The sequence below is a fragment of the Rhopalosiphum padi genome, chromosome 1 (genome assembly GCF_020882245.1).
Source record: "Rhopalosiphum padi isolate XX-2018 chromosome 1, ASM2088224v1, whole genome shotgun sequence".
Taxonomy (NCBI): Eukaryota; Metazoa; Arthropoda; class Insecta; order Hemiptera; family Aphididae; genus Rhopalosiphum; species Rhopalosiphum padi.
This window is the reverse complement of record NC_083597.1, coordinates 58,227,513-58,349,408: the sequence shown is the minus strand read 5'-3', so window position 1 is coordinate 58,349,408 and position 121,896 is coordinate 58,227,513. Positions and strand designations below refer to the sequence as shown.

Here is a 121,896-nt window from a genome sequence, read left to right as displayed (position 1 = left end):
GAGTATAGTTATCTATTCAAATAAATTAAAAACAAGTTAAAATACTGATAATATTGTTTATAGAAATCAAAAATAATTTAAAAATAAATAAATAAAATAAATGTATTTTGGAAGATGTTCAGCACTCCGAAAAAAAAACTATCAATGTGTGCTCCTAGATATGTTGAGTTTAGATAATACATGAACAGGATCTATCATTTTGTTTAAAAATAATATTTATTCTATGTGACTGTGTAATATTCAAAAAATACAAATAGTAAATTAAAATAATGTAATGCTAAAGATGAAATAATAATGTTACAAATGTAGAATCTGATGGTATTCTATTTAATGGGTTTAAAGTAAAATGGTTAATATTTGATAATAGAAAAATATACCTAAACAAATTTACAACACGTTTACTTCAGTTTTTTATAGCACTTATGTTATATGTGATTAATATTGTTTCAGTTCAAAGGTGTTAGAATTATAATTGTTACAACTTGTAATTTTAGTAAAAGTTAAATAGGTTAAATAAATACTACAATGGAAATTTGTTAGTTTCCGATTATTAATACTTTTAAATATATTTGGAAAATATAACAATTTAACTCGTTATATTCATAAATTAATTAATTATTTTATAACTATAATTATTTTACATGCTTTGAAAAATAATGATTAAAATCATTAATAAATATAGATGATGATTACTGAACGTATTAAACAAGATTTTTATGCTAAGCTGATCTTAGATTACACCGAGCACTTATTGCCCGTAGTTCCGATGGATAAATTCAAAGATCCATTACTCAATTTTTATAACTTTATAAAGTTTGCCGTCGAAATCAATTCAAATAGTTACACTCCAATCGGACAAAATATAGTGAATAGAATTGTGTGTAGTTTACCAACAAAATACCAAACGTCACCACTAATAGAAGAGTTAATAAATGTAAGTAAATACATTTATAATGATACTTTCGAGATAACTAATTTAATATTATTATTGTGAGAAATATATAGATGCAAACACGTTAATAATCGTAGGTAATATCTTTAAGCAAATGAGCAATACGAGTTTCTAATATTCTTTATCAAATAGATTTGCTCATAAAGTGTCATAGATTTGTTTTTATCAGTTTTTCATGTGAAATTTATTAAATAAAAATATTTATGATAAGTAATAATATATACTTATTAAAGCATTATTTATAGATTAAAATCAACTTATGACTGAATAATTTGAAAAAAATCTTTGTAATAAAATTATTAATTTAAATTATTTTTTATTTTATATTCATTACACAGAATAATTATTTAAGTTGTACTATTGCAATTATTATGTAATGTAATAAGGTTTTTTTTCAAATCATGTATTGTCAGTGACACTAATACGTCTTGTGTAAGTACCTACTTAAGTTAATTTTACGTAGACATATCGGGTACAGTTTATTATTTCTATATTATATTCATAATCTAAGTATAGTAAAACATTTTAATTTAGTATATTATTCTATTGCGATTCGTGTAATATAAATGTATTATTTATTTATTATGATTAAATGGCTTTAAAGGAACACAAAAAAACATTAAAACAATCAACAATTCAAATAGCGTTCAATGATCTATACAAAGATCATAAAAAGCTGTTGGTAGATACACCGGCCAAAATAGAATTACGAGAAACTGCACATCTATGTAATGAATCAATTAATCATTCAAGGTTAAATCTTGAAAAAAAGATCCTGCAATTCAATCCAATAATCGTCCAAATGATGAAATTATGGAACGAAGACTTTAAGTGAGTTTGTACAAAATAGATACTCACCTAATTCATGTTAATAAATAAATTTTCTAATATGAATTGTATGCATAGAATTATTATTAAAAATCTTAAAATAAATAAATTAAATCATATTTCATATAATAGCTGCAATAACGATATTAATGAAATATTTAATGTTTAATTAAATATACAAGTAAAAGTATTTTCCACAATGGTCTGCTTACGTATGGTACGAAAATTGAGGAATTTATAGTTCATCAATAGTCATAAATAATTAATAACCATACCTATAGCATTTAATGAGGATATAAAAAAAATATTGTGAATGTATAATATGGTAACAATTAAAATGTATAATTATAATAATAATAAAAATATAAAAATATAATAATATAAATATTATTATTACAGTAAATTCCCGTTTAAATGGAGCATTAATCTCGGTCGAAATTCAAATTTAATATTCTTAAAATCCACAGGTAGTTTAATATCCCTCAATCGTGTTTCCATTGCAAAGATGGATCCACACGAAGATTATTGTTATTATTTTTGTATATTTTAATAATAACATAGGTATTTCATGAATATTTATATAAATATATATGACCATATACATATATTAGTTATTTACAACGTTCTTAAATGATTAAAAAATACATAATTGTCTCACAGGCCACAGCAACATGTATTTTTTAGTGTTATTGCTGTTATGGCATTTATTTGAAAAAACTTACTTTACATGACTTTAAATATTCATACAATTGTTATACAAATTTTAATTGTATTTTATTATTTAATCAGTTTGAAATAAAAAAAATTAATAACTTTCTTTTATTGCAAATCAAATCATATTATATTAATAGTATTTTTTAATTGACATAATTAATAGAAAAATTATTAGATACAAAATAATTAAATTCACTGGATTAACATACTATCAAAATTTAACATATTATTATATAGTATATATATATTAATAAATAGTCCTTTTACGATTCAACTGTGTTCAATTTAAAACCTTCTCGTTACAGATATATAACTTTCTTAAATGCTGATGATTTAAGTCAAGAACATATACATTATAATATAACAGAATTTATAAGTTATATATTGGTGAAGTTAAAAGTTGTCAACGATGCTATGAGAAATGAATGGTTTCATCGTGTGAAACAATTATTTCAAAAAGTTAGGTTTTTAATTTAATTATTTTATTTGTTAAATTTAATTTGTAATTTTTTTTTTTTAGAAAAAATATATTACAAAATTACCAACTGCGAAAAGCCAGCAAAATCAGTCAACTTTTTTTAATTTCATTGCTTACGTCATGCAAATACATTACAAATATTTTATACAAAAGACTATTACGGAATATACAGAATTTATGACTGACCATACGGTAATATATAAAAATAAAATAATTTAGTGATATTGTTATGCTTACATTTTAATAAATCATTGCCGTCGTGCAAAAAGTGTCCAAGTGTAAAAAATGACCAAGTGAAATAATATGGCCAAATAGTTACCATAGTCCTTTTCCAACTGTAGAAAACACGACCAAGTGAAAATTCTAATTATATACCAAATTATGGGCTGTTGTATTTTGACTAAGTGTTTAAATTATTTTTTTCTACGCGGGAAAATTATCCAAATATATTTGATCAGTTTTTTCATAACGTTCAGTATTACCAAGTGAGCTTGGATAATATTGATACACTACGATATTGACAAAAAAACGTCGTCGCCGTCGTGCAAAAAGTATCAAAATGCATAAAATGACAAAAAAGTTAAATAATAATATGGCCAAATATAACATTGTTATACACAAAAGTACAAAAATATTATTATGTTTATTATTTATTTTAAAGTATTGTGTAACATCTATTCCTATACACAAAAGTTTCTGTAATGATAGTATTATTATGTATTATTATTTATATAAAGTAGTTTGTTTCATATTACATTGTTGTACATAAAAATAGTGTACTTTTTGTACGACGGCGATAAAATGTAAATTACTATTATTTATTTTACAACTATTGAATAATAATATTTTGTATGTCTATGAAATTTTAAAATCAATACAAATGCATTTATATATTAATGAAAAAATAAGTAAACGGGATTATTTATTATTATCATTTATTAATTCAAAATGTTATTCTATCAATTAATAATCTATAGTAAGATTACATTTATCAATATTCAAAGGTTAACTCTTAAACTAAATTTAATTTAATTAAGATATTTAAAATGTGATATATTCCTTTATATTTTAAATATATTAAATACATATAACAAACAGTTTAATGAATGAAAAAATAATTATTCCTATTTCAATAAATTCAAAACAATGGAAACAAAAGTAAATTATTGCATGGTACTAAACAAAGATTATTCGAAAGCACCAAAAATTCATATTTTATTTTATGCAAATTTTTAACAACTAAATTTATTAATTTATACAACAATTTTATTATATTACATGTTATATACTTAAAATAGTGAAATTAGATTTATTTTTTATTAATAATAAATTGTAATTTTTACAAAATACCTTTAATTTTAAAATATTACCGTTTTTATTACCATTTAAAATTTAATAATAATTGAAAATAATTACCATTTAATATAAATAATTTGTACAGTGAGTTCTGCTTAATGTGATCACATTGGTTCAGATCATTTTGATTCTATTAACCGGTTGATTCCATAAATTATTCCAAAATAATCTCTTTATTTATGAGTTTATATTTATAATATGTATGTTTAAAATTAGATTAAAACAAAATAAATTTAAAATAAAGTAAAGAAACTATCTATTTTTGATTGTACTTGAGAATCTAATAATTTAATTTTCATTAGCCTGAAATTAAAATCCATACTCAGTTAATATAATATATTATACATAATTTTTAATTATTGAAACCTAAATAAATAAATAATAATATATATTGTACCCATAACTTTTGGAACAACTGAAAAGTATTATTTTCGACATATTTTTGAATAGCTCCCTTTAACTTTTTCAAAACAATTCTTGTTTCTTTTTAGTGAAGGTTTGAAATACCATTAAAACGACAAGAACGTTCTTAAAAAATATTCAATTATCCGGTACTTGGTGATTCTAAAAAAAGGTTAATTTAACATTAGTAACATAAGAAGTGGTTTGGGATTTTCAATTTTGATTCCAATAAACGGTTGATTCTATAAACCAGTAATCACATTAAGCGGAACTCACTCTATCTCAATAAATAGTCAGTATTAGCACTTGAAATATTCAGCATTAAGATTTAAGCATTCGTATTTTTTGAATAATTCTACGTAATTTTTATTTCATAACTATTGGGCTGAAAAGAAACATCCAGTTTTTAAGACAAGTTTAGTGTATAGAAACAATTCTTTAAAATATCTGCCGTCCTATGGGCGTTTACATGATTTTATTACATCAATATATGAAAATATAAAAGAAATATCATCAAATTTATTACGTATTGAACATTTATTGTATGAAGAATATCATACAACTCCACTTTTGGAAGTAAGTATAATTAATATTATTTTACATCAAAATAATTAAAAAAGTTAATTCTAGCTCATTAGCGTCTAATCAGTCAACGCTAAATTCTCGAATAACTTTATTAATAAAACCAATAATTTATTATAGTTTTTATAACTCAGGTCGATTTAGATTATGAAATTATTTGTGAGAATATTAAAAATCTAAAATCATACTTGGATAATTGTTGGGAACAGAGAAAAGTTTATAAAGAAAAAGTCGTAAGATACCTTTATTTAATTAACGGAAAAGCCGAAAAAGAAGTGGAAATATTTTTATCCAAAAACCATACTTTTGAAGAATATAAACATGCAATAATTAAATATCATGAAATTTCTACGAAAATATTGATCGAAATACTCCCAATAGCAAGTATAGGGATATTTGAAATTGATTTCACTGAAATAATCAATAGTTTATACAATCAAGGAAACACATATAAGAATAATATTATAGCTCATATGAAGTCTGCTTATATGTTTATTGGAAAAAAGTAAAATTTAAATTTAGTTGAATACATACTATAGTCATACTAATACAATTATTTGTTACATTAATTATTTTAGATTAAACGAACAGTATTCATATTTTATTGAAGTAATATTAACACCGCCGAAAAATACCGATGAGCTTATAAAACTTATCGCTTTTGTTGCTGATACCAGAGACAATATCTTACCTAAATTATCAAAACAAACTATCGAAGTGTTATCATGCGATATATTTCTGATGGACTACATAGAATTTACGAAGGAGGAGATGAAAGAAAAAACTAGTACATTCCGCTGGGCCAAATACATTAACAATATAATTTCTATGAATTCTAAAATGGTTTTAAATAAAACGAAAGAATTTAAAGAAGTTCTACAGGCGCGTATTAAAAAATTCAATGATGATCTGAACATCTATAAATTAGAAATAGATGATTTTCGACTATTAGGGGACATAAATGATATACAAATATACGCAGAAAAATCTCAAAACTTGGATGATAAATTAACTGAAGCTTTGGAAACAATTGATGATTTTAACAAACAAGAAAAATACTTTCAGATGAACGAAAGTGTATATCCACTTCGAAAATCGGTAAATATACCTACATTGCGCAGAAATAATTGTTATACGAATGACGTATTACCGTAGCGAGTGTGTGTTTAAGATTTCAGATTCTTTAGCGCCATACAAACTGCTTTATGATAACTGTTCAGAGTTTATAGTAAATTATGAAAACTGGATGAACGCAACTATTGGTACATACGATCCAGAGCAGATCGATCAAAATGTGACCAACTACTATCGTAACTTAACAAAACTTGAACGAACGTTTATGAAAATCCCTGCACCATTAGCTATTGCGACTACGGTGATTACAAAAAATCGTTTCGTATAATTATAATGATTATTTTTTTTTAAGATAACACTTTTAACATTAGGTTTAAATACAGTAGTAAAAAATATTCCAATGATATAAAAATCAAAACCTCCTTATTTGATCAGTTAATGTTTTTAACAAAGTTTGATTTTATTATAAATAGTTTAGATATTTTAAAGTCGAAAATGCTTTATTTGAATAAGTAAAAATTGTATTTTAAGTTGTATTTAATTTTAACGTTAGTCGCTGAATGAAGTATCTACAACAAATTTATTTTTAACACTTATGAATATCAAAGTTTATTATATAAATATTTACTAAGTTACTTTGTTTATTGAAAGTATAAATAATGAGAAATAAATCGTAGCATGTAATAAACATAAAAATATACAAATATACAATTGTACTCAGTCCCATAGATATTAACTTTTTCCGAAGTATCTTGCTTAAATTTTAAATATAATCAACGTATCATCGTTGAATCAACACAAATATTATTTATTTTATATTAGACTATAAAATTAAACCATACAGTTTTTAAAAATACAAACATCATTAAACTAATTTTGATATAATAAACATACAAGTAAGCCAAAAAAGTACACAATGCACATATGTATATTAAATTGTTAAACATAATAATATTATGTATACAGGTGCGATCGTTGATCGAAACATTTAAAAAAAGAATTCCAGAAATATTAACATTGGGCAATTTAGGTCTTAAACGCCGTCATTGGCAGGAAATTTCAAATATAATCGGTTTTGTAATGTTTCCGGATCAAAATCTAACACTATCAAAAGTTTTAAATCTCAATCTTGGTAAATTTGTACCTCAATTTGAAATAATCAGCGATGGAGCTTCTAAAGAAAATAATTTGGAAAAGAGGCTAAATACTATGGTGGATGAATGGAAAGATTTAAACTTTACCGTATTAGACTACAAGTATAATATACACAATTTAAAAGTTTACTTATAGAACGGAGATAACTTAATTTTAAATTCTAGGGATTCAGGAACATATATTTTATCAGGCATTGATGATGTACAATTATTGCTCGATGATCACATATTAAAAACAACTGCAATGAAATCTTCTCCATTTGTTAAACCTTTTGAAAAAAAAATATTGTATTTTATTTTAATTTACATTATTGAACAATAAAATATGATAAATTTTTATTTTAGAGAATGGGAAGCTAAAATTGTTTCTCTAAATGAAATAATAGAATTATTGGTCAAAGTTCAAATTACATGGATGTACTTGGAATCAATTTTTTCATCTCCAGATATACAGAGACAGATGCCAGATGAATCACAAAAATTTAATGCAGTTGATAAGGTAAAAGTACTATGAATTTTTTAAGATTAATTATAAGGGGAATTTTTAAATATAAAATTTATATAGGTATACTCGTATGTCATTTATGTAGTATGTATACTCTTATATTCACGTCAACATTTTTCTTCAGAGGCGTTATTAATATAAGACGCAGAGTTGTGCAAGAAATCGTATTATAAATTTAAATTTTTCATTGTGAATTAAGATATTTTATTTATGAAACATTTTTTTTTAGCATTTAAATAATTACTATCTTTAATTGTGTTCTAAATTTCGTTTAAGTTTAATCATTTAAAATTAAAAAAAAACACTAATCAATTTTAAAATTTTAAATGATCTTTTGAATTTGTATTAAAAGAAAAATATTATCAATCATAAAAACTTCGTAATATTTAATTCTAAACATACTTACTTTACGAGCGGCTTTGAAACAGGGTTGGCAAAAACCAGGGCTTTTTTTCAACCAGGTTGGGGTTTTTTAGGTATTTTCAAAAAAGCCCCAAAAAACTTGGTGGATTTTATTGTAAAAGTAAAAAACCTATTCGAAAAAATCAGAATTTTTTTTAAATAACATAGTTAATTGTAAATTTTTTTTTAATTATTCATGAAGTTTTTACAGGAAAAGTAAATTTAAATTTAATTAATGCTAACACCTTATTAAAAATAAAAAATTGTTAATATGTCTAATGACCATTGATGTGTAATTTTATACTTTTAATTGTACTTAATAATTAAAATAATAATTACTACATTTTTTTTTTCAAATCAGTTTAATACTTTAATTGGAGAAATAAATTTTACCTAAATGGTAAATTTTTCTAAAAATAACATAAGTTAAAAAAAAAGTGAATTTCTATTTTATCCAGAAAAGCAGCCCGGGTTTTTTCGAACTGTTATTTTTCGGGCCAACCCTGCTTTGAAATGATGATTCTTTTTTCATCATAATAATATGTTAAAATTTAAATATTTAAAATTTGAAACCTTCACATTTTTTTAGATTTGGAGAGATTTGATGAAAGATATTAATAAAACAGTGAATATTTTACAAACAGTTAATATAGGAAACATCTTACAACATTTAAAAAAAAGTTATGTGCTTCTAGATTTGGTACAAAAAGGTTTAAATAATTATTTAGAAACAAAACGACTTTATTTTCCAAGATTGTTCTTTTTATCAAATGATGAACTTCTTGAAATCATATCAGAAACAAAAGATCCTAAGAGAGTGCAGCCACATCTAAAAAAATGTTTCGAAGGAATTGCTACACTTATTTTTACTGAAAAACTAGATGTTATATCTATGGTATCTAGTGAAGCAGAAATCGTAAATTTATCATTAACAATTAATACAACCAAAGCTAGAGGTCAAGTTGAGAAATGGCTATTAGACTTAGAACTATCAATGAAGACTACCGTACGTGAAGTAATCGGAAAAGCTTTGTCAGCTTATCAAAATACCGTTAGACATGAATGGGTAATGCAATGGCCCGGACAAGCAGTCTTAGCTGTTTCGTGTACATATTGGACTGTTGAGATGACTCAAGCAATTAAACAATATCCTGAAGGTCTTTCAGTATATCTGAATAAGTGTAATAGACAGATTGATAAAATTGTTAAATTGGTTCGTGGTGTATTATCAGTTCAAACACGATTAACGTTAGGTTAGTTTTATTGAACTAAAATATATTACTTATTTAACTAAAACAAATTATACACACTATAACAGGAGCATTGATCGTAATCGACGTTCATGCTAGAGATGTTGTTGATGACTTGGCAAACAAAAATATTCGTAAAACGAATGATTTTGGATGGATTAGTCAATTGCGATATTATTGGATTGTAAATATAGTATTATAAATAATGTATGCTAACAAAAACAAATTGATTTAAAAAATGATTTATTTTCAGGAAGAGAATTTATTTACCTCTATGATAAATGCATCATTAAATTATGGTTATGAATACTTAGGAAATTCAGCAAGATTAGTTATTACTCCACTTACTGACCGTTGTTATCGAACATTGTTTTGCGCTCTTCAATTAAATTTGGGCGGAGCACCGGAAGGACCCGCTGGAACCGGAAAAACAGAAACTACCAAAGACTTGGCAAAAGCGATAGCTAAACAATGTGTTGTTTTCAATTGTTCAGATAGTATGGACTATATTGGTCTTGGGAAATTTTTCAAAGTTAAATTTTAATGCTAAATTCTTGATACCGATCTAATTGGCGCTTATCATTTATAGGGTTTACTGTCATGTGGTGCATGGGCATGTTTTGACGAATTTAATCGCATAGATTTAGAAGTCTTGTCAGTAGTTGCACAACAAATATTGACTATTCAACGAGGTGTACAGGCTGGATTGATTAAAATATTTTTTGAAGGGTCAAATTTAACATTGGATAATACTTGTGCTATATTTATAACCATGAACCCAGGTTACGCTGGACGTTCGGAACTACCAGATAATTTGAAAGTAATTGAGAAATATAAAACATAAAAAAGTATTATGATTTATTATGTACATTAATTACGTATATTTCACCAGCCCCCCCCCCCCCAAGTTGGAAAATCGTTGATTATTTTTCGCCATTAATTAGTGTGAAATTTGTGTGAATATGTGCGATACAGGATAAATTCAAAAAAGCTTTGTGGGAGGAGGCTGGAGAAATATTCCCTGGTTCCCTAAGTATAAAAACCAACTTCTTTAGATTTTTTTTTTACCAAAAATTAGTGCGCGATTAATGTGAATTTGTGTGACCAAAATGAATATTTGTGCACAACCCCTTAACCTCAGTAAATACGTTCTGAAAATGTTCGCACAAATTCACACAAATTCCACAGTAATTAATGGGGAAAAATAAACAACGATTTTCCAACTTTTGGGGCCGGTGAAATGTACGTTGATTTATTTTATTATTATTATCTAATCTTAATCTTAAAATACAATTTCTTCTTAATATACGTAATGTTATTTTTAAAATATGTGTTATTGATTTATCAGAAATGGTTATCATATATTTAAATATAATTTGATTTTTTTTTCAGGCTTTATTTCGTTCAGTAGCAATGATGGTACCCGATTATGCTTTGATATCTGAAATAGTTTTGTATTCTCAAGGATTTAGTTTAGCTCGTGCATTGTCAGTAAAAATAGTGGCAACGTATAAATTATGTTCCGAACAGCTTTCATCTCAAAACCATTATGATTACGGTAAAAATAGATACAATGCTTATAAAACTGAAATTATAATTACATAAAATATATAATAATAAAATATGTCCTACATAGGAATGAGAGCGGTTAAAACGGTGTTGACAGCAGCCGGAAATCTAAAACTAAAATACCCGGAAGAAGATGAAAATATACTCATGTTGCGTTCTATAAATGACGTTAATTTACCAAAGTTTCTTAAACATGATATTCCATTGTTTAAAGTAAAATAATTTTTTTTATAGATTGAATAAAATTACCAATCTAAATAATGATAACATTATCATAAATCGCTAATACTTATAGGGATTAACATCAGATTTGTTCCCTGGAATTGAATTGCCAACGCCAGATTATAAAATTCTAAACGCCGCTATAAAAGAACACTGTAAAATAATGAATCTACAAAGTACCCCGTTCTTTATGGAAAAAATTCAACAAATATATGAAATGATGATCGTTAGACATGGATTTATGATTGTGGGTTTGCCGTTTAGTGGTAAAACATCAGCCTATAAAGTACTCAGCGGTGCATTGAAAATCATTGAAACTAAAGTAAACATAATCATTTTAATACTCTTAAACTTAAGTTATTTTTTTTGATCTGACATATTTATGTACTAAAAACACTTTCTCGTTTGTGCCAGTCAGTACATTTCTAATGACACACCGAACAAACTACTAATATATCAAAAAAAATTTCATATTACTAATGTGGCCCTTAAAAAAATATTAATTGGTGACTCCTGCACTTTATCTATTCTATTATAATTCAGACTATATATTACATATTATAACTTAATATTTTCATCTTGTTGTAGAAAAAGAAGTAAAGACATTAAATAAATAAAAATAATTTTAAAGGTGATTCGTTAATTAAATATGGATGATAATTTACTGTGATTTATATAGATAATAATATTTTATGGAGATTGAATAGAATACAAAAATGTTTTTAAATCAGCTGGGTAAAATGACATAATAATATCACTTAATAAAAAAATACAATTTCAAACATTCACTAACATCTCATGTTTTTTTGTTAAATTCATATCTAATTTTATCGTATAGACCACTTTCATAAAATAAGAATTTGTTTTATAAAATGATAACAATATATTGCAATTATTTATTTAATTAAAAGAAATTAATGAATGAACACAAAGTGGAAATTATGGTAATAAACCCCAAATCTATAACATTGGGTCAACTTTATGGTCAGTTTGATCTAACATCACACGAATGGTCAGACGGGATTTTAGCTGTTGGGTTCAGAAAATTTGCATCTTCAACTACTCTCGATAGAAAATGGTTGATTTTTGATGGTCCAGTAGATGCCATCTGGATTGAAAGTATGAATACAGTATTGGACGATAACAAAAAACTATGTTTGATATCTGGAGAAATTATACAACTTGCTAATACAACTAATTTGATTTTCGAACCTATGGACCTAGATGTTGCATCACCAGCTACGGTAATCGAATGATGCTGACTTAAATTTATTGTAATTTTTAATTTTTTTTTTTTATCTTACCTACAATATTTACATATATTTATCATTTAAGGTTTCAAGATGTGGCATGATTTATATGGAACCAGTTTCCTTGGGCTGGGAATGTTTAGTAACTTCGTGGATAAACCAATTGTCTCCTTACTTAACCTCGAAACACAAAGAGGCATTACATAAACATATCTTACGATTCACTCGATCAATACTGTTCATGTTAAGACGTTGTAATATTAATGTAAATAACGTATCATATAATATTATAATAGATAAATAAAAAAATGTTTGTTATTTCAATTTACTTTACTGTAGGAAGTGTTTCCTACTAGTGATTTGAACTTGGTTAGATCTCTAACAAATATTTGTGATACATATTTGAAACCATACTATGAAGAAGAACATTTAAAAACAATCTCAGAGGTTGATATGAGATCTCAAATAGAAGTATATTATAATTTAATATTATATTTTATTTCCAAACCAATATAATTAATATTATTGTATCTAACTTTATTTTTCTACAGTGTATTTGTTTCTTTTCTTGTATATGGTCAATGGGAGCTGCATTAGATACAAAAAGCCGAATAAAATTTAATCTCTTATTTCGAGCATTGTTAGAAAAGAAATTTCCTAAAAAAGTCGCTTATGCATTAAATATACCACTTGAATTATGTCCGTCACCAGATAAACCATATACGAATTTAATTCCCAAAAATGGTTTAGTTTTTGACTATAGATATGTTCTGAACAAAAAAGGCAAAGGAGTATGGAAACTATGGACAGATTATATAGAAGATGAACCACCGATACCGCAAGACATTCCTTTCAATGAAATTATAGTTCCTACAGTAGATACAATAAGAAATCATGCACTAATGTCAATGTTAATAGAAAATAATAAACCGATATTGATGGTAGGTAAAACTGGAACAGGAAAATCAGCTTACACTATGGTATGATGCAGCTCTGGTATCCCGGCAATAATTATATTTAAAATAATATTTACACTTCTTCTATTTTAGAATTACATCTTTAAAAAAATCGACAAAGAATTCAACAGCTCCTCGTGTATTAATTTTTCCGCGCAGACTTCATCAAATATTACTCAGGACATAATTATGAGCAAACTTTTAAAGAGAAGACGTGGTGTGTTTGGACCTCCAATCGGTACTAAGTGTATAATATTTATTGACGATTTGAGTATGCCACTAAAAGAATACTATGGCGCTCAGCCGCCTATTGAGCTATTACGACAATGCATGGATAAATTTCCATGGTACGACCGTAAAGAATTAGAGGCCATACACCTTCAAGATGTTCTAATATTATGTGCAATGGGTCCTCCATCATCAGGAAATACCGTGACTCCTAGGTTTAGTCGTCATTTTAACATAATCGTAACAAACGAATTTGACGATATTACTATGGTTTCAATATTTAGCAAAATTTTAGTTTGGCATTTAGAAAACAAGTTTAGTAATTTTTAATATAAGAATACATTTTAATCGTTTTCATAACCAATTTGGAATTTTTGTATAGAGGTTTTGCCAAAAAATTTTATTCATCTGTTGATCAGTTGATTAATTCAACATTGGAGGTACATAAAAAAAGTATCGGATATTTAATGCCAACTCCAGCTAAGTCGCATTACTTATTCAATTTAAGAGATTTTTCTAAAGTCATACAAGTAAATATAAACTTTAACATCATTAAAAAATATATAATTTATAATAACAATAAAAGATTGTATAAATTTAACTTGTACAACATTTAGTAAATAAATTAATATAAGTAAAATATATATTTTAATTTATATCTACATAAATGAGTGCAATCGATGTAAGGGTGTTCATATTTTAACAAAAGTAAATTTTTTTTTTTAATTAATCAAATTTTTTTCCATTAGGGAATTATGTTCTCTGTTCCTGATACTATTACCGATGTAATTTCCATGAAACGCCTTTGGGTACATGAAATACTTAGAGTATACTACGATCGTTTAGTAGATGAATCTGATCGTGAATGGTTTTTTGACAATTTACGTCTTGTCTGTAAAGAATTCCTAGACGAAGACTTAAATCAAATGTTTATTCATCTTATCATGACGGAGAAAAAAATAGTAAAATATTAATAAAATAACTTTACAAATTTAATTTTTTTTTTTTTTATCAATAATTAGGTGACTCAAAATGAATTGCGTCAGTTGATTTATTGTGACTTCTCTGATCCACATTCCCAAGATAGAAACTATAAGGAAATCCGTGATTTAGACAGTCTTCGATTGACTGTTGAAGAATTCCTCAATGAATTCAATCAAATTAGCAAAAAACCTATGCATTTAGTGCTCTTTAGATTTGCTCTTGAACATCTATCTCGGATTTGTCGCATAATGAATCAACCACGGGGTCATGCTTTACTTATTGGTTTAGGAGGATCGGGACGCCAGTCGTTAACAAGACTAGCTGCACATATTTCACAATATGAACTATTTCAGGTATTCAAAATACAAATGAAGAGCTTCTTCTTAATTAAAATATTATATTATTATACTTAGATAAAAATGACTCGCTTATATGGAGTAAATGAATGGCATGAGGATTTGAAAAACATATTTAAGCAAGCTACTATTGCGTTCAATCAAAATGTTATATTCCTGTTTACGGACTCAGAAGTAAACAGATTATAATAAAATATAATACATATAGACTATAGATATACATAAAAAAATGATATGGTATAGATAAAAGATGAAGGAATGGTTGAAGACATAAATAATTTACTAAATTCTGGAGAAATACCAAACCTATTTGTAATGGACGAAAAAATAGAGATCTGTGATAAAATGCGTGAGCTAGATAAACAACGTGACAAAACATTACAAGTAATTAAACATTTAAATTAAATAATGAATTTATAATAAAAAGTTAGCATTTAATTAGACTGATGGAAGTATAACTGGTTTATTTAATTTATTTATTCAAACTGTGAGAGACCAACTGCACGTATCGTTAGCATTTAGTCCAATTGGAAATGGCCTCCGAACAAGAATTAGACAATTTCCATCACTTGTACAATGTTGTACTATCGACTGGTTTCAGGTAAATAACAAATATAAGCATAAATGGTTATACTAGTTAACTTTATTATTTTTATTTGAAATGTTTTATTTATACGTGTATGATTAAAAATGATTGTAGTGTTAAAAATTATTTATTTCATTATATAGACTTGGCCATCGGATGCTTTAATAGCTGTTGCAAAAACATTTTTAAGTGACGTTGAATTAACAGATCATGAACGTAATGTTAGTATTAAAATGTGTCAACAATTCCATTTGACAACTATAGATTTATCTATAGAATTTAATGCTAAATTGCAACGTAAAACTTACGTAACGCCTACTTCTTACTTAGAAATGATTAACACATTTAAAGATGTTTTAAGTAAAAAACGACTGTAAGTTAATAGTTTAAAAACAATATTATAGTAATTTATAAAGTATTATTTAACAGAGAAATAATAACTGCAAAACGTCGGTACGAAGTTGGATTAGAAAGGTTGCAGAACGCAGCTGACGATATAGGAATTTTGCAAAGAGAATTAAAGTATTTAGAACCTGAAATTATAGCTGCTTCAAATAAGGTTAAAATAATCATGCAGAAAATAGAAATAGAAAATATAGAAATATCAAAAGTGAAACAAAACATTGAAATAGATGAAAAAAATGCACAAATAACTGCAGCTGAAGCACAAGAAATAAAGGATGAATGTGAAGCTCATATGGAAGCTGCAAAACCTGTATTGAATGCTGCTCTTGCTGCATTAAACACATTAACTCCTGGAGATATTACATTTGTAAAATCCATGAAAAATCCTCCTAATGCGGTTAAATTAGTCATGGAAAGTATTTGTACTATAAAGGAAATAAAACCTGACAAAATTCCTGACCCATCTACTGGAAAAATGGTGGAAGACTATTGGGGGCCATCAAAAAAATTACTTAACGACATGAAATTTTTAGAGCATCTCATTAATTTTGATAAGGATAATATACCAAGTGCAGTAATGAAAGTAATCAATGAAAAGTATGTTGCAAATCCAGATTTTGATCCAAAAAAAATTAAAAAAGCTTCAAACGCTGCAGAAGGTTTATGCAAATGGATTAAAGCAATGTCTAGTTATGACAAAGTGGCAAAAGAAATAAGACCAAAAAGAATTGCTCTAGCTGAATCAGAAGCCATGTATAACAATGCAATGAGTGAACTTAAAGAAAAACGTTCACAGCTTGCCGAGGTCGAAATGAAACTAAAAGTTGTGCAAGATACCCTCGAAGAAAATGAAAGAAAAATGACAAAGTTACAAAATAATGCTGACGAAGTTCAAACAAAAATGATACGAGCTGAAAATTTAATAGGTGGATTAGGAGGGGAAAAACAACGATGGGGACAAATGGCTATAAATCTCGGAGAAAGATATTTAAACCTTACGGGTATATTAACATAATTTCATAATGTTTGATTAGTATAAAAATAAATAAATATGTTTTGTTACAGGTGATTTGTTAATAAGTTCCGGTATTATTGCATACTTAGGTCCATTCACAATGGACTACAGAAGCCAGCAGATCAAGGATTGGGTAAAAGAAATCAGCGAAAATGAAATCATATGTTCTAAAGATTTTCAATTAAGTGCAATACTTGGACAGCCAGTCGTAATCAGAGCTTGGAATGTGGCTGGATTGCCTACGGATTTATTTTCTATAGATAATGGCATTATTGTCATGTATGATAACAATATAGTTAGATACAAAAAACTGATACTTAACTTTCGAGTGTTATAAATTCTAATTATTTTCCTTCAGGAATGCTAGACGGTCAGCTTTAATGATTGATCCCCAGGGACAGGCCAATAAATGGATCAAGAAAATGGAAATGGAAAATTCTTTGAACACAATACGCTTCAGTTCACCCAACTACATTACAATTTTGGAGCGTGCCATCACCAGTGGTCAACCAGTATAAAATACATTTCTTCTTTGCTTTTCATTATTTTTTCTCGGCTATTTGAGATCGACCACCCTTACACTACACCTCTATTTTTATTTACTGTAAATTGATATCTTTTTCGGTCTTCCTTTTCCTCCCTTTTTTATAACATGTATTTTCATAGCCCTCTCACTGTTTCAAAGTTACCTCTACTTTTTATCTCAACAGCATCCTCCTATCTCACAAAATATTCTCTTCAGTTAATCTAATCCATACACGCATAATTTTATTTCTTACGTCACCCTCTAAACTCCCATTATTTTGTACAACCAAATCTAAGTACATAAACCTATTAATGTCATACACTAGATTATCACCCAGTAATATACAATTATTTGACCTATTTCTTGATTGCTTCCTCGCAAATAATACACAATTGTCTATGATGTATTTATATAACACTCTCAATATTTATTTTTCTTAATGACCACAATACTACTCAATCTTTGCACTGTAACATATGACTAAACATATAAAATCAACATTTGGGGTTCATCACTTTCTTCTTTTTCAGTTTCCTAACTACACTACGTCCAGTTACATAATGCTTTTCTCTCTACCTATAGAACCATTCTATTAGAATGAATTTATAATAATTGTTATATGTCCATTGTCCATATCAAAATCTAGTACTATTCCCCTATCACATTACTCTTTCTAAAACCATAACCTCCGTGTACCCTCTCATGCAGTCTTATCGTTTTCTTAATGTCCATTCATATCCCCACCTACTACAATATCCTCCTTCGCTAATATTCCTTATACTATCTCAATATTTCATTTTTATTATGCTAAACTCTTCTTCAGAACACTCTACACATCCTATTTGTAGAGCATAATAAATCAGTTACTTCTACTAAAGTATGAAAAATATATAACATTAAAAAAATATTTTTAAATCTAATACATTTCAGGTTTTATTAGAAAACATTTATGAAGAATTAGATCCTATATTAGACCCTGTGTTATTAACACAAATATTTTTAACTGGTGGAACTTACTGCTTAACACTAGGTGATTCCGTCATTGAATATAATCACAATTTCAGGTACAAATATTGACTTTCATGATGCTGTGTTAATATATATATATAATTGTTTGTTTAATTATTGTATGTCTTTTAAGGTTTTATATAACAACTAAACTTAAAAATCCACATTACTTACCAGAAGTAGCTGTAAAAGTGGTATTATTAAATTTTATGATAACACCTATTGGTCTAGAAGATCAATTGCTAGGTGAAGTAGTGGCTAAAGATAGACCTGATTTAGAAACTGTGAAGAATGAACTGATCATCCAAGGTGCTAAAAATGCCAAGTAAATAAAAATATTCATAATTTTTGAATCGATCAATAAATAAATTGTTCACAGAAATGTTTAATATTACAACGTATACAAGTAGTATAAAACTATAAAATGTTTCTCATTAAATATTATAGTTTCAACAAATTTATAAAATTATTAGAAATAACTATGATATTATAAAAATAATTAATATATTAAAGTTATACGTCCTTTCATTATTTTTAATTTTATCAAAAATTAAAGAATATTAAAATTAGCCTAAGTGCAATGTATGAATTACATCTAATTTAAAGATTTTACACATGAAACTTTTTTAATTATATTATCGATGTTTCAAAATCCAAAAATAAATCATATTATTCATTAGAAAACCAGTGATAATATTCCATTACTCAGTTTTAAGGAACTAATCCACATTAATTAATAAATCTTAAAAAATAAAACATTTTTTAGATCATTAAAAGATATTGAAGATAAGATATTACAAGTCTTGAGTTCTACTGAAGGAAATATTTTGGAAGACGAAGGTGCTGTAAATATATTAAGTTCTTCAAAAGTTTTGGCTACCGAAATAAAAGAAAAACAAGCAGAATCTGAAATCACTGAACGAATAATAGATAAGACAAGGCAACAGTACCGTATTGTTGCCACACATTCAACAAAATTATTTTTTACTATAGATACATTGGCAAATATTGATCCCATGTATCAATATTCTCTAGCATGGTTTATACAATTATTCAGTGTAGCTATCAAAAATAGCCCTAAGCGTTTAAACATTGAAGATCGAACAAATGAATTGATTAAATATTTTACATATTCCTTATACGTTAACATATGCAGAAGTTTATTTGAAAAAGTAATTTTTACCGATTATTCAATAGGTGTTTTAATTTTAACCAACGATATAAAATCAAATAAAAGGTCATTTTTAAACAATGTTTTTATTTAATGAGGAATTTTAATCTAAAATAAATAAAATACTGTAAACATTTTAGTACAAATATAATATTTTATTATTATTATATAACCAGTATAGGTAAGTACAACAATTTTTAAATTGAATGAATTAAATGTTGTTAAAATTAAATTTTACAAATAATATATATTTAGATATAAATTATGATAAAAAGAAAGAAAGAATAATTAATTAGTTTCTCTACTAAATATATAATTTTTAATAATCGTTTATCTATATTTTTAGGACAAATTATTACTATCGTTGATTATGGCAATTAATTTATCTGAAGAATTTGACACAGATGAATGGATATTCTTCCTTACTGGTGGAATTAGTTTAGATAATCCGTTTAAAAATCAGATTAGTTGGCTACAAAATAAAAGCTGGGACGAATTATGTAGACTTGAAAATCTTCCTAAATTCAAGGTTCTATTTTATACATTTTTATTTTTAACATTTAATTATACCAGCATATATTTTTTGAATATGTCGCACTAAAAAAAAAACAAACTTTTTATTTAAGAATATAAAAGTGGATTTCGAAACCAACACAAGCAAATGGAAAGAAATTTATGATTCATTGGAACCACATTTAGAAATATTTCCTGATCCATGGGATAAACATCTAAACTATTTTCAAAAATGTCTCATATTACGCTTACTTCGATATGATAAAATTATACCGGCTATTCAACATTTTGTTGCTAGTAAGATAATTATTATGTATTATGAATTATAAATAATAATTGGTATTCTAATTATTTGATATAATCTACATATTTTATAACAGACGAATCAGTATTGGATCATAAATTCATAGTTCCCCTACCATTCGATTTACCAACAATTTTTAATGACTCCAGTTGTTTGACTCCGTTAGTTTTTGTTTTGACACCTGGAGCAGATCCAACAGCAATGTTGCTAAAATTTTCAGAGAAACTGGTATTTTTCTATGCATAACATTATAGTATATATTGAATAACTTTAAACATTTGTATATAGTTTTTTTTGTTTTTACTTAGGGATTTTCTACCCGTTTATCGGCTTTATCATTAGGTCAAGGACAAGGACCAATAGCCTCAAGACTTATAACTGAAGCTACAAGAATGGGTAACTGGGTATTGTTGCAAAATTGTCATTTAGCTAAAAGTTGGATGTCACAACTTGAAATGGTACACGGTTTAACTTCATATTATATTTCATTTATACTTTATAATTCAAGGTTCAATAAAATAAAAAAGATTTTTCGTATTTTCAGAAAACCATTTTAGTTTAAAATTATACTTTTAATATGTATTTATTAATCGGCATGAGTAATGTGTATACATATCATTTAGTATATAATATCTACATTTTACATAATAAATTCTACATATTATGGGATTTAATATAAATGTGTATAACATGTAATATGCATATACCTAATGGAGAATATATTATATTCAAATTAATACAAAAATATCCAATACAAATTTAAACAAATTATATGGGCTTAGATATTCTGTGGTGTATTAGTGAATCGAATACCACTCACATGTCTTGCAGGCTAACATCATTTTTAGAAAATGAAATCCAACATTTAGTTTGTAAGATGGAGTAGTTAGATTAGAATTAAGTATTAACATAGAGGACCTGTCATCCGTAACTTAAAAAACACTAAAATCAGTTAAAATCAAAAACTTAAAAATACATCGATTAATAGTTCAATAAAATGAACATCAGAAACCTATTTTCTTAACTTTGCATTAATTATAAGTTATAATTTGTAAGTTTTCAAACAAAATATAAGTTTATTAAAATAAAAGATAAAATATATTTGATTGTAAAAATGTGTAGCATATTTTATTTTTTAGATATGCGAAAGCTTCAATGGTGACCAAACTCATCCCGAGTTTAGACTTTGGTTGACATCATATCCCGTAGAGTACTTTCCTGTTTCGGTTTTACAAAATAGTATAAAAATTACAAATGAACCACCAAAAGGACTTCGAGCTAACCTTTACAGGTATTTATATATTTTATTAAAACGATTTAAGAAACTGCATACCTCATTAATGACTACCTATCATTTGGATTAGATCATTTACAAGTGATCCTATTGTAAACGAAGAATTCTTTGAAGGCTGTAAACAAGGTAGTAATTTTAAGAAAATGCTTTTCGGGCTATGCTTCTTTCATACTCTTATACAAGAACGACGTCATTTTGGTCCAATCGGATGGAATCGACCATATGAATTTAACGAAACTGACCTCAGAATTAGCGTCGTTCAGTTACAAAACTTCCTTAATGAATATTCAAGAATTCAATTTGAAGCTTTGCGTTATCTAACCGGTGAATGCAACTACGGTGGTCGTGTAACCGACGACTGGGACCGTAGATGTCTAAATACGTTTCTAAATAAATTCTATACGCAAGAAATTGTCAAATACAAAAATTATAGATTTGATAAATCTGGTAAATTTAAGATAAATAATAGATATGGTTCACACGTCTCAATAAACTCATTATTATATGTAATTAGGAACTTACTATTGCCCAAATTTTAAAAAATACGACCAGTTCGTTGATTACATTCAAGATCTACCTTCGATTACTCGGCCTAGCATATTTGGTATGAACGAGAATGCAGATCTCATTAAAGAACAACAAGAAAGTGACATTCTACTTACTTCTGTTCTCAGTACTCAGGTATGTACATTATACATAAATTTATTGTTCCGGTGATCCCTTACGTTCTGAATGGAGTATAATTAATTCGGTTCTGTTAGTTCATTTTCTGTTGATAGTGGATGTTGGTCCTTGTATGAACACGCTTGTACTCACTGGTTTTGCGCTTCGTATTTGTATTAATAGACGCTATATCATCTCTCACGTCGGTAACGAGGTAAGAGTTTGAGAAAACCCAACGTCGCGTGGGGAGATTCCGGGGAAGGCCCAGTACCGCACGGAAACACCCGGCGGCGACGGCACTGTAGAATGTCCGACGTCGATCGTTGGCGTCGGCAGCGGCTGTCATGTCTCGTGGTTTATCCCCTTTTGATTCTACTGCTGCTTCCTCGATTGGATATAATTGACAACCACTTGGTTTATATTAGTTATCCAATGTGCCTATGCCCTATATATTGTTTTAGTTTATCACGGCATTTGATATTTTTACGTGAATTTAAGAAACATTATGATATAATAATTATTTGTTGTTATTACCGAATGCGCATCATAATGTCACCAATAATAGATCGATTGGGCAAGTTTACACGTGTTGTACGCCTGATTGCAACCAGTAACATATAACTCCGGCTCACAGAGTCGGCGGGAAGTTAGACGCTCCATTGTAATGACCCCATACGTCAAACGTACTGTATTGTAGCGTATTTGTGACGATCGGTATGTTAGAATGCCGACCGACTGTACTTAGAACTTATGTACTATGGACAAAATATTGGCGAAAGCTACAAAAATAACATGCAATAGATAATTATGTTAATATGTATAATGATATTCTTCATAATAACAAAATTTCATGTAAAATTGTAATAATATTTTTTTTTCTAAAAAAACATTTACCTAATTCTTTAGTAATTTTAATGTAATCATTTTTTTTTTTAGGTTTTTAAATTATTAAATCTATAACTTTATATTATTATTCCTAATCAAAATATTGTTATGAAGATAATAACGTATAAATATCGCATACTATATTTTAATCATTAAGTATATTTAGTAGTATTACACAATAATATTAGTATAGCATATTATATATTTGTTAAAATGCATACAAAATCTAGAATATGGCAAGTTCAAAGGAAGGAAAAGGAGTATCGTCAGAAGAACTTATCATTATATTTGCTGTAGACGTTCTAAATAAACTTCCGATTCCTTTCGATATAGTCCTTGCCTTAGAAAAATACCCTACTAGCTACAATCAGTCTATGAACACAGTTTTGGTTCAAGAAATGGGACGGTTCAATAATCTTTTGAATGTAATAAGTTCAAGTCTAATTAATGTTCAAAAAGCTATCAAAGGTATGTAACGATGTTAATTAAATCAACATTTAAGATAGATTAGAACTTTTAGTACTTAAAAAATTGAAATATCATACCGTAAAAACATATACTAATTACCTATCTGTTGATAGTTATTTATGATATTCATCAAACCATAATATTTATATACTTACATCTTCTTTATTAAACAAAATAAAATAATAATTTACTCGTATTTTATCAATATTTCTGTGAGCACGCGCATTAAAAATTGGTAGATAGGTACCTATTTTGAAACAAAACAAAATATTCAACTTTGACTTCATAAATAATAATAATATATTATGTATAATTTATTTTTATCAGGTCTAATACCAATATCTAATGAACTGGAAGAACTGTGTCAGAGTATCATAAACGGAAAACTTCCCACAACTTGGGCAAGAAATTCCTATCCATCTTTAAAACCATTGGGAAGTTATGTGAAAGATTTCTTACAAAGAATGGCATTTTTGCAAGTTAGATTATTAGCTTTTAAATAGTATAAATATAAATTTTATTCCTTAGCAATAAATCAATTAAAAATCAACTTTGTAAAATCGCAAATTTAAAACATAGAATGAAAAGTCCCGATCAATCTAAAGTATTAGGTCTAATAATTGAATCTAAATTTAAACAATTAAAAATATTACGATTTAATTAATTATCAATTTATTTATCTCTGCATGACTTACATTCCATCAAATCTAAATATAAGATAGGTTGATAGGTACATATCTAAAAAATCAGACTTGATTTTATACGCCTACATAATATCTAAGTACTTAAAATTTGAATTATTAATAACACATTATTATTGTTGTTCAGATTGGTAATAATAGTATTATTCATTTAAATATTTAGAAATGGTACGATAATGATGCTCCAAAATTGTTCTGGTTGTCCGGATTTTATTTCACGCAAGCTTTTTTGACCGGGACGCAACAAAATTTTGCCAGAAAGTATAAAATACCGATCGATTTACTGACATTTGATTACAAAGTATGTCGTTTTATTAACTAAATAAATTAAATAATATTTTATAGTAATTAAGTGTATAGTACCTTTATCTATTACTTTTCTAAATAAGGTAAGTAAATGTTGAAGAACTTTTATAAATATAAACCTGTAGGTACACAACACATCAGCACATATGTATAACCACAATATATTAACATAAAACTATTCCATGTATATTTTTATTTATTTTTTTTATTTATATTATTCTAACAAAATTGTTATACAAGATATATTATATTAACTAAATATTTTAAACTGAATAATAACAGCTTTCGACGATATTTAATATTAAACAAATTACTATGTTCACTAAAAAAAGATTTGAAAAATACGTAGATAATCTGTCCACCTACGATTAAAAATAAAATGAATTCACACAAATATCTGTCACAGTAAAAAAAAAGTAGAAACACCGTTGTAAGAAAACCACAATCATCAAATAGTAAATACTTCTGCAGTTACATAACTATTTTCTATATAAACTAATATTTCATAGTTGCATTGAACGTTTGAATTTATGTTTAAATATAACGTTGATGTACATACTAGGGGAAATTACTAAATTAGGACAATTTGAAGTTATGTACAATAGTTGGGGAAAAATTCCCGATATTATCGTTATATTAAGACAATAATAGTATAATATAACACTACAACATTTTTAAAATAATGACTGCTCAAGAGACTATACAGTACTTACATACCTACCTTACCTACCTATAATACTTGGTGTACAACAACTTTTAAAAATAGAGTCATTTGAAATCAGTTTAATAAAATAGGAAATAATGACAAAGAATTTACAATACTAATGACTAGATGGAGAATATAACCAAAATAGTATACAATTTAAGAGATATTCGGTCGATATTTAGGTCGAGAATGTTTCTAGTCCGCAACTATGGTAGTTGTATAATATATTGTATATTAAAAATGTTTAATACCTACAGCTATTGGTTCATATAATTGTTTTTATTTTATTTAGTTCAAATTCGACAATTTTATTATTGTAAAAAAAACAATTCTCAACTTTCAAAGGTGAAAATTACATACACACATCGCCCTCAGTCCCTCACCCTTTAATAAGTCAAATAAGTGATCTATATTCACCTTGTTGTATTTTATATAAATAATATAGATAACGAATAATGATATTATTGAACTGTAGATATTGAAAAAATCCATGGCGACAGACGTTGAGCCCGTTGACGGTGTTTACGTGTACGGTCTATACTTGGATGGTGCCCGGTGGAGCGACCGGAAGGCTGTGTTGAAGGAATCGAAACCGAAACAGCTGTTCTGCGCCATGCCATTGATCCACTTGCTGCCGTCAACGAAGTCCATCGCAAGACCAATCGCAGTATATATGTGTCCGATGTACAAGACGGCTGAGCGGAGAGGCACGCTGTCTACCACCGGACATTCTACCAATTTCGTGATCGCCATGTCTGTGCCCATCGACGGATCACCCGAACACTGGACCATGAGGGGCGTCGCTCTTCTTTGTCAATTGTCCCAATGACCACCCAAATTTACTCCACACTACCACGAATGACGTCCCATGAAAACACAATAATAATTATTATACTACAATATAAATATATCTAATATGTTGATAAAAGAGTATATATAGTAATATTGTAACGCGTGGCTAATTTCCGATTCTCCAAGTCGTGACTTTGAAATGATTGTTTAGTCAATTTATTATCGACACTAGTTCTATAATGTAATTTAAGTTTTATATTTTATATAACAGATTTATGTAAAAGCGTGAAGGTCATCCTATGGACTCCAACAGCTCTGTTACATTTGAATGTGGTGTGCTGAAAGCTTTCTTAAATGCAACGTTCCCGTTCGTCTTCTCCTAGACCTGAGGTCAATTAATCTGAGATATGAATTGTTTCTAATAAAAAATTCATCTAGTTGGTAATTACGGATTCAAAAATAGGAATATTACAATAATTGTCTTAATGATTTAAAAAGACTAACAAAAACACAGCGTGAAAACCGGAATATTAAACCAGAAAAACCAACTTTCAACAATATTGAGTTGTTTTTTTTTTTTAATTTAAAAATATGTAGTTGTAGAAACTTTATATTATACAAAATATACTTAGATAATAAATTAAGTGTAGTAGAAATGTAGAATACACTTGTACGAAGACAATTAATAATAATTGATAAATAAACTAAAAGTAAGAAAATTCCTTCCCCCCACAATGCCACTGATTTCATTATTTCCAATGATCGGTCCAGTGTCATTAGAACATTAGGTACACATACAAATCTCATTACTACCTACTATTGTGGTTGTCTCCTTCTCTCGACAAATTATTAGCACATAATTATAATTTCATACCTCTAATACACATCAATAGATCATAACGATCCATAATTCCTATTTTAAACTATTTTTATTCTATGTCCACTGATATTTTTTTAAACGTAATATTAACATAGTCATTCAAAAATTAATAAAAAGTGACATTCCAACTTCGAACTTCTCCCCTCATATCACAGGTATATAACATATTTATATAACAAGCAGATAAAAATAAATATACTTGACAAAAATATCACATATTTATGAATTATTTATACGTATTTGAATTGTTTGATGTAAAATAGTTTTCAAGGTTTATAATAATATGTTTAATATATGGAATAAAATTGAGGTTTGTGGGACTGCTCTAATATGAATTGTTGTTATATTTATTTTAAAAGACATTATTTTATCGAATCGTCTCAGATCCAAGTGGGTAAATAAATAATCGGTTTAAATGTTCAATGTATATACATTATACAATATACACATATACTATTAAGATATTATTTTAGGGTGTATCGTGTATACATATTTTCTAGTTTCCAAACACGCAATTTTAAATTCATTTTGAATCATTTGATTGAATTATCACCCTATAAATAAAAATAACGACATCTATTTCGACCATTTCTCCATATTATAGATATTAATAGACACATTGCGGACTGTGCACATTGCAGATTATTATATTATACTTTTTATTACATTAAACGATTATATATTAAATTAAACTTTAAAATATATAAATTAATATAAACATTTTGTGAAGTATAGCATTTGGATTCTGGATATTACAGCAATTTTTGCATGAAACATATTTAAATGATTTTTAACAAGAGAAATAAATAGTATAATGAAGGACAAAATTATGTGATAAAATACAAATCAGAATGACGATAAACGAAATTAATTTGCTTAGAAATAATTTTTTTTTAGTTTCCATAGAGTTATTTTTATGTCGTTTTGAAGTATTAATTTTTAATAAAAACATTATATATTAATTATAATGTAAAATTATTATATTTTCAATATTTATAAATATTTTATATAATATAATTTAATTATAATATAATTTTATTTATTATAATTTATAATAATAATCTGTCAATATTTTTTAAGATAAGACGCTTAACGCTGAATATGTAATTACATATTAGAAAATTACAATTTACAAAATGTTTATTCCATTACCATCACATTCATATTATATTATATATTATACCACTAAGTACGTATATTATCTTCAATATGAGTATAACGAGTGCTTACTGCTCAACTGTTATCCACATATTTAGTTTATTCCGCGTATTGTAAATTGTAATACCCATTACATGAAATATGTATACAAACATAAAAATGTAAATTACAAAACGTACTGATGTATTATATGTATTACATAAAAAAAAAAGTTTTAAAACAAAAGAATTACAATTTCATAGAAATAAATAGTTCATCCTTCATCCACATACATAACTATAATATAAATGTCTACTTCCTGGCTGTATAATGGCTTGTTATAAACTTATAAAACACACATTTGTAAAATAGATCGAGAATATAAAAATAATTTAATAGAATTATAAAGTCAAGTGGTTAGATCCTCCCCACTAAAAAAATATCTGGCTACAAAATGCCATGTGTTCTAGTGCTCAGAATCAAGTTTTTCAATAAAAACAAGTTGATAAGTGGATACTAGGTACTCTGCTGAACATTAGGTGTCGAGTACTCGAGTGGGTTACTATTATGGGTGTGTTAAATTTGAATTCAATGATATATCATTCTATACAAAAATGACTCTAAGCGGAGACGATCTGTTAGCCTATAATATCACCAAGTATATTTCATCATTTATTTTTTGATATAGTATACAGATAGCCACATTCGTTTTACTTTTAGTATTACAGTATTTGTATTTTCAATAGTTTCATATATTATTTTCTGGAAATATTGCATTTATTATATTTATACAAGTTATACCATATCATATGAATTAATATAACTCAACATTTAATAACAAATCTTTGTAAATACTGTAAATAGTACAAATAGGTTCTTAGTATAAATAGATAATAATACCTTGAAAGAAATCAAAAATGTAATTACAAATAGTAAAATTTATAATATAATATACGTAAAAGTTTTAACTTCGCACGAATAATGTTTTTAAATTATAACAAAATAATATTAACATTATTATGTTTCTATAAATTTATCCAATTTTGTACATAAAGTGTTTATAAAAAATAGTTACTTTCATAAATGTCTCAAATTTTATGGTTTCCGTGTGAAATTATGTGCTGCTTATGAAGAATCTTGTATTACATTTTCCAACCTTAGATATAAAAATAAAAGTTTTAAGAATTTTTAACTACAAAATAATTTCCTAATATTTACCTTTTTATGAATTTTGTCAAAATTCTAACTTTAAACGATTATCAAAAATATTATGACAATAGATTTTCAGTAATTTTTAATTTATTGAGAAATTTTGTAAGTTTGTACCCAACGAATAATTTATAATCGACATTTCCAGAAAATTTTTTTTTTACTTAGTTACTTATTTAAGTATAATATCACATTATTTTACTATTAAATTTAATAATCATATTATTGTGTTCTTTAATTATTTAAATTTTTTATCTGTATATTATCATAGATTCATAACTAAAATAAAACAAAATGGAAAATGTTGTAACTCCAAAAAAACTGTTTTTTTATGAAGAAATTGTCCTAACTCCTCTTATAAATGTTAAATTTAAGGTAACTATAAAATTATCAAAGAGATAAACATAAGTCTCGAATGATTTTTTTTAAATTAATGAGACGTTTTTCGTTTCTCCTGAAAACTAGTCAATGTGCGAATTAGGCTGACGTTTATCTAAACGATGTAACTTCATTATAATGTATTATACATGAATTATATTATATACTTACTTATAGTTACATCGGTTACTTCGTCGTAATGTATTAGGGTGATAATTTTTAATATTTGAAACTTGACCACATAACAGTCATATAACATTGTTTTTCTTATGTGTGTAAAAAGGTAATTTTCCCAAACACATTACGCTTCTTTTATCTAAGTTTCGTGGTGGGCCACATAGACTGTACACGGGTGCATAACGCACTCTGGTTGTTCACTTCAACTGGCACGATAGACATAATATAATACATTATATTATATTATTATGTCTATGGTAGTGACGACTCAGCGGCTCGCAGCTTCACCCACTACTACCCAATCACGACCACCGGCAGACATCGACATGAATAAACAAGCCACGAACACCAATGTCCTCGCGGACGCCGACCGGTCAAGTCGCGATCTTTTGTGCGCCCTGCTAAATTTTGATCAAAATGTAATTGGCGCCACTTCGGGTTCAGTAGTAGGGTAGCAGTATAACCGCTGTAACTAGAGAGCCTCATTTACACTTACTACCTTGGTATACGATTAATGTTATCAGTAACCCGTTGTCGTTTGTTTACGTTTCGGCACTGTCAGTCGGCTTGAGACTTTGAGAGTTGAGGATAAATCTCTTTTAGATTTTTTTTTTATTAGTACACTAAAATAGTTAATAATAATTTCTAAATATTAACCAAGTACTCTGTAGATACTTTCGTTTTACGTAAAACAAATCGCCCAACACTTGGAACCTGTTTACCAAAGATTACGACTAAAGACATTAAAAAGGAAAATCGTTGGCAAGTAGATTTTCCATAACGTTTCGTTCAATATATCTCGCTTTCGACTTCCGTTAAAATCGATTGAACTTGGTAAAATATTACATGGTCACTATATGATATCGTAGTTGTTAATTGTTTTGTGTACATGACATTACAATGCTATGTTAAACATTAAATTTATCGTTGCTTTTATTTTTATTATAACTTTTTTTCCCTCAGAATCTTGAAATGGTTGGTAAAAATTTGTCGTAAATGGAGCCAAGCAAAGTCACAAGTAAAACCAGTAGCTTGAAATCGTTGGTGCTGAAAGCGTGGGGTGAACGTTGGACTGAAATTCAGTGGGGCATATCTATAAAATCGGTAAATACTGTTTTTCTGTAAATAGTTCTGCTACAATAGTACCACTAATGGCCTAATGTATCATAAAAATTATGTTTTTTTTACTGACGTTAGTATTAGTTTAACAGCCAGTTTATGTAAACTATTGTTTATTTAATTTTCAGGCAAAACTAATGTGAATGACTTGTTTCAATTGAGATTAATTTAAGTACTTTAATTTTGATCAGTGGTTTAAATAAATTGGGATTAACATTGAACATTAATTGAACCATCTTTTCACTACCAGATTTATATTTTCAATCATTACTAAATACTATTTATCATGGTATATGAATAAAATTATTAGAAACAACAAAATATGCAATAAAAAAGACCCAATTTTTTCTTTATTAATAAATTTCTTTATAATAATTATTTATTTGTTTGTTTAGTTTAGTTATTTTATCAATAAAACTTTAACTTTGTATGTTGAAAAAGATTTTTTAACATGAATTTAAGTTGTTGTATTACGCTAAAATGAACCATCAAACTTTGGTAACTCTTAACAAATTCTACCCTTGTCTTATAGCTTTCATTATTATTTTTTTCTCGAGAAATTTTTGAACACGTCATGTGTAAGCTGTCAACCTTTATATTGTATTCTTAAAATTTGAAACAATAATTAGTGCTGATCTTTAACTATGTAATAATGCCTAAAGGCAAAAGTTTACCATAGGTATAATAATATTATGTCTTTTTACAAAATTTTAATTTTGTTCCTCCTATATCTGTTGAGAAAACCTATTTTTACAAATTTAAAACTGTTTTAAAATCAATATAATATAAATATAGGTAGTATTTAAGAGTTGTTTTGTAAATAACTAATGATAATGTGTGCCAGGTATGATTCATTTTTTAGTTCGTAACATATAGTAAAATTAATTTCATTGTATATGTGACAGCTATCAGTTGACAAAATATATATCATTATTACTTGTATACCTTTAGTATAAAAATAAATAATTTGTACTATTTTAGTTTTTAAACTACTTAATACGCTTAGATAACTATTTAAATTTTTCAAACTGAAAAAAATATTTAATTTTTTTCATAAATTTCCATAGTAAATATTTTTCAATGGTATCTTATTAGTGTAAATTTGTAAAAATTATTAAGAAATTTTAACAAGTAAAAAAATATAAATTTGGAACTCTACAAATCTATTCATATCGACAAACATATTATTACATTTTTAGTTATTCATTTATTTTTATTTGTTATTATATTAAATATAGTGAAGTGACAGTGTATAAACCGTTTTGTTAATCAGGTGTAATAACATCCACTCAAAATGACTGCCAAATGTGAACAATTTGAAACCAACAAATGGACAATTATATCTTCCAAAAGCCATATTCTAGGATCAGGATGTTCTTCGCGCAGTCAAGTACCATCACTATCATGTTGTGACTTTTGTCGTTTTTCTATTGAATTGCAACTTCACCATTTGCCTGAAATGGTATTTCCCAATAATATTTTAGAAATTAAATATGATGGTCAATCTGGAATACGATTTTGCGCCTTGGATTCACTTAGGGATGTTGACCCCTGTAGAGCACCTGTGAAAATTGCTTGTTCAAAAGAATGGAAAGAATCTAGAATGGATAGTGGTCTTGTAGATAAAGATGTTAATATGTTTGATTGGACATATTCAACATACTATGAAGGGACGTTATTTGGATATTCAGTTGCTGAAGCCACTGATGAACGTATAAACATGGAAAAACTCAAAGTTCAAGAAGAGATACTTTTCTACTCAGATTTGACTTTATTTGAAGATGAATTACATGATAACGGTGTTGCTGTATGTTCTGTGAAAATACGCTGTATGCCTAGTGGTTTTTTTGCGTTGCTGCGATATTTTTTACGTGTAGATGGTGTCATGATGCGTATACATGATACACGTCTGTATAAAGAAACAGAATGGGATTATGTATTGAGAGAAGTTTGCCGTAGAGAATTATACACAACAGAAATACCAGTTGGAAAATCTGGATCATTAACTGATCCTGGAAGCTTTGCTAATACTTTACCCATTGTCTATGAACGTTTTGAAAGAATTAAATTTGATAAAAATCTGTAACTTTTTGTAGTTTTTTATCTGTTTAATTAAATACATACAAGTTTTGTCTATCGTTTAGTAATTTAGATTAATAGAATATAATTAAATAGATTTAAGCTATTGATTATAAGTTATAACAAAAAATTTATGCATATCTTAAATATTAGTACATTGTTTTGTTTATCTAACATAATGCAATATTTTATACTAGCTATGTTTATAATATTAATATACTTATTTAAATTCCAAATAATGTATTAAGGTAAATAAAATATTGTTTAATGTTTTTTGTCAAATTTAAAATAATTTTTACATAGTTAACATGTTTGTAAAAAGTTATATCGCTAGAAAACATTTTATTTTCTAAAAAATGATGTTCAAAATATAATTTTCAGCTGTTTAATTATGTATTGAATACTTAAAACTGTGTAACATTTATAAAATAAAGGAATTTTTAAACTTATAAATATTCTAACTTAAATTACCCCATTTACTACTATGGCAATATAACTAACAGTTTAGTAATATTGTTCAAATAATAAACAGAAAAGCTATTTGATTTAATATTTAAGTAGAAAAACAAGTAATGTTATAATTATTGAACTAATAATCAGAAGTGTCAACTGGTTAAATTTGTATTCAAACTTTTAATTTTAAACATTTTTATTTTCAGTGGTCAATTTCTAGTACTTAAACTATAACTGATACAGATATATGTATACAAATATATTTTATTTATGTTTATCACTAAATAAGTATGGTGTATATTTAAATAAAACTTTCCAGTTAAATGTTATATTTTGTTAATAGTACCAAGTACCTAAGAGATGTATAAAATGACCAAGTACTAAATTTTGATAAAAAAAAAAAAAATGAATATTTATACCGACTATACTTTATTTAAATTATATGATCTTCTTGTACCTATGGGTTTTTAATTTTACTTTTATAGAAAAAATATTAAATTAAATTATCAATAGTATTCTAATTATTTAATCAAACAATTATGTGTTATTTAGGTTCTGCCCAGAGGAGTTAGTGGAGATGTCTATAATTTGGCCGACATAATATTATCACAAGCGCTAGTTGGTTCTTATCCCAATGAACTTGTACTTTCTTATTTAAGACATTCGCTAAACTGCCAAGTAGGTAAATGATAAATAATGTAAACAACAATTTTAATATATATAATTTTTTTTAGCTTGTGTCTTATGCAGCTATCCTTCAGCGGATAAGTAAATATGATAAGTTTCAAAAAAGGTCATGTGTTATTATTTTACTTGATTTTCTTGAATCTACACTTGTAAGTACCTTTAAATAATATCTTGATATGAAATTTTAGGTTTTAATTTTAATTTTTTTTTTAGCATGGAATAACATGTCGAGGGAAACCAGAGGAGAGTGTGCTAGCTGTAGCATTATTGTCGTTAGTTGATTGGCTGTTAACATGTGTTCGTAGTGGACATGTACCTAAAGACGGGACCACCAATCGTCTTGAAGATCGTATTGCAAACAAATCTATTCAAATTTTAGAATATCTTTTAAATAATGATTTTGTATTTGCTATGCTTTATTTGGCAAAGCATGATGATGCTGGTAAGTTATATAACAATTATTAATATTTAATAGCTAGTAATTAATATACAATATATTATATATACATCACGCTTCAAAATAAATAAATCATAATTTTTTATTAATATAGAACTGTATTTGGTCATTGTAAATAAGTGTCAAGAAATTAGTCAAGATGTGCAAAATTCAATGGACACAAATATTCCACATGTGCACAATGTTTTAATGTATTTTATTTTATTATATACATAAAAAAAAAATGATTAAATCTATTAATTATTTTATTTCTTTCTCAGACAATTATGCAATATTGAATTTAAAAATTCGACAAAACTTACAGCAATGGAATCAGTAACAACTTATAATGAACCAATTACTTATGTATTACAACCATTGTTAGCCATTAGAGTGATGTTGAACCCTACAACAGAGACTCAAGTATTAGTGGACAAATTAAAAATGATTCGTCAAATTAAAGTTAGTACTGCTAATAATAATAAGAATAATCCATTTTTAATAACTATTATTTTTGTTCATTTTAAAGGGTTACAGTAATCCACGGTTATACTGTGAACTTATCCGTGCTTGTCTTATGTGTTTGCGAGATTCTTTAAGTAAAGAAGACCACGGACCACAGTGGGGTGCATTTACATTTATAAAGCTGCCACACATCATAAAACATCTCTGTGAGGACTCCAAAAGTTTCAAAGCGTCTGAAGAAGTAATTCAAGGTTTTGAGATGCTATTGGAGATGTTTCCATTGCTAGATTTCATCGATTCACATACAGCCTGCAGCTGTATAGAACTTCTACTCAATGAATTAGTGAAACTAGATTTTGTAACTGAAAATCAATGCAGTTCAATAATTGCTAGGAGGTACCAATTTTTTATATTTATAATTTTAACAGTTTATAACTTGATCATGTTTATTACTTAGAGCCAGTGTAGTTTCAACACTTAGCAGTCCGAATCCTCCCTCGAATGTTTTGACCATTATTATGAGAACTGAACCCACTTTACAAAGAATGCTTAGGACCTTAGATTCTGACTACTCAAAAATTCAGGTAAGAATTCATTTATTACTATTAATTTATCCCTTTATAGTACCAATAATGTATGTATATTTTTAGGAGGCTTTAGTTAGTGTGCTCAGTCAAGTACTCGCTGGAAACAGTTTAGAGTTAATCCTAGCAGCAGCATCAGTTGAGGGAAAATTGCGCATGTTTGTCTCTAAAGTAATAAAATTTAATGAATTCAGCAAGCAAATTAATCTACAAGATGGTGCTAAATCTGTACGCACTAATGCAGTATTGTTTGACATGACATTCTTGATGCTTTGTTTTATAACTCAAAAATATGGATATCAAGTAAATCATATAGCCTTATATAATTGTAAAAAATAAAAATAAACCTTTTTTTTCTTTTAAAGTCAATTTTCCTTGATGGTGGTAACGATACATTTTTTGAAAAATGGTGCCGGCAGTGTATGGTTGAACTCGGAAATCCCAAATCACATGAAACTATGATGGGTGAATGTGATCCAAGTAAAGTAGAAGCTCTATTAACTGCAATTGATAATGGAGAAGATTTAATAAATTGGTTTGTATTTAAATATTTTAAAATTATTTTACTTTTAATTTAATAATTGAAAAATATTCTTTAGTGATACAAGTTGGGACCAAATCTGCATATCTATAATTGGAGCCACACATGATGTTTTAGTTGCTTGGGAAAATTCCACATTGAGCAGTAATGATGTTAAACGTATTTTAGATTCAATGCGTTCATCAATGTTTTGTTTACCTATTTGTGCAGCAGCATGGCTCTGTTCTTACATGCAGGTATACATTTTACATTATAATATAAATACATTTTGACATTTTGTTATAGTAGAACTAAAGGTATTGCTAACTAGGTATTGCATCAAGACGCTTTGCTTAAACCGTTAAATATGGTACAACAGTTATTAAATGTTCTTCCAGAAACTGAAGAAAGTCAAGACAACTACTCTAAATGGTAAAAATTATTAATATTAAAATATTCAATGTTACATAGAAATCTGTAATTTTTAGTCGTCAAGTATTGATGTGTCAAATTATACGCAAAATGCAGCAAGATTTGAATCCCCCGACAATGCCGTCCAAACCTTCGCACAGGTAACATACATTTTTCTATCCATTTTAATAACATTTAATTTTTAAGTTATTTTTTTGTAGTATTATATCAAAAGACTCAATCCTTGAACAACTTATTCCCATTTGGGAGAGTATTCTGGAAGAAGGTTGGTTAAATGTGAAAGCTGCTCAAAAATTAAAAACAACATTATTTACAGCTGGATCAGATTGGTTTGTAAACAATTTAATCAAGGTTAGTATTATTATTTATTGAAGAATTATTTTATTTACATAATTGTATACAATTTACTAATACATTTTCTGCAGGAAATGATGAAGTTACAGTATCGTGATGAATTAGAAAAAGCTGTTGACTTATTATTTGCCATATTTCATTTTGATATTGAATTCTGTACACTTGCATTATTAGAACTGATGCCTCAGTACCTGTTTAACCCAGATATGTAAGTTGTGTATTAGAGAATTATATTAAGTCATTTAAATTTAAATTTTTCCAGAAATGTAGAGTTAATTGAGCCTCAACAGACTGCCCTGGCTAAATTGTGTTCATATTGCATTTACGCATCAGTTGAATTGCAGCAAAACAGTATAGTAAAAAATGAAGTTCATAAAACAACTAACAACATGGACATTGTAAGAACAATGCATGTTTTATAAACCTGAATTTTCTTTAATTTTTTTTTTTTCAAGGATATTGACAATTCATGGCCACCAAATAAAATTATGCGCTTGGATAATGGAGATTGTGATTCTAGTGGTACCGGTATAAATGGAATACTATTAAAAGCGCTTGTGGCTCTGTTTCGTCGCATTGCTGTTGTTGCTTCAAGACATGAACAATTGTGCAGAGAAACCCATTTTGTGTTAAGATTACTTGAACAACTTGTTATGTGTGGACGAGGATCATCACAAATTATTCTCAGACATTTGCCACCAACTCTGGTTAGAAATTATTAATATTTTAATGTCTTTTTCATTAATTGTAATTTGCACATTCTATTTCTAGTTGCCAAATTTGATACGTTGCGTTCCGGATTTATTTACTGTAGATTTGATTTTGAACCTATATGATTTGAATTGGCCATCTGGCCGTAAAGCTGCCACTAGTGATTTGTGTCTATTGCAGAAGACTCGTTGTGCAAAAAATACAGAGTAATGCTTAATTTATAATTCAATACAATATTTATTATTATAGTTAATTAATTTCAGATGCTTGTAAACGGTCAATAAATTTAATCTAAGCAGCATTTAGAAAATTCATATGGAATAAACTATTATTGATCAACTTAAGCAAAAAAGAATGATAAACATACATTACAAACATTCAATATTTTTATATTTTACACAGATTACAGCAAATGCATGGAATGTGTATTATTTATATTTATTTATTACCGATAAGCTACTAAGTCAAATAAAAATATATTTTTATTGTAACTGCATTAAGTACCTAATTAATTTTTGTACTTTTATAATATTTCTTATTATGTGTTCAAGTAAATGATTATGGTTATAGGTTAAACTAATAGTTTGATTATGTATAATAATATATTATATTATTTAGTTCAACATATTTTTTTAAATTCAATTAATTTGTCATTCAAAAATATTATTCAAATAGATTTTGCATTTGATTTAATATAAAACACCACTTTAATCATTTTAAAGGTATAAACATGATAACTAAAATAATATTATATCATATAAGAACAAATTAATTGCAGTTTACATAGCAAAATTGTATTCTATAAAGTACTCAGATTGGTCCACTGGAAAATTATGAGCTTTACTTACAATATTAAGTTTTTTTTTCTTTAAATTAAAATTGGATTTTTTGGCTGTGGTTCAATTTATTCTCAAGTTGAGATTACCCTCTCAACCCCACTACAATACCTACTATATATTTTTTTTTTGGTCAAATGTGCATTGATCGATATCTTTCTACTTACAGAAAAATCATAATTTAATCGATTTGTAAGTTTGGTATAGTTTAATATTACTCGTGCAGCTAACAAGTTATTCACATTGAAAAAGTGATAAGAGTAATTAAAGACAACGCGAGTGTTGAGGATTTATCCTTATCAGATTTTAATAATACTTCCAACAGTTCTAAATAAATAATCACAATTATAAAAATTGTGTACATGGGCCCTGGATTTTTGGCCTGGGCTATAAAAAAAGATTATTTTTTATAATAAAATATACCAAAAACCCTAATAACTATTAAAACATAACAAAAACTACCTAATTTTTTATTTTTTTAAATATTTAAGACAATATTTTATAAAATAAAATTATTATAATTCTTTTATTTAATTATATAACACTTATTTGTATTTAAAAATGCATGTGTAGTAGAATACTAAACATCTAGTATGCCCCAAGTTGTAAAAATTAGCGTTCAATAAAAAAAAAAAGAAGTCTTTATTAGTTGCCAAATTATTACAAAATAGATGTATATTATAGATATAATGTTGCAATAACATCAGGAAAAATTATTTATTTCCATCGTGTTTATCGATGAGGATTTTTTTCATGATATTTATAGACAACATTTAACACTAATAATAGATTATTTTAATTTTTAAAAATAAATAAATAATTAAATCAATTTTTTTATCAATGAGCTTTTTATTAAACACAACTTGTAACTCAACAATTAGACTTATAATATAATTTGATTAAAGGTAAATATAATAAAATAAACTTCAATGTGTAAAGCTAGTTATATAAACAGTTATTCCTTATGTCTTATTTATTTTGTATAACACAAATATATTAATTGTATTAACAGCATAAGATAAAATTTAATCAAAAATATCCCAATAGATTAAAAGATAATTGTATTCACCAAAAACTCAATCAGAGTTTTATGTATTATTATTTGAAAATTGAATAGTTTACCAAACAAGAAATATAAAAATACATTTAAGTTGGAAATAATAATATAATAAGGAATAAAATATTGTATCTGTATGCAGTTGGTACACTTAATGAAATTTACAGTTAATATAACATTATTGGCTTATGATGATTTATAAACTCCTATGAAAGAATTGCAATTTGGACATGAATGCTTACAATTCTTAAAGTTGTCCATGCAAAATGGTAGACATGAACAAACAAAACACCTAGAAAAAAAAAGTATATTACTTAACATATCTTAGTTATTATTATTATTGATCATTAACTATTAAAATTAATATATAAAATTAATTCATAACACATATGAGTATAAATACAATATTCATTATAATGATCAAATTTAAATTATAATAGAGACAAATATCAAATTTCATAGTAAAATTGTATTTAATTGTTCCACAAGAAAGCATGCCAGTTTTGCACAACTAAATAGCTATTGTATCTGCTTTGTTCCTAGTGTCACCGAAAACCTGATGGGAATATGATGATAGATCTGACTAATTTTTGTTGACAAGATGGTATATTCTCCCGTGAAACAAGAGTATAGTATTATCCAGTGTTTGGAACTTTCACTAAAAAAATGAATTCATTCACATTCAGTCCTTAAAAAAGAAACACGTTCACGTTTGTGTTTTTTTCAAACGAACGCGTTCATTTTCACGTTTTTACAAAAAATGAACACGTGAATGTGCGTTCATGAATGTTGTTCTTTCCAAACACTAGTATTATCTAATTATTATGTAACTTATCTGCTTTTAATTTGTATTAAAAAATTTCATAAACCATGGACTAACATATTTAGACATACCAATATCTTAGTCCATGTCATAAATTAAGTTATCATAATCAGTGGCTAATTGTCTAGGCATGCTTAAGAATAAAAAGTAGTAACTGTTTATGACTATCTGACAGAGAATACAATGGCTGTGTGTGCAAGCATACAATGCTTGTTATCACTATGAAATGCCGACTATTCAGAGAGTTCAGCTCCGCTAGCAACCGCAATACTATTGATTATAGAATAAATTCTATAATATTCAATTATTAAACACGCAAGGCACGTTCATTCGATTATGCTTTATCAGTGATTTGTACTATTCATGATTGACTGTATTATGTATGACAATTTTAAAGTAAAACCTTTATTAGTATTTAATCTTGGGATAAATATGTAATACTAAAATACATTATAATAAATAAGTATGTCCATACTTCAGATTCGTCACCATTAGCCACTGATCACAATTTATATCATAACATCATAATATGGTTATTCATATTTTTTTTACATACCCGACAATAAACATCAACATGCAGCAGAAATAAGCACTAGAAGATGGCTCTTCATCAATTCTTGTCATCACCAATGCTCTACATGTAGGACATGTCAACTGCACTGATCTTGGACCAAGTGGTGGTACTAAAATAATTATATAACATCTATAGAATAGTATAACTTAATTAATTCATTAATTTATTCTAAGATTATAATTGACACAATGCAATATTCAGAAAATACTGAATAATAAGTTAATAAGTAATAACTGTTAATGTTGGTAATAGCAACATGGTGTTACAGTAATATTATATTATAAATTTATAATTATAGAATAGCATAACTCAATTAATTATGTTAATTCATTAATTTATTCTAAGATTAAAATTGACACAATACAGAAATGGAGAATTAAGAAAATGTTATTAATCTTCAAGGTGTTACAGTAATATAATAGTTATAAATTTATTTTATATTTTGAGTTGGTATTTAAATTTAAGAAGCAAGTTAATTAGGTAGGTAATGCATTTTTAAAATTGTTAAACTTTATTATAGTAGTTAGTTTAGAGAAGTCATAGTTAAATTGTTGCGTAGTTCGTTCATTAGTTTACTATGTCTAGTATTTACCCCACATATGGGCTATGAATGAGCCACTAAATATTAATTTTCCTTGGCTGGTCTAAAATCTCAATCTGTCTCTCTATTAATAATACAGTAAAGGTATATAAAGTTTAAGAATTTAAATACATTTTAGATCACTTACAATTCGCTTGAACAACAACCACTTGAGTGGCCCGAGGAGGCCCCATTGTGGATGCATTGTATGATTGGTTAGTCGGAATATAGTTCGGATTATTGATCTCATACTTTGGAGCATTCATCGAATCCACGTAGGATGGTGGAGCTGATGGCAAATTTTCTTTGTTCATTTGCGGATACATCACGACTGAAATAAAAAACAAAAAAAATTAAATTAATATTTAATTCAAAATTATTGTTAAGGAAATTGGTTGTTATGGCAATATTGGCAATTAACGAGTCATTAAATAAAACATGGACATCAATATTATGTTTGATAGTTTTACAATCGTGGTCGTCAAGTAGTTGCCTAATATTAGATAGGTATTATGTAATAACGAAAAAATAATAACTAACAATATTAAACAAATCTCGCTTACACAAAAATAATTAAAACTACTCCAAAAAAATAACAGCTTTGGGGCAAACCCGGGATTGATTGACGAATATCAGTATATCGCCTGATTTCTGCTTCGCGTCCAAGTCGCTGGAAATTATAAATTATAATTTTATAAACACTATAAAAAAAAAAATATACACAGGTAGTCCACTACGCAGTACGCACTATATTATGGTGAACCAGAACACGTCGTACACCCTTGTCGTCTAGACTGTACTCGACTATACAATACTACCACAGAACAGTACTAGGTACACGTCTGTACGTTTGTTAGTTCAGTTAGTTGATACTATGGTGAGGTGAACGCTGGTCGTGAGTCTTGTGACATTATTTTGTTACTCATAGTATATTTTTTTTTTTTTTTTTATAGATAATTATATATTTTCTGCGGTGACACACTGACTCGTGTTTTATTTCGAATTACTGTTACGCAAGGTCGGCGCGAGTATGTGTCACCATAGATTAAATATACTATAGTATATTTAATCTATATTCTATGGTGTCACGCACAATGCACTTATCCGTCGTGGCGGTGGCGACGTCAATACTCTCAATACACCACTCGTCACTGCACTTACACTTACCTGCAGTCGCAATGATATAAATAACGAAATACGAATGGTATTAAGCGCAGTGTTAACTGAGGTCTGAGATTTTCCTACTCGAGTAGTCGCCCCAATGATAATAAGACGTGCGTAATTATTAAAATATTTAAATAAGTGTATTAGTCAAGATCCAAGGTTTTGAATATTGAGAACGGGTCTTGCTAGTTGCTCTTACTCTTCGCTCTGTGATTTGCACAGGCGCAACTAGAGCTCTATTTCTGGGTAGGCTAAATTGATATTAATGCGACCCGTGGGGGCTTTGCCCCTACACCACTAGTATAGATTATTAACATTAACATAAAAACTGGGTGGGGTGAGCCTACCAAAACCCCCCTCTAGTTGCGCCTAATGATGATTTGTTTGGTTATAGTTTCAGACTTACGAGTTTCTAGACAAGAGATGCGTCTTTTGCGAACGGATTGTTCGTTTTCATCTGAATTACAAGAAGTCTCGGTAGATACAGTCGGTACACTAGGTCTAGTTTTCTTGTTTGTTGTCTTTTACCCAATTGTTTACAATCAATATAGTGATATTCTAACGTCTTTTAAACGAACCGTTTTTTTTTGTGAACTGATCTAGATGGTCTGAATTTTATAAGATTGTTGAGCCTTGAGCAGTTCGGTGCGTCATTAAAAATTATGGTACTGGTTTGTTGTAGCCCCGCCGTCCATATAACAATAAATACATCGTATAAATATAAAATAATGAGTTTATTTATTGATATTAATCTAATAATTCGATGATAGATATATTGATATAATATAAAAAAAATTAAATTAAAAAATGGAATAATACTTTTAAAACAATGATAAATGTATAAAAATGTTTATAATATTAAAAATTATGGTTTCTGTGATTCTGATTCTGTGAAAATTCTGCTATATCTTTTAAGACGGTGTCAAACTGATCACTATTGTTTAGTTTTGATCGCCACATAAATTTAAATTTTTTAATATTATATCAATATACCTATCATCGAATTATTAGATTAATATCAATAAATAAACTCATTATTTTATATTTATACGATGTATTTATTGTTATACAGACGGCGGGACTATATAACAAACCAGTACCAAAATTATTGACTGATTAATGCAGTCATAAACGAAAAAGAGTTGAAAACTGCGAATACTTGGAAATAAACATAGATGTTGTGGAAATAAATAATCAACAAGTTATAACAATCGCTTATCGCTTATTATTCTAGACCGTGCTTATCGCGGCTTTACTATACTATAGAGCATAGAGTATAGATACTATATTACAACTATATGTAGTATTTACTTATTACTTATTATTTTATTAGGTAATAGCACGATTAAAGATATAGTATATCTTTAATCATGGGTAATAGTCATGAACATTGGATAATGTTCATGGGTATAGTATATTATTATCATTATTATATTTTTTATTGTTATATAATTTTTTAAGTTTTAGTTTTTACTTATTTTGAGCGACAACAATAGCGTACATCCTTTTATTAGTTTTCCCAAGCAAAATATTTTTCGAAGTATTTAATTACACAAAGAATTTTGTCGAGTAGTTTTTGAGTTATACCTATCTAAGTATTTAAAGATATGGTGAGTGGTACGGGGATACCCCACAAAATGTTGCGTCTACTATTCCACTCACCAAAGCTGAAAATACTTATCTCATAAACTGCTCGTCCAAATTATGATTTTTATGTATCAATTTAAATACTGAAAAAAATATTCTACTTAGAAAATTAAAAATTAAAAATGTCATAAAAAAAAAGTAAAAAACTTAAAACATAAAAATTATAAATTAAGTATATAGTCTATAAACCTTGAAATACACTTATCTAATACAAAGTACTATTGATAATCAATGATAATAGTTATCTATGAACATGAACGATGAGGAATGACAGCAACTAAAGATAACTGATTTAGTGATTTATATTTTTTAATTTTTTTAAAAATTCTGTTTTTAATTTAAATTTTTAATACATTTTGAATCTTATCTTTAGAAATTGCGTCTTGAATTTTGATTTTTATATAATTGTATTTTAAAATACGCTTGTACGTATATCACTGACTTAATAAGATTTAATTAAATTTAAATTTTAAGTTTTTGTTTTTATCATTAAGTTAATAATGGATCCTGAACAAAATTTTAATCAATTCTGCCTTAAACAAATTTTGATGAATGACACACAACGTAAAGTGATCGCTGTTGAAGGCAATTTCAATGGACTACAGGAACCAGCCGTTGTTGTTCTAGAAAAGTATGCGTTTGATGAAGCTTCTGTTTTAAATGCGTGTAATGCTCATACTAAATTTAAAAAAAATTTAGAAAATGATATTTATAAATCATTTAGTTGTGTGCCGCCGTATGATGGTAAATATTAAAATGCAATTGTATATTATATTTATTATTCTCCAATGACAATTTAAATATTTGTTTTAATTTATAGAAAATATTCCTTCTAATAAAATGGATATAATATATCCTGCAACAGACAAGCATATTTTAAAGTATACAAGTCAACCTATGTATTTTGTTCAAGAAACTGAAGAAATGTATCAAACTGTAACTTTACATCATATATTGGATAATGGTTTGTCACTACAAGTGAGTGTTCTATCGTTAAATTTATTAGAAAATATTATTAATTTTATATTAACATTTAAATTCAGTGGGTATACAATTGCTTAGAGTATAAATCAGAAAAGGAAAGAATAAAATATGATACGGCTTCTGAAAATCAAAAAGATGATGAAGATATTGGCTTTTTACTTTTACCAGACTTAAAATGGTCCGGAAAATTGAATGAATTGTACTTGTTGGCAGTTATTAAAAAAAGAAACATTAAGTCACTTAGAGATTTAACAATTGATCATTTACCATTACTAAAAAATATTTTAAATAAAGGATCAGTATGTATTAAATTTATAAGTTATTTTTTGTTCCACGCTAGTTTTATATTCAATTATTTTACAGGCTGCTATTTATAAATTATATGGAGTTCAACAATCTCAGTTACGTGTTTATGTCCATTATCAACCAACATTTTATCATTTTCATGTTCACTTTACACATCTGATGCATACGCCTCCAGGTCTGTAGTTTTTAATTTATACTATGAAATACTAACAAATTTAAGATTTATCTATTACATACAATTTACTAGAGTATATTCAACTAAATTTTACAGTCCCCACAATTTAAAAAAAAAAAAACCATAAGTTTCCAAATTTTCTATGTATTGTAAAATCAGAATTTAATTTCATTGTTCAAAAAGTATACCTATCTTCAATTTAACTTATAATAATATGTTAAAACTACTTATCATCAGCTAATTTTATATTTTTTTTATCACAGTTTAGATTAGATTCAGAAGTTTTAATGCAACTCATAGGATATTTTTTGTTTGACTCAACTCATTTTAATCAGGTGTTAAAAACAGCCTTTGAGTAATTTAAAATGGCAATTTTCACTATAGAAATTACATGTTGCAAGTATCAAAAAAATCGAGGGGACTGTAAACTGCATATTAAGTTCTATTGATTTAAAATGTATACCGTATAATTCAGTGGTCAGCTACCGGCAGGCCGTATCTGGCCCGCGCGTCTATTGTATACAGCCCGCTTTAAATTCTATGACAACGAAGTTTAATTGAATATTAAAAATTTTTATTTTTGTCTGGCCCGCGAACTCTTATTAATTTATGAATGTGGCCCGGGAGTCCAAAGAGATTACCAACCACTGGTATAATTTATATTTTGCTTTTATATGAAGAAATGAGTAATTTTATTTATTATTTATTTATATAATTTGTATATGTTTTGTATTATTATAATGTATGTATATTACATAAAATATTTTAATTAAATCATTTTATTTAATAGGAATAAATGTTGGAAGAGCTCATTTACTCACAACAATAATTAATAATATTGAAATGCAAGGCAACTACTATCAAAAAGCTACATTAGATTATACTATTAAGGAAAGTGATCCATTGTTTAATCGTTTTGAAGAAAAAGGTAATACTATTACAAAAGATTAATCATTTTAAATTCTATTATATATACCTATCTTATAAATTGTATTAAAATGTATCATATTAATGATACTGCAGTTGTCAGTAATTGAATTTAAAAAAAAAATGGTATTTAGACAGTTTTGACTATAGTTTTGGTTGTATAAATTATAGTTTGTTTAAAGTCACTGCAAAAATCTAAAATCATTTATACTCATGGCATCAGTTTAAGTACCAAATTATAAAATCTTAGTTAAACTTCTCTTATTTAACAAATTATCAACCCTTCCTCACCAAGTGGCTTTACTGTTGACTAAAAATTCTAATTAATTAAGACAATAAATAATAATAAAATAAAATTGTTTAGTTGATATAGTTAAGGTTAACTAAAGATATGTCTAATTAATAAGTTTACTTATTGGTATGAATGTTTAAAATGTTATATATTTGTAGGTATTCTTTGTAAAGCCAAACTTATTGACAAAAGTAGTATTGTGTAAGACAACAACCAAACAACTATATATTTTAAGTAAGTAACCTATAATTATTTTTTAAATGTATTTCATTCATGGATTTTATTAATTTATAATTTATGTTTAAATATAGTATAATTTTTTCAGGCTTTAGTTAATAGTTAACATTTTATACAATTTATGTTTTAATAAATGTAATATAATAGAATACATTCAATACTCATAGTTACTAATGTGTGATACAAGTATAAATGATAACTTTGTTTTAAAATTTTAGTAAATAATGAAAGTTTTTTTTTATAGTTATAATCTTAAAACAATACAAGATTTCATAATATTAAAATATTTGTTAATTTTTATGAATTGAATGAAGACTAATTTTAAATTAAGTTAATATTCTTATGTATTACTAGAAATCACTACAGCTAAATATGACATTTAGTATAACATTATATACCATATTAAATTTAAATACTGGAAATAATACAATAAGTTATAATAATAATTGGCAACAGTTTAATGAAAACTAAATGATCTATTAATTGATGTAAGTGTCCCTCTGATAGGGACCGGGTGGCAGTATTGTGGTAAACAGTTCCCACCCATTCCTTGTTTTTTTTTTTGGCAGAAAAAAAAATTGTCCCTCTGGTAGCAGCCAATAGGATTAGTACCTATTACCAAATATAATATAGTTTATTATAATACAAAACTAGATACTTCCAGATTGAATAAATTTAAATTGTATTATAGATTATTTCTCAAAAATACACTGTTACTTTAATATTTTTTTTATCTGTATCCCATATACGCAAGGAATTTAATTATTTTATGATAATGATTCTCTATTAGTGACTTTTTTTTGTCTATCTTTATACTTTTTTCCCCTCTGTAATTACTAATATATTTTTTAATATCCTTCTTTATATAAATCATCTTTGCTTATTAGGAATTTAATTTTCCTAACTGTTAATGCGAATCTCAAACTACTTATTTGTAAAATTAAAATTTTGATATAAATAATCACCTGTAATAATGTAATACTATCCACTTTTAATAATAATCTCAAAACATGTAAATTTATATTAAAGTATGATAATCAATTTTGCATTTTAAGTAAGTATACATATTACATAGTATATTATTATTATACATTTCTCTGATAATTTATTTTTTTGGTTTGAATGATGATAGTGCTGGGATTTTACTGATTGTTATTTCAAATACATAATTCAATCATTGCGAGTTGATTATTTTTCAAAGTTTTTACTCTTCATAGTATTCCATGTAAATAATTATACTATGAACCAATTGAATAAATAAAATAAAATTGTCTATAATTTTGTTCTGAACTCATTAAATTTTGATATTAAGTATTATTATTTAAATATAAAAAAATAATAGCTGCATTAAAAGTATTTAATATTTAAGCAATTTAATTTTGGTTTAGGTTCAAACTTGGTATAAAGAAAATCTGTGATTTTTAGCGCTAACTAAGATAAAACATTTCAACCATTACATTTCTTTTTATTATTATTATTATTATTAAAGTTCAATTTATATTATACATTTTACTTGTGTAATAATGATTTACTACTAGAAAAACATGAAGACTTTTGAACAATGATTAAATATAATGAATATGTGGCAATTTATTAACATATAATAAATAATAGATTTTATGACTATAATAATAAAATTAAAAATATTGTTATAAAGCTTTTAAATGTTTTTATTATTTTTTATGACATATGTTGATTAATTAAAACCATTTTAATTTTACATCTGAATTTACAATAGCTTCTAGACTCTAGTTATGATGTATATTGTTTTTATATGTAAAATAGAATAGTGCTAAAAGTTTGCTATTTTTTTTCTTTTTATGTTATACTTACCAAGTTATCAATCACCAACCAATAAATATACAGCTTTATCAAATACTAAAGTAAATAATACTCAATAGTTTGTACCTAATACTTACACATTTGGAATAAGAGCACTATTGTTAAGGATGAAAAGTATAAATTTTATTTTAGCTACAGCAATCCAATACCATACTTTTAATAAGTACATAACTACTATATTGCTTAATGAAATAAAGTATAAACTATCAAATTTTGTGTATTTAGGGTGTAATTTTCTTTGTTAATTAAAAAAAAAGGAAATCCGTGTAAAGACTTTTTGTAAATAATTAACTAACAACCCTAAAAACATAAAACAGAGTAAAGGATTTTCTAATTAGTTAGATATATGTTTACTTTTAATCACTGTAGTCAAAATATTAGAAATTGGTTGATTTTATCAACATATTTTTAATTTACATTGGTACCTATATTTTTAAGCTATCATATTTTTGTTTCTTGATAAAATATATTATTTCTAAGGAAGAGGAATTTAATATAGAAATTTGGAATGAGCACGTTATTAAATAATTATTTCAAAACCAAAAATTTACAATCAGATCTAAATGTACAGTAAATGTAAATCAGAATATTATCCAGCATAATAATAACTAAAACTTTGGGTAATGCAAAAATATATATAATTAAGGGTATATTATTTTTTTTGTTTTTTTGAAAATACAATGTTTAAATAATTATTTTTACAATAACTGTTTATGAACAAGAATGTTAACAAAGCATGAAAAAAGACTTAGGAATAATTTAAAAATATTATTTTATAATTGAGGTTTCTTCACTGTCTACATTTAAGTATTCCAGTTGGGTTTCTATAAATTTATTGGTTGAGAAATTAGAAGTTTGAGATAAAATATAAAAAATAAATTGTTTATAAAGAATACTGGCTGTTTTAATGATAGTATTGACAAATAAATCTGAGGTTTCATTATAAATATATTTAGATCTGTTGGTTAATTAATGGAGATAAAGATTGAAAAACTTAGATTTTTAAAGTTATAAGTTTTTGCAATGCCTTACATGCCTACAAATAGTAAATAATGGAAAAATGTACAGCTTTTTTAGCTTTTACTGCTTTAAATGGTATTTATTATATGTAAGTACCTATGTTCTAAATCTATTCAATATATATATATATATATTTTTTTTTATTGTGTACAGTTTATTAAAATAAATTGAATAATATATTTACTTACATTGATAACTTACAGCAGTAAGTGTTAACAGCCTCTATTTTTGTAGGCAGTACCTATCTACAAAATCAAAAGTGCTTGTGTACTATATACACATTTAAAATGTGTATATATATCAAAAATAATTACAGAATTATGCACAAAACAAAAGCAACTGATAATTCAAATCCAGAAATCTAGTTTTAGGATTTTGTAAATTTAATAGGTATTTGAGCATACCTTTATTTTATAGGTACATAATTAATAATTATTTCCTGAAGAGTTAAGTATTTTATTTTTTTATGAATACCTACTCAATGTTATCTTATCTATTATTTTGGCATTCAGAATAATAGTATATTTTCACCTACTATAAATAAATGTATATAATATTTACAAATCATAAGCTAATATGCTTGATTGGCTTTCAAATGAATATGGATCTGAGGTATCTATCAGTTATTTTTTTTGAAAAATTAATTAATGCATTTAGAAGGTGAAGTTAGTAAAATATTGCATAATATAGCTTCTGAAATATAAATAAAAGTACTAGACTATGAATGTACAAAAATATAAATCGTCTGTACTAAAACAAATTAATATCATATATTAGGTTTAATAAAGAAGAGGAGTCATCAGAATAACACAAAGAATGTATCAAATTAAGATATAAAAATAAGTAAATACTACAGAGGCGTTAAGCCAATGACCAATCATTTAAAATAAGTACCTAAAAGATGCAATTTAGAATTTTAAATTTATTATATTTTTTTCGAACATTTGAACACAATATTAATTTTGATACATTGTTTTTTAACAAAAGTAAATAAACGTTTCATTTTAGTACATAATACGACCTGATCTCATTTACTTTTTGATCAATACATCAATACATTTAAAGTAATTCTATAAATTTCCATACCATACTTCAAATAGTACATGCAATATTATACGAGTGTTGTTTAGTAGTAATTATATGCTTAACACAATTACAGCTAAAAAATTATTAATGTTTATTAAATTTTGATAAATCTATTAAAAATATATATTTCAATTAATGTAGTAAATAAATAAAATCAAGATGTCTTCCAACAAAATTATTTAGTGTACATATTTACAGTTAACGTAAGTACATTATTAGTGTATTTTTTTTTTAGAACTATAAACATATAAACTAGTAAAAATGAAATAAATAATATCAATTTTATTTTACTTATTTTTTTTAAGCATTATTTAGTGTTGTATAAATAAAAAATACTCAGATGAATTTTGATTAAATGTTCACAAACAAAATTGATCCAAGGGTTTTTATTTATTAAAATGGTTTTTTTTTATTGCTAATTTAAAAAATGATTAGTTTGATGTATATTATAAATCTCATTTTATTTAAATAATTCGCCTAATTATTATTATTACATTTTATTAAAACTCATCTATAAATATTTTATAAAAATAAAAAATCTGAAACAAGCACAATAGAGTTCTAATCTAGGCTATATAATCTACTACATTTGCCCAGTTAAAAAACTCATTAAATACAATATCTAGGCTTACATATATTCTGAAAAATAAATACATTATATATAGATAGTGGAGGTAGATTTGTTTTAATATAAATGTTTAAGGTTAATTTTTTGATTTGTGAAAAGAAATAGTCGATTGCAGAATAATGTTTAGAACTGTTCATATAAGTTTTACTTAGAATAATAGTAATACTATAATAAAATAGTATTACTAGTAAAGAGAAATATATTTATTTTTTTAAATATGTAATAAAATAAAGAACTTAAAATTGAAAAACATCATTAAATCCAAAAAAACTTTCTAAAATGAATCTGGTAAGGCACATTGTTGATCTACAATTCTAGTAATAAATAACATTTTAACTAAAAATATGAGCACAAGTAGAAATAACCAGGTTGTAAATTTTAAAATGGCTTTTTATACTTGATGGAAAAAATTATACTAATAAATAGGTTTAACAACTTATTACTGTCCAATCACTTGTTCATTTTTTTTTTTTTTTTTAGAAAATGTCCATACATCTTCTTCTACAACTTAGTTCTAATAAATAAAACACCTATTTAAATATACATAGTAATTGATTGATATATCTACTCTACTTAATTCGTATTAGAGGACACAAGGTCACACACTTAAAAATTCTATGATTACAAACATTAAAATTTGTTTTAAATTATAATAAAATATAATATTAAGTTTAGAACACTGTCTTTTTTGGAATGATGAGATTTATTGAAGTTCCGATTTTGTAATCAGCGCTAATTATCTCTTTTGTTGTAAATTATATTATATATCACAATTAACGTTCGTAAAAATAATTTGATTTTGCCCCTATAAGTGGGGGACCTAAGTACGCCATTGTTATTTTCTTGAATAGTTTCATCTGAACTTCTAACCATCTCCTCTTTCTGGATCAGTTTTATTGTTGACAATAAGCTGATTATTTTCAGGTGAAACACGAACAGAACCAGAATTATTTTTGCGATTTGGATTGTTCCAGACTTGTTCTTTTGCCGTACCGCCAAACTGGTACATGACATAAGTTCCACACGCCACACAAGCAGTCACAGCAAATATTCTACGCCATCTCTCCAAAGTTGGCTAAATGGATAAATGTCAATAAACATTAATATTCAAAAAAATATGTACACATTTAAAAAAAAAAAAAACTATATTAAACTTTCTTACATTGTCCTGAAGCATAATGGCAGCAGCAAGGGGAGACAAAAAACTTGCAGACATATGTATAGTTTGTGCAAATGCTAATATATGTCCGGCAAAGTTTGGTGCAATATCAACTACATTTGCCATTGCTCCAGCATATGATGCAGTTATCAGTGTAACTGCTACAAACCAAATTATCAAAATCAATGTGATCTGACAACCTAAATAACCTATAGTCAGAACTAATAGGCCAGGAATGACTTGAGCTATAAAAATAATAAAATATGTACACATTATTATTTAAGTATATACAGTTAATCATTAAAGAAATTAATTCCAATTACTTACATATAGCTGTAAACATTTTACGGACATTAGTTAAGCTCATAAGATTACGGCCTATAATGAAGTCAGCTGCATAACAGAAAACTACAGAAGAAAGATAACTGCACAAAAATGGAGCTCCATTCATAAATCCATTCTATAAATTTCAATATTGTTTTTAATAATAGATGTTCTTTATTTTAATACATAGTATAAAAAAAATATATGAAACAAACAAACCTTTTGTATACTGAAACCTAATATTGTCTTCATGTAAGATGGACCGTATATTATAAATGTATAATGGACCCATATCCGACCAAATGTTGTTATACCAATAGACCATGCTGGAATGGAGGTCATAATAGAACACCATGGGACTTTTAAATCCTATTAAATAAAATCACAATTTTTAAATAAATTATGTACCTATAGAAAGATCTGTAATATTTTATATTACTTTTGTGTTAATGATATTTTCTCCAATGTTGGCATTGATATAATTCAGTTCACGTCTAGTGATTCTTGGATGTTTGTGAGGCAGATCAAAAGCTAGTAACCACCATAGCAAGCACCATGCGACACCCAATGAACCATTCATGTAAAACACCACTCGCCATCCATAGTTGCCAATAATGAAACCGCATACCATGTACGTCAGTCCAATCCCGAAACTAAACCCTGTCACCCAGGCAACAGCTCAATTACCACCTAACCTAGACGCCAGTTACACATATATCACAAATAGACAGATAGATAAATATACTTGTTTACCCGTTGCGACCTCCCATCTGCACATCACCACACATACCTTCATCATTTTTTTTTTTTTTTTTTACTATTTTTCTTAAAGACTAACTATACATTTATTTAGGTATTTAAATAATATTAGATGTTGAAATTATAATTTATACTTTTGATTTGGTATTTTAATGATCAAATAATTTTAAATTAAGTGAAAAAAATCTAAGTTCACATTAAAAATAAAAATATATTGTTTATATTTTTGAAATAATTTATACAAAAACAAAAAAAAAAATTTAATTTTAGTTAATTTCATCTTTAATTAATTTTAAATTGTATTATATTAATTATAACAAGTACTCAGTATACAATACAATTTTAATTTCTGAGTAATTTGATAATTTTCCTAAATTAAGGATGTATAAAAATTAAAAAAAAAAGTATTTTAATAATATTTCTTAAGTTAGTTTAAAATGTAAAATAAAATTTATAAAAAAACAGCTACAGCACTGCATGTGTAGTAACTGGAATTATTGTAGATAACCTTCACTATAAATAAAAATGTTAAACATATGTCTCCCAAAATTATTACCTACTTATATAGTACCTATATAATATACATATAACAAAATGATAAAAAGACTTTGTTTAATTAACAGAATATCTATTCTATATATAAATATATTTACATATACTCAATTGAATATACATACATATAAATATATATAATTTATGCATTTTTTGTAACAAATAAATTTAGGTAAGTATTATCTTTATAGCAGATATAATATCATTAGGTATAGTATGTTGAAACTTGAAATAAAATCTGAATGGTAAGTAATGCCAAATAATGGACAAGGGACATCTCGAAATTCAATACTCAAATTGGCCCATTGCCAAAGAAGTCTTAAACATTCCTATAGTTCGAAAGTTTCTTGATGTATATGATTTTCTTTTAATTACAAGGGTCACAAATTAAATTGCCTAGTTTAATACACTTCAAAGTGACCTTTAATTTTTTTTCAAACTGGCATAATCTAATACTATTTAAAGCACCGATGTGATTCGGAACAAATTCATACCTTGGAATGATGACATGAACCTGGTTCGTTCGTTGGATGGTATCCATATACCAACAAGTGCATACATTGCAGGCCAAGTAAGTCCCTGGAAAATTACAAAAACAAATTTAATCAACATTGTTTACAGTCAAGAGGCATAGTATCAGGATTGGTATGTAATGTGTACCAGACACTAGTATACAATCTAATATATTTACACTTTTAGTTAACTACAATACAACAATAAGACATAACTTTTAGCTAGGATAACTATTTAAGTAAGTGCATGATGTTTATTTTGTTACATTAGTCTTACATTTAAATTTAAAAGTTGAAAGCAATTAATTTTAGCATTCTAATAAACAATACAAATTTAGTAAATATGTCATATAAAATTATAAAATATGTATTACATGAATAGTCAATCTTAAGACTATGTCTTAGATCAATTTCTGGTCTAGTTGATTGTTATTGTATAATACTGGGGAAAAAACTTCATGAGTAACTCTAAATTCATCAACTTTACAATTTTTCAAATTTTTTTAAAGTTATACCTTTCATATACTTATTGTATTTTTGAAACATTGAATAATTTCATGACTTAAATTTTCAAGTTTAACTATACTTTTAAAGATGTAGACAAAGATACAAAACTAGGAATTACTTACGAATTAAATTAGTTATTTTATTGAACGTTGATAGAACTTGATTTTTTTTCTATAATACTATTTTTAGGAATGATAATCATGATTTTTAACTACCTTTATTTAATATCTATATAATATTAAAAACAAAAACATTAATTTGGATGATTTTAATGCAAGTTACATCATACAACAATCTTATAGTAGGTGGGTACTTGTTTATCTAAGTATAATATAACAAAGAAATTTGAAGGTATATAGGTAATATTAAATATTAGTATACAAACACCTATGCTTACAATATACTATTTATTTATACTAACTGATGCCATTCCTTGAAGTGATCGCAATGCTATGACTGCCGAGAAATGCAATGAAGCTGCCTGAGGTATGAGCAATGAAGCAATTGCTGTTGTTAATTGTGAGAACCCAAACACCGTCTTGGTTCCAAAACGTTGTGTTAAGACACCACCGACTACTTGAGATAATATATAACACCAATAAAATGAACCAAGAATTGCAGATTGCACTGTAGAATCCCAATCAAATTCACCCTCTTCCTGAAAACATATTGATTTAAATAGGAATAAAATAATATTATTACATCTTTATAATAGTTTTTAAATATGCTTTTATTAGTTTCATAAAAATACCAGTAAATATGTATTTATAGCCTTATAGGTACTCCTACTGCACAGTAGAATCAATAATTATACATGAATACATTTTAAAATAGCTACATTTGTAATTGTAATTTTAAAATGTAAATTAAAGATTTGCGATAAATAGTCAAGTAATATTATTATATTTTACCATTGGTTTTTGATCTTCAAATGATTGTGTGCCGTTTGAAACCGAAGTGTAACAATAAAGTTCGGTTAAATTTGACGAGTTTTCAGACCGTAATCTCATTTTGGCCATTGCTACCATGGCAATATTAATATCAGTGCGCATCATGAAACTGACCAAAAATCCACTGAATGACATTAAATATAATACCGCACGAGCTGGTATCATGTCTATAATAATAAAATTTGTCGGAAAAAATTATACAAATAAAAAAAAACCTAAAACTTATACTTGCGGTAATATAGATAAAAATATGTACGTTTTTATTTTATACCTACTCAAAGTGTTAGATATTATAGGTAGGTACCATTTTAACACATACCTTGAATGCTTCTAAAGCATAGTTTATGTTTTTTCTCCATTCCTAATATTTGATTATCTGGGACGTCCATGATAGATGGTCGCTTTGTGATGCTTTCAACTAATGTGCTCAACTGCGTAGGTTATCTAAAAACATAGCAATATCATAAACATTATTTCAGCCCTTATTTTTTGGTTTTAAAATAATTAGTAGGTACTACACATGATATAAATTAAAAATGTACACATATTTTCTGCTTTTTATAACGCTAAATGCCATAAAAAAAAAAAACAGCCAAGTACTATCTGACAATATGCATTTCCGTAAGTACATCACAATAATATAGTCGTATCATAGTGTAGAATATTATTATATTGCAAATAAAATATGGGAATAGACCATTAAAATGTAATTAACAACTTAACGTTAACGTAGTAGATAGTATGTAGATTATTTTTGTTTCATTCTATAAATGAATATTTTTTCTATTATAGAATTGTATATGGGATTGACTAATTAATATCGTGATGTAATCGAAAGGAGAATTTTGTCGATATAGAACAAGTCACCTAGGTAGTAGGATACACAATGTATAACAATAAGGCGATTAGCGAGTAAATAATTGTAATAGTAAGCTTTTAATAAAGGCGATTGTGCCGATTGTGGTATTTTATATAAAACTGCAATGAAAACGCAAACATATCGCGAAAATAAATAAACCGCATCCATCAATGCTGCATTGCTGCGTGTTTATTTCTAACCGTCGCGGACGATAGAGATTATGAACAGGTTATAATATATAATTAGACTATAAAATAATATCTAAACCCTATATGGATATAATGTTATCTAAACCAAAAGGGAATGCTTAAATCCAACTGAAAGTATTTTAATTTTTTTTTTCACAATGTACTAGTCGAATTAATTTTAAAAAAAAAAAATTGTTCTATGATCACGTGATCACGTGTTATACACAGCGTGATTCATCAAGCACGTTTATCCACCTTTTCTTTTTCAATAATGCAATTTTTCAAAATCTGATGTTTTAGAATTTTTAAATATAGGTACTTAAATTTTCTAGTTCTTGAGAAATGAAAACCAATTAATTATTTAGAGGATAATTTATCTAAAAATGTTAACGAATCAAAATCAAAATTCAAACGTGTAGTTTTTGAGTTATTTAACTTTAGATACCTATATGGCTATATACTAAGAATAATTAGATCCATGATAATGAATTTGGGAGATGTAATGACTTCAATAATTTGAAATTTTAGCGATTTAGGTATATTATCAATACTTATAATTTATAAAAATGATTCGAGTATATTAACACTAGATTTGATATTACATTTATTTTAGCTTTTGTTAAACTATTTTTAAGGATTATATTATCCTTAATATGAACATTTTAATAACTGACAAATTAAGTAGGTACTTATTCGAATTTTGAATTAGGTAGATACATAAAATTTAAAAAAAAATAACTATAGTAAATACGTAATGTACAGTAAAAATGTGGAATTCTTATATGAAAAAACAACAAGACACTCCTTAAGTAGCAGGGGTGGCTTTTAGGGGGTCGTAGGGGCCATGCCCCCCAAGAAATCTTATTACTCTTATTTTGTCAAATATTTTCATTGATTTAATTATGTATAATTTTTATAATATAAATGTAAAAAAAATATTGGCTCCCCCAGGCAAAGAACTAAAGCCACCCCTGTTAAGTAGTGGATACAACAAATCACAAGAATGTAAAAATAGGGTTTTAACTGTTTTAAGTATGTTTAAAACTTTCAAAAATCAGAATTTTAATAAACGTATTATTAAAATAAAAAAATGGGGGTGAGGATGCTCGATGATTCACCGTATAATTTTCAATTACGAAAAAAAACTAAATTTTTATATTTTACTATTATGTTATAATGTTTTAGTTCTTTGACATTAGTCTAATTTTCTAATCACGAATTTAATTTGATAATCGAACTGGCTAGATGTCCTAGTATACTCGTATTTATATCGTTATATTATGAAATAAATAAATAGGATGTACCTAAATAAATAATTAATAAATGAAATACAGATCATGTAAATCAAAACAACTGTATAAAAGTATAATAAAATAAATTTGATCAAATAAAAACTTGATTGGTCCAATAAAATAAAAATAAAGTCATATTATTTATAATAAATACATAATAACATAATATGACAATAATATATAAATTATTCTAAACAAAAAAGGATAGTAAGGTAAACCAAAAAAAGTTTTTAATATGCACTTCAGATAAATATAATCTTAGTTAAAATTATTATTTGTATAGATTTGTAATCAGAATTAATTTATAATAAAAAATAAAATATAAAGTTTAAACTTCATTTTTGTAGTTTTTTTCTTTATTATTATTTTTTTTTTTGTCAACCATATTTTGATCTTTATCGGTTATTTTATAATAGGTACTGCACATTATACTACATAATAATATATGTCTGATGCTTAATTTATCTGACGAACTATAGACTTGTAATTTTTAACTATTTTATAATGAGTTTCGTGTGAATATAATAATATATACAAGATAACTACACACCTAGTGCATTCATCTTAATTATCTTAATTTTAAACAGTACAAGAATTGTTTTGTTATGGTAATATAATCAAATACCATAATATGTATGAAAATAAATGAAAAACATGCATAATTACGGCGATTTACTGTATAAAACTAAGAACGTATTAAACTATCCATATAGTGACCATAGTCCATAGTAGTATACCATTATATTTGTATATTATATTTTTTATACCGAATTAATATAAAAATCCACAATATAAACCTCATATTATGCTTTATATTCTACGTCAACCTACAAAGGTTGAGATCGTTTTGTGATATGCGCAAGGCGAGAAATGTAAAAACTACAAGTATTAATATCAACTTTTGGAATTATTTAGCACAATGCCACAACGACACATTTTTGAAGGACGAAGCTCTAGTATAAGTGTCCCTTTTAAGTTCTATATTATTAATATTTTTTTTATCGATTTTCTAGAGTTTTTCAGTAAGCAGTTTTTGAGAAAACTGTAATCATTATTTATTTTTAAGTATAGGTACTCTTATTTAAGCACACAACAAAACAATTAAAATATCTTTTAATAATCTTAAAAACTTGATGATTAAAAGCGGTAGGTAGTCAGGTAAAGTTGACCAAAACAAATATAAGGGTAACTTTTTACCTTATTTTGGGAGTAAAATAGACCAGTAAAACAATGTTTGCTACCTATAGCTATGAATGTATCATCGCTACTTATGCGTGAAAATGTATGACAGGATAATAAACAAATAAAATAAAAATGTTCAGTATTAAGAAATTGTATAAATAAAAACATATATTAAGAGGTTATTTGTCTTCTAATTAGAACAAACAATTGAACATAATTTTTACAAAAAATGTAAGCAATGTATAATGCCTAATGTTGAAAACTAAATGATGAACTTAACGAACGTATATACACAATTGGTATTTGGTGCACACCAGTCACCAGTCACTACACATATTATTACATAGGTGGGCTTACTAAGTAATAGTAGCCATATATTATTATGTTTTATATCCGTGTGCCATTGTTATGCATAAATGCAATAATAATCGAAATCAATATTATTAATACAAATTGTTCTGATTATTTTTACGATTTAAAAATCAGAGTTATTTAATATATTTCTTTTTTCTTCTTATAAATTAGTCATATTCAATTGTTGGTATAAAATGTTGAAGTATTCTAATAAAATATCGTTCATTACGCAGCTTAAAATATTTAAATAATATTATTGGCAAACGTTATATGTATAATAAAATTATGATTTAGCTTATACGAACGCGTGTCTATATAACTATTGACACCTGTTGCATTGTTGTATACAAAGCATTTAACATTGTGTATAGGTATTTGCTAGGTAATACTAATATTATTGGTTAATAAAAAAAAGTGTCACAAAAAACGAACTCACTGAATATTTCTTAAAATAACGTTTGAACCTATTTAATCCGATCGAAATAAAAAATATATAACTTACCTACATTACGTGTTTAAATGGACATAAGTGATTTAGGTATTAATAATGCTGACGAACGATAACTTTATTTTTAAAAAAACATTTATAGTAGGTACCTATATTTTACACTAAGTAATCGTATTTCGTTAAAATGTAATAAAAAATAAATAATGTGATATACTTATTACCTTATCTACATTTTAGGTTTGTATTAATATATTTTTATACTTTTTAAATACACCTACATATATAGGTTATAAGAATTAGGTATAGGTATTACATAATTCATACTTTATAATGCAGATAAGTAAGTTTATTAAAAGCATAATAGAAATTCAAATAAAACCTCATGTATTACTAATATCTAATTATAATATAAGTTTTTTGCAAATAATATAATAATTTATACATAATTCAAATTATTTTTTGTATTATTAATTTATGAACAACTAATAATGTCATATAATTTATATTATATATGACAAAGTATGTTGTATACCAAATATCAAATATCATTGATTACAAATTTTAAATTTGAATTTATAAATTTACAATCAATTATACTATATTAATAGTAATATAGATACCTACGTGTTACGTCATAAACAGTTAAATGTAGTGTCTGGAGTTCTTAGGTATATTATTACCTATTGCATTAAAAATCAAATTATAAATTTGAAAAAACCATCTAATCATTTCAATATTACTTATAGTATTCTTAAAAGAAATCTTATTACAAGTAATTAATAATATTTTTTAATTGTTGAGATATTATCTTAGTTTGTAAACTAGTAGCTATTAAAAAAAAAGTAATCAATAAAACGAAAAAATCTTCAAAGAAAAATATCTTGTCCAACGAATTTGTTTGAAAAAAAAAATGTATCAACTAAAATGTTAATATAATTAATGAGTGTAACCTAATGAAATATAATTGCACTTAAACTAATATTGAAAATAATGAAAATGATTAATAATTAAATCTTAAACGGAAAATTATTAAAATAAAAATCTAAAAAATCGTATAGTTACATCGACACGACAAAATAGCACATGGGTACTATCTGAAAATCTGCTTGTATATTATTGAGGAAGCGAATAAAATAAAATAAAACATACATTAATAAAGATACATAGATAAATGGTAGGTAGATACCCAAGATTCTCTTCTATTTCGAGATATTATGACAATCGTCAACCTATAAGATCAATAATTCTATAACATAGGTATCGTTTAGTCGGGAATAACTGCAGAATAAATACATAATATTTACATGTAAAATAATATAATACGTACCCATGTGTCTGAAATCAGATTCAAAAATAACAAAAATAATAATATGCTGTATACATAACATATACGTAAATATAATATTATATCATTATTAGGTATAAGCAGTACGTCGGTATAAAATATAATATTTAATTATATTTTAATTCTAATTGTTATTTGTTAGTTAATATATCTGATATTTTATGTATTACATCCATGTTTACACAAGTAAGCGTATCTACGAGTTGTTTAATTAAAAAAAAGACGCGCAGACGGTCTGACGAACGCGCGGGAAACTCATCGAATATCAATCAATGGGAAGTAAAAAAAAATAAATAAAAGCGTTAGATAAAATTATATTAGTATTACCTAGGCATACCTATATAAGTAAATTGTTTTATTGTTGTCGACACAATGAAATACACGGCACTGAATAATAAAAATTAAAAAAAAAAAAATTGTACGAGTATAAAAAATGATGAGTTTTGGACGGGCACGATACACGCGTGTCGGACACTGGCACACGGCGCGACTGGCACTGCGGTCTGCGAACGTCGCGCACGGACGGACGGCGGCGTGACGGATGACGGACGGGGCGAGACCAACACGCGGCTGGCTGGCTGGCTGGCTGGCTGGCTGGTTGTTACTCGGCACTCGGCGGAATCCCGATTCCGAACTTCAAAATAGTAATAATTATAATATACGATTCCATATCCATTGGACTATTGGAGGAACCCGTTACGGCGGCTTATTTTTGTAGTAGGGCACACGATCGTGGTGCGGTGGCAACAGCTAGTCGGCTACGATTGTGGTCGGAGGAGGCCGCGGCGGGGAGAAAACCAGTATGCGGGCGAGTTTCGAAAAAAAAGTAAAACCGACACACTTGGGTTCCACTTTAATGCACACGACAACGAGATCCATAATGAAATAATCATTTTAAATCATTATCATCATTATTATTATTATACATTTTAGGTATGAGGATATAGGTACACGGCTGCAGCGACGTCATGCAGATACCTGCGCGGGTAATAATCGTTTTAAATCGTTCAGGATTTCTCAACGTAGGGTACCTTTGTATAATATGTATTATACAGGGCGATTCACCGTATTCATTTTTCTAACCTATGGCTTTTTTCCCTAACTAAATCTCGATATGAATTAACCTATACGCATCTTTTAAATGTACGATTTTGAAAAACTAAGTACCTATAACTGCGCGTATAGCATAAATATAAATATAGAAACAGTTGATAGGCACAATTCATTACTAGTATTATAATTTTTAATGTTTTTTGATTATCTATTTATTCTGCGTTAATTTAAACTTTTTTTCTTAATTTTAATTTTTTTGTATTTTATTAAAAACCGCGAGATAGTCAATAATTTATGTTTTTTTTAGAGTCATTTACTCTTTTATGTAAATATATAAATAAATATAATAAATACATTTTACAAATCAGTCGTGTAAGCTTTAAAGTTTGGGCAAGGGTCTACTGGTAGGCGGGCTGTAATAGGTATGAACGAATATCAAATGCACGAAGGACACTCTGTACATTATACACCTACTATTCTCATTCTGGGTAAATATATATTGTATAATATATAATATATTATGGCAGATCGCTGTTAAACGACGTGACCTTTTTCCAAATTTTTTTTTGGTGTTTGACCGTTCTATCGATCTGCAGAATTGATTTATTTCATCAACGACGCGGTTGCCGGAATTTTTATACGCATTTTGAAATACCATACAAAGGGAAATTATGTTCACTGTTCAGTCGACATCGGTCGTGTGTTTATTTTTATTATTATTATTTATTTGGTATACTTTATGATTTTCGCAATTAAAAGCTTTATAATTTGAATTTAACTTATACAATGCATGTCACATAAATGCATGATATGAGTGATCTCCAAATTGTATTAAAAATAAATCTATACAAAAACATTAAGAATGCAATAATAAATTAAATATAATATAGGTACCTAGGTGCCTATCTATTTAATATAGTGTAAGTACCTAATAAGTATACACCTAGCCCCCATGTAAAGTTGGACTGTTTCGTGACTAGATTTTAATTTCAAAATTTTCATCTGTCTTGTTATGCTATATAGATTATACGGTCCTATACCTATACTCAAATTTAAAATACATTAACTACATATATTTATCTAAATCTGAGTGTATAATTTAAAGGTTTTAGGACATGAGAAGGAAAACACGTGTTCTGATGTAATCATCCTGGTTACCGTTGTACACTTGTACCTGCATATGAAGTACCTACCAATTACACCTGCAGTGTAAAGCCGGGAGTGTAGTGTTTCGTATATTCAAATATAAGTAACAAAATGTTTGTAACCTATACAAGTTGAATATTATATTAAACTCGATACGACGCGGTGTTTTACAGTGAAGCCGGTGTTTTACAACGAACCCCGCGGCTATGGGTTCTTAAAATAATTTTTGGTTTTTAAGGGCTAAAGTTGTGATTGTGATTAAATTAGCTAGTATGGGTACATCGGTTAATTTAATAATAATAATATTTACATTTTAAATCGACTTTTAAAGTTTATATAATATTATATACTTACTGTGAAACAAAAAAAAACATTTTTTTTTTCTCTAGACTTCATTCAATATAAAGAATTATCTTAATAACTGAATAACTGACTTTTTTGCGTTCAGGGTTGGAATTGGTTATTGGTGCCCGCTGTAAATCGAGGTTTTACTGTATATTATTATTTTGTAATTTATTATTTCCATTTTTCTACAGAAAAGTTAAGTGAATTAAGAACATTTCATTACCAGTTAAGTATTTCATCTAAAAGTATTGTTATAAATTATGACATACATGTCATAGAAAAATATAAATATTGAATTTATTGACCTGGGACTTAATAGATACTTTTTTGGATTAATTTTTAAGAATCATATTCATATATTATAGATATACTTTTTTCTATAGAATAATAATTATTTTTATAATAACTAAATTATAGATATTTAAAAATGTATTATATTATCTATATTGTATACGATTGTCAAAAATAAATATATATATTATTTTAATCGATTTAAATGCGTATAACTTATACGTAGATATAGGTACAAATTATAAGTGTACTATACGTTATAATAATATACATAAATTGAGAACTGAGACATACCTACCATGCATATACTAATATATTAAAACATTAATAATAAATAGTTCGGAATAAATTTTTATATTTTTACGATAATTTTGTTTTGAGAATAGGTATAGGCGGTTTTAAAGTTTTAATACTTGAATAAAATTAGCAAAATTCCATATACTTACCTACAGTACTATAGTTTAAATTATAATATTCTATTTACAAATTAAAGCTGCTAATTATTGATTATTGAAAATTAATATTAACAAGTAGGTACCTATAACCTATAGTACCTAAACCTACAACTTACATAAACTGAGAGCCAAATAGTTCTTATTGGTTTATTCGTTGTATCACGCGACCATATTATGACTAGGTATAATACGTTTATTTTCTTGTAGCTAGGTAATTATTATACCTTAAACATTATTATAGTATGATCCTTTGGAAATATATTCGTGTAAATCAAAATTGAATAAGGTTAGAATAAAACATTATTATGTATTTATTCTTACGAGGTCAATTAACCCGCTAAATGTCACATAAAATATAATTTTCAACCTTGTATTTTAAAAGTCGGGACACTACAGAATAAGGAATTAGGTTTAGGTGTATTCAATTTTACTATTACCATACATTTAAAGAAATGTAAAAATAAAAAACCTAAACTTACGACGTATTAAACCATAGAAATATTACCTATGTTAGTTTATAAAATATATGTAGGTATACACAATATAAGGTAATACTGGTTGTCTTAAAACTACAAAGACATAATGCGTAAAAAAATATTGGCAAACTACCATACATTCATAATGTTTAATAGTATTTCATAACAGGTTAACAACCGTTCAATCATAACTTTAATAACTATTTTAATATAATATAATAAACATACACATATGTACACATATTATGTACATTGTAATAATTTCCAATAATAAATTTATCAAAATTATTTTATTAATATTCTATAGTATAATAATTTAATTGCATATTTTTTTTTCTATACATACATATCTATTTTCCAAAAGAACTAGGAAGTGTAATAACTAATATTATATTCACGTTTTTAAATTACTTATTAAGTAAGAATAGTTAGGAGTATTTATTTAACAATAGAAGTACAAAATATGATCTGATATAATAAATTCATGTTATGAGGTATTAATATAATTTGATAAAATTATGATTGTTAAAATTTAAAATAATGTATATATTATTTCATAGAATAAATAATTAAGTACCTAAGTACTTAAATAACTTTTTACCTATTCGTCATTTCAACTTAAGTAGTAAATAGATTAAAGATTCATTAAATACATATTTAACACAATCAAAAGTTCTAAAATTAAGCTATATGGCGTCATTAGGCCAAGAAAATATCATATTTTACTATTAAGAACTTTTGTATAAGTATTATGTTTAAATTTTAAGCCCCTACTTAAAAATTATATTTCATTTTGATAATACAAACATTTTTTTCATTATTATTATTCAGATATATTTATTGGCATTAAGGCATTTGGCCGATATTCTTACTTATATATTATTTATGTCTATAGATTATAGAGTATACGAATATTGTAAAATGTTAAATTATTATGGCGTAAGAAATTCGATATTTATAATACATGATTTAATATAATAGTATTATGTTTTTATCCAAGATAGTCATATGATGTTATCAAATTTTTTAAGAAAATATAAATTTACTTATTACAGTAAACCAACGTATTAATCAAGAGCTATTTCATTAAACAATATAGGTACTTATTACTTATATTTAAACAGATAACATTTTATACTATACATAAACTTTAATAATAAACTTTATTGTTTTTACGAATTAAATGATGTAGGTGTTTTACATAAATTTGGAGGATATAACTGTGAATTTGTTTTGATAATAGTGAATAAAATATGAAATATTAAACATATTTGCATAATATATATTATTTTACACTTTATGCCCGAGTAATACTGTTGTAGTGTTTTAAAATAAAAAGATTTTGTATCACGGCTTAATGTATTTCTCTGTACATAATATGTTTATAATATTATTATAAACAATATTGTAATCTTAATAGTATTTTTTATAATAAACAATATTAATTTATAAAATTATATAAATTATGTTTTGATTATTTTATATCATGTATGTATTTAAGTAATATTTAAGTATTAGATAATCAGGCATTCTCTACATTCTACACGATGGGTGGTTACTATTTTTGAAGATCCACTTTTATGGGTGGTACTTGGTAGAGGTATATGTTATTGTAGTGGCTGTATATCGATTCCGCCGAAATGACCTTTTTACTTATAAGAAACTTATGGACTTCACTAAACTTTTGTTATGCTGATTCTACAGGTTTATATATCATTATTATACACTTTAACTGAAATTTTCAGTTAATACATGTGCTGGTAGTATCTACTGGTGTTTTTTTTAAAAATATATTGCTTTTATTATTATTAAAATGTCCAGGAAAATGTAAATTAAAACGATGGAATCGATAAAACCCCATTGCATTATATTGCCAAAAATAATTATGTTAAAAAAATAATTTTGACTATTTCATGTTATAATTGTTTTTTAAAAATTAATATGAATTTTGCACCATTATATACTAGACAAAAATATTCTGTATTTTATAATAAATTTAAACGGGTATAAAAGATAATAAACCCAAGCATGCTCAGCCTTATTTTTCCTTTAATAATGAATTCATTCAAATTCTGAATTCAGGAATTTTTAAACATGACTATATTTTCTTCCGTAATTATTTTTTTTTTCAAATGATAATTAACCCTTTTTCTGTGAATTATTAAACAGATGGTTTTTTTTTTTTTTGAAAATGTATTGAGATAAAAATTTGTTACTAAGTTATTAAAATTATATATTCTAACGATAATAATCCTTATAGTTAAATATGGTTTTTAAAAATAAAAGCAAAATACATTTAATACTGAATCCATAGTATATATTGTACTCGGAAAAGTTTTAAATTTTTTATAAATCACAAAATTGCTTTACAATAAACAGGAATAAAATGATGGTATTAAATTTAAAATAATATGGTATTTATAGGCAGTTAAAAATTTCTAAAATCTAAATTTGAATAAATTCATTATAAAGAAAAAGTGGGGATGAGCATTCTTGCACCTATCACACAGCATTCAGAACATGTAAACATTCTATAGTCATATGTGTATTAAGTATATCATTTTGTATAGTTATATGATAATATATGATATGCGTTATTATTAATAACCATGACAAATTTTGTTGTACATAAATGTATATTTTTTGGATATTCTGTAAAAAATATTTTAACGTATCATGATCTCCTTGAATTAATGTAAAACATGTGAATTATTGTTTTAATCTAAAAGTTTCTAGGAAAAAAATCAACAAACAAAAATATTAAAATTTTATGAATAAGTAATTTAATATTTCAATGTACTCACTACTCATTGTAGTATTTTAAAATTTTGATAAATTTTGTATTTTTTTTTTTATTAAAGATGCATATTTTAATTTTTTTTCAACTCCCAAAAGTATTCGTTGAATACTAATCTTACAATATAAAACAGATAACTTAATTTCAATTTCAAAATCAAATCTAAAATTAAAATAAAATATTTTAAAATTTATATAAGTACACCTACATGTGTATGTCTTTTGTAATATATATATTTTTTATCTACTGATTTATTAGTGTATATATATTTATATATTATGTAGGAAGTAAAAAATATATTTCACTTATTTATTTATCTTCCTACGATCGTAGGATAATAGATGTGGGCAGTATAAAGTGTTTATTGAATTAATTTGATTTAATTTATTATCAGTTGTCCATTATAATAATTTTCCCTGATTGAATACATAAAGTCAATTATTACATTTTAAGCATCCAATATCAATTTAAATGTATACATTAAAAATGTATAACTATTCAAGTACATTTGTATGAGTGCAGGGAAATATTTACCCTAAGTATGTATCAAATAAAATAATACTAAAACAATTTTGGTTTGTTTGTTACAAATTTTATTAAATTATAACTACCTACCAACGTTAACTTATAATAACCAAATACCGATTATCATAGTCTATAAGGTATTACTTGATCTACGATATATTATATTAGTGTTAATTAAATGTTTCAATGAGACAAAAGTCTCAATGTAAATAAATGGTTTACATTAAAGGTATTAAATAAAATTGATTTAAGCTTAGCGTTTAGTTTTTAGATATTTTGTTACCTAGTTTATACATAAATGAAAGGATCAACTATTTGTATTTTTTATATACGAGTACATGTATGAACAATTTTTTATCCATTCATAATACAAAAGTAAAATCTTATTCTACTTATAATAGTAAAATAGTTTATAATAGTATTATATATTGTCGACAGACATGAGGATAATTTTCGACCATTAACTGAATATTTGATGGGGTTATAAGGGGTAATTTTGTCCACTCACGGCTGTTCTGTCTTTTTGGCCTCTTATAAGTTCATATAGCTATTCATTTATCGTTTAAAAACTGTAAAATTAGATTCACTGTTATCCATTGATTAAAACGCTTCAATTAAAATTAAAATATTTACATTTTCCAAGGTTATAGTAAGGCTATAGATAGATTAAAAAAAATGCCGTGACTAAGATGGTCAATAAACTGAAATAGGTGTAGTATTCAACGTGTTTTAAAATTTAAAACTACTAAAATACTAGAATTTTGCACAAGTTGTGCAACCGGCAAAAAGAACAAGGTTATGATGTATATTTTAGTTCTCAAAATAAATGCTTGTCTACTGTACATTTCGATAAATGTAAAATAATTAATTTTACTCCTATAAGTAATAACATTTATTAATCCAACGTATTTAAATAAAAGGTTATTTTTCAACATAATATAATTATTAAATATTTGTTAGTATTTTTAAGACGCAAGTGTTCACTTTCTATAAATTATACAAAAACATTTGTTTTATCGAGTAATTTAAAATATACCTCGCAGTTTTCACAAAAAAAGTATATTGTTTACTGTTCTTTCAATTTTATTTAAAAATACTGAAATTTGTTCTTCTAAATGTCTATTAATATTGTTGAATATTTCTATATAATACTATACATTTTGTATAGTTATTAGTTATTTATATTATTAAGAGCATATATTATCTACAAAAGTGACCTATAATACGTCATACGGGTATTATACGTGTTGAAAGCTATTATACATAATCAATACTTTTTACTCCAATTTTTCAAATCATAAATTATAAATAACTATCGGAAGTTTAAATAACTGAAGTAAAATCTTCTATTTTGCAGTTACATTATTCGCTTTCAATGTGCATTGTATTTAAATTACAATTTTTTTATTTATCTGAAACGGTACGATTTTTGTTATACATAATATAAGTATTTACTTTTTTTTATCCGTGTTCACGCTATCAGCATATTTTTATATTTTTAAAAAGACGTCAGCAAAAATTCCTGACCGTGACATCCTAGAATACATTAAATAAAATATTAACGACTTCCAAGTTCCATTATGTATATACCCTCGTGTAGACAAATTCTAAAGAAATCATTCAAATAACAAAAACGCGCGCGCGTGTGTGTAATGCATATAATATGGTAGGTACTTTGCTTCTCTGTTTCACATATTTAATATTTTAATACATAATTTCTATAATAGGTTTTAAACTTATAAAGACTTATTGTTGACTATTGTATAATAAAATTGTAATAATATCAACTCATTAAACATAGTGATTAAAGTCGATTAATGATTATATTCGACAGTGCTTATAACTATTCTGTTAACGAACTAGACGATTTGATACGTATTCATTTAAATATTGTTATGTGTTTTAATTTTTTTTTTTTTAATACCCAATACCGCATACATCCTTTAAACTACAAAGAGTATACATAATACAACTGTAATAAACGGTTTTATTTTTCAACGGCTAAACAATTTAATTTAGTCACAACAAAAACTATCAACACGATTTCGTTAAAAAATAATATTCTAATATAAATAAATGCAGGAAATAAATATTGTATGTTTATAAATAAAAATGATGGCACCTACACAAATTAAATTGTACATTTTAACACTAAGGACGTTCCTGTTTCAGTAGCATATATTATTTCGTAGTTGACACAAAATGTTCATGAACACATGTCAAATTATTGGTATTTGAATAGATACTGGGTATATGGTTATTTTAAAAAGATATACAAATAAGAATAAAAGCGACAATGAATCAAACTGTTTATCTAACTGTATAAATCATAGTTGTATTGTTAATACATTTTTACAAAAATTGTATAAACACAAAATGTTTACATTTTAAAAAAAATATAAAAAATATAATATTATTAAAATAATGATATAATTTTGTTTAGTAAATTACAATGTACTAAGTTACTAACCAATTTTTATTTTTATAATAATAAACTTTTGTTTTTAATTTATTATAATACTATAAAATTCATATTATATCCATACCTTTACTCAAAACCTAAAAAAAGAAAATACTAAACAAACAAGTATATATTTCAAATTTTAGTAAAAATATAAAATTTATAAATATTATAGTATACATTAGTGCCATAGGCACTAGTGTGATGTGTCCCTCTTCTCGATTTTTTTTTTAAATATTATTTTTGACCTCTGTATGTTTAGTGTACTATAGAAATATCTAATATTGTTAATATAATACAATGCGAATTTATAATGAATAATTTGTTTGATTTAATGATGTTGCGGTCAGTGTCATTTAAAGATACTTATTTGTTATCACTCCACCATCGAACTGTATAAAATTTATCATCTCACCACCAGGCGATATTACGTCTGTAGTCTTTAATCTAAAATTTCGTTATTCATGATCGGTATTTCTCTGTATCTCGAATCTTATGTGGAGGTTAATCTAGCGCATCTATGTGGATCTAAGTATAGAAAAAATATTATAATATTTGTAATTGTATTTTATTATGTAAAATCGTGTTAGACTGTTTAGACTTGTCGTTGTATTTTAGGTATATGTAATTTCAAGTGCGTATTTATCTTACAAAAGTCAGTAACTTATTTTAAAATATTGCTAAAAATTGATTTTAATGAGTTGTTTCCCAAAATATTTGATATAATAACAATAATAATTTTTACGATAAAAAAATTCTTTATTCTGTGCTATGCTATAGATAAAATTGTAAGCAATACACTTATTATAACGACATTTTGTAATGATATACAAGAAATAGTATAGTAAGACAGACGGTCACCCGGTGATGAGGTAATACATTTTATACATGGTGATAGTAACAGATTTTTAAAATTTTGTTTTAATTTAATTTACTTGTTATATATTATAAATTATAATAAATAAAATAAACGAAACAAAAAATATGCATATTTTATATTGTTAAGAAACAAAAACACAATAAAGTTGAAACAAATTTAAAACAAACGCTTCGGTCACATGTCCCACTTCGCCAACTTGTCAACCGTTACATATAATTAGTTGTTGGTACCTACTAAACTATAGGACCTATAGTATAGGACATAGGTATTAAATTCGATTATTCTCTGGCAATTATTCGTGTTAATAATCACTAGTGTCAAAAGTAGTATTCCAATTGGTTTTATTTCGGTAAAGTTTGTATCGTTTTATAATATAAGATAATATAAAACTGTTTTAAAAATGTTATTATGACATAATAAAAAAAAACTATTAAGGTTTAAAATATGGGTAAGCTGGGCTTGCTAAATCTGCTCGTTAGAGATGTTACTGCGGTCCCACACGCATCAACAAAGTACATTACTGTGATATATTGGTATAATGATATTCAAAATGTATTTTAAATAATATATTGATACTAATAATTACAATCATACGCACAGTGATTAATTACTATACACTTTACAGCCTATAATACAATAAGTTGTTGAAGATTCCTTTATGAAGTTTAATTGAAATATCCTTTTAGCACATAGCAAATATATTTCAACATATGATTAGTTACAAATTAATTACAATTACTTTAAATAGTTAATATAGACTGTATTATTAAATACAATCAACCATCGATGACACAATTAAAATAATTGACTCGTTAATTGAGCTATACGTCTGTACATTGTTTAGTGGCCATAAGTACGTAATATATTTTTAAAGAAACCACACGCACTCGTTTTTTAATAATAATAATAATATTAAGATTATATTATGTACGAACTCTATATTGGATATTTGTATTAACATGATAAATTAAAATATTATTGACATTAAGTTTAACAGCTATTTATGTATCCAAATTTCAAAACCAATCACGTGTAAGATTTGTTTGATTATATGTATATTTTTGTAGGTTTTGAAAAATCTTGTCCAGTCAATACTAATCACCAAATATTTATGTAAACCATAGAAATATTTATGAAAATAAGTCATCTATTCAATACTAACATATTATGAGGTCCGAATACACTATTTTTATAAATCAATAGCATTAAAAGTTGTTAAAGTATAGTCACCTTTAGTCTGCTACGATTGTTTTGACCTGGATATATTTACTATTTAACATATTGAAGCATTACATGAGCCCATAAAGGAAAACAGTTTCGTGTTACTGAAATTGATATAAACTATAATAGTTAAAATTTATGAAAATATATGCGTGATTTACTTTATAGTTAATTGTATAATGTGCACGAATCAATATAAATCATATATTATGTGATAAGATATAAAATATCTCAAATTTCAAGCGAAGAAAGTGAGCTATTGATTTTACAATTATGCGGTTTTTTTTTCAATAATTAAACACGGATAGTAATGTATGGACGTATGACGGTATAATACGTTTTATAAAGAGGTGGTTGTACGAGTAGTTTTCGAGGAAATAATATAAAGAGAACTGTGGAAGTTCTGTAAGTACCTGCCACTCGTTGTCGATTTAATAAAACCAAAAAAACCTTATCCCTCGCGTCATAAAATCTGTATTTCACGTATATTATGATGTATGGTAGAATATATTCATATTATATAAGCAACTTTGATAATGATTTATAAGTTATAACTATATAAGAACACAATATTTTTTAATAATTAATAATTATTTTTTATAAGAATAATTCTTTGAATTAAAACGCACACAAACGTCATATATACGTAATAAACTAATAACAACTATAAAATAATTATAATAATGTATTATTGTAGTTCATAATTTCTTCTTAAATTAACCAAGTTAAAAATGTATTTTAAAACACCGAGAAGTAATCACAATTTTAATTAGTTTTAAACAGTGTAATAATGTTATATAATTATTATTTTATAGTATATAATATATCACGATCAGAATTACAAATTTCTTAAAAATAAAAATTGTATTAAAAGTCAATAACTTAAACCATGAACGAATATAATACTTAGTTCGTAGTTTAAACTTTAAAATACAAATATTTTTCGAATTAAAAATGTCGTCCAAAGCCGTGTCCTTAGAAGATGTAGTTTAATGTTTTTATACAGAGATATAGAGGTAAAAATGGTAAAAATTTTTTGATTAAAAATTTTTGAGCAATTTTAGTTTTTACCTATATCAATTGAATAAATCTATCTTTATTATTTACTTCCTATTCCAATATCCTAGATAACTGTATTGAATTTTAGACGTTAATTAAAGATATTTAGTCATGTAAAATTGTAAAATATACATATGTCACTTATACATCTACACTTAAAAATTATAAGATGTGTTTTTTTCTTCAAATACTTTATTCAGTGAAGAAATATTAAATATACTATATAGATTCTTTGGAAAATGACCGAAAATTTCACAAAAAAATTTGCAGTAAAGTATAGTATTAAAATGTGTGTTGGATATAATTGAGGTGACTGCAAGTTGAAAGAAACGTGTTATGCTTTTTATGAACTCTCCTTCTTTCCGGTGTTTTCAGAAGAAAAAATACTATAGGTACACCGTAAAACCGATAATACTTTTTCCAGCATCTAAAACTAGTAAAACTTAAAAGCCCTCGCGTAGCATACGTTCAACACAACGGTCGGTAATTTATACAACAGTGGATCTGAGAGGAATACATAATAATATGCTTAGTCACTATGATGTAAGTGAATCGCACGCAGTGAAATGTCCAAACATGGATAATGGTTGTGTGACACAAGCGCGCAGGTATAGATTATCGGTTTCTATAGCATTTCTCGTCTTAACGATTGGTGTATTATTTCAACACAACTTTATTGAACAGCGGAAACGTACACAGTTCACCCTTCAGAGGGTAGTCAGTTCCTTGTCACCCTCTTAAGCTCGTCAGATCGCATCAGCGATGCTATCGGTTGCCCAGACGTGCGATCACTTTTATTTTTTTTTTAAAGGTCTGTTGGATTTAGGTCATTATATTGTAATATGCATTTACGCTATGTATTTATGATATATTATGTGTGGACGGACGTTGACCATATGCTATAAAACCTATTATAATATCAGTATGTTGCCGAACAGAAACCAGCGCGGTGACAATTTGAAATTATACGCTCTGAATTCGATACTTCGACAAAGCCACAAAGAGGGGTGCGACTTACGAGGGGTGGGTCAGCGAAACGGGTAATTTTCTACGACACGTGTTTCGGACACGCCGTTGAGTTGGTGCATAACAATCAAATGCATATTGCATATATTATTGTGCTAAAGATTCTTATGACGTTATGAACCGAAACCATTTTATACGAAATGTTATACCGCAACCCAAACGGTTAATATATACAATTTCACTATTATAATAGAGTGTATAATGCTCCGCCGATGATGAGTCGTAGACGTACCTAACGACTGACAATTCAATTACACGTCATAGTAAACACCGTGAAATAACGAAAAACTCGTATTTTTCCAGTGCATTACGACAACAAATAATAATACTGCGACCTCCCGCCAAGACCGGCCACAGTCAGTGTCGGGTGCAAGGCAGGTAGGAGGAAGTACAACAATAATACATTAAATAACGAATAGGCTTATACTGCTTACAGGCGTATTATAATAGGGCAACATGAACGGGCTGCAGTCGGGCGCGAGCATTACCTGTACTGCGGGTGTACGTGTGCCGGTGCACTGAGCAGCCGCTCGGCCACTGCCACTGCCACTGACGGTGCCACTGCCGCCGCCACCGCCGACGTCGTCACCACCGCTGCTGCCACTACTGCCACTACTGCCACTACTGCCGCCGACGCCGCCTCCGCGGTCGCCGCTGCCGTGGCCGTGTTCCGGTGCGGTGCGAGTCCGCCGGTCGTTTTCACGTCAGACCTCTGCAGCACAGACTGCAGCAGCTGTCGGTCCGTCCACGCCGGTTGCCGCCGTATGACATGTCTGCGGGCGGCCGGCCGCGGTCGTGTCGGAGGACTACGGGGTACGGGCGGCGACGCGAAACGCACACTGTGTGTGGTGCGACGGTGTGTGGCCAGGCCGTATTGTGCGGGTGGCGCCGCTGCCAACGCCACGGAACGCCGTGCGGACGCGCTACGCCGCTACCCACCACCCGCCGGCCCGAGGCACCCACCCACGCGGCATTTCAGCCCCCCGGATCGATGGGGTTCCCCGGTCGTCACGCTAGAGTTCGCGTCGCACGCTCCCGTCACCTGCTCCCCCGCTCGATCGCTATAGCTTCTCGCTCTGCCGTCCGTCCGCCCGCCCGTCCGCCGGCACGACGCCTCGCGCCGTGGCTGTCCGGCCTTCCGGCCGTCACCACGTCCGCCGCCGCATCGCAAGAGGTCCAGTGCGGCCAACCGCACGGTGCGGCCACACGGCATAAAATGTCGTGTATCGGCGTTATTACTACTATTACACTATTCGTCGCAATATGCACATTATATTATGGCGCGCGCGTTTGCCATTTGGCAAATATCTGACGACGGCGGCCGACCCGTACGCGTGTGCTCTTGGCAGCCTCTTGATGCAGTGATGCCCGCCGACCCGCGTGTCGCGACAAATTTTTGAATTTCGACGATACGCACACAGACAATACGTCCGACGATCGACAGAATGCAGAAATGCAATTATTATTTTTTCTCTATCGTCGACCTATATAAACATATATGATTAATACGCGTTTCATAAATACCTACGTAATATATTATTCCGAATTATAACTTTCAGTGCCTTCGAGTGTTGTTAAATTATTTTTAACGTTTTATACATAGTGTATAAGTAGGTACAGAGAACACCAAACCATTTATAAATATAAATTGTCGATTTAAGAAAACTAAGTCGGGTATATGGTATAAAAATCTCTATATGCGTTATATAAATGATTGTAGCGAACGTCATATTTGTACACATGGTGTATATTTATATCATCTATTTTATGTTTGGGGGGCTACACGAAGACGCATTTTTACTAACGTGACTCACACCAAAAGTGAACATGGTGGATTCTATTACACATATTTTAAAGCTATGACAATAATATATAATATTGTACTATATTAATATAATCTATTGTACGCGATGAGATATATTTTCTTGGAAAAATTCGGTGTATCCAAAATCGTACACCGTTGCATTTGTTTTTCACAATTTTCCCGTGAAAAAATCGTTTAAATAGAAGTACGTGACTTGTTCGAAATATACCACCTGTGTCCGAATTTTCAGCCATATAAGTAAACACGGTACGTGTTTGAGGTTTCCTACCACCCTCAGGTGTATTAAACGGAAAAATGGCAAGCATGCGTTGTGCTATTATATAGTAAAACAATATAGGTCTCCGCCTGCACTGCGCTCTGCGATATACTTTAAAGTTCTCCAGTCAACGATTCCTATATAGATGCCGAGAAATATATGACACTCTTTTTCATCTCGACAGTGGTTAATATTATTTTTTAGATTTAAATTTTGAACTCGGATACATAATACAGGATACTCACGGTAATATACAGTATACGACAATGAACAATTATATTTATAAATAATAAATATTTACCAACACTCGATAGGTAATAACAATAACATAAGCAGGTCAAGTTGTTGTTGTTAATTTTAACTTGTGTTTGTTAATGATATTTATTTTACGTATAGCACAATGAGATAATTTTATAATTGCAATAACTGATTATTATTAATTCTTTTTTTTACACATTATGTTATTTTTGTATCTAGCTTAAGTTTTCAGTACTATAAAATGTTTGAAGATAAGTAAATACGTCAAGTACTATCATCAACCACCGCCAAGCCACCAGGTTAATGATATATGTTTAACGTCAAGTTTACCTGTGTAATGTCGACTTTATTCAGTCATTGAACTTGGACATTATCCGTAACATATACATATGTTATAATAGTTAACTTATCAATTATTATAGTATATAATGTGATAATACTATATAGTTCGTTAAATGGTTGTTGTCTCGTTTGACTTGAACAATTAATTTGTATTAGTTGAAATATAAGTAATAACCTATATTTTTTCCATGAGTACATGTATTTATTTACTTTTTTCACAGTGACAACAAAGTTCGTTCCAAGTCATGATGCAAAATTATATATTTCATAAATATACTCACCATCGAATTATATACTGAATTATAATAATAATGTTGTGTATAGTTTACAGTTTACACTCTTGTGTATGTTATACATTATAGTACCTATTATACATTTATACTATAATTTAAAATAATATTTAGTTCAGAACACACCATTAGGTACCTAATACAAACCAATGGTATACTACACTACCATCGCCCACTAAAAAGATATAATACACCAACACTTTGACTTATAGTTCAGCTTCACTGCTTGTTCAGTCTTTTTTATTTATCTAATTTGTATAGATAAGTAAAATATGTATGTATCTATGCAGCATGGACACATAATTAGGTATGTTAGCAAACTATTGCACAATATGCACAATATTTTGTAGCTGATGTCATATGCCAAGTCCCATAAGAAATATATTGATATTATTATCAGCTGTGTTTAATAAACTACGATAACACATACATGCTGACATAAGTTGGTTGGTTATTTTTAACATAGTTACGAGTATATCTTACTTGCATTTTTTTTCAAATAAAAATGCTGTAATTAGATTGTGTCTGGATGTCACACGAAAAAAATTTCTCCGACAACTTACATGCATATTATATAAAAACGTATAATAACATTTATCTTATATTAATTATTTGTGATAAAAAAGTAGTCATTAGATGTTGGAGTTTCGCTTATCAGTTATCACTTACAAAAAAAAAATAACCGTCTTCATTTTTTTTTTCTAGCATTAGGTATTTTAAGTTTTATATCTTTGTATTTTTCCTAAAACTGTGATGTAGCGAAAATTAAATAATAAAAGGAGTTTTATTATAAATAAAAAAAAAACATTACAAATATGCGTACTATTTCTATATTAATCTTATAAAAGGCATTGTCTTCGATGGTAACTGCAGTGAATTTACTTAATATTAGTTATTATAATAATGTAAAAATTCATATCCTGTGTATAAATGTAATGTCATTAAAACAATTTCTTACATCTAAAGACTGACAATATACGTCAAAATACTCACAATATGTATAATCAAAAATCAGTGTTTTCTTACCTGGGAGTAAAAATACGAGTAAGTTGAATAATATTGTGTGTACACGAGTTCGTGATGTACATGCTACAGAATAAAATGTAATAAAATAACCACGCCGAATAGCTTAACATTGGGGTAAAAGTACATATATTTAATATGCTATCAACAGTCAACACTTCTGTTTAAAATAAATCAAGGCCTATGGTTTTGTAGTTTCTTAGGTATTGTATGATTTGCAAATGTATAAAACCTAAATAACCATACAAAAGACAAAACTAATGGCCTTGATTTATTTTTATTAAATTTTTACACTACATGCATATTGAACATAGTTTATATTTGAAAATGTAATGAGTTGAGTGTTAAATACATAGCATTATGTACCTATAGTACGAGTACGAGTATACTATTATTAAATCAACTACTATTCTATATAGTATTTTATATAATATTATTGGCGTTTACAGCTAATCAGTTTTGAGTAATTTTTATTAAAATTAGAGATGTATCTAAAATGAGAATAGGTAATCGCTTCGACCAGAACTTGTATGGGTGTACCGTGTTTTTTATATGTACATACTTCTGTGTTAATAATTATTAATTATAAATATTGTAAATTATTATCTTATAATCTTTATGAAAATTCCTAATTCAATCATACCTAAATAAAAAAAAATTATGTCCTGAGGAATGAGGATCGTGATCATGTTGGCTCCAAATTAACTAATATGTTTGACATTGGTTGTTCATAATTTCGTAAATTAATAGATATAAATATATAATGGAACTAAAAAAATTAAATACTCAAAAATGTAATTGAAAACGATGGTTCTTTGATTGATTGAATTTTAAAGTGTAATATGTATTCTGTGTCTTATAAATGAGAGGTATTCGGTATTCGATGTTGGTATGTTCAATGTTTAAAATTTCCAAATCACTCCAATAATATATCTTGGTCTAAAGCCAATTTTAATGCGTCGCATTGTCGCGTTGAGGAAAAAGATCGTTTTACATCAACACAGTTAAATTTACAGGAAATATTATTTAAATTTGTATAATACATTTGTATAATTAAATACTGATAAACAAAAAAATTAAAAATCTGTAACTTAAAATTTAATTTTTATAATTTTGTTTTAATATAACTTAATGTTTAAATTTTTAGTTAATATCAGTAATTAGATATTATTATATATATTGTATATACAGCTACTTACCTAGTGGCTAGTACATATACTCTGTATTTATGAGCCTCGGAAAGTATTAAAATTATTTTATAGCATACGTTATTCTATTATATACTATTATTAGTATAACTGCATTTTTAATTATTTATTGTCAATATAATTTTACAATCAAGTATTAAAATACTTTTTTTTATATATTTATAACCTTAGGTACATACTAGGTATATATACATAATTATATAATAACTACTTCTTATTAGGATAATAGTACCTTTTATCAGTGTTAAACCCAATATATTTTCTAGGGGGAGGAGGGCTTTAATATTCAATAACTAAAAAGACAAACATTTATTTGGTCTTAATCGTCACGAAAAATCATTACTTCAATGGCGAAATATCTGTCTGATGTTTCAGCGGGTAGTTGGAGCTCGTTAGCCCAACTTCCAATCACAGCTATGTGGTATACCATCACAGCTTTGAATAAAAATCGGACGGATTACAAAATTGAGTTTAGGTAAAAAGAGCGAAATCATTAAAGCGACGGTAAAACCGTGATAAACTGATAACAAATAAATAGCTACGTAGGTAATAACAGCGATTACAATTTTCGTAATAAGTATATTAGTATTTTATTTTCAAAAGTTTATAAAATTGGTTTAGTTAGTGATGAATGATGATATATTCGACGTTATATTTTAATGTATATGACCTATTTTACGTAATATTAAATTAGTGTACCTACATATTTTCTGCGTGAGTGCCATATTAACTTAAAATGCAATATATATATAAAAGTAATAAAAATAAGAATTTGTTAGTACACAAAAGTTGCATGTATAGAGTATATCGTATGACAAACGAAACAGCTAGTATATTGGGTAATTAAAAAATTAAGATTGTTAAAAATTGTAAAGATCGGATTACTATAAGAGATGAGTCAATTTCAAAAGTTCCTTCAGATCATACACATAATGTCCCCGAAATTAATAAATTGATACTAGACAAATAGTTAAAAAAATTTAAATATTGGTATATAATTGATAATCTTTAGCAAATCATTGCCAGTTGACAAATTATGCCAGGTGTAGCCGGAGATATTCTCGCTATTCTACTTTTAAATTAAAACGTAATTTATGAAGAGCACCACTGAAAGAACACACTGTAGAACGTCCACTGAAATTCTTTTTATTTAATGGAACTTGAAATTCCTAAGAATTGGTATATACATTAAAATTAAAAATACGGACATCCATTTTTAATAACAATTGTCAAATTATTAAAGATAGTATACTAATATATCTTACTGGAGAAAATACGAAACAAATTGAAAAATCTAAGCATTGGTTCACAGATGGAATTTTTAAGAGTTCTCCAGTTATATTCTTTAATTTTATATAATACATTAGTTATACATGTGTTAATAAATTGCAATTCCCACCATTTAGTGTTTTGAAAATTCATAAACGGCTTAAAGAATGAACAAAATACTAAAAAGCTGAGGTACGAACAAATACTTGTGGGACATTCTAATAATAAGAAAAAATATATTTTATAATTGTATTTGTCTCACTAATACTCAATTAATATCTAATTAATAGCTAATTTATTATTTATTTTATTATATGAATAATATTATTACTTCAATTGTTGTTGTACTGGCACCATTATAAAATACCGTACGATATGGGTCAAATAGAGGCACCGATATAATATATACTCTTTAAAATAGCCCCCTATTTAGAAAACCCACAATATTGTTTTGTTTTTAGTTGTCCTGTACTCAGTAGTCTAGTAGTGTATATCGTATGGTCACCATAGCTATAAATTTAGTATTTATTAATAACATTGATATTTGATAGTATCAATATAATACAATATTAAGGCTTATAGTTATAAGTAAAATATTCAATTTATAAAATACTTTCTATAGTTTAAAATTCTAAAATGTTAAATTTCAATAATTATTATTTTCATTGAAATAAAATGCTAAATATTGTACATTTTCATCTTGAAAATATAAAGAAATGGGATTTATTTAATTTATTTGACTAATAAGTAAGATAAATAAAATTAGGTAAATTTATGTCAACACCCAACATATTATACGAGACGTCTACGAGACGTCATCGTCATAATTATATAATATACCTAATTGATAAACTTTGATAAATAATTTTAAAGTTATACCAATCGGCAAATATTATTATATTGATTAAAAATTATTTCGAGTAGGTAATTATTTATTTTTATTTTACAATCTTCATGTTATATAAACTAGGTAGTAGGTATTAATTAAACCAAATTTAAAATATAGAATATTCTATATAATTCAGATAATTTTTTATTTCAAATAATTTCTCATTTTTTACTCTGGACATTATCATTGTAGTGTATAGACTATGTCATACAATAACAAGTCTAAAATTAGGATTGTATACACAACCCCGCTGAAAAGTTTATTTAACTAAAAAAACACGTATATAATTATATATAATAATATAATGGTATATAATTTATATTTATTATTTATTATATTGTCGCTTCAAAATTAAAAATTCAAGATTATTAAACAGTATTATAGATTAAGTACCAATATAAATTATTCAAGTATATTAAATCTACGCTACAGCTATTGCTGCTAAATAATTTTAAATACATAAATTGTCCTATAAAAGTGTATACCTTAAATACCTAAAGTCCTGAAATTGTGTTTACGCGAGTATGTGATAATGTGATATTATAGGCTATAAATTACCAACATAATTTTAATATAGACACTTTAACACTTAGTGTAGTATAATAGTGTTCGACCTATCTTATTACAAACTATTTAATCGTGTGAGACACTAACTTAATTGCGTGTACTGTGTGTAATGTGTCTAGAGGTATTTATTAATATAAGTATAGGTTTTAGGTAAACATGAATAATTTTTATTAATTTTTGTATAAAATATAATCAATGGCATTATGCTCTTATAAATAATGAACGTTTTTAGTTTTAAGAAATAATCTAAGATAATCAATTCGGCTATCAATTTGGTAAATGGTAATAAGTTTTCCCACTATCAAGTATTGTAAGACATTTGAATGTATAAAACTAAAATTAATTTCGTATCCAAAGTGAAAAATTGCTAAAAAAGTATCATTTTATTTATTTGTAAATATTATATTATTATATTTGAATAGGAATTAAATTAATATTCATATATTTTGTGGGTTTAGACGTGACTATGCGAGGTGGCTGCCGTCAACAATTAATATTTGGTTATCTATATAATTGTATAAGGGCAACAGAAGAGCGTAAGTTACTGTCCAGTTTACTTAGCCATTGTATATATTTGAGACCCTGACATAGATAGGTCCAAATATCAGTAAGTATTAAAACCTTTAAGGATATTGTGAAAGAGTATGTTATAAAAAACCATAATGTAAATTATGGTATTATAATTTATAATATTGAATGACGTATGTTTTTGAAAAATAAATATAAAATAATAAATCATTGATGTACACAAACATAATAATTAATTCTAAAAAATAAATAAGTTATTTCGATTGTATTTGTAATTTATATACTCATATTGTGTATATCGTATAATAAATAACCATGTTTAACTGTTCATGGTCAGATTATTAATCGCTTCATGACACAACCATGTACGTATAATACTAGCTAACAATACTAATTAAAACAAATACAACGGTTAATAATTTAACTATAATAGTTAATTATATAATATTAGACTAAAATACAAATAACATGAACTAATTAAAATTGTTAATTTGTGTACAGTTTGTTATATAATTAAAAATAAAAAAAAAAAAACCGAGGAATTTGTTTTGCTATACCTATATAAAAGTATGGAATGTATTTTGTAACTTATAAGTTATAATAAAGTTGTAATAGAATAGATAGTTAAAATTATATGAATTCTACCTAAATAAAAAAATTATGAATCATTACAAGCGAAAAACAGTTCTGCGAGGAGTCAGTCGGTCGATTATCAATTTAAACTTATTAAAGATATTTTAAATTTCATATTTTTCTTTTAGTATTTCTCTAGATTGCACTATAATATTTTGAATTTACAATGAGTATTGTATAGGTATAGATAATACTAATGAACCATGAACGAAGTGGCTAAACATCTCAATTGTCTACAACATATGACTATAATGTCTGTATGAGTTTTGAATAACCATAAGATAAGTAAAAATCGCGATTTTTCGTTTAAATATCTAATTTTGTCGAGTCTCGAACTTACAATGTAATTTTAATGTTGGGTATATAAAATAAACTTATTGTTGGATTATATTATTATACATAATTAAATATTATGAAAATTTAAAGTTTCTGCAATTATTATTTTTTGAGTCACATCAAAATAACGATATCGATTGTATAAAAAATGTATGTTACTCGTATTCCTATATTTTCGTAACTTATTTTTAGTTTTCCCCAATTATTGAGATAATTATTAGGACTAATACTAAGTACCAAAAATGGATCCGAAATACTGAAATTACCCCAGAGTTGATAAAATATTTCTTTTACTATAAAAAACAATATTAAAAAAAGCCAATACATTCTTCATATTTCTCCGTTTAAAATTACAATTTTAAAATTTTCATGGTGATTTGTTAATATTTGGTTAATAATTAGTCACATATACACATACATTGTACAATAGTAAAATTAAATTAAATAAACAAAAATATAATTTGCATTTTGTTGTTTATGTAGGAAACGTGTTTTGTGTTTATCTTATATTCATCATAAAATTCGATCGACCTGCAAGAATTAATAAAAAAATCAAAGTCTTATGATAAATATTAAGTTTTAAACACAAATATATGATGTACCGTTACAAATTCTTAAAAATATGATCATTAAATTTGAAGTACATTTAACAAAAAAAGATAATTCTTTATATTTTGGTAAGTGGTAACATTTAAAAAAAATATGTGCATAGGTAATAGTTTCTACGTAAACAGGCTTGAGACTGCAAAATTTTTTGATTTTAATTGTATGGTCAAAACACTTGAAACCTTCAACTGATAGGTACCTATAATTGTATTTTATATAAAAATGATTATATACACCCACATTTTAATATTATTATACATTTATGCTTATTTATTATTTAAAATAATATTAATAATAATGTATACTAAATGTTGACCAATATTTTGTATGAACAATAACTACCTAATAAGTTATATTCTATATAGTATAAGCAATTATACGTAATTTTTAGATTAGGGCGTGTAAAAAATAAAAATAACAAATATTAAGAAATACTTACTTAATGATAATATATCACGTAACATGTACGATGTACGCATATAATACAAAATAAAAATAAAGGTCGTATATCTTTACGAATTTTGATTTAAAAGTATTTAATTTTATGTTGTGTTTATAGTAGAACTAGTGGAAGTAATGTCAATTATTTGTACGTAGGTAGGCCAACAAAATAAACACATCCTACATTCTATTATTTATAAGAGAACACTCAATAAATAACTATTTAATAACATGTGTATTGTTCATTGTTCTACTTCTGATTTCAGGATATGAAATTAAAAAAAAAGTGATTAACCGTTCTGCTGTGTACAGTAGGTGTACCTTGTCATTTAGCAAGTCACTGTAATGTATGTGTTGAATTTGAATTCAATGATAAATCATTGCTAACGAAAAACAATTCTGAGGAAAGACAGTCTGACAGTCTTCAGCCAATATCACTAAATTTACAATATGATATATATTTTATATTGATATTTTAGTAATTTATTTTAGTATTTTACTAATAATACGGTGGGTAGATTGAATACATTTTTGTCGAAAACATTGTATATTCATTATATTATTTAATTATTACAACAGTATATAATATAATATTTATACCATAATATACTGATATATCTACTCATTATTGTTATTATTTTATTAACTTTTGACTTTTGAGTCAATAATACTGAATTATCTTAGAACGGCGAGAGTGTGTGACTATTCACAGGTTCGTAGTATAAGTAGACAATAGCATGAAATTAATTTAAATGTTGTATAAAATATAATAATTTTATAAAAACATATTTTTACAGAATGTCTTATGTATACACTTTAAGACAGAGAAAAAACGCTATGCTTCCGGAATCACTTGACCAAGACCTCGACACTACGTATTTCCGCTTCAAATAAATTCATCAACGTCTCCAATCTACACGACAAGACATAACTCTTCTCTGTGCATTATTTAGTATTTAAATTTATTATAATTTTTACATTGTTACACTTGCGTGTTATACATTTTAAACGTTGCCAATATCACCCAACGATCACTGTTTCAGCGAGATTATTTAAATATATATATATATATAATATGATATGTTTCAAAACTTCACGGATAAATATTTTTGAATTTCAACAACGAACAATGTTCAAATGTGTTTGTTTATATACCGCGAGATAAAGGAATTAAGCGATAGTGACGGAGTTGGAAAGAATTTCGATTGAAAGAAGATCATAAATAATATTTTGATAGTGAATAACGACGACGTGTAAATAAAGTGATGGCGGATTTACTCGTCGGTTATCGTAGCGGCGCGTGACTAGATTTCTGTGGTAACATTGTTTTGATTGATGCGATTTGAATGGTTTTCTCGAACACTCTGAAGCATTTTCTGTGTAGTCTGTTTTTTTTATTTGTCGTCAATATATGTTTAAATCGAACTCGTCGAGTTTCTCGACTTCGAACAATGTCTAATACGTCAAATCGCGGTAGTGATCACCCGACAACGCTGAGAACAACACATCGAAGCGATGTCACAGTGCCGATGTCGACGCGATATCGATGCGACGTTATTCTTGAATAATACGTGACACGACGATCAGGGGCGCATGTCGGAACCGTCCGATAATATAATAATTATTATTATTCGAACACCGCCGCGTTCATCCATACGGTCGGCGTCGCACGCCGCAGCACCGGTCGTGCATATGGCCCTGGTGCGCGTCGGCGATTCGGCGTATCCAACGCGTCGGCGTACGGCAACGTTTCGGCAGCACGGCATTTATTTGCACCGTCCGCCACCAGGACCGCATGCAGTCGTCGCGCCCCTTTACCGAGGCGACGACGTGTATTTCCGGGGGTGTCTGGCAAACCGATTCCGGTCGATCGCCGAGACGGTAGAAATATTATACGATTTCGTCACGGCCGGAACAGACCAAGCAGTTGGTACCCGCTGATATGTGAAAATTGTCCCCCTCACAACTGAAGCTTTCGGCTTAAGAATTTATTTCCATGGATATAATTGGATAGGCAATTGTTGTTGTTGTTGTAGTCAGTAATCTAATCGGTATTGCCCGTAGATTACAGGTATTTGGATTAAAAAAAAAAAACGAGTTTTCAATATTATTTAATATTAGCAGGACGGAAAGGGTGTAGGTCCACGGCAAAGTGCAGCTCACGATTTACTGCTATTAAAATGTTTAAACATCTCGTGAGACTAAAGCCGCAAGAAATTGAATTTGTGTAGAGATGACAATAATAATATAACGATATATTATAGTGTCACTGAATCTATAAATGGTAGCCCACACGATTTATTTGTCGAGGTAAATTTGGAATTTGATGACGCACGATTATATAGCAATTTATTACAGTTGAATTCTGAGAACATGTAAAAACTTCGTTTTTCAGAAATCCCGTGTTTAATATTTTAATTTCCCAAAAAAATTGTACAATACGTGGCACACGTTTTTTACAAAGACTTGACGATTATTCGAATGCTATGAATATCATTATGATTTATTAATTTATGATACATAAATACTACTATGTACCTTCTACTATGTAAACTACTGAAATATTCAGGATTTGTATGGATTATTTGTATAAAAATTCAACAGAATTAGAAAATGTTTAATCTTTATAAATATTGAATTTATTTTATATGCATATAATAATAATTAATAACGGTTCAACACGATTTCGCACTTTTTACCTTTTTGTATTTGATAAAATAGAATACGATTGCGCATCTTTTACTTTTTTTCTTTGAGCAATCACAAATATTTAAATAAATATAAATTCAAAAAATTTACCAATATTAATAATAACATAGTCAATAATAAAATAAAAATAAAACTAATACTTACATCCAATCATCACAGTAATTTATTATTACGCGTCAAAAAGAAAAAAAATATGTACAAAAAAAATCAAGTTCTTATAAATTTTTAGCACAAAAATTTGGTCCTAATGTCAGCAAATAATTATTTAAAGATGTCTCATTTTTTTTTACATTTTTTTCTAAATATTTATAATAAATGCAATATTTTCTTCTTGCTCTTTACGAGGCTTGTTAATATTTTGTTGTTTTAATTGTTTTATAGTTTTATAGTTTATACTATATATTTTTAAATAAGATTCACTTTGAATAACCAATAAAATATGTATAACTTGGTAAATAGATAGATGAGATGTATAAAACTGAACGTTATAGTGGCTATGAAAAGATTCTGGCCCATTGGTCGTTCTTGTTTCTGTTGAAGGTTCAGTTTCAGTTGCCTATAAAATCGGTAGAAAAGCGGCATCAGATGATATATAATTGGAACCTATTGTCAGGGTCGGCTTGGGGGGCGGCCCCCTATTCGGCCAAAATATACCCTTCCCTTTTCGGCCAGTGTCACTTTTCGGCCAACACTTACAGTTCCCTTTTCGGCCAAAACTTACTGTTTACTTTTCGACCAGCACAGTTTTAACAACTTATGAGTTATGATTGTATCCAAAACTATGATTTTTTTTTTAAAATTATTACCTACCTAATACTTTATGAAAACATGATAAAATAATAGTATATTATATAGGTATATATTGTATAGGTATTATAATACTATATTAATTTTTATTCGAATAATGTATTATATTATAACATTCTGTTATTTTATATTATTTTATTTTATTATTTTTTTATAAAGTATTAGGTGGGTAATAATTTTTTTTAAAAAAATTCATAGTTTTGGATACAATCATAACTCATAAGTTGTTAAAACTGTGCTGGCCGAAAAGTAAACAGTAAGTTTTGGCCCAATAGGGGGCCGCCCATAATTTTATACTGTATTTTAGGGTAACACGTGCAGTACAAGGGCCCAGGCAGGAATCCCGGCCCTCCGGCCCTGCCTATTGTAACTATACGTATTACGTTATTAACTATTATCATTTTCGTCGTCACGAGTACATCTTAATTATTTATTTTTAAAGACGAATATCGGCATATTAAACCTTTTTTTTGACGCGTAATTACTATGATGAATTATAAAATTTAAAATTTTTACTATACTACGTATTACGTTATTATTAATGTGGTAAATTTTTTGAATCGATATTTATTGAAATATTTGTGTTTGCTTAAAGAAAAAAGGTAAAAAGTGCTCAATCGTGTTACGCCCAATAATATATATGTCGTACATTTTTGTAGGACGCCTAAGATGCCTTCATTTTTTCATTATCGATATTTTATCTACTAAATAATGTACAGAAGGCGTTTAAATACTGTAACCAAACATGCGTCTAGTACTCTAGTATGTAATATGGTACAACAGTTGGTATTACAGAAATATTATAGGAGCTTTCATGATATACAATAAATAATACATTTTGTTTTATACTCCATACTATATTTTTTTATTAGGTTAAATTCTGCTAAATTATAATATAATTTATACTATTTTAAACAAAATTGCATTGACAATATTATGCATAACCGGTTATCTACTTAGGAAATGAAATATTATGTTTTAATGAAACAAAATAACATCATATATGTAATTTATTACAAAAATATTTGGCATTTAAATATTATTACTTTATTATGTTATTTATTTATAGCCAATAGTCATATTATAGTCATAATAACATATTATATAATACAAAATTATACTTTATATTTTTATGACTTCGCCTGGCATAGTTTTTATATTCCAGTGAGTAGTGACACAATTTTATTATTCATTTAGTCTAATCCTCGTGTACGATTGTTTGGCTAGTTGACTATATAGCCACTCCAATTTATAATTATAGTTGCTATAATTGTGCATATATACACATATTGTATACAATATACATTTAATATATTTCATATTTTTTCTAAATGGAAATTTGGGCATGAAATTTTATTCACATTCGTTGTCAAAACAATTAAATGCAAATTATAGTAAAGCACCTATTACGGACACGTATGACTATTTGAATTAAAAAATACTCAAATATCAATAAATAATTTCTTGGAATTCAAAAAAATGATAAAAGAAGGTTGAATGGGATCATCCACCATATCCCATCCGTATATATGAAACTTATTTTTTTCTACAAACATACTATGGCTATTGTTGATAGTAAAACAGAAACAGTGAATAATATGTGCAAAGAAAGTGAAAATAATTGAGAAACGTGGAATAAGAACAATTTTGAACTAAATTTCGCCTATAGTTACTAGCTTGCTTATAAATAAATATACTGGTCAGTATACGAAAATTGAGTCCTATAACCGACTTCTTAATTAATTTCAATATATGTTATTCAATTAAAATGAAAAAAACACTTATCATCGAAAAATAATCAATTTTAAAGAAGCATTATTACTACTAATCAATCAACACATACACATACTAATCAATCATATGTTTTATTAGTATGTGAAATTCAACTTAACAGCGAATAGTAGATTTTTAAACGCATTGAAAATTATCAGTTATTAATATGACATGGTATGATTTTTAAAAGTTAATTAATCTTTAACAATTAATATTATTACGGTACGTTATGAAATTACTCTTAAACATTGTACCTAATTTAGCTACAAAGTAAACATTATACTAATAGCTTGTCGATAATGATATTTTAGTATGTTTAATATATCAATATATCATTATGAAGTAGGCATTATGTGATATGTCTGATTAAGTACTTACCTGTTTGTATTTGTTCATTATAGAGAATACTATAATAATACAAGGTAGCTATGCGATTGAGATTTTACTGCTACACAAACAACAATCATGGAAAGTAAGTACAATTTTGTTTTTCTTTTAAATATTATGTATACATATAATATAATATAATGTATATATTAATTTAACATAAATATCAAATAATATTACAGAACGAACAGTTTTATGGTACATGACTTTCTGGGGGTTTGCTATTAATTACATGTTTCGAATGAATATTAATATAGCAATCGTGTCAATGATTAAACATTCAATATCGAAATCAAATGTTACAATTATATATGAGTGTCTTAGGGACACTGAATTGTTTAAGTCGAACAATACTATTGCACAAATATCTTCATCGGATCTAAATGTAAATAATATTTATTTTAGTAATCATTTAATATAATTGTGACCTAATATATCTTAAATTTAGGGTAATCGTGATTAAAATTCCGACCAATATTGCTGCCTATATGTATGGATATTAATCGTTAGTCTTTCTTATAATATTATATATTATTTAATTTATTAAGGACAAAAAATTTGAATGGAACGAATATCAGCAAAATTCAATACTGGGTGCATTTTTCACATTACATGTGATCATGCAAATACCAGGTGGAGTTTTGGCACAACGATATGGAACAAAAACCGTGTTTGGTATCAGTAACGGCGTGGCGGCGATATTATCATTTGCAGTACCTGCATCGGCAAAATTCAACTATAAAGCACTTGTGGCTCTTAGAGTTCTTCAAGGACTCATAGCCGTAAGACCTTTTTTTTTAAATTGACGATACATATTTTTATTTTATTATTTTAATTAGGGTGGTGCATGGCCTTCAATGCACACAATGACCGCTAATTGGATACCACCACACGAGAGAAGTCGATTTGTTTCAGCTTATTTAGGTAATTTAAAATATAGTTCAATAATTTCGTTAAAATAAATGTGTATCACTTGAAGTGCTAAAAATTTTACAACAGTATGATACGAAAGAGAACTTAATCAAACAAATAATTATTAATCACAATAATATATAAAAAGTATCCAAAGGAAATGCCGTCAAAATTTTAACTTCAAATACATAGAACAAAAATTAAGTGAGAAATTCTATTACATTTTCAAAAATGTTGACCCAGTATAATTTTTTATCGATATTTATAGAAAAACAAACTAAAAAAGAAAAAAAAATGTTGTATGTCTATAAATAGCTATATAAAAGAGTTTAAAATTTTTGAAAATTATATCGTGTATAGAAAATAATAAAAATGATATTATAAGCATTATATAAAAATTTCAAGTATCTACGATTATTCGTTTTTGAATTACAAGAAAATACAAAATCGTTTGGGAAGAAATAGTTATTATCCTGGTCAATATCCATTGTCATAAAAATATTAAATTCAAACGGTCATAATATTAAATATTATAATATAAATTTTATCTTCTATTCCCGTAATTTTTTTTTTTAATATTGATTTAAAAAGTATAAAGAGCTTTGAATTAAATTTTCAAATCTTAGGTATAAACAGACATGTTTTTATAAATTACCAACTATAAAAAAATTTGTAATTTTAAAGTTTTTGATGAATTTTGTCAAATTCTAAATTTAAATGCTTATAAGAAAAATTGTGACTATACATTTTTGATATTTTTTTATTGGAACCTAAAAACTTTTTAGTATATTTTCAATTATTTTTATCTATTTATACATTTCTTTATTCATATTTTTTTTTAAAAAAAAAAACTAAAAATAAACCAAAAATTTGAATTACCCATAAATAATTGAAATATTTTTTAAAAACTATACTATGATAAAAAAATATTAGTACTATTTATATTTGGCGTGGAAATTTTAAGTTTTTGTGGTTGTTAGTTTTTAAATTATAACAAAATAAAGAATGCAATATTGTTAAAAACGTATTTAGAATAAAAATTCCCGTTTTCCTGAATTTTTTGTTCGTTTTTCTCGAGTACTATGAATATTTAATTTTGACCTCTATAAAAAATTGTCTAGCCAAAACCACCTTCAAAGTTGAAAATAAAAGCATTTAAATTTCAACTACTTATCGTGTACAGGTGTACCTATTCACAGAAAAAAAAAAAAAACAACAACATACATATTATTGATTATTGTAAAGTCAATGCATTCGTTGCTCTACTCAGAATCTAAAGATAAAACTAAATAAGTCGCTCTTCTGATGTATACAGTAGGTATCGAGTGTATCTTGTCATTATAGTATTAAATTTGAATTTATTGACAAATCATTACACACGAAAGACGATTCTGAGTGGAAATAGACACACAGTGTTCAGTTTTATTTCTATGGATATTTTATAATTATAACTACTATTTTTCTACGGTATTTTGGACAGTTTTTTGAAAAAACTATCGGATATAATATCATAGTTATAATTCTTCTTCGGGCATGACCCTTTTCAATTTAGATAAATTTAAAATTAAGTTGGAAATGATTGTTTTAATAAAATTATTAAATTCACGTTTTTGGTAAAGTCAAAATTGTAGTATACATAATATTATATTATATTATATTATATAATTATATAATAATACTATTGAATTTTGATTAAGTTATCTTACTCGGCAAAACCCTAAAAATTCGAAGTGTACTTCAATTAATTACTTTTTTAATTGTATTAAAATCTTTGACGTTAGATCATTGAGAAATTGAAAGTTTTGAGCTAATTTTTTTAAATTATTTTTCTCGGTTGTAAAAAAAGTTCTTTTGAAGCCGTATACAATTTTAAGGCGTATATTTAAATAATGGTAGTGGTGTTGATCAAAATTTAAAATATTTAATTTATTTATCACTTTAGAATTAAAATTTTAATATAATAAGAATACGAATCTTGTTGTAAATGGCGATACATAATAATACAATTAAATATATCTACTACAGTGTATATAGTATAAGCAAATTCATCTAATAGTAAAATAAACTAATAAAATAGTGTAAAATACAGTTGTTAAATTCAATAAATAAATATATGGACATTTGGTAACGTGAACTATATAAGTACAATGCTAAAGTTCTAGATTTTATATTTTATCTGATGTATGGCCATGTATGGCATTAATGTACTTGGCTTATAGGTATACGAAGAGAAGTGTTCATCAGTCAGCAATCACATGTTTTATGTTATTTACTAAAGAACCATTTCCTCGTGTTAGATTTCGTCCTCATTTCTCTAGCTTTGATTCTGTATATACATTTCTATATATTCCATAACTAATAATTTCCGGTAAAAATACTGTTATGATAAAAGTTGTATCTATGGTTTTTTGTTTATTTTATAATTGTTGTAAAAATAACTTATGCAAACCTAAAACTTTAAATTAAATTGTCATGCTTTTTTAACAATTAAATAACTGAAAAAAATAGTAGAACATTAAAAATATCTATAAATAACACAAAAAAACCAATTTTTTTTTTTTTTATTAAAAAGCGTATTTACGTTTTATAGACTAATTTTTGTGCAATCAATAATTTTTATAACAGTTTAAAATAACAGTAAATTACAGAGTGGGAAAGGTACTCAGTAGTAACACTTCACATTTTTAAATTATAACTAAAAAAAAAAATATTTTAATTAGTCATATACTAGTTTTACGTAAATAGGTATTCCGGTTAGGATAAAAACTTTTTTTATTTATTGTGATTATTTTGAAAAGATTTGGTAATTTTTACAATTATATTATAATTTTCTTCTATTGACAAGTTAAATACAAATGATATTTTGATTATATTTTATAATTTTAATATGTATATTTGAAAATAAAAATACTCATTATTTATACGAGTACAACATTCCAGTATAATCTTTAAAGATTTTTAATTTAGTATTTCCAGAAACTTAAACAATGTATAAAAATATTAATAATATTACATATATGTATAATATAAATAATATATGTTTATACATATAGGTAGGTTTATTGTTACAATGATAAACGCATGCATGACTAATTGAAACAAGTTAGCGTGATTTTACAAACTTAAAGTTTCATTTTTACCATAATTAACATATACATACATATAAATATTATGTGCTTTGGTATTCATGTATTTTATTTTTTGTTGTATGCAAAGGAAGTTCGATTGGTACAGCAGTAACATATATCATGTGTGGATACCTCATCGCCACGTTTGGTTGGGAGAGTGTATTTTATGTTAGCGGAGGACTAGGTCTATTATGGTATATTTGTTGGATTTTACTAGTCTATGATACTCCAGCTAAACACCCTACTATCAGTATTAGAGAAAGGACATACATAGAAAATTGTCTAGGTAAAACCATACAAACTAGATCAAAACCGGTAAGAAAAATCAAAGTTAAAATAATAGACAATATTCCTACAGTTAAATAAAATGTATGTTAATAATGTTAATATCATTACGATTATCTATTTAGTCTAAATGACAGATATATCAGTATTCCATAATTGATATTTTTCCAAAAGATAATTTTACAAAACCAAAATCTGGATTATTATTTATGAGTACATAAAGAAAAATATTTAAATTTAATGAAATTATAATGTTGTATGCTATTGTTTGCAAAAAATTTAGTTGTTCACCAACTGAACAACTGAATTGTTATTACTCGTCTATAGAATACCCTTATATACCTTTTATCTACTTAAAAATATATAGCTACGACTTAAATTAAGAAAAATTCCTTTCAAATACTACAAAAAAACATGTTTTGGATAAAATATATTGATACGATGTCTACATAAATTATTTACAATACTTATAAATATTATCATATAATATATTAAAATAACTGTATTATTCTGTTACTTTGTGTAATTATTATTTGAATATTGTTGCAGTTACCGATACCTTGGAAATCATTGCTTTTATCCAAAGTACTGTTGATTAATTTAGTGACTCAAACTGGAGGTATCTGGGGTTTATTTACACTTGCGGCTCAAGCTCCATCATATTTTAACTTTGTCTTAGGTTTAAATATAAAACAGGTATAACATGAAAATTAGCAATCACAGCTGTAAAAACTAACATTTCTCAGACAGGTTTATGGTCTGGAATGCCTCATTTGGTTCGATGGGCGTTTTCTTTTGGATTTAGTATGATATGCGATCGTTTAGTGAAATCTAAAAGAATGTCTTTGACCAATGTACGCAAGATGGCAACATGCTTTTGTAAGAAATATAAAAATTAATTAATTTTTAAAATATTAAAGTATTACAGCTAATTAATTGTTGTTTTATATTATGTACATATTGGGTATAGGTAATATTTTACAAGGGTTATTCATTTGGGGTATTTGTTATTCTGGATGTAATTCAATGGTTGCAGTATTCATGTTTTTCAGCGCAACTGCTGTAAACGGTGCAATATCTTCTGGGGCACTCGCTGCAGTAGTGGACATTGCACCAAACTATGCAGGTAAATTATTTAAATAAATAAATTTAAATTTTGTATCTAATATTACAGTAATATTTTTAACTGGCTAATTTATTTATTCTAATTTAAAACCTATAGACAACCAATACAGTGTATATAACGTAAAGAATCTTTTTGACCGGAATTTTTAAAGGAATTCTTTATATTACAGTAGAACCTCATTAATTCGGACCTCATTAGTCCGGACTTTGCTTAACCCGGACAGCCATTTATAATACGTAAATTACGCTAGTTTATGTCATAGATTAAAATAAACGAGAAAACGAATTCTAAAAATATCCTATATGTATTATGTATCATGTATTTTTAGGTTAAATATTGTAAGACATACATATGTATTTATATTTAGTTTGAATAATAAATTAATATCCAATATATTTTTTTTTAAATTTATAATTTACGATTTTTGGTTATTTTGTTTAATCCGGACTTTCAATAATTCGGACAACCTAGAGCCCCATATAGTCCGGATTAATGAGGTTCTACTGTATAACTTAAGTATAATAAAATATAATTTTAATTATTAAGTTTGTAATATAGTTATAGTTTTGATGTATTATTGTAATATGAAAAATTATTTTCTTTGTAGGAGTGATTCAAGGAATTATTGGAACTGTTTCTACGTCCTCGGGATTCATTTCTCCCATAATTGTTGGTTATTTAACCTTAAATCAGGTGATTTTTTTTATCTTTACCTAATATAAGATAACTTAAGATTAATATAAACTCAGTAATAAAGGGTGTTCATTTTGTAAATGGCATAGGTACATGAAATATCGTTTATAATAAATATTTTATGTACTTAAGTTATAATAGTGCTGTTTCATTTAGTAATAATAATAATAATAATTAATTTAAATATTTAACCGTATACCGTAAATGTAATTGGAGAATAAAAACAATCACTATAAAAGCTAAAACATCCAAAATAGTGCACTAGCTCGCTTTTATCAAAATCTAAAAACTATTTTGATAACTGATAAAACGGCGTGGTTGGGATAATAGTTCTCCTAGTTTCATAAATTAAACTGAGAGAGCTATACATCCAAATTCGCATCGTATTTATACTTTTCTAGTATTTAAAATCAGTAAATAATCTGTCAATGTAATATTTACAACATTGACGTCGTGTGTTAGAATTATGGAAGAAAGTCAGATGATCATGACTAAAAACTAACATACTTTGGATGCCGAAATCTAAACCATAACCATTAATAGTCTTGGTGTATTATTATGTATGCATATTAAATAATATACTTTAATGCGTGAATTGTTTTCAGCAAACATTAAGTCAATGGTGTAAAGTATTTCATTTATCCGGAGCAATATGCGTAGGTACTGGTTTAATTTACGTATTTTTCGGAACATCAACTATACAAAAATGGAATACATACGATGATTCAGTTTCAAACGAAAAAGAATTGAAATTAATCGTTAAGAAACCTAATAGTTCCTACACTTTGGATACTTAGGTTTTTTGGTTTTTATGTAATAGTAAAGAAGAATTAGTGGATTTATTTTTACATTGTTCATGCATTAGTATTATTTTTAGTAATCTAAATATTCTAAATAATAATATTTGGAATTTTTATTTGAAGATAAACATTAACTATAAAAATAAGTATATATTATTATTTAATTTCTTATATAATATCATGACGTTGTGTTCTTAATTGTTAATTATATAAATAAAATAACTATTAAAATATGTAAATGTATCTGTCACCAGTGTTACCTGTACCTATCTTATTTACAATTACTAAAAATATTTGCAGTACCTATGTTGGCCATTCCTATTAATAAAGAAAAATGTTCAAGACAAACCAAAATAAAGCGTAAATTATTGTACAACCATAAAATATTAATTTATCTAATTAAATCGCTAATAAAAAAATTGTTTTTTCATTCTAATTTTAACATAAATTTAAATTGTTTGTGGATGATGACTGATGAAAATGTCAAAAAAAAAGTCAATTATCCGATTATCATCAATAAATGTTCTGAAAAAGTTTATATTTCTATAATTTTTATTAGGTGGATAATGTATTATGTTTGTGAGTAAGTAACTTGAGAATTAAAATATGATTAAATTAAATCTTGTTTAAATTTAATTTTTAACATTTACTCACTTGATTTATATGTTATTGAAATTCATAGGCATAAATATCCTGGATTTTTTTTTTAAAGACGTACTTATCCCTCTCTCCTATGATATTTTATAGAAATTATGAATGCTCAGTATTAAGTAATATATTTTGCATTGAAAGGGGCTTAGGAGAAATTCGAGACTTAGGTAAATAAGGGAGTTGCGCCAATTGTGAAATTGTTTATTGTAAGCATTAATTTCCAATGTTATTGTAAAATTAAATCATTAAAAAATTAATTAATCCATTTGGATAGAATCCTTAAAGTTGCTAATCGGTATTATGATTTATGTTACTATAATGTGCACTTTTCGGTATGTTTTCATGTTGTATAAAAGCTATTGAAAGAATGTCAATATTTTTCATATATTATCCATAATCCACGTATAATTATTCCATACCTATCTTATTGTGAATAGTTGTGAGATTAGATATGATTTATGTTTATTGTGATAGTAGGTATTTTTGAAACGTAATAATAAACTGAGCTAGATATGTTTATACAATTAGCAAGTTGCCATTTTTTTGTTTAAACATTGTGCAAGATTTTTGATCGAATAAAAATTATTAATTAATTAATAATTTCTTTACCAACTACCAAATATTGATTTTTTTTTAAATTAAAATGTTGTTATCTGTGTGTTTTGACTATAGATAGTGCAATAAGGGGGTGACCATTATCGGGGATAACGTCACATAAGTTAATCTAATATTTACATAGTTACCATACAAAAAAAAATATTTTTATTTAATAAATCAAATATGGTTTTATTAATCTTGAAATAATATCTATTATAACGCATACTTATCTTTTATTAGTACGTATTTTCGTTGTTAGTTTATTGAAGGGCTTATAAACATTTTCAAGTATATATTATCATAGAGTATAGTATTTAGGTACCTACTAATACACTTGGAATGTACCTATGCTAATTTACCATCGTGTTAGTATCATGATGATCATGATGTCATCATATTATTAGTTTGGCAAGGATTTTCTTATGTTTACTCGATCATTTTTATATTTGATAATATTAAACTAATGTCTAATAATCAAAATTAATATTATTGAAAGCTATAGTAGGTGTTGTAAATGTATATATTTATTAGAAATATTCGTAATTTTTCTACCAACCAATAAAAAAAGTAAAAATTAACTTAAGGTATATAATATATAAACTTACAATTTTCAAAGAAAGTTATAACTGTCCTTCGACGGGCGTCGTTCATAACCGCACATTTTTATACCTTAATCCCGCATATTTTCCCTAAATTAAACCATTCAATACCGTACATATTGATTTATATTATTAACATACACATTTATCTAAAATAACATTATCGTTTAATACCGCATACAAGTTAATCATATTTAATCAAGATCATAAAATCATAAAAATAAAACTTTTGGGATTATACAGAAAAATCTGTTCTATTCCAATATTGAAAAAAAATTATAATGATAAAAATTCACAGTCAGAATTATGGTTAAAACTTTTTTTTGGTTCTCCTTATTTACCATCACATTTGATTCTTAAAGTGTTTTTCGAGGTTATATAGCTACTTTTCCAGATGAAAAATAATTTTATGATTTTGTTGTTTAATTTTTGACTGTCAATCAAATGTGTGTGAATTTGAACTATCGACCTTTTAAATTTCCCCTTTTTAACAATAGAATAAATGTGTGCGTTATTGAGTGGTGTAAAATGTGCGGTTATGAACCGTAAATGTGCGGTCACGACGATCACCGACGTACTAAAAAAAAATTTGATTTAAAAAACATAACTAATAAATTAATCATTTCAGTCGATCCCTATACATTTTTTACCCTGTCCTTTGGAAAAGATATTTTATTCCTCTTATAGTCTTATCATATAGCTATAATTACTCAAAATGTCATTAGTTAAAGGAAAGTATAAAGAAGGATTGTTCACTCTTATTAAAATGTAGGTAGGTACTTGTATTTTGTTGATAATTTAAGCAGGTATAACCTATAATTATCTTTATTATCAATAACAACAAACATAATGTTAAAAATAGTGATTCTTGAACTTATGTCCAACTTAATATTTTTCTCAAGTCACTTCTAATTTGATTCATCCTTAATAATTGTGAAGTAAATTATTTAATAACTGTCAAGCTTTAAACTATTTTTTTCTTATACTTTTGATAACAAATTTTTATTTATATTTTAGTATAAAACATGGATAATTATATTCATTATTAATATTATAATAATAACTAATAACTAATTAGTTATGATTTTATAAATTACTTAATTTTAGTAACAGACTTAAGTTACCACATATTATATTACTGCAAAGTACTTGATATTTAAAAACATTATTAATTTTTGTTATTTGATATTTACATAGAACAATTAATTTTTTCAGTTCATAAGTTCATAAAATAACTGACCAGTGACTGAAATTTATCAACATTTCATAATATTTCGATTCTTGGTTATAATTAATAAATACTTAATTTAATAGTTGCCTTAGGTAATGTTTATTATTGTTGTAAATATAGGAATGATAAGTCTTTACTTTTTATAATATTGCAGATAACTACTTAAATATTTTACTGTTGTAACTTGCTGTTTAGTTACTTATTTTATTTGAATTTAAATGCATTTTTTATTAATTATATAATTTACATATTCAAAATATGAAAATTGTATTATCCAACTACTTTTCCCGAAGTGGGTACTAATTGATGAAATACAATATTATATTGTCTTTAAAACCTTAATAACATTTAATTTTAATATCACAGTTGTTATTTTCATGTTTTTAAAACAGTCATCTCCACTCTATAATTTGTAAAAGTAAAATTAATTTTACATTACTCATTTAAATACTAACTTTATATAAAGTAATTTCAGAATTATAGTACAAATAATGAAATAAATAAGGAAAAGTGGGTAATATTTTTACTAAAATTTAATATTAATAAAAAAAAAATGTTTTATTATTTATACTTGAATATTAAATTAAATATATGAAAATATAATTATATTATTTAAATTTATATCATTACAACAAAAAAAGTATAATATATTATATATCTTAATGTTTCAAAATAATTAAAATGTTTTCCAACGTATATAGGTGTTCTGTTTAATGTTTTAAATAATATATTATTCTACCTATTATTTGGAAGTCTTAAAATTGAATGATTATTGAAATACTTAACAATCATTTATAATTTAATTTAAAAAATATTTATTTAACTTTAAATTGGCTATTCCAATAATTTGTAATTAACATTTTTATAATATTATCATTCTGTGTTTAGATATGTAGATTGTATGTATGTGCATTTTAATACTTTATTTTGGACTATTAACATATTATATATTAATTTTAAAAATCAAATGTCAAAAGAATTAGTGAGAAAAAAATGAAAAATTGGAATCCACTAGACGTGATTAAATGCAGTAAGACACTTATAGTACCTAAGTATACATTTTTAATCTCTAAATTATTATATAATAACACTGATAAATAATATATTCTAATTGAGAGGCAAAAAAATGGCCACGGAAGAAAGAAAAACCCAAAAATTAAAATTATATAATGCGATTTTAGTATCATATTTTATACAATTATTTAAATTGGAATTATGCGAAGGGTATTTAGAATTTGTTCAATGGATGAAAGAATTATAATTTACTTAATAAATATTAGTAGTTAAGGTCTATAATACAGAGGCGTAGCCAGAATTTTAAAATGGGTGGGGGAAACCAAAACTACTAAAAAAAAACATAATCAACAATTAACAATAATAATTCATTTTTATATTAAGTTAATACAGATGATGGTGGGGGGGAGGAGCATGGCTATTGCCCCCCATGGCTCGTCGCTGCTATAATATGATTATAATTATTAAAATTGGTATTTATCATGTTTAGTCTATAAGACCTGTGCCCCGTGGTGGAAAGATTAGCCGTTTAGTGATAGAATCACTAAATCGTTGCCTAGGGTGTACCGCGTAGAGGTTCTTTCAGTACACCCCCGACTCGTAAAAAAAAAAAAAATTATTAAAATAAAAGTATGTGAATAATACCAGAGTTCAGCAACGTGCATCAATATGCCACTTTTAAGTGGCAATGAATGAATAATATTATTAATATTCTATTTTAAATGCTAAAAATAGCGATGAATATATTGGTTTTACAAAGTTATGATTTTTATTTTATATATTTTTTGTAAAACACAAAATACTTCAATCTTCAATTTTAATAATGGTTTAAAAATAATTATTTTAGTTTTTTTATTGTAATTCAAAAAATATTAACCATCAAACATTCTACTGTTATATAAATTATCTACAATAATATTTAAAAATGTTGAGATTTATTTTATGCTAAATAAAAAATAATATTTAAAATTTTAGATTTACTTAGAGTTATTTTATTAAATGTTGATAACAATGTTTATGTTTAGTCAAACAATTTGAAAATGTATTATAAGGTTTAAACAAAGCTATTGCCTAAACAAATCTAGAACAGATCAAAAATAATTTAAAGATTTAAACTTTTTATTATATTTAAATTTAATTAAATAATACATATATCCATTTTTGGTATATACCAGTGGTTTTTAAAATTAGTACATCCTAATACCACCTACAAGCTTTTAAAACTTCATATTCCACTTGAAAGAATATTTGTGTCTTAATAATAATAATAATAATAATAATAATACATATCTTCATTGATATGATTATATAAATCATACGGGCTACTTGCTTTAATTATGTATATAATTATTTTTTAAACATAATCTTGTATCTAGACAATCTGTTACAAAATATTTATCAATAAGCATGATAAAGTGAAATAAATTATAACATAAAAGTGAAGAGGCTTCTATGTGAAGGTACTGCGTTATGAAAAACCGTTATTAAAATTGGACATATATTGTTTATTCGTGTGCATGTTTATTAATTAATGTCTTAATACATAATGTTTAATATTCTTATTCATTCTTATGTATTTACTCAAAGATATGTACCACTAGTTGAGAACTACTGGGCTAGATATACTACAATATACATTTTTATAAAAAAAAATCATAACTATAATGAGTATAAAATATCAAATTTATTAATATAGCAATTTCTAATGTATAATACGTTTCAAATGTCTGAACTGTGTGAGTGTGAGTATAAATAAAGTCATAAAAATCAATTTCATAATATTGTAATACTAACTCATTATAGGTATATTATACGTAGGGATATTTATTTTTTGTTATCATTGAAAAATAATAGATTGTCCTTTTATGTATAAAATAAACAATTTAGTATCGTAAATTCATAACTATCATAATTCGCATGACTTAATAAATATATAGCTGTTAAAATATTAAGAAACTATTGGATTTTCGAGGATTATACAATCAAAGGTTAAGATTAAAGATATACTGTGGTTTTAACATTGTTTTGCTCTTCAAGTTGCACGTGTAATCCGGCAATAAAATAAGATTGCATATTTTATAATCATATTTGCAATATATCAATTAACAGTTTAATTTAGCATCGCATAGTGGTGATTTATTCACGCATATTTAGCGATCAAATATTTGTGAAGCAAAAACTTAACAGTTAAAACATGCAGAGTTGGTAAAATATCTTAAATAACTTTTGATTGCGTTTAAAAATAGGAACTAAGTCAATTTAAATTTTTAAATAACATTAATATCGTAATTATGAATTTCATCGTGACTAGCTTGTAATTGTTCCGATTTATTAGTTTATATTTATTTTACATAGAATTATTCTTAATTGTTGGAAAAATTGTTTATTAAAATTTAACATGTAACTACTTATTATGATTTTAGAAAGGACAATATTATGGTATATGACTTTTTGGGGATTTGGAATGAATTTCATGCTACGAATGAATCTCAATATAGCAATAGTGTCTATGGTTCGACCAATTATGAAAAGCGGATTGAAAAGCGAATATTATGAAAACCATAGTGCTTTGCAGAATACTTCATACCTAATTGACACTAATATAGATAATGTAAGTATTATTTTTACAAATATTTATAAGGAACGTTGTAATATACGGCATGTGTTTTGACAATGTTCAATTTTTTAGTTACACTACGAATTTAAAATTGAAAATACAAAAAGATACCAAATACTAAAATAATATTATTCTTTGTAAATTTTAAAGGTAAATTTACTATTAATGTGTGTATTGATTAAATTTTGATAATTTGTATAAGTACCTAACCGGTATGGTAATTATACCAGGTTAAATCATTCACAGTGAAATTTTAAATGTAAAAGTGATGATTCCCTACCAATGTTTCATGTATATATTAAGCTGTAAACTTAGGTTTACAGATAGGTAAAATAGGTATATGGAATAAAACAACATTATATCAACAACCCATGTAACAAAAAAGTATCATGTATATTTTACAATCATCAAATCATGATGATTGATGTTCACAGTTAATTTTACAATGCTGATTTCTTTAAAATTACTATAGTTATGTTAATTGGTACCTTATGTGTTTTAACGACTTATATACAGTTATACGATATAAAATAAAAAATTATTTTGAATAAAATATTTAAGAAATTACCCAAAGCAAATTCTTAGTAAGAGAAAACTTTAATATCACTTTCCACAAATGATGACGTATTGGCGTGGATATAATAAATAGTAATGTGTAAAAAAAATACAAAAGTGTTATAAAAATATAATAATTTACTATAAAAACTATTTTTAAATAGCTGTGGTAGGTAATTTTTTTGTTTATGTATTTAAACGTAATGAAAAATAAGAATTAATAACAAATATTTATATGTGAAATATAAATGTTGTACATTTTAGTATTCAATACAGATCACTATTTGGTAGATATAATACGAAATATTAGGATAAGAATAGATAATAGAAAATCAATTTTTAACTATTTAAATGTATTGATTTTAAATTAAATATTTTATTTAGAATATTATATTTCAAATATTTTTTAATTTTTAATAAAAAAAATGATTCGATTTGTTTATCATCAGGACAAATATTTCGAATGGGATGAACACCAACAAAATATGGCTAAGGGATCATTTTTTTGGTTACATATGGTATTGCAAATTCCTGGTGGTTTATTAGCACAAAAATTTGGCGCTAAATCCATATTTGGCTACAGTAACGGTTTAGTTGCTCTACTTACTTGTGTGATACCTTTATCGGCCAAATTCAATTTCAAAGCTTTGATTTCAATACGAATTTTTCAAGGCCTCATAGCTGGATTAGCGTGGCCATCAATGCAAGCGATGACGGGTAAATGGATACCACCTCACGAAAGAAGCCGTTTCGTGTCAGCATATTTAGGTATTTATATTTTTAGTTTAGTTTACTCATAGTTAGTTATAGAATACAATTTTGAATTAGTTAATATATATATATATATATATATGATAATTTATTGATGATTTGTTGCTCTCAGTACTCTGGATCTGACATTTAAGAAAAATTCAATTAATAGTCAATTATTTTGTCAATATGAGGTTCGCATTTCGAAATTAATAACTCGATAAAATATATACAACGATTTACATTTTTTTATGTATTTTAAAATGAAAATATTTATGTAAATATCTTATAATAACTTATTTATTTTTAATAAATAACGAAATTATTCAATTCGGCAAAGACTCAAATAGTGTAATTAGTATAATATTGTTCTCATTATTTCTACCTACTTACATAATATAAATATATTATATCATCTGTATTTGAATGAAACAGTATATTTTTCTATGGCCAAGATCCCGAAAAAAAAGTAGCTGACTTGAAATTTGGTTATTATTAATAACTTATTAATAATAAATGCAAATAATATGAAATATACACTCCAACAGATTATTGATTAATCTACAATAGGTATATGAATATTTTATTGATTTATTCTGACTTTCTGAGAATAGAAAAAGTGCCCTTTGCAAGACTACTATAAGAATAATAATTATGGCAAGCTGTCATGGAAATATTTTTTATATTTTTATAAACATAATATTGCTAGATAGGTAGTTAATAATGGACTTTAATTAACTATTAAATGATATAACGAGCATGCCTAGTATTTAGAGACGTGCTAGATTACATTTACGGGATTGGTAAATTGGGTCCCAAATGACCTTATCTCGGTAAATTGGGCCTCGGGAAAAAAAAGGTTGTAGGTAAGTCGAGTTTCGGATAAAAAAATATAAATTAAAGTATATGTGGTTTTTATAATATCATGTTCTAAATAAATAATAATGGAATAAATACTCAAAAAATGGTGTCCTGGTAAAAAATGTTAACAATACTAGTAAGGTAAATATAAACAAATATAGTTTGTCAAATTGTACAATATGTGGTATAAATAATAATAATCAAAAAATTGTTAATATTTAGATACAAACTTAAATAATACAAATTTAACAAATTCTAAACGAGTAATTATATAACGAGAATTAATTGGTGTCCAGGCGGTGTACCATATATTATAATATGCAATATGACGTATTATTGTAACTGTAACAGAATTATTAAAAAATATTAAAGTTTTAAGTTTTTAATATTTTAGACCTACTTGCACCAATGGTTTTCTGGGACCCAACTTACCTACTACCTTTTTATATCCGGGACTCAACTTATCGCTTTCAAAATGGACAAAAATTATCGCGGTCCCAATTTATCTAGGCCCTACATAACTCAAGTATCAAAATGCCACAATAGAATCATATTATACTATAATATAATTTATTTATTAATTATTATCCATAATATATAATATTATTTAAACTTAAAAATCCAAAATTAAAATTGTAATTACATAAACTTTACAGAAAAACCAATTTTAAAAGTTATATGTTTATCGCGTGTGTTGTGAAGGTACATCCGTTGGAACGGCTATAACTTATATAGTATGTGGTTATTTAATGGATTGGTTGGGTTGGGAGAGTGTATTTTACATTACCGGATCAATTGGTTTGCTATGGCATTTGTGTTGGACTTTTCTTATATATGATTCACCAAGAACGCATCCAACTATAACTGAGAAAGAACTAAAATACATAGAAAACAGTCTAGGCAACTCTATCGTCAAAAATGTATCCGTAAGTAGAATATTATTATTACACTTCATATTATATTTGCATTAGGTAAAATATTTATGTTTTCATAATATTTAAAATGATTTTATAGTCTTCAACTCCTTGGAAATCAATTTTGACGTCTTTGCCTTTAATAGTAAACATTATATCACAAATAGGTTATAACTGGGGAATGTACACAATATCTCTCCAAGCACCAACGTATTTTAAATTTGTGTTGGGTTTCAACTTGAAACAGGTAAGTTTGTTTATTCATGACTTGAAATTATAGACATAATACATTTTTTTCATTACTAGACAGGTATTTGGTCTGGTGTACCACATTTGTTTCTATGGCCATTTGCATTCAGTTTTGGTTGTTTATGTGATTATTTAATTCAAGCTAATATAATGTCTATAACGAACGTTCGCAAATTAGCTTGCGTTTTCAGCAATATAGTCCATGGCCTATTTATATTGACGTTTGCGTATTCTGGATGTAACGATATCTTTGTCATATTTAATTTGGTGTGTGCGGTGGTCGTAAGCGGTGCGATTTCTTCAGGAGCACTTCCAGGAATTGTCGATCTAGCTCCAAATTTTGCAGGAGTATTGCAAGGCATAAACGGAACAATTGTGATATTTTGCATTAGTATATCACCATACATTGTAGGATTGATCACATTTCAACAGGTATTATATCATTGTGTGTTTTTTTTATTATTAATTCGTAATTTTTTGAAATATTTCTAAAATTTCATTCATTATAGATAGACAATTTCGCTAGTTTCATAGATATATGGATGTATTAATGTGAAGTGTATAAGTATTTATATTAAATACAAATATAGTGGATATAGTCATTTGAAAATATTTAATATTGGAGATTTACTGTTGATGTTTTATTTTAGAAAGCATGATAATCTAGGAAATTATCCTCATTCTCATATTTTTATTTCTTAGATACACGTCCATAGGCTAAAACACTGAAACACTCACATTAGTACATTATTGTCTTTTTTTCAGATACGAGCTTAGCTCAGTTGGTATACGTATCAGCTATTATTAATGTATTCTTAATATAATAATTTACTTATTGTATCATATAATTGTAATTAATTTTTTGCTGAAATTAATAAATAAATAAATTACAATGGATAACCTTAAGTTAAAGATATTGAGGGTATTAATAGTAGTACATCGTATTTAATATTATAATAATCTAAATATAAATAAGATTGAATTGTACAAACTATAGACAATTTCAATTTTATTATAAATTTCTATAATACTGATTATAATATTTTTTTTTTTTATGAAATCGTATTTTGTTTAATTTTAGCTTATTTGTTTTTTTTAGCAAACCATAGAACAATGGAAAAAAGTATTCATTGTATCAGCGGCGTTTTGTTCATTAACAGGAATTGCATTTTTGATTTTTGGAAGTTCTAAATTGCAAAAATGGAATAATGAGGAACAAAAGGATGTAAAGGAGATTCAACCTATAGTATGATTGTGGGAAATGTAAAATCTAAAAAGAACGTCCAAGAAATAAACATTGTATAAATACACTACAAAGACCATGTATTAAAATTATTTAAATTTTAATATCATAATAATTAAAAGTAATATTATTTTTAAAATGATTAAATATATTTCTATATCTAATATTTTTAAAGTATATGTGAAAATAATTTAAATTACAATACGTGATATAATATTTATATTATTATTGTGTAGGTAGGTATTTTTTGACATATCTTATTTTATATAAATAAAGTAGCGCCTATTATCTATTTCAGGAACAATTTCTAAATTTTAATACCTACCTAAATTAATTGTGTTTCTATTTGACCATGTTATCTTATAAAGTGTCGGATAATACTAATTTTCTGTGAGAATTATATCATTGAATAATTGTTATGTGCAGTTGTAAAATTTGTATATATAAATTAATGAATTTTTTTTAAATTAAGTTGTTTTTATTTCTATATATTTGTATAGAAAATGTAAACTGGCTGAATTATACACATTTTTCTACTACGTTGCTGTCTATTTCGTATTACCTTTATATCTTGTTGGTTGTTCATATTTCTAAATAATATATTTTTTAAATGCTTATGGATAATTATTATGGCAATTAATAAAATGAAATAATTTATGTGTCCCTATGCCCAACGCCCCTACATATACGATTTATATATTACACACCGCACCAGCGTTCTCGTAAAGCAACCTCACGTCGACATTGCTATAGTTCTAGGTTCTACATATTATGGATTACAAGAACACGATGGTCCCTGATCCATTTATTATATAAGAGTATATAAATATATTGATAATACAAAAAGTGTACGTTTATTTAGTACATAAATGTGAATTGGACTGGCGGTGATATCTAAGTATTGAGATTTGAGAAAGAAGTAAAACCTACTGGCAGACTTATTGGAAAGAGATCATAAAGTTTAACCCTCCTTCCAATTATCAGCGTTGGAAATTTATTATACTAATCCGTTAAAGATAATGTGCAAATTTTAGAAGTTTTAAAGTTTAGTAAATGGGGGAGGAGTAGCCAAAATCATGAATCTCCAAGATACTTATATACTATAAGATATTTAGAATTTAACAGGAAAAATTTAAAAAAGCTATATTTCCTAGTATATATTCATTAGATGTATTATTGATTTATATAATAAATTAAACTCTATATTCTTTAAAGATCATAAGCGTGCTCAGGATTTTCTATCTGGAGTAGATACTATATATTTATTTAAACTTATTTCTCTAATTATGGCATAGGATATAGCCATATAGGTAAAACTAGTGAAAGTTGCCCAAGGTAAAAATTACACATTCTTATTATATTTTTCAATTATACGATGTCACGATGGAGTAAAATGTCGTTTAGTATTGATACGTAAAAGTGGACTATGAGTATCTAATGATGAGTAATTTACATGGTTAATATGTGACTTTTTTTCATTGTGTTATCGCAACTGAGTTGGGGAATACGTTAGGTGTAATATATCTTCTTATGTCTGGTTATAGCTTAGCTACGACGAGCACGTGCGGATCAGTATAAATCTAATACGATTTTATGATAGACTTCTCGCATTGATAAATAATTTTATAATTTTTAATTTGATCAACCATCAAAATTTAATATTTATATTATTTTCATTTTATTTTAAATTCAATATTTTAAAAATTATTCATACCCAAGTACTTACCCAATTAAAAAAAAATATTCACTAACCCACTAAATCCAAAATAAATTGTCAAATTCAGTGAAAGTTCTATTCGCTAGAGGTAACTTTCGACATGACGTGCGTGCGCGGTATGTATATACCATATTTTCCTATAATACTTATGCGATTATAAACAAACCGCAAAGCGACAAATTTACATTGTACAAAGGGAGGCCGTACAAATATATTATACTTACATGTTACATAGATTTATACCTACACGTTGAAAACCGATTTGCGCACCAGTCGTACATCATTATTGTATTGGAACGACGACATGCTGTCAAATATGGTATACATTTATATTTATTGAAAACTAACGAGTATTACCTAGATTACGATTTAATTTTTTTTTTTTAAAAGATCACTAATTTTTTTTCATATTTTTTTATTAATTTTTGATGACGACCACAGAAAGAAATTAAAAATCCCAAGGGTTTTCCTAGAACTCCTGGTGACCCAAGAAATCACCAGAGGGTAGTGTAAGTACTAAGTATGATATGGTTTTAGCTAAGATCTGGGTGAATGACTAAATCGAATTTCAAATGAATTGGTAGTTCACGAAAACACTCGTTTCTATGAAAAAGCAAACACTCAATTTTATATTTTTATTACAGTGATACTATAAAGACGTCAAATATATTATAATACACTGTACCTATACCTAATAAGTAGGTAGTTAAAATAGTAATTTATGATTAAAAAATACCCACACATATTTAAATTTATAATAATATGTATTAACTTTTCTAATATTTTATATTTTTGCCATAATAAATCTCAGAGTGAAATGGTGTCACAATCTTCTAAATGACTAAAACTTATGTTATAACATTAATTTTACTACATAATTACTTATAAAAATTAAGTAGTTTCATCTGTTGTTTTTTTCCTATAATGTAGGTATATTGTTCTCATCTGAACAAACGGGTACGACACGATTGCGCGCGGTCCTTATCGGCGGTACCTTTTTAGGCGATATGTTTGCGCGCGCTATATAATTTTTAATTTTAAGCAACGTTGTCAAACATATAGGTCAACGCCTTAATGGTAAATCCGTTTACCAATTTCAAAAGAATAATCAAACCAAAATTGAAGGAAGAATTACAAAAAATTGAAAATTTGAATATTGTACACAAACATTATATACAAAATAGCACCATAAAATTTACTTAAGTATTTGGCCATATAATTGGTAATCGGTACGGGGCTTTAAAATTAAATTTAAATATTATATTAAAAGTATTATGTCCACTTTTTTGGATTATTAACTTTTTTTATTTTGTGTTATTTACATAAATTCAATAATATATTTTTAACGATAATTTTTTTTAAATAATAATTTTTTTTCTTTTATGACGGTATAATAACTTTTTTTTAATGAGATCTGTAGATACCAAAATCTTAAAAATGTTATCAAGGCTAAATAGTAAATATGGATTAGATGTTACATTAGTTGGTAATAAAGGTGGGTTTGCACCAAATATTCTTGATAGCAAAGAATGTTTGCGTTTAATTGAAACAGCTATTAAAAACGCTAGATATATGGGAAAAATCAAAATTGGAATGGACGTTAATGCTTCTGAGTTTCAGTTATAAAGCAATTTATTTTGTTTAAATGTTTGTATAATAACTTTAATTATGTATAATATGATTTATAGTATGAATTCCAATAACTAATAATTGCAGTGATGGAAAGTACGATTTGGATTTCAAAAATAAGGTAAATACATACAGAAAAGACAAAAGTCAAATTATCTCAACTGAAGCTTTAACAGACTTTTACAAAGAAATCATTAAAGAATTTCCATTTTCCAATAATATCAATTATTGAAGATCCATTTGATAAAGATCATTAGGAAGCATGGACTAATTTTACTGCATCCACTGACATCCAGGATATTCATCATTAATAACATTTTTTTAATATTATATCATTCTTAGTTTCTGAATAAATGTATTTGTATCTGCATAACACGAAATTGTTTGACATAAAAATAAAAAATAAACTTACCAAAAAAATGTTGCAAATGTATAGTAAACACTAAATAAGTACACAATTTTTATGTATAATGGTACTTATTAAAAGTATTTTTTTTAATGGAATTATTCATAACATTTATTTGTTTTTACATATCACAAAGTTTTCAATTCTATAACGCCATTTGTGATGTTTCATATTAAATTCTATAAGAAATTCTTATAAATTTTCCTCGTTGTACTTTCTTTCAGACTGTCCAGCCATCCTCGTGGACCACGGTAAACTCGTTGTCATATTAACCAAGATAATGATAAATCTATTAATAAATATTCATTTCGTTTCTATACTTCATGCTTGTTGATTAAACGATATTTTTGTAAAAGATATTTTATTTTTACGAATAATTCGTAAACCACTATGAGTATACCGTATGAATTTCTACAACTTTAAGAAAGACGTGTGGAAATTAAAATCATCTTATGGTTTTGATAAATAAAACGGGATTAATATTTCAGCTAATTTTATACTTCCATAATATTTTATACTTATTAGAAACATAGAAATCCAACAATCTCATACACATTATATATGGGTATAAAGTGAATAGCCACTGCAAACGTCAAAAATGACATTGATACGATTTATTAAGTAATAAGACTAGATATGTTAAAAATCGTAGTTTTATAATTAATTTTAAATTTTACACACTGTAAGTCGTGTCGTGCACAAGTTTATTCTGTCACTTTTATATTGCTGCTCTCGAGCTGTTCACAAAGTATTTAGAAATTTTCCGCATTGAAGTCGTCGTGCTTATACCATAATCGCGTTAACAGCCAGTTATAAGTGCCGCAAATTGGAGTATTCCTGAGGTACCGGTTAAAATGTATTATAGTTCCCCGTCAGAAAGGTTTGGCAGGAATTCTGCCCGGCGATTTTATGTTCGTAAACTTATTACCGTATTGTTTGGGGATTCTGGTCGTTTCATAGATTCTATTCGGCGCAAAGATGACTGTAAAAGACTCCTCGAAGTTTTCGGGAATGATTCATGTACTATGCACATCGTTCACGGATACTGTGACCGTATTAATATTATTATTTTCAAACAAAATTTAACATTTTTTCTGAGAAAAAAGTTTTAACACAAACAATTATATAGTTTACGGAAACAATGACTAAAAATGAAAAAAAAATTAGTACTCACATAAATAGTGGAAAGGCGTTTTATCGACTTCTATATTTGTATAGGTACATTAGATAAAATGTTTTCCTCTACACATGGGGCTTATATAATATGCGTGAATTCTGCAATATAATAATATTTTAGTTCATATTAAGTCGTCACCGTAGGTTGGGTCTAAGCGAAATTTGCCTGCACTGTAGCTATTACACATTCGTCCGCAAAACCATTTTTACAGATTTTCATAATTATTATATGACTTTGGGTGTAACGCGTAGACGTTTTAAACACGTATTATTGGCACATTTTGAATTATCGTGACACCCGATCTGATCGCTATATAGACAAAAAATTCAGACCTACAAATGAAATGATATCCGTTACGCATGTCGGACTAGATCTGTATAACTTTGTGTTAGATTAAAACAGCCGAATGAAACTTGCAATCGTAAATCATAATGTTATATCCAATATTACGACATTAAATTATTGGTTTTTAAATAATGTGAATATCTATTTAGAATTTTGAAGGCCCACAAAAAATGTTCAGATTCCTAATGTGGCCCTTCAAAAATATTAAATGGTGACCCCTGGTTTATTGCGATGTTAATGTATAGCTTCAAGTAAAGGCGCATCGATTAAATATCAAGGTACAGTGGTGTAGGTAAACTTTTGCACGTCGTCGGCACTCGTAAATTTTACGAACGGACAAAAGAACGAGTGTTGGTGGTCTACAGACCTGCTGTGTAGTGAAATACTCCACCTAAGATATGTATTATTACCTATATAATAGAATACAAGACATTGGTAGTGTAAACAGTTTGGTGTCCCAAAGTGAAATACGAACGATATGTGGTTGGTTGAATTAAGAATAATATTATAATACGGTGAATTGATAGATCTCCGCAAATGTGAATTATTATATTAAATTCGACGATTGTATTATATAATATATGAGTTATTAAATGAAAAGATAAAGTAAAAGAGTAATCACAAAATCATCTACGTCATATACACATTAGGTTAAGAAATTAAAAATCGTCGGTAATTTTTCGAAATTTAAATACTTTGCTAAATAAACAAACAACAACGACGTCCAAACATTCGCGTTGTCATGATGTTGTATTTTCGTTGCTAATCAATTGATCGGAAATGGTTCATAGATGATATAATTATATAGCCCGCGGGAACATATTGTATAATAAACTAAACTCACTGACTTTACATAACTACTTAAGTTAGAGTCTGTTAAGATAATTTAAGTAGTAATAGTGTTATTTAAAACGTTTCCACGTACAGTTCAATCGAGAGAAATGAAATATTATTATAATTTAAGAATAAAACACCTAAAAGTACATTACAAATCAAAATCGCCGTTTTTTAAATATTATATCTATACTGGCCGATTAGATACTCGCTGGCTAGTATAATAAACACATCGCAACACCCGTCGTCAGGGAAATGATCGAAATTCCAGCGCCGATAGCGGACGAAACATATGCCGAGCTCAGTTGCGTTCCATCAGTCCTAAAAGTCGTACCTAACTAATTAACTGTTCTCTATCAAATCGTTATCGATAATATGGCACTCGACACGTCCGTTTGTTTTGTGAAGTTGGAGTTAGTGAACGACGGACTCGAAGTAGTCGATGAGTTCGACGTAGCGTTGCATGTGGTGCGCGCATTAGACGCCATAAAAACTATGATAGTGGAAAGGATAGAACGAGAATGCGGCGGATTTGGCGACATCAACACGTATATGTCGGATACAATTGTAGTTGAGATTCTGCAAATCGGGTCTGGCGGAGACGTGGTCGATAGACCGGAGGATTTGCAGGATACCGCGGAGGTGCAGGCCGAAGACGATCCGCTGCCGTCGGAGTACATCGACAGCTACGATGTGGACTGCCCGGTGGCGATTCGAGAGTTGGGCGAGGAGGTGAGTGTCCTGGCAGGTTTGCCAGCTCCGCACGCGGCCGCCACAGACGAAAGCGTCGGCGTCGACCCGTCGCCGCGCAGAAAGCGTTTTTTCGCATCTGCGTGGCGGCGGATCAGACGCACCGCTCTTCGTCTGTGCTGCAGTTGCGTGCGTTGAGACGGCGTCCGCAGGCACCGCCCCTCCCCGCGCCACCGAAGACGTCGGCGGGACGACGGTTCGAAATCAGGTAAGGGGGGGGGGGGATACGAGACAGAGCACGGACGGTGCGCGGCGGTATGTCGCCCGAGCACGTTTTCCGGCCACTCGCGGACGGGCGGGTGTCGCGGGCGTCGCGAGTCCGGCCGTCGATGCGGCCGATCACCGCGGCGGTATGGCGGGCGCCCGACGGCTTTCGGTCCGTGTGCGGAACGATGGTGGACGTTGACGACGGCGAACGGCTAGCGGTACCGGCGTGGGCAACGATCCCGCCCCGGCGGTACACCCTGTCAGACGGCGGCACTGCGGTCGACGACTCGTCACGACGCAGGCGGCGGAGACTTTTTGGCACCGGGTGAGTGACGATTGTTTTGAGCCAGGAACACGGACGTCAGCGGCGCCGGACCCGTGGAGACTGTGCGTTTCACAGGATCCGGTGGCGCGCGACTCCGTGGCTGTCACCGGTGGACAGACGCGGCCGACAACGGGAAACGCCAGCGGCGGGGGGGAGAGCATCACTCTTCTTTTCGTCGTGAGGCGAACCGGAGCCGGCCGGGTCGCGTCCACCCGGTGGCCGCCGATTCCGCAGGCTCAAATATTCTTCGCTCGCCCCGTGCCGGTTTGGTGTCCGTCGCTCGTCCGAGAGTCGCCCCGTCCGCACCGCCGTCTGACGCGCGCACGACATCGCGCACTAGCCGCTCGCCGTCAACCATCGCTCCCGCGGGCCGAAGCTGTCGGGCCTCGCCTTGCCGTCCAGTGGTCGTCGCATCGTGCGGCCGAGCGAAACGATCTCGTGACACTCGTCTGTTCGTGGGCCGGTCGGAAAACGTCGCGGAGGCGACCAGTGGCCTTTTATAGTACATTGCTTTTTTGCACCCAATCGCCATCTCGTATCCCCCCCCCCCCCTTGCCTGATTTCGTGTCGTCCTGTCGACGTTTTTTTTTTGTTTTCATCTTTGTTATTTGTTTATTATCATTTCATGTTTTTTCTGGTATTGTTCTTATTCAAAATTCAATTCTTTTTTCCTTCATATATACATTGTTAGCCCATATGGCAAATTTTTTTCCCGGAATTTTTTTTTTTATAACTCATTCGTTCAACTTTTCTACTCATCAAAATTGTTTATACCGTTTTGTACACTGTTTTATTTATCAAAACGTGTTACCTATATCTACCGTTGGCCCATATGGCAATATTTTTCTTATCGAAATGTATTACATTTTTGACAGCTCTTATGGCAAGTTTTTTCTGAAATTAATTTGTGTTTCATTTGTTTACACTTTTTTTATAATCAAAATGTATAATGTTGTTAGCCTTTTAGGCGAGCTTTTTTGTTATTAAAATATGAATAAATTGAAAATCATATTTATACAATGAATTACTGTTTTATATTTTATTTATGAGTATATAAATCAATTATTAAAAATTGACGAAGATTATTTTTTCGTTAAAAATTCTCAAAGCTTATTGCAAGAGATATTTAAAAGAGGATGCAGCAAAATAGGTTCAACAATTAGTAGTAAGAACCATCGAGAAGAACACTACTTGTAAGAATACACCGTGAAGACTTAGAAAAATAAGCAACTAGATATAGGTAATAAAGAGTTTTGTAGCAGCAGTAGAATATGAGTAAATGACGGATGAACAGGAATTTGCAAAATAGTCATAAGAATCATTATCAAGAATCCTTCTCCCCGAAATGTAGGTGTATACTACACTTGCATCAGTGGTGTGCAGTCAGGGCAAGCGAGGTAAGCGGTGCATGCCCAGATAAAATGAAAAAGAAAGGGTAAGGTAATATAAAATGTTATTGCTCATGATTTAATCAGAAGAATTTACAAATACAATAAATATATACTATAATATAGTTTGTAAAAAAAAATCAAAAAAATGTTTTACTGTATATGCAACTTAATATACATAGTTAAGCGCTCAGTTTTTTCCAGACGACCCATGCTGTAGTATTAGACGACTGGGTGTGCTAGAGGGGTCACGATTTTACATGGTCCTCGAAGGCGCTCAGCAAAACGCTTCCGATGAGATTCGATTAGCCACCGCCACCGTCACATTATATCAGCGCGTTCTTGACTATGGCATAGTTCGTGCAAATACCGTCATTTACAGTATTTGGTTCGTGTTTATCGGTAGAACAAACCTGTTGGTTATAAATATCTCATAGAAATAAATAGCAATAATGTAGGTATCTACGCGTATATGTATATATATATTGATTTATGACATTTAGATTGAAACAAGAGCGTTTGGTTGGAGATAATAAGCGTTTAGTTAGATAGGAGGTATGCATAAGGTACGGTATGTGAATTCTGATTCTTGGTTTTATAGAATAAAAAGATATTATTTTACCGACTGTTGTGGCTAAAATTATAGTTTGCAAATCGTTTACCTAACACAGAAATTCGAGTGCCTGTAGGCTGTAGTTAATCCATGGTTGAAGACTATGTAGTTGTAGTCAGTAGTCAGTTGTAGATCAAAGAAATTGTAAATAGAACCAATCTACTTGAACCATGATGATGGCCGATGGGCTAAACGAAATGCCGCCTTGTGCAATATCGGCTGTAGTGCTTGCACACAGTTTCACCAACAAGTGCACGAATATTTCTCCGTCATGTAGTAGTAGTATTTTTATACTCTTGGTCAACCTGTTCAGTCTTATCGTATTTCTTATTATCATTTTTACGCTATCTCTTATAGGCACGGACCGCACGGATTTAATAATTTAATATTTATTTTTCTTTTGCAAAAAACGGCTAAGAAAACGTCGTAGAAAAGAGATTAAAAAAACCCGACGTAATATTCATTTTTTGTCATGGTAACATTGTGTGTTGACGTTATTGTTGTTCTGTAGAAAATATGAGTTTTGTAATTCTGCGTCTTGTATTATATGATTTCAATTGAATATAGACCACCGACTTTATATTGGTTTTTTTAATTGACATATTCTCAAATCAATCAACGTAAGTATCTATAATACAACCATTTAAATATAAATTGGTGTTGGATTATGGTCCAAAAGTTTATCCCATCTAGACCAAAATTAAACTATTTAAGATTTATGATGCAACTATGACCCAATCAAAGTTGAATTGATTTTATAAATGAATAATAACATTCTATTTGTTTAGTATTAATGTCTTGGAATAAACAGGTATGATTCCAAAGTTATGAAAATGCACGATATTAAAAGTACCTATAGGATATATTTTATTTTAGGGTATTCACTCAACCACATATTATATTATTTTTATGTTTCTTAAGTTATTTTATCAATTATTATTTCTAATTTGTTTTTTTTTGTTTTTTTCTTGTTTTTTGGCAGGTAGCATTTGAGCTTTGCATGTTATCGTCGTCTTTCATAGTTTGTTCATAAATGGCTGCTTACATAAATCGCACAATTGGATTTGGTGATTCCTTAGTGGCTCCTCGTAGTCCATTAACAGATGAACAAATTTCTTCACCTTTACAGGTCTTTGGCCAAGCTAAAAAACAAATCAATAACATTTTTGTGGATATTCAAGACTATGTGGCTGACGCATCTGAACGCATGATTGGTAATTATTATTAAATTTGTTAACAATTTATTATAGTTTCTTTATACTACCTTATAGATATTATATATTTATGTAAGACTTTTTCTAACTCTTTCTTTGACTAATTCACTATGGATAGTTATTGGATATTTATGAAATATAGGGTATAGAAAATTTTTATGCTGAATACTAATATGTCAATGGGACTTTTATTTATAACCTTCTTACTTTTCAGTGGCTTATTTTATTTTGCTTGGTAGATGGTAAAAAAATGTATTCTATTTAAAAAGAGGGAGTTAGGAAAATCATTCTATGTTCTATTGCACTGCAGTTTAACATTTATTAGGTTATGACTAATGAGTTATGATTT

General features: G+C 27.1%; 8 protein-coding genes and 1 pseudogene across 22 annotated transcripts in view; 7 read left to right on the top strand and 2 right to left on the bottom strand.

Annotated features, from left to right (window-relative positions):
• Nucleotides 1-685: 685 nt before the first annotated feature.
• LOC132926304 (dynein axonemal heavy chain 7-like) lies at nucleotides 686-26,924 on the top strand. The gene is made up of 48 exons (XM_060990653.1): nucleotides 686-934; nucleotides 1,557-1,783; nucleotides 2,800-2,953; nucleotides 3,015-3,164; nucleotides 5,124-5,306; nucleotides 5,447-5,817; nucleotides 5,891-6,410; nucleotides 6,484-6,687; nucleotides 7,353-7,642; nucleotides 7,706-7,828; nucleotides 7,886-8,039; nucleotides 9,037-9,700; nucleotides 9,766-9,881; nucleotides 9,951-10,229; nucleotides 10,287-10,517; nucleotides 11,090-11,255; nucleotides 11,334-11,479; nucleotides 11,562-11,810; nucleotides 12,400-12,732; nucleotides 12,824-13,003; nucleotides 13,078-13,209; nucleotides 13,290-13,718; nucleotides 13,788-14,236; nucleotides 14,305-14,452; nucleotides 14,672-14,884; nucleotides 14,945-15,259; nucleotides 15,320-15,436; nucleotides 15,506-15,646; nucleotides 15,705-15,863; nucleotides 15,992-16,221; nucleotides 16,278-17,254; nucleotides 17,319-17,547; nucleotides 17,627-17,780; nucleotides 18,725-18,858; nucleotides 18,936-19,127; nucleotides 19,569-19,974; nucleotides 20,320-20,502; nucleotides 20,600-20,783; nucleotides 20,867-21,018; nucleotides 21,099-21,248; nucleotides 21,930-22,081; nucleotides 22,155-22,531; nucleotides 22,599-22,791; nucleotides 23,654-23,663; nucleotides 23,863-24,100; nucleotides 24,428-24,579; nucleotides 24,965-25,102; nucleotides 26,289-26,924. Exons 1-48 carry the CDS (start codon nucleotides 686-688, stop codon nucleotides 26,640-26,642), a joined length of 11,697 nt encoding a protein of 3,898 aa, XP_060846636.1. The 3' UTR covers nucleotides 26,643-26,924.
• Nucleotides 26,925-30,923: 3,999 nt separating this feature from the next.
• LOC132931589 (mediator of RNA polymerase II transcription subunit 24) lies at nucleotides 30,924-38,717 on the top strand. Of its 3 annotated transcripts, none has more exons than XM_060997458.1 (20): nucleotides 30,924-31,148; nucleotides 31,350-31,490; nucleotides 34,590-34,715; nucleotides 34,772-34,873; nucleotides 34,938-35,166; nucleotides 35,276-35,372; nucleotides 35,442-35,622; nucleotides 35,690-36,021; nucleotides 36,083-36,209; nucleotides 36,276-36,512; nucleotides 36,575-36,744; nucleotides 36,809-36,986; nucleotides 37,061-37,161; nucleotides 37,218-37,301; nucleotides 37,362-37,512; nucleotides 37,587-37,723; nucleotides 37,778-37,913; nucleotides 37,971-38,222; nucleotides 38,287-38,432; nucleotides 38,490-38,717. In XM_060997458.1, exons 2-20 carry the CDS (start codon nucleotides 31,383-31,385, stop codon nucleotides 38,497-38,499), a joined length of 2,904 nt encoding a protein of 967 aa, XP_060853441.1. In that variant the 5' UTR covers nucleotides 30,924-31,148; nucleotides 31,350-31,382; the 3' UTR covers nucleotides 38,500-38,717. The 3 variants fall into 3 exon arrangements, with proteins under 3 accessions (XP_060853441.1, XP_060853440.1, XP_060853443.1); XM_060997457.1 differs by having other exon boundaries at nucleotides 30,924-31,220; XM_060997460.1 differs by having other exon boundaries at nucleotides 30,924-31,220; nucleotides 38,476-38,717.
• Nucleotides 38,718-39,891: 1,174 nt separating this feature from the next.
• LOC132918617 (lipopolysaccharide-induced tumor necrosis factor-alpha factor homolog) lies at nucleotides 39,892-51,089 on the bottom strand. 4 transcript variants are annotated; one of them, XM_060979973.1, is made up of 5 exons: nucleotides 50,879-51,080; nucleotides 42,660-42,766; nucleotides 42,245-42,427; nucleotides 41,499-41,625; nucleotides 39,892-40,411 (listed from the first exon to the last, which is right to left on the bottom strand). In XM_060979973.1, the coding sequence occupies exons 3-5, from the start codon at nucleotides 42,420-42,422 to the stop codon at nucleotides 40,306-40,308; spliced, it is 411 nt and encodes a 136-aa protein (XP_060835956.1). In that variant the 5' UTR covers nucleotides 42,423-42,427; nucleotides 42,660-42,766; nucleotides 50,879-51,080; the 3' UTR covers nucleotides 39,892-40,305. The 4 variants fall into 4 exon arrangements, with proteins under 4 accessions (XP_060835956.1, XP_060835954.1, XP_060835957.1 ...); XM_060979971.1 differs by lacking the exon at nucleotides 50,879-51,080 and adding an exon at nucleotides 42,845-43,262; XM_060979974.1 differs by lacking the exon at nucleotides 42,660-42,766 and having other exon boundaries at nucleotides 50,879-51,089.
• Nucleotides 44,315-49,493, top strand: LOC132918616 (m7GpppX diphosphatase). Of its 5 annotated transcripts, none has more exons than XM_060979969.1 (7): nucleotides 44,315-45,651; nucleotides 45,728-45,885; nucleotides 45,951-46,190; nucleotides 46,255-46,372; nucleotides 47,163-47,300; nucleotides 47,750-47,825; nucleotides 49,217-49,493. In XM_060979969.1, exons 1-6 carry the CDS (start codon nucleotides 45,408-45,410, stop codon nucleotides 47,794-47,796), a joined length of 945 nt encoding a protein of 314 aa, XP_060835952.1. In that variant the 5' UTR covers nucleotides 44,315-45,407; the 3' UTR covers nucleotides 47,797-47,825; nucleotides 49,217-49,493. The 5 variants fall into 5 exon arrangements, with proteins under 5 accessions (XP_060835952.1, XP_060835953.1, XP_060835951.1 ...); XM_060979970.1 differs by lacking the exon at nucleotides 49,217-49,493 and adding an exon at nucleotides 47,917-49,011; XM_060979968.1 differs by lacking the exon at nucleotides 49,217-49,493 and adding an exon at nucleotides 47,903-49,011.
• A 503-nt stretch (nucleotides 51,090-51,592) lies between the features above and the next one.
• Nucleotides 51,593-77,478, bottom strand: LOC132918614 (sialin). 4 transcript variants are annotated; one of them, XM_060979961.1, is made up of 10 exons: nucleotides 77,059-77,478; nucleotides 57,487-57,611; nucleotides 57,129-57,334; nucleotides 56,639-56,875; nucleotides 55,693-55,777; nucleotides 54,327-54,547; nucleotides 54,107-54,256; nucleotides 53,891-54,023; nucleotides 53,567-53,808; nucleotides 51,593-53,479 (listed from the first exon to the last, which is right to left on the bottom strand). In XM_060979961.1, exons 2-10 carry the CDS (start codon nucleotides 57,554-57,556, stop codon nucleotides 53,270-53,272), a joined length of 1,554 nt encoding a protein of 517 aa, XP_060835944.1. In that variant the 5' UTR covers nucleotides 57,557-57,611; nucleotides 77,059-77,478; the 3' UTR covers nucleotides 51,593-53,269. The 4 variants fall into 4 exon arrangements, with proteins under 4 accessions (XP_060835944.1, XP_060835945.1, XP_060835946.1 ...); XM_060979962.1 differs by lacking the exon at nucleotides 77,059-77,478 and adding an exon at nucleotides 63,163-63,482; XM_060979963.1 differs by lacking the exon at nucleotides 77,059-77,478 and adding an exon at nucleotides 63,173-63,482.
• Nucleotides 77,479-92,654: 15,176 nt separating this feature from the next.
• Nucleotides 92,655-99,894, top strand: LOC132917030 (sialin-like). The gene is made up of 10 exons (XM_060977541.1): nucleotides 92,655-92,802; nucleotides 92,900-93,102; nucleotides 93,266-93,499; nucleotides 93,557-93,641; nucleotides 96,846-97,072; nucleotides 97,592-97,738; nucleotides 97,789-97,921; nucleotides 98,013-98,168; nucleotides 98,776-98,861; nucleotides 99,467-99,894. Exons 1-10 carry the CDS (start codon nucleotides 92,796-92,798, stop codon nucleotides 99,656-99,658), a joined length of 1,470 nt encoding a protein of 489 aa, XP_060833524.1. The 5' UTR covers nucleotides 92,655-92,795; the 3' UTR covers nucleotides 99,659-99,894.
• Nucleotides 99,895-105,828: 5,934 nt separating this feature from the next.
• LOC132917031 (vesicular glutamate transporter 1-like) lies at nucleotides 105,829-111,481 on the top strand. Its single transcript, XM_060977542.1, has 7 exons — nucleotides 105,829-105,954; nucleotides 106,177-106,364; nucleotides 107,375-107,693; nucleotides 109,239-109,462; nucleotides 109,551-109,697; nucleotides 109,757-110,131; nucleotides 110,799-111,481. The coding sequence occupies exons 1-7, from the start codon at nucleotides 105,948-105,950 to the stop codon at nucleotides 110,949-110,951; spliced, it is 1,413 nt and encodes a 470-aa protein (XP_060833525.1). The 5' UTR covers nucleotides 105,829-105,947; the 3' UTR covers nucleotides 110,952-111,481.
• A 2,615-nt stretch (nucleotides 111,482-114,096) lies between these two features.
• On the top strand, nucleotides 114,097-114,599 carry LOC132926293 (enolase-like; annotated as a pseudogene).
• Nucleotides 114,600-120,685: 6,086 nt separating this feature from the next.
• The window catches only part of LOC132932132 (transmembrane GTPase Marf), an 8,415-nt gene continuing 7,204 nt past the window's right edge, over nucleotides 120,686-121,896 (top strand). For 2 of the 3 annotated variants that reach the window (XM_060998362.1, XM_060998359.1), the window contains exons 1-2: nucleotides 120,687-120,953; nucleotides 121,316-121,547. In XM_060998362.1, coding sequence (XP_060854345.1) covers nucleotides 121,367-121,547 — 181 coding nt within the window. In that variant the 5' untranslated portion in view covers nucleotides 120,687-120,953; nucleotides 121,316-121,366. Of the gene's footprint in view, nucleotides 120,954-121,315; nucleotides 121,548-121,896 lie in introns of all 3 variants that reach the window. The other variant, XM_060998361.1, reaches the window with a different exon arrangement.

Excerpts from the sequence above, each read along its gene's own strand:
- LOC132926304 (XM_060990653.1), top strand. The coding sequence starts at position 686 with ATGATTACTGAACGTATTAAACAAGATTTTTATGCTAAGCTGATCTTA. Across the intron at positions 2,954-3,014 it reads TGAAACAATTATTTCAAAAA|AAAAAATATATTACAAAATT; the intron begins GTTAGGTTTTTA and ends TTTTTTTTTTAG. Across the intron at positions 3,165-5,123 it reads AATTTATGACTGACCATACG|AAACATCCAGTTTTTAAGAC; the intron begins GTAATATATAAA and ends TGGGCTGAAAAG.
- LOC132931589 (XM_060997458.1), top strand. The coding sequence starts at position 31,383 with ATGGAGCCAAGCAAAGTCACAAGTAAAACCAGTAGCTTGAAATCGTTG. Across the intron at positions 34,874-34,937 it reads ATTTTCTTGAATCTACACTT|CATGGAATAACATGTCGAGG; the intron begins GTAAGTACCTTT and ends TTTTTTTTTTAG. Across the intron at positions 36,745-36,808 it reads GGAGAAGATTTAATAAATTG|TGATACAAGTTGGGACCAAA; the intron begins GTTTGTATTTAA and ends AATATTCTTTAG.
- LOC132918617 (XM_060979974.1), bottom strand. The coding sequence starts at position 42,422 with ATGTATCCGCAAATGAACAAAGAAAATTTGCCATCAGCTCCACCATCC. Across the intron at positions 41,626-42,244 it reads GGTTGTTGTTCAAGCGAATT|TACCACCACTTGGTCCAAGA; the intron begins GTAAGTGATCTA and ends TAATTATTTTAG. Across the intron at positions 40,412-41,498 it reads ATGTTGATGTTTATTGTCGG|GTGTTTTGTTTGTTCATGTC; the intron begins GTATGTAAAAAA and ends TTTTTTTTCTAG.
- LOC132918616 (XM_060979969.1), top strand. The coding sequence starts at position 45,408 with ATGGATCCTGAACAAAATTTTAATCAATTCTGCCTTAAACAAATTTTG. Across the intron at positions 45,886-45,950 it reads ATAATGGTTTGTCACTACAA|TGGGTATACAATTGCTTAGA; the intron begins GTGAGTGTTCTA and ends ATTTAAATTCAG. Across the intron at positions 46,191-46,254 it reads ATATTTTAAATAAAGGATCA|GCTGCTATTTATAAATTATA; the intron begins GTATGTATTAAA and ends ATTATTTTACAG.
- LOC132918614 (XM_060979961.1), bottom strand. The coding sequence starts at position 57,556 with ATGGACGTCCCAGATAATCAAATATTAGGAATGGAGAAAAAACATAAA. Across the intron at positions 57,335-57,486 it reads ATGCTTTAGAAGCATTCAAG|ACATGATACCAGCTCGTGCG; the intron begins GTATGTGTTAAA and ends TTATTATTATAG. Across the intron at positions 55,778-56,638 it reads CACTTCAAGGAATGGCATCA|GGACTTACTTGGCCTGCAAT; the intron begins GTTAGTATAAAT and ends GTAATTTTCCAG.
- LOC132917030 (XM_060977541.1), top strand. Across the intron at positions 93,500-93,556 it reads TTCTTCAAGGACTCATAGCC|GGTGGTGCATGGCCTTCAAT; the intron begins GTAAGACCTTTT and ends TATTTTAATTAG. Across the intron at positions 93,642-96,845 it reads ATTTGTTTCAGCTTATTTAG|GAAGTTCGATTGGTACAGCA; the intron begins GTAATTTAAAAT and ends TTGTATGCAAAG.
- LOC132917031 (XM_060977542.1), top strand. Across the intron at positions 109,698-109,756 it reads TGGGTTTCAACTTGAAACAG|ACAGGTATTTGGTCTGGTGT; the intron begins GTAAGTTTGTTT and ends TTTCATTACTAG. Across the intron at positions 110,132-110,798 it reads GATTGATCACATTTCAACAG|CAAACCATAGAACAATGGAA; the intron begins GTATTATATCAT and ends TGTTTTTTTTAG.